The sequence below is a fragment of the Pseudophryne corroboree genome, chromosome 8, assembly GCF_028390025.1.
Source record: "Pseudophryne corroboree isolate aPseCor3 chromosome 8, aPseCor3.hap2, whole genome shotgun sequence".
NCBI lineage: Eukaryota > Metazoa > Chordata > Amphibia > Anura > Myobatrachidae > Pseudophryne > Pseudophryne corroboree.
Genome location: NC_086451.1, coordinates 369,168,878 through 369,313,056, shown reverse-complemented (window position 1 = coordinate 369,313,056; position 144,179 = coordinate 369,168,878). Strand labels below are relative to the sequence as shown.

The following is a 144,179-nucleotide window of genomic DNA, read 5'->3' as shown; positions in this document are numbered from 1 at the left end:
CAGCTCAGCAGCACCGCAGACTGCTACAGTAAGCTACTATAGTAGTATGTATCAAGAAGAAAGAAAAAAAAAAAAACACGGGTAGGTGGTATACAATTATGGATGGACCAGCGACTGCCGACACAGAGGTAGCTACAGCCGTGGACTACCGTACTGTGTCTGCTGCTAATATAGACTGGATGATAATGAGATGAAATTAATATATATATATATATATAATATCACTAGTACTGCAGCCGGACAGGTATATATATTTATTATGTAATGACTGATGACGGACCTGCTGGACACTGTCAGCTCAGCAGCACCGCAGACTGCTACAGTAAGCTACTATAGTAGTATGTATCAAGAAGAAAGAAAAAAAAAAAAAAACACGGGTAGGTGGTATACAATTATGGATGGACCAGCGACTGCCGACACAGAGGTAGCTACAGCCGTGGACTACCGTACTGTGTCTGCTGCTAATATAGACTGGATGATAATGAGATGAAATTAATATATATATATATATATAATATCACTAGTACTGCAGCCGGACAGGTATATATATTTATTATGTAATGACTGATGACGGACCTGCTGGACACTGTCAGCTCAGCAGCACCGCAGACTGCTACAGTAAGCTACTATAGTAGTATGTATCAAGAAGAAAGAAAAAAAAAAAAACACGGGTAGGTGGTATACAATTATGGATGGACCAGCGACTGCCGACACAGAGGTAGCTACAGCCGTGGACTACCGTACTGTGTCTGCTGCTAATATAGACTGGATGATAATGAGATGAAATTAATATATATATATATATATATATATAATATCACTACTACTGCAGCCGGACAGGTATATATATTTATTATGTAATGACTGATGACGGACCTGCTGGACACTGTCAGCTCAGCAGCACCGCAGACTGCTACAGTAAGCTACTATAGTAGTATGTATAAAGAAGAAAGAAAAAAAAAACGGGTAGGTGGTATACAATATTTTATATATATTATATACAATTATATATATATATATATTAAACTGGTGGTGATTATTAAACTGGTGGTCAGGTCACTGGTCACACTATCAGCAACTTGCAAGTAGTACTCCTAAGCAGACAATCACAATATATATTATACTGGTGGTCAGTGTGGTCACAATGGCAGTGTGGCACTCTGGCAGCAAAAGTGTGCACTGTACGTTATATGTACTCCTGAGTCCTGCTCTCAGACTCTAACTGCTCCCCACTGTCAGTGTCTCCCCCACAAGTCAGATATACATTATACAGTCACACTATCTATCTATCACTTCAGCAAGTAGTAGTACTCCTCCTAATGCTCCCCAAAATTACTACTGTGTCTCTCTCTACTCTAGTCTCACTCTCTTCTTCTCTTCTCTATAAACGGAGAGGACGCCAGCCACGTCCTCTCCCTATGAATCTCAATGCACGTGTGAAAATGGCGGCGACGCGCGGCTCCTTATATAGAATCCGAGTCTCGCGATAGAATCCGAGCCTCGCGAGAATCCGACAGCGGGATGATGACGTTCGGGCGCGCTCGGGTTAACCGAGCAAGGCGGGAAGATCCGAGTCGCTCGGCCCCGTGTAAAAAAAAATGAAGTTCGGGCGGGTTCGGATTCCGAGGAACCGAACCCGCTCATCTCTAGTAGTTACAGGACTTTTTTCGTGCAGCACCCACTCTGTGCAATACCCTCCCATGCACAAGACTTTCTTCAAGTCTCTAAACCTTTAATCGTTCCCTGAAAACTCAGACAGTTTATCATATTCCAGAACCACCACTACCTCCATAATCTATCCTACCCACTAACCTTCTACACAGTCCACAAATAACTTTACATATTTTCTCTTTCTACACAGTGGTTGAAGTGTAAATTTTGAAGTGAGGGTATGCAAAAGTCAAGGACGGAAGGGCGCGTGGTCACACAAAAGGGGGCGTGTCCTGTGTAGTAGAATTCCTTATACTCTAGTACTGGTGCCCCTTTCACCTTATAGCACACGGTACGAGCTGAAATTCACATTATAGCACACGGTACGAGCTGAAATTCCCATTGTAGCACACTGAATGAGCCGAAATTCACATTGTAGCACACTGAATGAGCCAAAACTCACATTATAGCACACTGAATGAGCCGAAATTCACATTGTAGCACACTGAATGAGCCGAAACTCACATTATAGCACACTGAATGAGCCGAAATTTGCATTGTAGCACACTGAATGAGCTGAAATTCACATTATAGCACACTGAATGAGCTGAAATTGTGACAGCAGGGAGAGCCAGAGTGACGACAGGGAGAGCCAGAGTGACGACAGGAAGAGCCAGAGTGACGACAGGGAGTGCCAGAGTGACGACAGGGAGAGCCAGCACCAGAGTGACGACAGGGAGAGCCAGGGTGACGACAGGGAGATCCAGGGTGACGACAGGGAGAGCCAGGGTGACGACAGGGAAAGAGAGTGACGACAGGGAGAGAGAGTGACGACAGTGACAGCAGGGAGAGAGTGACGACAGTAGGTACAGGGACGTTAACGACAGGGAGAGAGGTAACAGCAGGGAAACATTACCTCATTTGTTGCTGGTGGCTGGCAGCGGTGAGCGGTGGGCGGCGGCGGTGAGCGGCTGTGAGCTAATACATTGTTAGGCGCCGCGGTCCGAGATCTCGTTGCGGCCCGGCGCCTAGCAACTAGGGACGCCGAGCGGGCTGAGCCACCGGGTCCCTAGCAACGCTGGGACGCCGTGCGCGCTGAGCCGCCGGGTCCCTAGCAACGCTAGGACGCCGGGCGCGCTCAGCCGCCAGGACCCTAGCAATGGGGACGCCACGGGCGGACCGCGTTCCCCGTTGCAGGGTCAATCAAGTAATTAAACACACTGGTCTTCTGGTCGTGCAGCAAGGCAGCTGCACGACATTTATGTTAATCGGCCTCTGAACCCTGATTGGAGGATGCAGTGCTTAAAGCCTTCTCAGTGCTTCACACAGACGCCGGTTATAGCTTCCTGCATGCTGCTTTGGTTTGCTAAACGTCTGTTCCAGTTCTGCTGTGTCCGGTCATTCCTGTCCTCAGAGTTCCTGAATCTTGGAGTTGTCATCTCATCCCAAGGAGCCTTCCGGTCCTCAATTACCCGCAACAGTCGCTAGAGGATCTCGAGTGGTTTTCGTGAGTGGCGGCTCTGCCGCGTGCTGCGGCCTAGGTCGCTTCATCTCGTATTCTGTTTTGGAGCATTTGCGGAGGTTTCCGCTCCCACAGTCCTCTCCGGAACTCGGCGGTGCCGAGTGGGAGAGTGGACAAGTGGGTATTTTGGTTGTCCTTTTCCCTGGCGGTTTTTCCGCACATACTCTAGTTTAAAGTTAGTGTATAGCCCCTGGCTTTGTTGTTTAGTTAGAGGGCCCCTTGTTATCACCCTGTCTCGGATTTCTCTTTGTCTCCCATTAAGACCTGAGGGGGCATCGGAGTTGGGCAGACGTAATCCGCCCTTCAAACGCGGCTGCCATGGGCTCAAGCAACCATAGTCTCGCAAGAGATTTCTGACAACACGGGCGAGACAACGGAGATAGGGCGCCAGGGGCTATTCCCGTTCCCACTCCCATTTCCCAGCATTACGTTCCAGTACTCGGGTCCTTGCTATAAGATCTCCCCAGACCGGAGTATTGGAATCATAACATTATAACCGGCCACACCAAAACTTAAAATTAAAGGGGGTTTAATTTTTTCTCATTCTGTTTTTGTGAGAGTTTATCGGCCTCATGAATCCGACAGGTTTAGGACCAAATCCCAGTCAGCTTTTAGTCAACCAGATTCAGGAATTTACTCAGATGGTCCAGGATCTTTCTCTTCGGGTGAGATCGCAGGAAGATCTTTTGCGAGCCTCCCCGAGGGTTGTTCCTGAACCAAAGATGCATTTACCCGACCGTTTTTCCGGTGACAGAAAAGATTTTTTTAATTTTAAAGAAGCTTGTAAGCTATATTTTCGTTTAAGACCTACATCCTCTGGTACTGAATCTCAGCGGGTTGGGATTATTATTTCATTACTCCAGGGGGATCCTCAGACCTGGGCGTTTGGTTTAAAAGCTGAGGATCCTGCGTTGTTATCTGTAGATGCCTTTTTTAAGTCATTAGGGCTCTTGTATGATGACCCTGATAGAGAGGCGTCAGCTGAGAGTCATCTGCGCGCTCTCAAACAAGGTAGAAATCCAGCGGAAGTTTATTGTACCGAGTTTCGCCGTTGGTCGAACGACTGTGGCTGGAATGGCCCGGCCCTGCGCAGTCAGTTTCGCATCAGTTTATCTGAATTTATTAAAGACAGTCTCCTCCAGTACCCCGCTCCTGAGACTCTCGATAAACTCATGGAGCTTGCTATAAAGATTGATCGTCGTCTCCGAGAGCGGAGGGCTGAAAGAGGAACAACTGTAAGTCTAGTCCTTGTGTTTATACCTTCCCAGAGGACGTCGAGGAGCCCATGCAGATGGGTCTCTCGCGGCTGTCTCCTGAGGAAAGAACCAGAAGACAAAATTCCGGTCTTTGTCTGTACTGTGGTGGTAAAGAACACTTTGCTCGTAACTGCCCGAACAAGTCGGGAAACGCTCTGACCAGGTGAATTGTGAGGGGGTTCACTTAGGTCTGCAGCTTATCTCCTCAAACAATTCTCTATTAGTCCCTGTTAAGGTTTCCTTTGGCAGCCTCAGTTCATTAGTGTCTGCCTTTGTCGATAGTGGAGCTGCAGGAAACTTTATGGACTTAACTTGGGCTAAGGCCTTAGGCATTCCACATTTACCGTTAGATAGATGTATCACCATGCACGGCTTAGATGGGGGTCCGCTTTCCAATGGGGTAATTACTCACTGTACACCTCCAGTAGTACTTACAGTAGGAGCCTTACATTCTGAAGATATTGAGTTCTACCTTACACATTGCCCGGCAGTTCCTGTAGTTTAGGGTCACCCTTGGCTTGCCTTTCATAATCCCACCATTGATTGGCGGTCCGGGGAGATTTCCCAATGGGGTTCTTTTTGTGCTAAAGAATGTATTTCTTATCCAGTCAGGGTTGCAGCAGTTGTCCCAGAGCTCATTCCTGTGGAATACCAGGATTTTGCCGATGTGTTCTCTAAAGGCAATGCGGACATTCTGCCTCCCCATCGGTCCTATGATTGTACAATTGAACTAGTTCCAGGTGCCACTTTGCCTAAGGGGAGATTATATGCCTTGTCCGGGCCAGAATCCACGGCCATGAATAATTATATTCAGGAAAGCCTAAAGAAGGGATTTATTAGACCTTCAAAATCTCCCTTGAGTGCTGGTTTTTTCTTTGTGGAGAAAAAAGATAGTTCGCTTAGACCATGCATTGATTTTAGGGCTCTGAATAAGATCTCTGTTAAAAACACCTATCCTTTGCCGTTAATTTCTGTGCTTTTTGATCAGTTACGCTCTGCCGTGATTTTCTCTAAAATTGACCTTAGGGGAGCTTACAACCTCATCCGAATTAAATCTGGGGATGAGTGGAAGACGGCTTTCAGCACTCAGTCGGGTCACTATGAATACCTGGTGATGCCGTTCGGCCTGTCAAATGCTCCGACGTTTTTTCAAGACCTCATTAACGATGTCCTCCGTGACTTCCTAGGGAAATTCGTGGTCGTTTATTTAGACGACATCTTGATTTATTCTGAGTCGATGGAACAACATGTAACCCAGGTGCATCTGGTTCTTCAAAAGTTACGTGAGAATCATTTATATGCCAAGCTGGAGAAGTGTGATTTTCATATCACAGAGGTATCTTTTTTAGGGTACATAATTTCTCCCCAGGGGTTTTCCATGGAACCGAAGAAGCTCCAGGCCATCCTTAATTAGGCGCAACCCACTAATTTAAAAGCAATTCAGCGCATTTTAGGGTTTGCAAATTATTATAGGCGGTTCATTCATTCTTTTTCTGACCTGGTCGCTCCCATAGTAGCTCTGACTAAAAAAGGAGCGGATCCCTCCAATTGGTCGCATGAAGCTGAGTTGTCCTTCCGGGCCTTGAAACAAGCCTTTGTCTCGGCTCCTGTCCTCAGACATCCTAATCCGGAACTGCCCTTTATTGTGGAAGTTGATGCCTCAGAGGTTGGAGTGGGGGCTATCCTTTCTCAGGAAGATCCGGAGTCTCTGGAGTTACATCCTTGTGCCTTCATGTCCAGGAAATTCTCCTCCGCTGAATCCAACTATGACGTTGGTAATCAGGAGTTACTGGCAGTAAAATGGGCTTTCGAGGAATGGAGGCATTGGCTGGAGGGAGCTAGACATACTATTTCGGTTTTTACTGACCATAAGAACCTGCAATATATTGAATCTGCTAAACGGCTTAATGCTCGGCAGGCACATTGGGCATTATTTTTTACTCGTTTCAGGTTTATAATCACCTTCAGGCCTGGTTCCAAGAATACTAAAGCTGATGCCCTGTTTCGTAGCTTTCTTCCGGTTCACAATAGCAATCCTGTTGTTACCCCCATAGTTCCATCTTCGGTCATCCGGGCAGGCCTCACACAGGATTTATTTACCCAGTTAAACCAGCTTCAACACCAAGCTCCTAGACTTACTCCTGCTGGTCGTCTTTATGTTCCTGAATTTTTGAGAGGCACTGTTTTAACTGAGTTTCATGACAACAAAGTCTCAGGGCATCCGGGTATCACTAAGACCTTGGAGTTAGTCTCTCGCTCAGTGTGGTGGCCTAGTCTTTCTAAAGACGTTAAGGAATTCGTCCATTCCTGTCAGGTTTGTGCACAGCATAAGGTTCCTCGTTCCTTGCCTATCGGGCAACTCATGCCTTTAACTGTTCCTCTTAGGCCATGGTCTCATATTTCCATGGATTTCGTGGTTGACCTTCCCCTTTCAGCCGGATTCCGAGTCATTTGGGTGGTAGTGGACCGTTTTAGTAAAATGGCTCATTTTATTGCTCTTCCTCGTTTGCCTTCTGCTCAAGGGTTGGCAGTTTTGTTTCTCCGCCATGTGTTCAGGCTTCATGGTTTGCCCACTGATATTGTTTCTGATCGGGGTCCACAATTCATCGCACAATTCTGGAAACGTTTTTGTGCCTCATTGAAGATGAAACTGTCTTTAACGTCTGGTTACCACCCACAATCTAACGGGCAAACCAAACGAGTCAACCAGTCATTAAAACAGTATTTACGTTTGTATTCAACCAAACTCCAGAATGATTGGTCCGAGTTTCTCCCTTTGGCTGAATTTGCTTATAATAACTCTTGTCATTCCTCCACCAAAGAGTCTCCATTCTTTTCAGTTTTTGGTTTTCACCCCAGAGCCAATTCTTTTTTTCATCATTCTCCAGTCTCCTCGCTGACCTTAACCTCCCATCTCAGAGCAATTTGGAAAAAAGTGCACCTTGCTCTCAGAAAGGCGGCCTTTCGAGAAAAGACATTTTCCGATAGGCTCCGACGTCCTTGCACTTTTAAGGTGGGAGATAAGGTGTGGTTGTCAACTCGCAACATCAAGCTTCGACAATCCTCGGCTAGACTGGGACCCAAATTTATTGGACCATTTCTTATCATTAAGAAGGTCAACCCAGTTGCTTTTCGGCTACGTTTACCAAGATCTCTCAGAATTGGAAATACTTTTCACTGTTCCCTGTTGAAACAATATGTTTCTTCCAGTAGATTTCCTCGCAGGACCTCTCAGGGTAGATCTCCAGTGGATGTGCAGGGACAACAGGAGTTCTTGGTAGAGAAGATTCTTGATTCTAAAATGTCCCGGGGTCGGCTTTATTTTTTGGTTCACTGGAAAGGCTATGGTCCGGAGGAAAGGTCTTGGGTCCTGGATAAGGATCTTCATGCCCCTAAACTCAAGAAATAATTTTTTCGGGAATTTCCTCAGAAACCTGGCTTTAGGGGTTCTTTGACCGCTCCTCAAGGGGGGGGGGTACTGTTAGGCGCAAGATCTCGTTGCGGCCCGGCGCCTAGCAACTAGGGACGCAGAGCGGGCTGAGCCGCCGGGTCCCTAGCAATGCTGGGACGCCGTGCGCGCTGAGCCGCCGGGTCCCTAGCAACGCTAGGACGCCGGGCGCGCTCAGCCGCCAGGACCCTAGCAACGGGGACGCCACGGGCGGACCGCGTTCCCCGTTGCAGGGTCAATCAAGTAATTAAACACACTGGTCTTCTGGTCGTGCAGCAAGGCAGCTGCACAACATTTATGTTAATCGGCCTCTGAACCCTGATTGGAGGATGCAGTGCTTAAAGCCTTCTCAGTGCTTCACACAAACGCCGGTTATAGCTTCCTGCATGCTGCTTTGGTTTGCTGAACGTCTGTTCCAGTTCTGCTGTGTCCGGTCATTCCTGTCCTCAGAGTTCCTGAATCTTGGAGTTGTCATCTCATCCCAAGGAGCCTTCCGGTCCTCAATTACCCGCAACAGTCGCTAGAGGATCTCGAGTGGTTTTCGTGAGTGGCGGCTCTGCCGCGTGCTGCGGCCTAGGTCGCTTCATCTCGTATTCTGTTTTGGAGCATTTGCGGAGGTTTCTGCTCCCACAGTCCTCTCCGGAACTCGGCGGTGCCGAGTAGGAGAGTGGACAAGTGGGTATTTTGGTTGTCCTTTTCCCTGGCGGTTTTTCCGCACATACTCTAATTTAAAGTTAGTGTATAGCCCCTGGCTTTGTTGTTTAGTTAGAGGGCCCCTTGTTATCACCCTGTCTCCCATTTATCTTTGTCTCCCATTAAGACCTGAGGGGGCATCGGAGTTGGGCAGACGTAATCCGCCCTTCAAACGCAGCTGCCATGGGCTCAAGCAACCATAGTCTCGCAAGAGATTTCTGACAAAACGGGCGAGACAACGGAGATAGGGCGCCAGGGGCTATTCCCGTTCCCACTCCCATTTCCCAGCATTACGTACCAGTACTCGGGTCCTTGCTATAAGATCTCCCCAGACCGGAGTATTGGAATCATAACATACAGCGCTCTACACAGCCACTGCGCAGGGACGGGGAGCACCATGTGCAGCAGGATGGCCACTTCCCTCGCCTCCTGCTGCACTTTCAGTTCCGCATTTCCAGGTCAGTGGAAGAAGTGGCGGTATACCATACCGCCCCACTTCGACCACTGTTTCTACACACACATATTGTCCCCAGACCAACATTTCTGTGTAACTGGATCATAGAGCCCACCAAACACCTCTGCAATCTGGCTAGACTCTAAATATAGACGCATACAATCCGACTCACAGCTCCCCCCTCCAAGCACATGTAATCCCTGAGTTTCCCCCTTCCCAGCAAAATAATCCCTAACACAGTTTATCCTCCCCAGCACATATAATCTCTGACACAGATCCCCCTTCCCCAGCACATGTAATACCACATACAGGTCGTCCCCCCAGCACATTTAATCCCTAACACAGATCCCCCCTCCCCAGCACATGTAATCCCACATACAGCTCCCCCCCCCGGATATTTAATTCCTGACACAGCGCACAACATCCCTCCCTCTTCCGACACCCCCCTCTTTCCTACCTCTCTCTCCTTGTGCCAGTACTCCCGACTCTTGCCCCTGCCATTGAGAGCCACCAAGAGCGTCAACATGGGTCTCCTGTCCACTGTGCCTTTACACGGCAGGAGACAGACATGTGTAGATGACGCTGCATCGCCTGAATCCCGCTGCCGCGGCCGGCGGCGCTATAGAAGGGAGGGGGACTTGTGGAGGTGGGCTATAAAGTAGTCCTAGTCCTGGCCGCCCCTCCCCATCTATTAATGTGGGTAGCGCGAGGCGGCGCAGCGCACACTGAGAGGCGGGGATGGTCTACTCTAGTCAGTCAGGCAGCGCTGCCCCTAGAGTCACATGGCCGGGTAAAGTGGGCCGGAGGTGGCGGAACTAGTTCCGCCTCCCAATACAACTGACGGAACGCAGTTCCGGCCCGTTCCGGCCCACTTTAACCCCTGGGTAAAAGTCATATCTCCCAGCTAATTGTATTCAAGTTTGACCTTTCCTCCAATGTGGCAAATAGCATTATTCAAGAAGAATGGGAAGATTCAATACTTTTCTGTAGTATTTGCACCCAAATTCACATAATGAGGAGATCCTGGCTCAGGGACCCATCTATTTGTTACAGGGATTGGCATTTTCAAGCTTCCTTTAAATAATAAATTGAGCTTTCTGATATAAGAGATGATCTAACCCAGAGGTTCCCAAACGCGGTCTTTAAGGCACACCAACAGTCCAGGTTTTAGGTATATCCATGGCTCAGCACAGATGGTTAAATCAAATTGACTAAGGTGCTAATTAAGTCACCTGTGGCCAAGCATGGATACATTTAAAACCAGGACCGTTGGGGTGCCTTGAGGGACTGCGTTTGGGAACCTCTGATCTGACCACAAAGTATATAACATGTAATGCATCTCTTGATAGTGATACCCTCTTGGAGATAAAAAAAAAATGTTTCAATTTGGAAAGTTGGTGAGATTACCTGGATTGTGATATCAGTGGTTTATGCTGCCAAGACGGAGGAGCCAGGAGTTCCAGACCTGTTCTTGTGATATGTAGGAGCGTTTCTGTGGTGAAACAGTGCAGGTGCGCTGCCCGTTTGTCATCAAGAGCGTATCTGAAAAATGTATCGAGTTTAATTTTCTAATCAAAGTACGGTTTTCATATAATTTTGGCAGGTACTACCATGGCTATTTCTTTAGATTGTTCATTGTTTTTCAGAATGATGTATTTTCTTGCCTCAGGCTTTTCAATTAATTCAACCAGTTGATCAGGTTCTTGGCCAGTGAATGAATATCCCTTTTCTTTTTCTTTTTTTTCTTTTTTTTTTTGGCTGTTGCTGTTGTTTATTGTTTTTCTTGCACTTTTGTTATCATTCATCGCTTTTTCCCTCACGTGTAGCTTTATTTGCATTTTGGTGTAATTTTTCCGTATCATACACAATTAAAGAGAATGATATAAGGGAATACAGATTATATGGATGTGGAATAGACCTAAGGCATTAGGAACTCATGCCATGGTTTTACACACATTTACACATTTATTCATTCTTTAGTTTAAATATTTCCTATTTAAATATTATGTTTGTTGGCACTATGTTTTAAACATGATAATAAAGGTTACATTTTACTGTAAAAAAAAAAAAGCCTGCTCCAAGACAAATGTTTGCTCTTCTGTCCTTGGACATATCTGGTGGTTCAGCGGTGACTTACCTTGTTTGGTAGGTCCGGCAGCTCTAGCGCTGTCTTCCTGGAGAAGACAGATGAAAGTCATACTTCTGGGAGGAGATGGATTTTTCCACCACCCAAAGAAGAAGGTGTGTGGGAGGAGGAGCTGTCTGAGAGCTTGGGTCTGGGGAGGAGATGAAGGAGAAGGTGTGTGGGAGGAGGAGATGTCTGAGAACTTGGGTCTGGGGAGGGGATGAAGGAGAAGGTGTGCGGGAGGAGGTGCTGTCTGAGAGCTTGGGCCTGGGGAGGAGATGAAGGAGAAGGTGTGTAGGAGGAGGAACTGTCTGAGAACTTGGGTCTGGGGAGGGGATGAAGGAGAAGGTGTGCGGGAGGAGGTGCTGTCTGAGAGCTTGGGCCAGGAGAGGAGATGAAGGAGAAGGTGTGTGGATTTTATTGGGAGCATTCGCCTTGATCAACCCACCCACTTGAATCTGCCAATGAATTGATTGTTATAAAGTTCTACTTTGGGAAAGGCATCATAATTGCCAATGAAACAAAGGAAAATGGATCTGTTGAGAAGGGATGCTAGAGTATAACAACTGCTTACATACTTTCTCACTAGGTACATGCCTAGGAGTGACACCTGCTTAGGGCAGTACAGCAGACCATCCCCCCTCCCTCAAATGTATTTATTCAATTGGCATCAGGGCTCACTGTGTCTGGACCCGTCCTATTATAGGATGCCCCCTGACAGTGAGTGGCTTGTTTTCTTGTGAGTGGCTTGTTGCCTTCCTCCTGAGGGACTATTCTCCTGGCTTGTTTCCCAGTGAGTGTCTTGTTTACTTTCTCCCCAGGGACCATTCTCCTGGATTGTTTCCCAGTGAGTGGCTTGTTTCCTTTCTCACCAAAGACCGTTCTCCTGGCTTGTTTTCTTGTGAGTGGCTTGTTGTCTTCTTCCTGAGGGACTATTCTCCTGGCTTGTTTCCCAGTGAGTGGCTTGTTTACTTTCTCCCCAGGGACCATTCTCCTGGCTTATTTCACAGTGTGTGGCTTGTTGCCTTCCTCCCCAGGGACCGATCTCCTGGCTTGTTTTCTTGTGAGTGGCTTGTTGTCTTCCTCCCGAGGGACTATTCTCCTGGCTTGTTTCCCAGTGAGTGACTTGTTTCCTTCCTCCCCAGGGACCATTCTCCTGGCCTGTTTCCCAGTGAGTGGCTTGTTTTCCAGTGAATGGCTTGCTTCCTTCCTCCCCAGGGACCATTCTCCTGGCTTGTTTCTGTTAGGGTCTCCTGCCCTGTGCTGCCACGTCGTCATGGCAACCGGGAGACAAGTGCTAGTGGAGTAACCTGAGCGCAGCAGATACTCCGGTTCGGGTCTTTTGCTGTGCAGTGGTTATAGGCTCTGTGCACGGCAGGGGATCCGGTGCTGGTTTTTGTGCTCACAGTCTGTGAGGTCTGAGTGGGGCGTGGACAGCACCTGCTTTATAAGGCCTCTTTTCAGGGTAAGCAGATGCTGCTGAATCTTTGTTGGTTAGTCAGTTCATGAAAGTTAGCCAGTACTGTGTAGCTTTGTATTTGTTTGTTGCTTACTGCAAATAGGCCTGGGGATTTGGTATTACACTCTGCCAATCCAGACCTAGCAGTAAGACTGGAGTCAGTCGTTTAGCTTGCTGGGGTTCTGTTACTACTCTGTGAACTTAGCAAGTTTGCGGCTGTATTCTAAGACTTGCCTGTCTAATCCTGTCTCACTGTGCTAGGTGTCAGGGGTCAGTTTAGTGGCAGTAAGCTAAAACATGTGCACTGCAAGTGAGAAATAGGATTGTGGAGACTCTCCTTGTGTCTATCATTCCATCTCTGACCAAGGAGTTTACTGCCACACCCGTTGGTAACCCTTTAGGGTTTTGCTGTTGCCCTTAGCAACAGCATTTCGGGTTCTCTATGTATTAAAACACAACATCTTGCTTTTTCCATCTGTGCAGTTCTAATACAAGGGAGATACCCAGTTCCTTAGCCTCTGGGCTTCTCTGTTCACTTTGTGTGTATTTTGTTACCCTATTACCTTCTGTGTACGTTATGTCATATTCCCCAGTTTGTCTGTGAGTCCATTTGTTTTGCATAACAGTTCAAACACCAGTACATTCCTGCAGACACTGGAGTGCATAACAGTTCTGACACCAGTACTTTCCTGCAGGCACTGGTGTGCATAACATATTCAGCAGCCTAATACTCCTGTTGAAATTTTGTGGGAATATGGAGCATACCCCTCAAAATACGTTGCAACAGGTGGTCGATCAGGTGCAGGTCCTGACTCGACAATTTAATGATTTGTCCATTAAAATGCACACCTCCCAGGCTGCTGGTGGAGCTCCCGCAGCAGCAGCACCTGCAGGGGTTAAGGAGCCGAAAGTAAATCTCCCGGATCGTTTTTCTGGAGATCGCTCGCAGTTCTTTTGTTTCAAGGAGAGCTGCAAGCTATACTTCCGGCTTAGGCCTCAGTCTTCTGGGTCGGAGATTCAGCGGGTGGGCATAGTGATTTCCTTGCTACAAGGAGACCCACAGGTCTGGGCATATGGGTTGCAGCCTGACTGTCCGTCGCTTAAAAGTGTTGATGCTTTTTTTACGGCACTGGGCATGTTGTATGATGACCCTGACAAGACGGCCTCAGCCGAGGCTCAGATTTCGATCCTTAAGCAAGGGCGAAGGCCAGTTGAGGTTTACTGTACGGAGTTTCGGAGGTTGGCCCATGATACCCAGTGGAATGACCCAGCCCTGAGACACCAGTACCGAAGAGGTCTTTCTAACCAGATAAAGGACCAACTGGTACAATATCCCTTGCCTGATAGCTTGGATCAGCTCATGCAGTTATCCATCCGGGTGGATAGACGGCTGAGAGAGCGTAGGCTTGAAAGGGAGACTGAGATTTCCTTCCTTCCCAAGGGAACCTCAGACTCTGAGGAATTTTCTGAGGAGCCTATGCAGATTGGGGCTACCCGCCTCTCCTCGCGTGAGAAGACGCGGAGGAGACAGCAGGGGTTGTGTTTGTACTGTGGGAATAAAGGTCATGTGGTAGTATCATGCCCAGAAAAGCCGGAAAACTTCAGGGCCTGAGGGTGATGGGAAATATCCTGTCAGGCCAGAAGTCAGAATTTCCCAAGAAGACTTTTATCATTCCGGTGACCTTGAAGATCCTCGGTCAAACTGTCAAGACTGAGGCCTTTGTGGACAGTGGGGCCGACGGGGTTTTTATGGACCGCCAATTCGCCCTGAAACACTCTGTTCCCTTAGTACCCTTGGCATCGGAAATTGAGATTTGTGGGTTAAACGGGGAACCATTATCCCAAGGTAAAATTACCTCTTGCACTAGCCAGATTTCTTTGTTTATTGGAGCCACACACTCTGAAAAATTGTCCTTTTATGTGACTGTCTGTACTTTTGCCCCATTGGTGTTGGGGTTACCCTGGTTAAGGGCCCACAATCCTCAATTTGACTGGGTCTCTGGGGAGATTCTTAGTTGGGGTACTGATTGTTTCAGGAGTTGCTTGAGCCTTCCAGTCAGGCTCTCGCAGCTAAGTTTGCCAGGATTGCCAGGGTGTTATGCAGATTTTGCGGACGTGTTCTCCAAAAAAGTTGCAGAGGTACTACCTCCCCATCGCCCCTATGACTGTGCCATTGATTTGCTGCCAAATGCTAAGCTTCCCAAGAGCAGGTTGTACTCCCTGTCACGTCCTGAGACTCAGGCTATGGCAGAGTACATTCAGGAGAACTTGGCTAAGGGATTTATCAGACCTTCACAGTCTCCAGTTGGGTCGGGGTTCTTCTTCGTGGGTAAAAAGGACGGTTCGTTGCGACCCTGCATCGACTTCAGGGAATTGAACCGTATCACGATTAAAAACTCATACCCACTGCCTCTCATTTCGGTCTTGTTTGACCAGCTTCGTACTGCCACCATTTTTTCTAAGATTGACCTACGCGGTGCGTACAATCTAATCCGAATAAGAGAGGGGGATGAATGGAAGACTGCCTTTAATACCCACTCAGGGCATTATGAATATTTGGTGATGCCTTTTGGGCTCTGTAATGCCCCGGCAGTCTTCCAGGATTTCATGAATGATGTGCTCAGGGAATATTTGGATAGATTCTTAGTTGTATACTTAGATGACATCCTAATCTTCTCCCATTCCCTGGAGGAACATCGGAAGCATGTACGCTTAGTCCTCCAGAAACTCAGAGACCACCGGCTTGGGGCGAAGCTGGAGAAGTGCGAATTTGAAGTTCAGCAAATCGCATTTCTAGGATATATTATCTCCCCAGAAGGTTTCCAAATGGAGGGTTCCAAGGTACAGGCAGTCCTGGATTGGGTGCAGCCCACTAGTTTGAAGGCGCTTCAGCGTTTCCTGGGCTTTGCGAATTTTTATAGACGATTTATCGCTGGATTTTCGTCTATAGTGGCGCCCTTGGTGGCACTCACTAAGAAAGGGGCGGAGGTTGCTCACTGGTCTTGTGAGGCTAAAGCGGCTTTTGCCCGTCTCAAAAGGGCATTTGTTTCGGCCAAGGTGCTGCGACAGCCAGATCCAGAGCGTCCTTTTGTGGTGGAGGTGGATGCCTCTGAGATGGGTATTGGGGCAGTGCTTTCTCAGATGGGAGTGTCTGATAATCGCCTTCATCCCTGTGCTTACTTTTCCCGTAAATTTTCGCCTGCCGAGATGAATTATGACGTGGGTAACCGGGAATTGTTGGCTATTAAGGATGCACTCGAGGAGTGGAGACACTGGCTTGAGGGGGCTAAGTTTGTGGTCTCAATTCTCACTGACCATAAGAATCTGGCATATTTAGAGTCAGCGAAGCGTCTCAATGCCAGGCAGGCACGATGGGCTTTGTTTTTTGCTCGCTTTAATTTTTTGATAACATATCGCCCTGGGTCAAAAAACATCAAGGCTGATGCGCTCTCGCGGAGTTTTGCTCCAATCCAGGAGACCACCGAGGAGCCGTTGCCCATTGTTTCCCCATCATGTATTAAAGTGGGCATTACCCAGGACCTCTTATCATTAGTCCTTAGAGCACAGGAGCAGGCTCCTCCAGACCTTCCGGTAGGTCTTTTGTTTGTGCCTCCTAGGTTAAGACAGCGAGTGTTCCTGGAATTCCATGCCAAGAAGTCGGCAGGTCACCCGGGTATTGCCAGAACTCGGGAGTTGCTATCTAGGGCGGTGTGGTGGCCCTCGGTGGCTAAGGATGTGGATCAGTGGGTTCGGGCATGTGACATCTGTGCCCGAAATAAGACTCCTAGAGGGGTTCCTGTTGGCCCATTACATCCACTCTCTATCCCATCTAAGCCATGGACCCACATTTCAATGGATTTTGTGGTGGACTTGCCCAAATCCTCGGGGATGACAGCCATCTGGGTTGTCGTTGACAGGTTTTCGAAGATGGCGCACTTCGTTCCACTGGTTGGGCTGCCATCAGCCAGACGCCTGTCTGAATTATTTATGCTGCATGTTGTGCGTCTCCACGGGTTGCCACTTGATGTGGTCTCTGACCGCGGATCCCAGTTTGTGGCCAAATTCTGGAGGGCATTTTGTTCCGATCTCCAGATTTCTGTCAGCTTGTCGTCAGGCTACCATCCGCAGTCTAATGGGCAGACTGAAAGGGTGAACCAGTCCTTGGAGCAGTTCCTCAGGTGTTATGTCTCCAAGTGTCAGACTGACTGGGTTGCTCATCTGTCCATGGCGGAGTTTGCCTATAACAACGCGGCTCACTCTGCTACAGGGATCTCTCCCTTCCTTTGTGTGTATGGGCATCATCCTAAGGCCAATTCTTTTGACCCCCTGGACTCCACGCCTGGTGGTTCCTCTGTGGTTTCGGTCCTTAGAGGTATTTGGCGGAAAGTGAAGAAAGCCCTTGTGTCTGTGTCATTAGTGACCAAAAGGGTTTTTGATAAGCGGAAAAGACCCTGCAGCTTCAAATTAGGAGACTTCGTCTGGTTGTCTACCAAGAATTTGAAGTTGAGACAGCCATCTCATAAGTTAGGGCCCCGGTTCATCGGCCCTTATAAGATCACCAGGGTTATCAATCCGGTGGCATTTCAGTTAGATCTGCCCCGTTCTTTGGGTATCAATAAAACATTTCATTGTTCCCTTTTAAAACGGGCGATTAGTAATCCTTCTTCCAGTGGAAGACCTTCCCCTCTTCTGATACGTGGCCAGAGGGAGTTTGTTGTTGAAAGGATTCTTGACTCCAAGGTGGTTCGGGGTCGGCTGTCATTTTTGGTGCACTGGAAGGGGTATGGCCCGGAGGAGCGGTCGTGGGTGCGCAGTTGTGATCTTCATGCCCCCAGACTGATACGCTCTTTCTTCTCGCAGTTCCCCGATAAACCCGGTGGTAGGGGTTCTTTGACCCCTCGTCAGAGGGGGGGTACTGTTAGGGTCTCCTGCCCTGTGCTGCCACGTCGTCATGGCAACCGGGAGACAAGTGCTAGTGGAGTAACCTGAGCGCAGCTGATACTCCGGTTCGGGTCTTTTGCTGTGCAGTGGTTATAGGCTCTGTGCACGGCAGGGGATCCGGTGCTGGTTTTTGTGCTCACAGTCTGTGAGGTCTGAGTGGGGCGTGGACAGCACCTGCTTTATAAGGCCTCTTTTCAGGGTAAGCAGATGCTGCTGAATCTTTGTTGGTTAGTCAGTTCATGAAAGTTAGCCAGTACTGTGTAGCTTTGTATTTGTTTGTTGCTTACTGCAAATAGGCCTGGGGATTTGGTATTACACTCTGCCAATCCAGACCTAGCAGTAAGACTGGAGTCAGTCGTTTAGCTTGCTGGGGTTCTGTTACTACTCTGTGAACTTAGCAAGTTTGCGGCTGTATTCTAAGACTTGCCTGTCTAATCCTGTCTCACTGTGCTAGGTGTCAGGGGTCAGTTTAGTGGCAGTAAGCTAAAACCTGTGCACTGCAAGTGAGAAATAGGATTGTGGAGACTCTCCTTGTGTCTATCATTCCATCTCTGACCAAGGAGTTTACTGCCACACCCGTTGGTAACCCTTTAGGGTTTTGCTGTTGCCCTTAGCAACAGCATTTCGGGTTCTCTATGTATTAAAACACAACATCTTGCTTTTTCCATCTGTGCAGTTCTAATACAAGGGAGATACCCAGTTCCTTAGCCTCTGGGCTTCTCTGTTCACTTTGTGTGTATTTTGTTACCCTATTACCTTCTGTGTACGTTATGTCATATTCCCCAGTTTGTCTGTGAGTCCATTTGTTTTGCATAACAGTTCAAACACCAGTACATTCCTGCAGACACTGGAGTGCATAACAGTTCTGACACCAGTACTTTCCTGCCGGCACTGGTGTGCATAACAGTTTCCCAGTTAGTGGCTTGTTTCCATCCTCCCCAGGGACCATTCTCCTGGCTTGTTTCCCAGTTAGTGGCTTGTTTCCATCATCCCCAGGGACCATTCTCCTGGCTTGTTTCCCAGTGAGTGGCTTGTTTCCATCCTCCCCAGGGACTATTCTGCTGCTTACATCAGATCAATCCCTCTCCTGTTTGAACAAAGAAGCATATTCTGAAACACTCCTTTGCAAGAGAGGTCTTGAAGCATGTTTCATTAGTGTGCCGGTTATCGTGAAAGCTGAAAAGAAGAAATAGTAGCAGGAGCCATTTGTTTATTTACAGTTATTTTTTTTATATAGAAGCATAGAATTTGAAGGCACCATATAGCCCATCCAGTCTGCCCTTTAGAGTTAGGGTTTTTTAAGGGGATTGGGGATTTGGGATAGGGTATTAGGGTTGGTTTAGTGGTTTATTTTAGGGTACTAGGGTTATTTGATGGGATTGGGCTATGGGTTAGGGATAGGGTAATAAGATTTCTAAGGGGAATGGGTTAGGGTATTAAGGATAAGATACTAGGGTTGGTGAAGTCGTTTGGGGTAAGATATTAGGTGTAGCGGTTATGGTTAGGGAGAGGTTTGGGTTAGGATCGGATTAGGGTTTTAAGGGTATTAGGATTAATGTTAAGGGTGAGGTTTAGGTACTAGGGTGAGGCTTATGTTAAAGATGCTCTAAATACTGGATTTGCCCTGCCAAGAGAGTCCATCATTTATAAGAGCCAAAAGCTTTTGCTAAGAGGCAGAATCCCTAGAAAATTCTTTTGGATTATCTCGCTAGAAGTCATTCCCCATATTTCATCTTAAAGGGAGAGGTGTGAGGATGGTGCACACTTATTATTTTTAAATAAATAAAATTTAGTAATTCACATTAGTCCCTGTCCCAGTAGAGTTTACAATCTATATTCCCAATCCTAGCACATGAACACACATTAACGATAATTTTTTGTGAGACGTTCATATGTTGTTGGTGTGTAAGTGAAAACCAGAGACCCTCATGTAAACCTGGGATAACATACAAACTCCACACAGATGATACCTTGGCCAGGAATATAACTCTGGTTCGGTAATGCTAACCACTATGACAATCATGCTGTCCACAGTTATGTCACTGATAAAACCATTGAGCGGGGAGGTGCACTATTTGAAATGTATTACCCTAACAGTATGTGTCTCTATGTCATTTCACTTGGATTGCAGCATGTGCCGGTGAGGGTCATCTACTTTTTGTGAACAAGCGGAGAGCATACAAGCTCCACACAGGTAGGGCGGGGCTGCGAATTGAGCTGATGACCTAAGTGCTGTGAGGCAGTGATGGTAACCATTATACACTGCGCTGCCCATTTTATCAAAAGTTGTTTATAAGGGCGATAACCCAAGCAACATCAAGGGGCAGTGCTGGAATCCCACGGCCTTCTGCATCTCATACAGGGCCTGATTCTGAGTGGCATGCACTGCAGATGCCGGTCCCAGTAGAGTGATTTTATTTTTCTGCGCATGCATCTATGTTGCACTGTGCATGCGTCCAGATAGTGAGGCGGAGTTGCAATGGCACACGGGCGACACAAAGTCTCAGAATTGTCTTGAAAATACACTGAGCATTCCGGTGCAGTAACACCAAGGTGGTTTATTAGACACACTGAAAGGGTTCCCCTTATGGGTATGATATGAGAATGTTGCGGACATGTCACTGAAAGCGGCTGCATACAGAGATGCTCAGCCACACACATAGGAGGCAATACTCAAGGCGACACACTGCACGGACCATAGGACCAGTGCAAGTTTAGTGCATAGTTACCAGGGCCGGTTCAAGCCCGCTCTGCGCCCCGGGCAGGAAACGGGGCGTGGCTTAATACGGGGGGCGTGGTCAGTTACGCCCCCTGTACATTAGTAGCGCCGCTTAAATGCTGATCGGTGCGCGATGACGTCATCGCGCACCGCACAGCAAAAGGTCCTTTCCACGAAGGGAAACTAGACGCGTAGCGTCTAGTTCCCTTCGTGGAGAGGACCTTTGCTGTGCGGTGCGCGATGACGTCATCGCGCACCGCTCAGCAAAGGTACTCTCCACAAAGGGAAACTAGACGCTACGCGTCTAGTTCCCTTCACAGGAGGCACAGACGGGGGACACAGCGGGCAGCGGAGGGCACAGCAGTGGCGGATCTTGCCATGGTGCGGCGTCCTCCGGACGGCGCCAGCGCCCTCCGGAAGGCGGCGCCCCGGGCAAAAGTCCTGCTTGCCCGTGGCAAGATCCGCTACTGATAGTTACCTACCCTCCCTCATTCTGCAGGAGACTCCCTGAAATAGAAGCAATCTTCCTCACTCCCTGACTAGTCCAGCAATCTCCCTGATTGCACCTTTCCCCCATTGTGCAGCTGTTATATTCTTGGGGAAAAAGATAAATCCGAGATACATACTTTCAAATGGGATCATCAGTGCCATTTTCCTGCATTGGTTATAAGGCACAGTAATCCCTATGGCTACATGCATTTTAAATGAGATTTCTCGTGGCCACTTAGCATATGGAAGCTCTTGTAAAGTAAAATACACACATCCTGAAAAATATCAGTGTCTTTTCTTCAACAAGTAGATCTTAGTAACTTTGGGGCTCATTACATTTGCATGTAAGTAATTTTTATGACACGCCTCTCAGATGTAGCAGTACACGCCCGCGCTGATAGTTGTTAATGACGCAATCTCCCTGACAGGCTTTTTCAAAAGTAGGCAAGTATGGTTTAGTGCAAGTTTCAATGGTCACACTAATCAGTATTTCAGCGTCTATAGATGCTTGCACTGGGCGTCTCAGTACTTGCACATGCGGATGCACAGATGTAAGGCTTTGTAGCCACGTTTGTATAAAGTTGCAGACGTGCGTCTGCAAAAAGATGCAACCATAGACATGGCTGAATCAGCCCCACAGCCTCTGAATAGTTTGACTCACTGACCCAGTGCCTGTTATCCATCTCTGTGTGAGTCCTGCGTTACCTCCTCACCTGTCTGTCATTCATTGTAGCAGGTTTCCCTGTGCATGGCAGCACACCAGACCTCTGCATACACTGCATATCTGTGTAATTATCCCCAGCAGCATCCAGGGAAACATGCTGTTAGCTCATCTATTCTTTTTGTGATAACTGCACCAGTTTTATTTTAATGTGGCTAATGTCTAGTTATAGGCCTTGTAGTTTGTAATTATATTTAATGAAGCTTATTCCAATTCTTTACTGCAATTTTATTGTAGATGATTACTGCCCTCATGTGGACAGTGTCCAGTACTGCAGCAGTGTAGCTACAGCTCACACCTAAAGTTTCTGCAGTATTTAACAACTCTTACTGCTACCATCATGTAATTTTTCTGGGCATGTCGTCTTATCTCTTTGAGCAAGTCGATCCTCCTCCACCTTTTTCCTGTCATCCTTCACTAATTTTGAGAGACTTACGCAATTATTGGAACATCGAAGATCTTTCTTATCTGCGCCAGGCAAGGTCGTCCACAAGTCTTGCGATACAAGAGGCTGGAAGTGGTCATCGCTGACGTCAGAGGCCCTCCCTAAAAACGCCTGGGCATTCTTGCGTTTTTTCTGACACACCCATAAATCAGCAGGTTTCCACCCAGAAACGCCGACTTCCTGCCAGTCAAACAGCATCTGCATTGTGATCACAATGTGGATGCATTTTCTGTCGCTATTATTACTTGCGCGTGTGAAATGCGAATGCTGCACATGTGCAGTGTTTCAATAATCGTCCAGATTGCAATTCGATAATTTTGCAATCTTTACTGAATAAGGTCCTCAAGTTTCTGACATTGCTACGCTTGGAACACGAACTGATGCTTCAAGACGGATGAGATGTGTCACTCTCAAGCAAGCTTAACTTGATAACTACTTGTGCTCCACTCGGAAATGGAATCTATGAAGGAAAACAACATGATGCCGAAAATAGAACTCATCAGTCTGTGGGGGTAATTCAGAGTTGATCGCAGCAGCAAATTTTTTAGCAGCATGTGCAGAGAGAGTTAGATTTGGGTGGGGAGTGTTCAAACTGAAATCTAAATTGCAGTGTAAAAATAAAGCAGTCAGTATTTACCCTGTACAGAAACAATATTACCCACCCAAATGTAACTCTCTCTGCACATGTTATATCTGCCCCCCGCCCCCTGCTGCGCACATGGTTTTGCCCAACTGCTAACAAATTTGCTGCTGCGATCATCTCTGAATTACCCCCATTGTCTCTGACTTGTGGAACTGTGGCCTCCCTGTCGCGTAACCTCCCCCTAAGCTTCAACCCCATTGGTGATGCTGACAATTTTTCAAACAAAGGATAAAACAGAATGGAGGCTGCGATCTAATTGAATTAGACAATAATAGCTAGTTTTCGGATAAATACATTTAAAAAAGACAATTTAATAAAAAAACACAAATGTGTACGTAGAACGTCATATGACATAAAGTGGTGGCCGCCGCGGCTGCTGTGCGATGCTTTTGTACTTGTGCGGGGGGGTTGGGCCTGACATGTAGGGTGGACTAGCCCTGTGCTGGGCGTATCCCCGCATGTCAGTGTGCCTGGTCGTAGATGTGCTAAATTTAGCACATCTACGATCATGTCTGAATTAGGCCCTTAGTGTCATTAGGATGCTTGGAGCAGTACAGTAGTATAAGCAGTGGTGGCAGTCATGCCCACTCACCCCAAGGGGCGCAGCCTTATGACGGTATGAGCTCAGGGAGGTGGACGATGGTTGCACAGGTTTTAGGGTTTTTTTTTAAACTAAATTATGACATAGCATTCATTTCTCTATTTGTTAGTATGTGAAGGGACTGCTATTACACGAAATATGATTTAACTACTACATTCAGAGTAGGTCCTTATTGACATATTCGATATATAAAAATAATGAAAAGAAGATTTAATTGACAACTTTCTAAACTTACTATGGAGTTTTGCCAAGAGGTGTGGCTGATTCCACCATAAGTCACTCCTTCACTGTTCCAGTATAACGATGGAGCTCTTGTATTTTCTAGCATTTTTTTGAGGGGTAGCCATTCTGTACAAGTCAAGCTTGCTGCCCTCATGGCCCAACTGGATGAAGCAGTGCAATTAAGGCTGCCACAAAGGGGCTACAGCCTGTAGTAATGCACCGGGCCCCGGCTTAGGGGGAAGCCCACCGCCTACTGATGAGATCTCACCTGGAGCCTGGTAATTCTACCAATATGAAGCTAGGTGTAATTGTTAGTATAAAACCATTGCAATTTTATGCTGACAATTACAAGAAGCCTCATATAGTTATTATATCCCTGCTTGCAATAATCTCAACTCTGATTGGCTGTCCTTGTCAATGCATGCGTGCTGATGAGGCACTGCAGAATGACAAAATGTATTAAGCAAACATTTATATTAAACTGAAAGTGCTTATAAACTGTTATGTATTTACAGCAATACAATATTACTACACCATACTATGGTGCGGGATCTCCTATCAGCAGCACAGGATGATTTACCACAAGGCAACTAAAGCGACTGCTTTGGGCCCTGCTGGTCCCAGGGGGCCCGCCGACAAGGCGTATAAAGGGCATCTCTGAAGGACCATGAGCCTCACCAAAATTGTCAGAGAGCTGGGCTGGCTGATTACTCCCAGAAGGCTGTCAGTAACTAGACAGCTGATGGGTGTTGGCTCCAGCGCATGCCTGCAGTACTGTGCATGGGGGGAATTATGTACATGTGGTAGAGAAAATAAATTGTAAGCTCCTCTGGGGAAGGGACTTATGTGAATGGCCAAATATTCTCTGTAAAGCGCTGCAGAATATGTGTGCGCTATATAAATAACTGATAATAAATAATAATCAATACACTACCATCCACCTGCTATAACAGGCTGGGGGGCAGATTGGGGAGCATACACTGACTGGGGGAGGCATAATGAGTGGGGACCTGTCTGCTACAAATGGTGGGGGTACGCTGAGGATTGTTTTAGGAAGGGTGACCCAAATCTGTGTCTTGCTTAGGGTTCCATGAGGTCTAAATATGCCTCTGATCAGCAGAGATAACAGGTCTCTGTTATCAAACATAGGGGGTAATTCAGAGTTGATCGCAGCAGCAAATTTGTTAGCATTTGGGCAAAACCATGTGCACTGCAGGTGTGGCAGATATAACATTTGCAGAGAGTGTTAGATTTTGGTGGGTTATTTTGTTTCTGTGCAGGGTAAATACTGGCTGCTTTATTTTTACACTGCAATTTAGATTTCAGTTTGAACACACCCCACCCAAATCTAACTCTCTCTGCACATGTCACATTTGTTCCCCCTGCAGTGCACATGGTTTTGCCCAACTGCTAACAAATTTGCTGCGGCGATCAACTCAGAATTATGCTAGCCATACATCAGACTAACCATCCAACTGACCAACCATCCAACTTGTCTGTCCAACCATCCAACATGTCTGTCCAACTAAAACACTGCCCCACACACCTAACCAACTTTTTCATCCATCTAGTAACCCAGCCAACTTTTTCATCAAACCAGCCTACTTCTCTCCAACACGTGATGTCACAGTAGTAGACGGACAGTGTTTGCCTACTTTGTATGTTTTGAATAAAAAATTTTGAGAGATATATTTCAATATGCTTTTTTATGCTATTGACAGATTTCCTGTTATCTAGGAAACAGGACTGAACTTTTGAAATAATGCATTACTGCTGAATTAATTTACCTTTGTTGAAGGTAATAAATAGATACTTTTATGTCTATATATGTAAGTTGCAACTACCATAAGCAGATACATAAAGTGATACAGTTACTGACATTTCTGTCACATTACACCAGGTACAGCCCTTATACTCTTTAAGCCGTTTACAGTAGAGATGAGCGGGTTCGGTTTCTCTGAATCCGAACCCGCCGAACTTCAGCTTTTTTTACACGGGGCCGAGCAGGCTCGGATCCTCCCGCCTTGCTCGGTTAACCCGAGCGCGCCCGAACGTCATCATCCCGCTGTCGGATTCTCGCGAGGCTCGGATTCTATCGCGAGACTCGGATTCTATATAAGGAGCCGCGCGTCGCCGCCATTTTTCACACGTGCATTGAGATTGATAGGGAGAGGACGTGGCTGGCGTCCTCTCCGTTTAGAGTGACTAATAGTACTAGAGAGAGAGAGACACAAATTTTGGGGAGCATAATATAGGAGGAGTACTACTTGCTGCTGATAGTGTGACCAGTGGCAGTGACCAGTGCCACCAGTTTAATGAATCCGTTCTCTGCCTGAAAAAAACGATACACAGTGTGACACAGTCACACATACCATATCTGTGCTCAGCCCAGTGTGCTGCATCATATACTGTATATCATTATCTGACTGCTGAGTGCTCACTGCTCACACAGCTTAATTGTGGGGGAGACTGGGGAGCAGTTATAGCAGGAGTACATATTTTAAGTACAGTGCACACTTTTGCTGCCAGAGTGCCACTGCCAGTGTGACTGACCAGTGACCACTGACCACCAGTATTGTGATTGTCTGCTGACCACCAGTATATTGTGATTGTCTGCCTGAAAAAGTTAAACACTCGTCGTGTGGTGTTTTTATAAACGCATTCTGCAGACAGTGTCCAGCAGGTCCGTCATTACATAATATATACCTGTCCGGCTGCAGTACTAGTGTGATATATATATATATATATTTTAATTTTATCTCATTATCATCCAGTCTATATTAGCAGCAGACACAGTACGGTAGTCCACGGCTGTAGCTACCTCTGTGTCGGCAGTCGCTCGTCCATCCATAATTGTATACCACCTACCCGTGGTTTTTTTTTTTTCTATCTTCTTGATACTAGTAGCTTACTTTAGGAGTCTGCAGTGCTGAGTCTGACAGACAGTGTCCAGCAGGTCCGTCATTACATAATATATACCTGTCCGGCTGCAGTACTAGTGTGATATATATATATATATTTTAATTTTATCTCATTATCATCCAGTCTATATTAGCAGCAGACACAGTACGGTAGTCCACGGCTGTAGCTACCTCTGTGTCGGCAGTCGCTCGTCCATCCATAATTGTATACCACCTACCCGTGGTTTTTTTTTTCTATCTTCTTGATACTAGTAGCTTACTTTAGGAGTCTGCAGTGCTGACAGACAGTGTCCAGCAGGTCCGTCATTACATAATATAATATACCTGTCCGGCTGCAGTACTAGTGTGATATATATATATTTTAATTTTATCTCATTATCATCCAGTCTATATTAGCAGCAGACACAGTACGGTAGTCCACGGCTGTAGCTACCTCTGTGTCGGCAGTCGCTCGTCCATCCATAATTGTATACCACCTACCCGTGGTTTTTTTTTTTCTATCTTCTTGATACTAGTAGCTTACTTTAGGAGTCTGCAGTGCTGACAGACAGTGTCCAGCAGGCCCGTCATTACATAATATATACCTGTCCGGCTGCAGTACTAGTGTGATATATATATATTTTAATTTTATCTCATTATCATCCAGTCTATATTAGCAGCAGACACAGTACGGTAGTCCACGGCTGTAGCTACCTCTGTGTCGGCAGTCGCTCGTCCATCCATAATTGTATACCACCTACCCGTGGTTTATTTTTTTTTCTATCTTCTTGATACTAGTAGCTTACTTTAGGAGTCTGCAGTGCTGAGTCTGACAGACAGTGTCCAGCAGGTCCGTCATTACATAATATATACCTGTCCGGCTACAGTACTAGTGTGATATATATATATATATTTTAATTTTATCTCATTATCATCCAGTCTATATTAGCAGCAGACACAGTACGGTAGTCCACGGCTGTAGCTACCTCTGTGTCGGCAGTCGCTCGTCCATCCATAATTGTATACCACCTGCCCGTGGTTTATTTTTTTTTTCTATCTTCTTGATACTAGTAGCTTACTTTAGGAGTCTGCAGTGCTGACAGACAGTGTCCAGCAGGTCCGTCATTACATAATATAATATACCTGTCCGGCTGCAGTACTAGTGTGATATATATATATTTTAATTTTATCTCATTATCATCCAGTCTATATTAGCAGCAGACACAGTACGGTAGTCCACGGCTGTAGCTACCTCTGTGTCGGCAGTCGCTCGTCCATCCATAATTGTATACCACCTACCCGTGGTTTTTTTTTCTATCTTCTTGATACTAGTAGCTTACTTTAGGAGTCTGCAGTGCTGACAGACAGTGTCCAGCAGGTCCGTCATTACATAATATATACCTGTCCGGCTGCAGTACTAGTGTGATATATATATATATTTTAATTTTATCTCATTATCATCCAGTCTATATTAGCAGCAGACACAGTACGGTAGTCCACGGCTGTAGCTACCTCTGTGTCGGCAGTCGCTCGTCCATCCATAATTGTATACCACCTACCCGTGGTTTATTATTTTTTTTCTATCTTCTTGATACTAGTAGCTTACTTTAGGAGTCTGCAGTGCTGAGTCTGACAGACAGTGTCCAGCAGGTCCGTCATTACATAATATATACCTGTCCGGCTGCAGTACTAGTGTGATATATATATATATATATATATTAATTTTATCTCATTATCATCCAGTCTATATTAGCAGCAGACACAGGTGGTAATTCCAAGTTGATCGCAGCAGGAATTCTGTTAGCAACTGGGCAAAACCATGTGCACTGCAGGGGAGGCAGATATAACATGTGCAGAGAGAGTTAGATTTGGGTGTGGTGAGTTCAATCTGCAATCTAATTTGCAGTGTAAAAATAAAGCAGCCGGTATTACCCTGCACAGAAATAAAATAACCCACCCAAATCTAACTCTCTCTGCAAATCTTATATCTGCCACACCTGCAGTGCACATGGTTTTGCCCAACTGCTAAAAAATTTCCTGCTGCGATCAACTTGGAATTACCCCCACAGTACGGTAGTCCACGGCTGTAGCTACCTCTGTGTCGGCAGTCGCTCGTCCATCCATAATTGTATACCACCTACCCGTGGTTTATTTTTTTTTCTATCTTCTTGATACTAGTAGCTTACTTTAGGAGTCTGCAGTGCTGACAGACAGTGTCCAGCAGGTCCGTCATTACATAATTATACCTGTCCGGCTGCAGTACTAGTGTGATATATATATATTTTAATTTTATCTCATTATCATCCAGTCTATATTAGCAGCAGACACAGTACGGTAGTCCACGGCTGTAGCTACCTCTGTGTCGGCAGTCGCTCGTCCATCCATAATTGTATACCACCTACCCGTGGGTTTTTTTTTTTTTCTATCTTCTTGATACTAGTAGCTTACTTTAGGAGTCTGCAGTGCTGACAGACAGTGTCCAGCAGGTCCGTCATTACATAATATATACCTGTCCGGCTGCAGTACTAGTGTGATATATATATATTTTAATTTTATCTCATTATCATCCAGTCTATATTAGCAGCAGACACAGTACGGTAGTCCACGGCTGTAGCTACCTCTGTGTCGGCAGTCGCTCGTCCATCCATAAGTATACTAGTATCCATCCATCTCCATTGTCTACCTGAGGTGCCTTTTAGTTGTGCCTATTAAAATATGGAGAACAAAAATGTTGAGGTTCCAAAATTAGGGAAAGATCAAGATCGACTTCCACCTCGTGCTGAAGCTGCTGCCACTAGTCATGGCCGAGACGATGAAATGCCAGCAACGTCGTCTGCCAAGGCCGATGCCCAATGTCATAGTACAGAGCATGTAAAATCCAAAACACCAAATATCAGTAAAAAAAGGACTCAAAAATCTAAAATAAAATTGTCGGAGGAGAAGCGTAAACTTGCCAATATGCCATTTACCACACGGAGTGGCAAGGAACGGCTGAGGCCCTGGCCTATGTTCATGGCTAGTGGTTCAGCTTCACATGAGGATGGAAGCACTCATCCTCTCGCTAGAAAAATGAAAAGACTCAAGCTGGCAAAAGCACCGCAAAGAACTGTGCGTTCTTCGAAATCACAAATCCACAAGGAGAGTCCAATTGTGTCGGTTGCGATGCCTGACCTTCCCAACACTGGACGTGAAGAGCATGCGCCTTCCACCATTTGCACGCCCCCTGCAAGTGCTGGAAGGAGCACCCGCAGTCCAGTTCCTGATAGTCAGATTGAAGATGTCAGTGTTGAAGTACACCAGGATGAGGAGGATATGGGTGTTGCTGGCGCTGGGGAGGAAATTGACAAGGAGGATTCTGATGGTGAGGTGGTTTGTTTAAGTCAGGCACCCGGGGAGACACCTGTTGTCCGTGGGAGGAATATGGCCGTTGACATGCCTGGTGAAAATACCAAAAAAAATCAGCTCTTCGTGTGGAAGTATTTCAACAGAAATGCGGACAACATTTGTCAAGCCGTGTGTTGCCTTTGTCAAGCTGTAATAAGTAGGGGTAAGGACGTTAACCACCTCGGAACATCCTCCCTTATACGTCACCTGCAGCGCATTCATAATAAGTCAGTGACAAGTTCAAAAACTTTGGGCGACAGCGGAAGCAGTCCACTGACCAGTAAATCCCTTCCTCTTGTAACCAAGCTCACGCAAACCACCCCACCAACTCCCTCAGTGTCAATTTCCTCCTTCCCCAGGAATGCCAATAGTCCTGCAGGCCATGTCACTGGCAATTCTGACGAGTCCTCTCCTGCCTGGGATTCCTCCGATGCATCCTTGCGTGTAACGCCTACTGCTGCTGGCGCTGCTGTTGTTGCTGCTGGGAGTCGATGGTCATCCCAGAGGGGAAGTCGTAAGCCCACTTTTACTACTTCCACCAAGCAATTGACTGTCCAACAGTCCTTTGCGAGGAAGATGAAATATCACAGCAGTCATCCTGTTGCAAAGCGGATAACTGAGGCCTTGACAGCTATGTTGGTGTTAGACGTGCGTCCGGTATCCGCCGTTAGTTCACAGGGAACTAGACAATTTCTTGAGGTAGTGTGCCCCCGTTACCAAATACCATCTAGGTTCCACTTCTCTAGGCAGGCGATACCGAGAATGTACACGGACGTCAGAAAAAGACTCACCAGTGTCCTAAAAAATGCAGTTGTACCCAATGTCCACTTAACCACGGACATGTGGACAAGTGGAGCAGGGCAGGGTCAGGACTATATGACTGTGACAGCCCACTGGGTAGATGTATGGACTCCCGCCGCAAGAACAGCAGCGGCGGCACCAGTAGCAGCATCTCGCAAACGCCAACTCTTTCCTAGGCAGGCTACGCTTTGTATCACCGCTTTCCAGAATACACACACAGCTGAAAACCTCTTACGGCAACTGAGGAAGATCATCGCGGAATGGCTTACCCCAATTGGACTCTCCTGTGGATTTGTGGCATCGGACAACGCCAGCAATATTGTGTGTGCATTAAATATGGGCAAATTCCAGCACGTCCCATGTTTTGCACATACCTTGAATTTGGTGGTGCAGAATTTTTAAAAAAACGACAGGGGCGTGCAAGAGATGCTGTCGGTGGCCAGAAGAATTGCGGGACACTTTCGGCGTACAGGCACCACGTACAGAAGACTGGAGCAACACCAAAAACGCCTGAACCTGCCCTGCCATCATCTGAAGCAAGAAGTGGTAACGAGGTGGAATTCAACCCTCTATATGCTTCAGAGGTTGGAGGAGCAGCAAAAGGCCATTCAAGCCTATACAATTCAGCACGATATAGGAGGTGGAATGCACCTGTCTCAAGCGCAGTGGAGAATGATTTCAACGTTGTGCAAGGTTCTGCTGCCCTTTGAACTTGCCACACGTGAAGTCAGTTCAGACACTGCCAGCCTGAGTCAGGTCATTCCCCTCATCAGGCTTTTGCAGAAGAAGCTGGAGACATTGAAGGAGGAGCTAACACGGAGCGATTCCGCTAGGCATGTGGGACTTGTGGATGGAGCCCTTAATTCGCTTAACAAGGATTCACGGGTGGTCAATCTGTTGAAATCAGATCACTACATTTTGGCCACCGTGCTCGATCCTAGATTTAAAACCTACCTTGGATCTCTCTTTCCGGCAGACACAAGTCTGCTGGGGTTCAAAGACCTGCTGGTGAGAAAATTGTCAAGTCAAGCGGAACGCGACCTGTCAACATCTCCTCCTTCACATTCTCCCGCAACTGGGGGTGCGAGGAAAAGGCTCAGAATTCCGAGCCCACCCGCTGGCAGTGATGCAGGGCAGTCTGGAGCGACTGCTGATGCTGACATCTGGTCCGGACTGAAGGACCTGACAACGATTACGAACATGTCGTCTACTGTCACTGCATATGATTCTCTCCCCATTGAAAGAATGGTGGAGGATTATATGAGTGACCGCATCCAAGTAGGCACGTCAGACAGTCCGTACTTATACTGGCAGGAAAAAGAGGCAATTTGGAGGCCCTTGCACAAACTGGCTTTATTCTACCTAAGTTGCCCTCCCACAAGTGTGTACTCCGAAAGAGTGTTTAGTGCCGCCGCTCACCTTGTCAGCAATCGGCGTACGAGGTTACTTCCAGAAAATGTGGAGAAGATGATGTTCATTAAAATGAATTATAATCAATTCCTCCGTGGAGACATTGACCAGCAGCAATTGCCTCCACAAAGTACATAGGGAGCTGAGATGGTGGATTCCAGTGGGGACGAATTGATAATCTGTGAGGAGGGGGATGTACACGGTGATATATCGGAGGATGATGATGAGGTGGACATCTTGCCTCTGTAGAGCCAGTTTGTGCAAGGGAGATTAATTGCTTCTTTTTTGGTGGGGGTCCAAACCAACCCGTCATTTCAGTCACAGTCGTGTGGCAGACCCTGTCACTGAAATGATGGGTTGGTTAAAGTGTGCATGTCCTGTTTATACAACATAAGGGTGGGTGGGAGGGCCCAAGGACAATTCCATCTTGCACCTCTTTTTTCTTTAATTTTTCTTTGCGTCATGTGCTGTTTGGGGAGTGTTTTTTGGAAGGGCCATCCTGCGTGACACTGCAGTGCCACTCCTAGATGGGCCAGGTGTTTGTGTCGGCCACTAGGGTCGCTTATCTTACTCACACAGCTACCTCATTGCGCCTCTTTTTTTCTTTGCGTCATGTGCTGTTTGGGGAGTGTTTTTTGGAAGGGCCATCCTGCGTGACACTGCAGTGCCACTCCTAGATGGGCCAGGTGTTTGTGTCGGCCACTAGGGTCGCTTAGCTTACTCACACAGCTACCTCATTGCGCCTCTTTTTTTCTTTGCGTCATGTGCTGTTTGGGGAGTGTTTTTTGGAAGGGCCATTCTGCGTGACACTGCAGTGCCACTCCTAGATGGGCCAGGTGTTTGTGTCGGCCACTAGGGTCGCTTAGCTTACTCACACAGCTACCTCATTGCGCCTCTTTTTTTCTTTGCGTCATGTGCTGTTTGGGGAGTGTTTTTTGGAAGGGCCATCCTGCGTGACACTGCAGTGCCACTCCTAGATGGGCCAGGTGTTTGTGTCGGCCACTAGGGTCGCTTATCTTACTCACACAGCTACCTCATTGCGCCTCTTTTTTTCTTTGCGTCATGTGCTGTTTGGGGAGTGTTTTTTGGAAGGGCCATCCTGCGTGACACTGCAGTGCCACTCCTAGATGGGCCAGGTGTTTGTGTCGGCCACTAGGGTCGCTTAGCTTACTCACACAGCTACCTCATTGCGCCTCTTTTTTTCTTTGCGTCATGTGCTGTTTGGGGAGTGTTTTTTGGAAGGGCCATCCTGCGTGACACTGCAGTGCCACTCCTAGATGGGCCAGGTGTTTGTGTCGGCTACTAGGGTCACTTAGCTTACTCACACAGCTACCTCATTGCGCCTCTTTTTTTCTTTGCGTCATGTGCTGTTTGGGGAGTGTTTTTTGGAAGGGCCATCCTGCGTGACACTGCAGTGCCACTCCTAGATGGGCCAGGTGTTTGTGTCGGCCACTAGGGTCGCTTAGCTTAGTCATCCAGCGACCTCGGTGCAAATTTTAGGACTAAAAATAATATTGTGAGGTGTGAGGTATTCAGAATAGACTGAAAATGAGTGGAAATTATGGTTTTTGAGGTTAATAATACTTTGGGATCAAAATGACCCCCAAATTCTATGATTTAAGCTGTTTTTTAGTGTTTTTTGAAAAAAAACACCCGAATCCAAAACACACCCGAATCCGACAAAAAAAATTCGGTGAGGTTTTGCCAAAACGCGGTCGAACCCAAAACACGGCCGCGGAACCGAACCCAAAACCAAAACACAAAACCCGAAAAATTTCAAGTGCACATCTCTAGTTTACAGCCCTTTACGCACATCACACCAGGTAGAGCCCCTTAGATACATTTACGAAAAGTAGAGCCCCTTACACGCATTACGCCAAGTAGAGCCCCTTACACGCATTACACCAAGTAGAGCACCTTACACGCATTATGCCAAGTAAAGCACCTTACACGCATTATGCCAAGTAGAGCCCCTTACATGCATTACGCCAAGTAGAGCACCTTACACGCATTACGCCAAGTAGAGCACCTTACACGCATTACGCCAAGTAGAGCACCTTACACACATTCCGCCAAGTAGAGCACCTTACACGCATTCCGCCAAGTAGAGCACCTTACACGCATTACGCCAAGTAGAGCACCTTACACGCATTACGCCAAGTAGAGCACCTTACACGCATTACGCCAAGTAGAGCACCTTACACGCATTACGCCAAGTAGAGCACCTTACACGCATTACGCCAAGTAGAGCACCTTACACGCATTACGCCAAGTAGAGCACCTTACACGCATTACGCCAAGTAGAGCACCTTACACGCATTACGCCAAGTAGAGCACCTTACACGCATTACGCCAAGTAGAGCCCCTTACACGCATTATGCCAAGTAGAGCACCTTACACGCATTATGCCAAGTAGAGCACCTTACACGCATTACGCCAAGTAGAGCCCCTTACACGCATTATGCCAAGTAGAGCACCTTACACGCATTATGCCAAGTAGAGCCCCTTACACGCATTATGCCAAGTAGAGAACCTTACACGCATTACGCCAAGTAGAGCACCTTACACGCATTACGCCAAGTAGAGCCCCTTACACGCATTATGCCAAGTAGAGCACCTTACACGCATTATGCCAAGTAGAGCACCTTACACGCATTACGCCAAGTAGAGCCCCTTACACGCATTATGCCAAGTAGAGCACCTTACACGCATTATGCCAAGTAGAGCACCTTACACGCATTACGCCAAGTAGAGCCCCTTACACGCATTATGCCAAGTAGAGCACCTTACACGCATTACGCCAAGTAGAGCACCTTACACGCATTACGCCAAGTAGAGCACCTTACACGCATTACGCCAAGTAAAGCCCCTTACACGCATTACGCCAAGTAGAGCACCTTACACGCATTATGCCAAGTAGAGCACCTTACACGCATTACGCCAAGTAGAGCCCCTTACACGCATTATGCCAAGTAGAGCACCTTACACGCTATACGCCAAGTAGAGCACCTTACACGCATTACGCCAAGTAGAGCACCTTACACGCATTATGCCAAGTAGAGCACCTTACACGCATTACGTCAAGTAGAGCACCTTACACGCATTACGCCAAGTAGAGCACCTTACAGGTTACATTATATGTTGCCCAGGGCCCCCACTAGTCAATCCGGCCCTGCCACCTGCCTCAATCTCCCCTCTTTCCCTATGCAGCAAGTGTAGTCAGAATATATAGATTAGTGGTAGCAGCAGCCGTCTCCGTGGTCCTCGCTTCTTACTGGAGCAGCAGCAGCAGTAGCGGGTTCAGACGCTGTAACGTCTTCCTGCAGGGTTCCTTATGTGACAGTTCACAGCACTTGGGCTCAGTGCAGAGGCAACAGCAGCAGAATAGGGTGAGCTGTCACAAGCACTGATGAATGGGGCACTGCAGGGAGCAAAGCCTGGGGAAGGGAAAGGTGTCAGAGGGAAGAGGAAGAAGTTCTGCTACAGCTGAGACATGTGTTAGGGAGGGCAGTCTGGTAATCAGTGGCGGCTCCGGGGTCCAGTATTCCGGTGAGGAGCATTTATCCCGGGACTAGCATGTAGGAGGAGAGCGCCCGGTGACAGTCTCGGGCTGCTGTGCAGTGTGTCTATCCAAGTATTGTCCCGGAAAGTCACAGCCAGGTAGTGAGAGGAAGGAGGCGATTAAGACAGTGGCACCATTAGCTTTGTGAGGTGAGCTGGCTCTAAGCTCTCGCTCCCTGCTGACATCCTATCAGACTCCCTGCCTCCAGATGGCTCCTGCACCACCGCTGCCGGGTTTACAGGGGCAGCTAGGCAGCAGTGATGGACTGCCGCAGCTGCCCCTGAACCTTCTCCCACCTCCCACTTCTTTACCGCCGCTGCCGGGTTGACAGGGGCAGCTAGGCAGCAGTGATGGACTGCCGCAGCTGCCCCTGAATCTTCTCCCACTTCTTTACCGCCGCTGCCGGGGTGAGAGGGGCAGCCCGACAGCAGTAATGCACTGCCGCAGCTGCCCCTGAACCAGCTCACGCTCCACAGTACCACCGACAGAGCCGCCCCTAGGCATAGGCAAACTAGGCAAATGCCTAGGGCTTTTGGTATGCCTAGGGGCACCAGCAGCTTCTGCTGATTAAAATGATATGCGGCATGCCTATATTCTGTGTGTAGCATTTCGTATGCAGATACAGCCACAGTCGCACACAGTATATAGGCATGCTGCATATAATTTTAAACAGCAGAAGCTGCTTCTGCATCCTAGCCACATATAGCAATGCCAATAAGATGCATTTTAATTAAAAAAGGCACCCGACATTAGCAGAGCTGCCAGCTGACTCACGCCAGGCATCTCCTGCTGCATGGCGCATTGAGGAAAGATGTATAAGGACACATCTGTATCCAAGGAGAGGCAGAGGTCACAGTGTTAGCAGCTGTGTGAGTGTTGTGTGCAGGTGGGTTGGTTGTGCAATAATGTTTGGCATATATATGTGTAAGGGACATTATGTGTAAAAGGGCATTAATAAAGGTTAGCATAATGTGTAAGGCACATTATGTTTATAAGGACATTAATAATGTGTGTCATATGTGTTAGGGGCTTTACTGTGTGGTATTATGTGTATAAAGGCATTACTAATGTGTGGCATTATGTGTATAAGGTGCTCTACTGTGTGGTGTTACGTATAGAAAGGGCACTATTTTGTGGTGTAATGTGAATAGAGAGCAAGATGGTGTGGTGTAATATGAATAAGGGGCACTACTGTGAGGAGTAACGTATATAAGATAAAGTAATACTACTGTGGGATGTAACGTGAATAAGGGACACTATCGCATGATATAATGTGAATAAAGTTGCAGTACTGTGTGGCATAATTTGAATTGGGGTTACTATTGTGTGGCCATGCCGCTTGCCAGCAAAAACAAGTCCCTTTTTGGGCTGTGCGTCGAATGTGCGCACTGTTCCTTTTTAAAATATAGGGTATAGGAACACCAAAATAAGGACTGCTATGGGTGCGGGGTGATGGTACTGGAAAAGGGTCCAGGGACAGAGGCAGAACTAGCGGTGGTGCTAAAGGCACCAGCCAAAATCTTGCCTAGGGCATCATATTGGTTAGGGCCGGCTCTGACCACCGATGTCGGGGATCCTGGGCTGACAGGGGCAGCCCAGCTGGCAGTGACGGGGAAGTAGGCGGACACTGCTGGTCAGTGTCCGCCTACTTATCGTTCAGTTGGGGGGAAAGTTCCCCCTACACCTGAACGATTAGTTGGGAAAATCAAACAGGTTTGATTTTCCCAACTAGTTGGACAGACCGTTTCTGGACGTTTTTTAGCATGTGGGAGCTAACGGCTGATAATCGTTTGCTCCCACACACTGCCAGATTATCTCTCCAACCAGCCAAAAAGTTGGCTGGTTGGAAAGAAATCGTCCTGATGTATGGCTAGCATTAGGCCCCTACTACATACAGGCAGGGACATTAGAATGAGTTTAGGTCAGGAGAGTCGGATATAATTTCATTTCAACACCCCTAAATCACTGAATGCAGCCAGTTCGTGTTATGTGCTTCATAATTAAAGAAATCTGTTTTCAGTATACGCCCATTATGACGTTCTGAGACAAAACATATTATTTTTTCAGCATTGTAATATTTCTACATTTCACCTTTTAGGTCACACGGTAACCCACATTCCCATTTGCCACACAACAGTGACCCAAGTCTACATTATGCCACATATATACCCTGTACTTGTCCTATATTGTATTGAATTGTAAGTCACTATCTTCTTGTTTTGTTTATTTATGTACTCTGTAATTGGGCTTTACGGATCCCATATCCCATGTGGCGCCTCAGAAATAAAGGATAATAATAATAGTGCCTCTAGTTCATATTATGCCACACGGTAACGCCTCCAGTTCACATTATGCCACATGGTAGCACTCTCAGTTCACATTATGCCACACGGTAGCTCTCAAAGGGCCTAATTCAGAGCTGATGGCAAAACCATGCGCAGTGCAGGTGGGGTAGATTTAACATGTGCAGAGAGTCAGATTTGGGTGGGGTGTGTTCAAACTTAAATCTAAACTGCAGTGTAAAAATAATGCAGCCAGTATTTACCCTGCACAGAAACAATATAACCCACCCAAATCTAACTCTCTTTGCAAATGTTATATCTGCCACACCTGCAGTGCACATGGGGGGTAATTCAGAGTTGATCGCAGCAGCAAATTTGTTAGCAGTTGGGCAAAACCATGGGGGTCATTCCGAGTTGTTCGCTCGTTATTTTTTTCTCGCAACGGAGCGATTAGTCGCTACTGCGCATGCGCAATGTCCGCAGTGCGACTGCGCCAAGTAAATTTGCTATGCAGTTAGGAATTTTACTCACGGCATTACGAGGTTTTTTCTTCGTTCTGGTGATCGTAATGTGATTGACAGGAAGTGGGTGTTTCTGGGCGGAAACTGGCCGTTTTATGGGAGTGTTTGAAAAAACGCTACCGTTTCTTGGAAAAACGCGGGAGTGGCTGGAGAAACGGGGGAGTGTCTGGGCGAACGCTGGGTGTGTTTGTGACGTCAAACCAGGAACGACAAGCACTGAACTGATCGCACTGGCAGAGTAAGTCTCGAGCTACTCAGAAACTGCACAGAGATGTCTTTTCGCAATATTGTGAATCTTTCGTTCGCAATTTTGATAAGCTAAGATTCACTCCCAGTAGGCGGCGGCTTAGCGTGTGCAAAGCTGCTAAAAGCAGCTTGCGAGCGAACAACTCGGAATGAGGGCCAATGTGCACTGCAGGGGTGGCAGATATAACATGTTCAGAGAGAGTTAGATTTGGGTGGGGTGTGTTCAATCTGATATCTAAATTGCAGTGTAAAAATAAAGCAGGCAGTATTTACACTGCGCAGAAACAAAATAACCCACCAAATCTAACTCTCTCTGCACATGTTATATCTGCCACACCTGCAGTGCACATGGTTTTGCCTATTAGCTAACAAATTTGCTGCTGCGATCAGGTCTGAATTACCCCCAAAGTTCACATTTTTATGTCACATAGTAGTTCCTCCAGTTCACACTGTACCATGCGGTAGAGCTCACAGGTCACATTATCATACCTCCCAACTTTGTGCTGCTTCAAAGAGGGACACACGCGCGGCGAAGCCGCGCGCGCTCCCGAAAAAGGGGCGTGACCTGTGGAAAAGGGGCGTGGCTTCGCAGGTGGACCCGCGATCGCGAGCCACGCCCCCCGATTTCGTCACTGAGGGGGCATGCCCAGCGCTCCGTGAGCCGCTGGCATGCCCCCTCTCCCCCTGTCTGCACTGAATAGACGCTTTGCGCATGCGCACAGCGTCTATTCACCGCTGCTCTGCTAAGCAGGGCAGCGAGAGACAGAGCCTCCCAACTGTCCCCCCCACCGCGGGACACTGCGACCCGCGGGTGGGACAGCGGGACAGTCCCCAAAAAACGGGACTGTCCCGCGAAAATCGGGACAGTTGGGAGGTATGACATTATTCCACACTGTAGTGCAGCCTCACTTTGGGAACTGCTGTGCTAACCTATGTGCCACTTCATGGCTCCTGGCTTCTATGAGATTTTCTGTAGCTTCTCTCAGCAGCGTCTGCACCTCCTTAATGGTGGTGATACTTAGACGCAGAGAGTTGTACGTCTCAGCTCTCTGCATTGCCGGCATGTTCCTCTCAAATGTTTTGGATGGGTGAGCTGTATTGGTTAGATTTGATAGACAGAAGCAATGATGTTACTGAGCTGACATATGGGTAATGAAATGAAAATCTGAGTACACATTTATCATCAATTTGGATCCAAATAAACAACAGAAGGAGCAGGGTCCTCACTCAGATGTTATTGGAAGTACTATCACCATACCTCCCAACTGTCCCGATTTTTGTGGGAAAGTCATGATTTTGGGACGGCCACAGTGTCCCACACAGCTTCTATTCACGGGACACAGGGGCTGGGGGCATGCCAGCAGCTCACAGAGCGCTGGGCATGCCCCCTTCAGTGACGGAAAATGGGGAAAGTATGCTGTATGCTGTTTACATACCCTCCAGCTGTACCTTTTTTTATGGTCTGTACCGATTTTTGGCTCTCTAAACTTCCATTGAAAGTATAGGAAAAGGGGAGTGGCCACACTTCCTTTTCGAATTTGTACCGATTTTTATGTGTAAAATGTTGGAGGGTATGTGTTTATATAGAAGCGATAGCACTAATAATAAGATTTTAAACCTACCGGTAAATCTTTTTCTCGTAGTCCGTAGAGGATGCTGGGACTCCGTAAGGACCATGGGGATAGACGGGCTCCGCAGGAGACATGTGCACTTTAAGAAAGACTTTGACTCTGGGTGTGCACTGGCTCCTACCTCTATGCCCCTCCTCCAGACCTCAGTTTGATACTGTGCCCAGAGGAGATGGGTGCACTGCAGGGAGCTCTCCTGAGTTTCCTGCTAAGAAAGTATTTTAATTAGGTTTTTTATTTTCAGGGAGCACTGCTGGCAACAGACTCCCTGCATAGAGGGACTGAGGAGAGAGAAACATACCTACTTCTCTGAGTTTCAAGGTCCTGTTTCTTAGGCTACTGGACACCATAAGCTCCAGAGGGAGTCGGAACACAGGTCTCACCCTGGAGTTTGTCCCAGAGCCGCGCCGCCGTCCTCCTCGCAGAGCCAGAAGATAGAAGCCGGGTGAGTATGAGAAGAAAGAAGGCTTCAAAGGCGGCAGAAGACTTCGTGATCTTCACTGAGGTAATGCACAGCACTGCAGCTGTGCGCCATTGCTCCCATACACCTCACACACTCCGGTCACTGTAAGGGTGCAGGGCGCAGGGGGGGGGCGCCCTGGGCAGCAATATAAACCTCTATTATGGCATAAACACATATATACATGTGCAGCTGGGCACTGTACATGTATATAAAGAGCCCCCGCCATGTTTTTGAATAATTTGAGCGGGACAGAAGCCCGCCGCCGAGGGGGCGGGGCTTCTCCCTCAGCACTCACTAGCGCCATTTTTATCCACAGCACAGCGCTGAGAAGAAGCTCCCCGGACTCTCCCCTGCTTACTGAGGTGACAGTGGGTTTTTCAAGAGGGGGGGGGGCACATAATTGGCGAAAAACAAGTTATTTCAGCGCTACTGGGGAAACATTCTGTGTTTTGCCTGGGTTATATAGCGCTGGGGTGTGTGCTGGCATACTCTCTCTCTGTCTCTCCAAAGGGCCTGGTGGTAACGCCAGACCTCAGTTAGAGAAACTGTGCCCAGAGGAGATGGAAAGTACGAGGAAAGGATTTTAGTTAATCCAAGGGCAAGATTCATACCAGCCACACCAATCACACCGTATAACTTGTGTTAAACTAACCAGTTAACAGTATGAAAAACAACATAGTTTCGGTCCAAAACCGATTTAACTATAACATAACCCTTATTTATACAAGTCTTGCAGAAGTAGTCCGCACTTGGGAAGGGCGCCCAGCATCCTCTACGGACTATGAGAAAAAGATTTACCGGTAGGTTTAAAATCTTATTTTTTCTAACGTCCTAGAGGATGCTGAGACTCCGTAAGGACCATGAGGATTATACCAAAGCTCCCAATCAGGCGGGAGAGTGCGAATTACTCTGCAGCACCGATTGAGCAAACAGGAGGTCCTCCTCAGCCAGGGTATCAAACTTATAGAACTTTGCAAAGGTGTTTGACCCCGACCAAGTAGCAGCTCGGCACAGCTGTAGTGCCGAGACCCCTCGGGCAGCCGCCCAAGAAGAGCCCACCTTCCTAGTGGAATGGGCCCTAACCGATCTTGGTAACGGCAATCCTGCCGTAGAATGCGCCTGCTGAATCGTGTTACAGATCCAGCGAGCAATAGTCTGCTTTGAAGCAGGAGCGCCAACCTTGTTGGCTGCATACAGGACAAATAGTGCTTCTGTTTTTCTGACTCTAGCCGTTCTGGCCACGTAAATTTTCAAAGCCCTGACCACATCCAGGGACTCGGAATCCTCCAAGTCACGCGTAGCCACAGGCACAATATGTTGATTCATATGAAAGGATGAAACCACTTTAGGTAGGAATTGAGGACGAGTCCGCAATTCCGCCCTATCCACATGAAAAACCAGATAGGGGCTTTTATGTGATAAAGCCGCCAATTCCGAGACTCGCCTAGCCGAAGCCAAGGCTCGCAACATGACCACCTTCCAAGTGAGATATTTTAACTCCACCGTTTTCAGTGGTTCAAACCAATGTGACTTAAGGAAACTTAACACCACGTTAAGGTCCCAAGGCGCCACCGGAGGTACAAAAGGAGGCTGAATATGCAGTACTCCCTTTACAAAAGTCTGTACTTCAGGTAGAGAGGCCAATTCCTTTTGAAAGAAAATGGATAAGGCCGAAATCTGAACTTTTATGGAGCCTAATTTTAGGCCCAAATTCACTCCAGTTTGCAGGAAGTGAAGAAGACGACCCAGATGGAATTCCTCCGTAGGAGCATTCCTGGCCTCACACCAAGAAATATATTTTCTCCATATTCGGTGATAATGTTTTGCTATCACGTCCTTCCTAGCCTTTATTATCGTAGGAATGACCTCCTCCGGAATACCTTTTTCCGCTAGGATCCGGCGTTCATCCGCCATGCCATCAAACGCAGCCGTGGTAAGTCTTGGAACAGACAGGGCCCCTGCTGCAGCAGGTCCTATCTTAGAGGAAGAGGCCACGGATCTTCTGTGAGCAATTCCTGTAGATCCGGATACCAAGTCCTTCGTGGCCAATCTGGAACAATGAGGATTGTTCTCACTCTTCTCTGTCTTATTATTCTCAACACCTTGGGTATGAGAGGAAGAGGAGAAAACACATAAACCGACCGAAACACCCACGGTGTCACCAGGGCGTCCACAGCTATCGCCTGAGGATCTCTTGACCTGGCACAATACCTTTTTAACTTTGTGTTGAGACGGGACGCCATCATGTCTATTTGGGGCAGTCCCCACCGACCTGCGATCTGTGCGAAGACTTCCTGATGAAGTCCCCACTCTCCCGGATGCAGGTCGTGTTTGCTGAGGAAGTCTGCTTCCCAGTTGTCCACTCCCGGAATGAACACTGCTGACAGTGCGCTTACATGATGTTCCGCCCAGCGAAGAATCCTGGTGGCTTCCGCCATTGCCACCCTGCTCCTTGTGCCGCCTTGGCGGTTTACATGAGCTACTGCGGTGACATTGTCCGACTGAATCAGAACTGGTTTGTCGCGAAGTAATGCCTCCGCTTGACGTAGGGCGTTGTATATGGCCCTCAACTCCAGGATGTTGATGTGGAGACAAGTCACTAGACTCGACCAAAGACCTTGGAAATTTCTTCCCTGTGTGACTGCTCCCCAACCTCGGAGACTTGCGTCTGTGGTCACCAGGATCCAGTCCTGGATGCCGAACCTGCGACCCTCTAGGAGGTGAGCACTCTGCAGCCACCACAGGAGAGACACCTTGGCTCTGGGGGACAGGGTGATCCTCTGATGCATTTGTAGATGTGACCCGGACCACTTGTCCAGTAGGTCCCATTGGAAGGTCCTCGCATGACACCTGCTGAAGGGAATGGCTTCGTACGATGCCACCATTTTCCCCAGGACTCGAGTGCAGTGATGCACTGACACCTGTTTTGGCTTCAATAGGTTCCTGACCAGAGTCATGAGCTCCTGAGCTTTTTCCATTGGAAGAAAAACCTTCTTCTGGTCTGTGTCCAAAATCAAGCCCAAGAAGTTCAGACGCGTCGTAGGAACCAACTGTGACTTCGGGATATTGAGAATCCAGTCGTGTTGCTGTAACACCTTCAAAGACAGAGACACGCTGTCCAGTAACTTCTCCCGAGATCTCGCTTTTATGAGGAGATCGTCAAAGTATGGGATAATTGTGACCCCTCGCTTGCGCAGGAGCACCATCATTTCCGCCATTACCTTTGTGAAAATCCTCGGGGCCGTTGAAAGCCCAAACGGCAATGTCTGAAATTGTTAATGACAATCCTATACAGCAAATCTCAGGAACGCCTGATGAGGAGGAAATATTGGAACATGAAGGTATGCATCCTTTATGTCCAGGGAAACCATAAAATCCCCCCCTTCCAGGCTGGTGATGACCGCCCTGAGCGATTCCATCTTGAACTTGAACTTTTTCAAGTATAAGTTCAGGCAGTGGCGTCACAAGGCGGGTGCGGCCCGCACCCGGGTGTGACGCCTGGAGGAGGGTGACACCAAATGTCAGCTCCTCTGACAGGAACCAGGTGGTGCAGTGAGAAAGTCTCAGCACCCGGCTCCTGTCACAGAAGAGGAGCAGACAGCGGACGGAGACTGGCTCTGGGGGAAGTCCAGCATCTCCGGAGATGCTGGGCACGCCCCCAGACTGACGATTCCTGGATCCCGCGAAGCCACGCCCCCTAAGGTCAAGGCCACGCCCACTTTTTGCCGCAATCGCGGCAGGAGATCAGGGGTGCGCACCGGGTGTCACCACACCCGGTGACGCCTCTGAGATCAGGGATTTTAAATTCAAAATGGGTCTGACCGAACCGTCCGGTTTCGGAACTACAAACAGGGTTGAATAATAACCCTTTCCTTGCTGCAGTAGAGGAACCTTGACCACTACCTGTTGAAGATACAATTTTTGTATTGCATTCAACACTAACTCCCTCTCTGAGGGAGCCGCAGGTAGAGCCGATTTGAAAAACCGGCGAGGAGGCACCTCTTCGAATTCCAGCTTGTATCCCTGAGAAACAATTTCTATTGCCCAGTGATCCACCTGTGAATGAATCCAGATGTGGCTGAAAAGTCGAAGACGTGCCCCCACTTGAGCGGACTCCCCCAGGGAAGCCCCAGCGTCATGCGATAGATTTTGCAGAGGCAGGGGAGGACTTCTGTTCCTGGGAACTAGCTGTGTGCAGTTTTTTTCCTCTGCCCTTACCTCTGGCAAGAAAGGACGATCCTCGTACTCTTTTGCTTTTATTCGAACGAAAGGACTGCATTTGATAATGAGGCGCTTTTTTAGGCTGTGAGGGAACATAAGGCAAAAAATTCGATTTACCTGCCTTAGCTGTGGAGACGAGGTCCGAGAGGCCTTCTTCAAATAACTCCTCACCTTTGTAAGGCTAAGACTCCATATGCCTCTTTGAGTCGGCATCACCCGTCCACTGTCGGGTCCATAAGACTCGCCTAGCAGAAACAGACATAGGGGGTCATTCCGAGTTGTTCGCTCGCAAGCTGCTTTTAGCAGCTTTGCACACGCTAAGCCGCCGCCTACTGGGAGTGAATCTTAGCTTATCAAAATTGCGAACGAAAGATTAGCAGAATTGCGAATAGACACTTCTTAGCAGTTTCTGAGTAGCTCCACACTTACTCGGCATCTGCGATCAGTTCAGTCAGTTTCGTTCCTGGTTTGACGTCACAAACACACCCAGCGTTCGCCCAGACACTCCTCCGTTTCTCCAGCCACTCCCGCGTTTTTCCCAGAAACGGTAGCGTTTTTTCGCACACACCCATAAAACGGCCTGTTTCCGCCCAGAAACACCCACTTCCTGTCAATCACATTACGATCACCAGAACGAAGAAAAAACCTCGTAATGCCGTGAGTAAAATGCCTAACTGCATAGCAAATTTACTTGGCGCAGTCGCACTGCGGACATTGCGCATGCGCATTAGCGACTAATCGCTCCGTTGCAACAAAAAAATAACGAGCGAACAACTCGGAATGACCACCATAGCGTTTATTTTGGAACTTAGCAAACAAATGTCTCTTTGAGCATCCCTCATATATAACGCAGAATCTTTTATATGCCCTAGGGTCATTAAAATGGTATCCTTATCTAGGGTCTCAATTTCCGTAGATAAGGAGTCTGTCCATGCTGCGACAGCACTACAAACCGAGGCCGACGCCATTGCCGGTCTAAGAAATGTACCTGAATGTGTGTAAATGGACTTCATGGTAACCTCCTGTCTGCGATCAGCAGCATCCTTGAGGGAAGCCGTATCTTGTGATGGCAGCGCTATCTTTTTTGATAAACGTGTTAAAGCCTTGTTCACCTTAGGAGAAGACTCCCATTGTATCCTATCCGTCTGCGGGAAAGTTTACGCCATAAGAATCCTTTTGGGAATCTGCAGCCTCTTGTCTGGAGATTCCCAAGCCTTTTCGCACAGCTCGCTCAGCTCATACGAGGATGGAAAAGTGACCTCAGGATTTTTCTCTTTATACATGTGTACCCTCTTGTCAGGGACAGGGGGTTCCTCCGTGATATGCAAAACATCTTTTATTGCAATAATCATATATCGAATGCACTTAGCCACTTTTGGCTGTAATTTTGCCTCCCCATAGTCGACACTGGAGTCTGAATCCGTGTCGGTATCTGTGTCCATTATTTGGGACAATGTGCGCTTCTGAGACCCGGAAGGTCCCGGTGACACAGGGACAGGCATGGTCTGACTACCTGACTGTTCCCTAGCCTCAGCCTTGTCTAATCTCTTGTGTAATAAGTTTACACTAGCACTCAAGACATTCCACATCTCCATCCAGTCCGGTGTCGGCGCTGCCGACGGAGATCTGACATTCATACACACCCCCTCCTCCTAAGGTGAGCCTTCCACTTCATACATGTCGACACACGCGTACCGACACACCCCACACCAGTGGCGCACCCAGGGGGGGGGGGGGTTCCGAGTACCCAGAAACCCCCCTCCACCAAAAAAAATAAAAATATTTTTTTTTTGCATTATTATTATTATTATTAGTATTACATTTTATTTATAAGACGCCACATGTGTTTCGCAGCGCCGTACAAAGGACAGTACAGGGGACAAAACATTGCATTACAGTAAATAAATAACAGAAATAGAGTACAGGTAACAGAGCACCACACATTCTCAAGACATAATACAGCTAAGATGTAAGTATTGAGGGAGTGATCATCGTACTACTAGAGGCTGGTGGCCATAGATGGAGATGAGCCTTTACTAGCAGGATAAAGATGGTCGTTGAGTAGGGGAGAGCTGTGAGTGAAATGTGTTGAGACGAGGGCTTAGATAACAAGAGGAAAGAGGGCCCTGCTCTGAAGAGCTAACAATCTATTGGGGAGGGTGACAGACAGATGACAAGAGGTGCAGGCAAGTGGGAGGTAGCCTGATGGCAGTATGCAAGCAAAGCTGAGATGTTCACGGCATGAGGCAGGGGGGTGGAGGCGCGGCTTAAGCACTGGGTTATGCATCGGGAGGGTATGCTTTGATGAATAGGTGGGTTTTTAGTGCCCGTTTGAAGCTTTGCAAGGTTGGGGAGAGTCTAATGGAGCGGGGGAGTGCGTTCCACTGAAGGGGTGCAGCACGGGCAAAATCCTGAACTCGTGCATGGGAAGCAGTGACCAGGGCGGTGGAGAGGCGACGGTCATTAGTCGACCGTAGGGGCGGGAGGGAGTATGAAGGGAAAGGAGGTTGGAGATGTAGGGAGCAGTGGAATTAGAGATGGCCTTGTATGTGAGGGTGAGGAGTTTGAAGAGGATTCTGTAGGGGAATGGGAGCCAGTGTAGATTTTGTTGAAGGGGAGTGGCAGATGTGGTGCGGCGGGAGAGGAAGATAAGCCTAGCTGCGGAGTTCAGGACAGATTGGAGGGGAGCAAGATGGGAGCAAGCGAGGCCAGTGAGGAGGACATTGCAGTAGTCAAGTCGTGAGATGACCAGTGAGTGGATGATGAGTTTAGTTGCACTCTGGGAGAGATATGGCCTGATACGAGCAATGTTGCGTAGCTGGAAACGACAGGATTGTGCCAGAGCTTGGATGTGGGGTGCAAAGGAGAGGGAGGAGTCAAGAGTGACGCCCAGGCAGCGGAGTTGGGGAACGGGGGAGATGGTGGTGTTGTCAACAATGATGGAGATATTGGTTGGGGGTGTTGCTCTGGATGGGGGGAAGATGATGAGTTCTGTTTTGTCCATGTTGAGCTTTAGAGAGCGTTCAGACATCCAGGAGGAGATTGCAGGGAGGCAGCTGGAAACCTGAGAGAGGACAGAGGGGGACAGATCAGGAGATGAGAGGTAGAGTTGTGTATCATCAGCATAGAGGTGGTATTGAAGGCCAAATGAGTTAATGAGCGCACCCAGGGAAGAGGTATACAGGGAGAACAGAAGGGGCCCAAGGACAGAACCCTGAGGGACACCAACAGGAAGGATGGAAGGGTGTGAGGTGGTGCTTGAGGCAGACACAGAGAAGGAGCGGTTAGTGAGGTAAGAAGAAAACCAGTCAAGGACAGTGCTAGAGAGGCCAGCGTTTTGGAGTGTGCCGAGGAGGAGAGGATGATCTACGGTGTCAAAGGCAGCAGAGAGGTCCAGAAGGATGAGCAGAGAGAAGTGGCCCCTGGATTTGGCCGAAAGCGGGTCATTGGTGACTTTCACCAGGGCAGTCTCAGTTGAGTGGAGTGGGCGAAAGCCAGATTGTAGTGGATCGAGGATGGAGTTGTCAGAGAGGTAGCTTGTGAGACGGCTGTAGACTAGTCGTTCAAGTAATTTGGAGGCGAAAGGGAGAAGAGAGATGGGGCGGTAGTTAGTGGGTGATGAGGGGTCGAGGTTGGGTTTTTTGAGAATAGGCGAGACCAGAGCATGTTTGAATGGTGAGGGGAAGATGCCGGTGGAGAGGGACAGGTTAAAGAGGTGAGCAAGGTGGGAGCAGGCAGTGGAGGAGAGGGAGCGGAGAAGACGGGAGGGAAGGGGGTCCAGGGGGCAGGTGGTGGGGGGGGAGGATAAGATGAGGGAGTGGACTTCCTTTTCTGAAGTGGGATGGAAGGAGGACAGGGTGGGATAGATGGAGGGGAGGGATAAAGGGGGCAGGGGGGTAGCAGAGGGGTGACGGCGGGAGATGTCGTGTCGGATATCCTCAATTTTGGAGATGAAGAAGGAGGCAAAGTCAGTGGCAGTGAGGGAGGATGGGAGGGGAGGAGGAGGGGGGCGAAGGAGAGTGTTGAAAGTTTCAAAGAGACGGCGTGGACAGGAGGACTGAGAAGAGATGAGTACTTGGAAAAAGGATAGCTTGGCGAGGGAAAGAGCAGAGCTGTAGGAGGAGATAATAAACTTGAAATGGAGGAAGTCCGCCAGAGTATTATTAATGGCTGTCTAGCGTCCTCTGCAGCCTGCTCTCGTCCTGGTGGCACTTGTAAGTGCTTAATAAATGTTTACTTAATTTTAATTATAGTACAGTATATATCCATGTGCATACATATGTATACACATGTATATACATACATATAAACACACACACACACACACAATATATATACATGTGTATATATACGTGTACTGTATATATATATATATATGTGTGTATGCATGTTTAATATGCTATGTATATGTATATATATACAGTATATATACATATATATAGGTGTATATACGGTGAATATATATATAAAATAAGAATTTACTTACCGATAATTCTATTTCTCGGAGTCCGTAGTGGATGCTGGGGTTCCTGAAAGGACCATGGGGAATAGCGGCTCCGCAGGAGACAGGGCACAAAAGTAAAGCTTTTACAGGTCAGGTGGTGTGTACTGGCTCCTCCCCCTATGACCCTCCTCCAGACTCCAGTTAGGTACTGTGCCCGGACGAGCGTACACAATAAGGGAGGATTTTGAATCCCGGGTAAGACTCATACCAGCCACACCAATCACACCGTACAACTTGTGATCTAAACCCAGTTAACAGTATGATAACAGAGGAGCCTCTGAAAGATGGCTTCCTAAACAATAACCCGAATTAGTTAACAATAACTATGTACAAGTATTGCAGATAATCCGCACTTGGGATGGGCGCCCAGCATCCACTACGGACTCCGAGAAATAGAATTATCGGTAAGTAAATTCTTATTTTCTCTATCGTCCTAAGTGGATGCTGGGGTTCCTGAAAGGACCATGGGGATTATACCAAAGCTCCCAAACGGGCGGGAGAGTGCGGATGACTCTGCAGCACCGAATGAGAGAACTCCAGGTCCTCCTTTGCCAGGGTATCAAATTTGTAAAAATTTACAAACGTGTTCTCCCCTGACCACGTAGCTGCTCGGCAGAGTTGTAATGCCGAGACCCCTCGGGCAGCCGCCCAAGATGAGCCCACCTTCCTTGCGGAATGGGCCTTAACAGATTTAGGCTGTGGCAGGCCTGCCACAGAATGTACAAGTTGAATTTTGTTACAAATCCAACGAGCAATCGACTGCTTAGAAGCAGGTGCACCCAACTTGTTGGGTGCATACAGTATAAACAGCGAGTCAGATTTTCTGACTCCAGCCGTCCTTTAAATGTATATTTTTAAGGCTCTGACAACGTCCAACAACTTGGAGTCCTTCAAGTCGTCTGTAGCCGCAGGCACTACAATAGGCTGGTTCAGGTGAAACGCTGATACCACCTTAGGGAGAAAATGCGGACGCGTCCGCAGCTCTGCCCTATGTCGAATGGAAAATTAAATAAGGGCTTTTATAAAACAAAGCCGCCAGTTCAGATACTCTCCCGGCCGAAGCCAGGGCCAGTAACATAGTCACTTTCCATGTGAGATATTTCAAATCCACATTCTTTAGTGGTTCAAACCAATTGGATTTGAGGAAATCTAAAACTACATTTAGATCCCACGGTGCCACCTTAGGCACCACAGGAGGCTGTATATGCAGCACTCCTTTGATAAAAATCTGGACCTCAGGGACTGAGGCCAATTCTTTTTGGAAGAATATTGATAGGGCCGAAATTTGAACCTTAATAGATCCCAATTTGAGACCCATAGACAATCCTGATTGCAGGAAATGTAGGAAAACGACCCAGTTGAAATTCCTCCATCGGAGCACTCCGCTGCTCGCACCACGCAACATATTTTCGCCAAATACGGCGATAATGCTTCGCGGTGACTTCCTTCCTTGCCTTTATCAAGGTAGGAATGACTTCTTCTGGAATGCCTTTTCCTTTTAGGATCTGGCATTCAAACGCCATGCCGTCAAACGCAGCCGCGGTAAGTCTTGAAAAAGACAAGGACCCTGCTGAAGCAGGTCCCTTCTCAGAAGTAGAGGCCACGGATCGTCCGTGACCATCTCTTGAAGTTCCGGGTACCAAGTCCTTCTTGGCCAATCCGGAGCCACTAGTCTTACTCCTCTTTGCCGTATAATCCTCAATACCTTTGGTATGAGAGGCAGAGGAGGAAACACATATACCGACTGGTACACCCAAGGTGTTACCAGCGCGTCCACAGCTATTGCCTGCGGATCTCTTGACCTGGCGCAATACCTGTCCAGTGTTTTGTTGAGGCGAGACGCCATCATGTCCACCATTGGTTTTACCCAACGGTTTAATAGCATGTGGGAAACTTCTGGATGAAGTCCCCACTCTCCCGGGTGAAGGTCGTGTCTGCTGAGGAAGTCTGCTTCCCAGTTGTCCACGCCCGGGATGAATACTGCTGACAGTGCTATCACGTGATTCTCCGCCCAGCGAAGGATCCTGGCAGCTTCTGCCATTGCCCTCCTGCTTCTTGTGCCGCCCTGTCTGTTTACATGGGCGACTGCCGTGATGTTGTCCGACTGGATCAACACCGGTCTTCCTTGAAGCAGAGGTTCCGCCTGGCTCAGAGCATTGTAGATTGCTCTTAGTTCCAGAATGCTTATGTGAAGAGACTTTTTCAAGCTCGACCACACTCCCTGGAAATTTCTTCCCTGTGTGACTGCTCCCCAGCCTCTCAGGCTGGCATCCGTGGTCACCAGGATCCGATCCTGCATGCCGAATCTGCGGCCCTCCAATAGATGAGCCTCCTGCAACCACCACAGAAGGGATACCCTTGTCCTCGGCGACAGGGTTATCCGCAGGTGCATCTGAAGATGCGACCCTGACCATTTGTCCAACAGATCCCTTTGCATGGAATCTGCCGAAAGGGATTGCTTCGTAAGAAGCTACCATTTTTTCCCAGGACTCTTGTGCATTGATGTACAGACACCTTTCCTGGTTTTAGGAGGTTCCTGACCCGGTCAGATAACTCCTTGGCTTTTTCTTCGGGAAGAAAAACCTTTTTCTGAACTGTGTCCAGAATCATCCCCAGGAACAGCAGACGAGTTGTTGGCATTAATTGGGATTTTGGAATATTCAGAATCCATCCGTGCTGCTTTAGCACCTCTTGAGATAGTGCTAAACCCATCTCTAGCTGTTCTCTGGACCTTGCCCTTATTAGGAGATCGTCCAAGTATGGGATAATTAATACGCCTTTTCTTCGAAGAAGAAATATTATCTCGGCCATTACCTTTGTAAAGACCCGAGGTGCCGTGGACAAACCAAACGGCAGCGTCTGAAACTGATAGTGACAGTTTTGTACAACGAACCTGAGGTACCCCTGGTGTGAGGGGTAATTGGAACGTGGAGATACGCATCCTTGATGTCCAAGGATACCATAAAGTCCCCTTCTTCCAGGTTCGCTATCACTGCTCTGAGTGACTCCATCTTGAACTTGAACTTCTTTATGTACAGGTTCAAGGACTTCAGATTTAGAATAGGCCTTACCGAGCCATCCGGCTTCGGTACCACACAAAGAGTGGAATAATACCCCTTCCCTTGTTGTAGAAGAGGTACCTTGACTATCACCTGCTGAGAATACAGCTTGTGAATGGCTTCCAAAACTGTCTCCCTTTCTGAGGGGGACGTTGGTAAAGCAGACTTCAGGAAACGGCGAGGTGGCTCTGTCTCTAATTTCAACCTGTACCCCTGAGATATTATCTGCAGGATCCAGGGATTTACCTGCGAGTGAGCCCACTGCGCGCTGTAATTCTTGAGACGACCGCCTACCGCCCCCGAGTCCGCTTGCGAAGCCCCAGCGTCATGCTGAGGCTTTTGTAGAAGCCGGGGAGGGCTTCTGTTCCTGGGAAGGAGCTGCCTGTTGCTGTCTCTTCCCTCGTCCTCTGCCTCGTGGCAGATATGAATAGCCCTTTGCTCTCTTATTTTTAAAGGAACGAAAGGGCTGCGGTTGAAAGGTCGGTGCCTTTTTCTGTTGGGGAGTGACTTGAGGTAGAAAGGTGGATTTCCCGGCCGTAGCCGTGGCCACCAAATCCGATAGACCGACCCCAAATAACTCCTCTACGCATCGCCTGTCCACTGTCGTGTCCATAAAGCTCTTCTGGCCGAAATGGACATAGCACTTACCCGTGATGCCAGTGTGCAGATATCTCTCTGTGCATCACGCATATAAAGAAATGCATCCTTTATTTGTTCTAACGACAGTAAAATATTGTCCCTGTCCAGGGTATCAATATTTTCGATCAGGGACTCTGACCAAACTACCCCAGCACTGCACATCCAGGCAGTCGCAATAGCTGGTCGTAGTATAACACCTGCATGTGTGTATATACCTTTTTGGATATTTTCCATCCTCCTATCTGATGGATCTTTAAGTGCGGCCGTCTCAGGAGAGGGTAACGCCACTTGTTTTGATAAGCGTGTTAGCGCTTTGTCCACCCTAGGAGGTGTTTCCCAGCGCTCCCTAACCTCTGGCGGGAAAGGGTATAAAGCCAATAACTTCTTTGAAATTAGCAGTTTTTTATCGGGGCACCCCACGCTTCATCACACACGTCATTTAATTCTACTGATTCGGTAAAAACTACTGGTAGTTTTTTCACACCCCACATAATACCCTGTTTAGTGGTACCTGTAGTATCAGCTAAATGTAACATCTCCTTTATTGCCAAAATCATATAACGTGTGGCCCTACTGGAAAATACGGTTGATTCGTCACCTTCACCACCGGAATCAGTGCCTGTGTCTGGGTCTGTGTCGACCGACTGAGGCAAGGGGCGTTTTACAGCCCCTGACGGTGTTTGAGGCGCCTGGACAGGCACTAATTGAGTGTCCGGCCGCCTCATGTCGGCAAACGACTGCTTAAGCGAGTTGACGCTATCCCGTAATTCCACAAATAAAGGCATCCATTCTGGTGTCGACCCCCTAGGACAGGGGTGGCCAGACTTTTGGAGTCGGTGATCTACTGTGAAAGCTAAAAAGCTTTTGTGATCTACCTAGGAGGAATAATAGCGCGCGCCGCAGGCGCGCGCGCAAAAAAAGGGGCGTGGCATAACAAAAAGTGGGCGTGCTATAACTAAAAATGGGCGTGGTATAACAAAAAAAAAGGGACGTAGCCTTGCTGCGCAGAGTGTAATGACTACCTCACGCAAAATAACACATTGGCCCCCACAGGTAAAAACCTCAAACACATATGCCCCCAGTGCCAGATACACATGCCCCCACAGTGCCAGATATGCCCCCACAGTGCCAGATACACATGCCCCCACAGTGCCATGTGCCCACAGTGCCAGATATGCCCCCACAGTGCCATGTGCCCGCAGAGCCAGATATGCCCAGTGCCACATATGACCCCACAGTGCCAGATATGCCCCCACACTGCCAGATACAGATATGCCCCCACAGTGCCATGTGCCCACAGAGCCAGATATGCCCAGTGCCACATATGACCCCACAGTGCCAGATACAGATATGCCCCCACAGCGCCAGATTACAGATATGCCCCCACAGTGCCAGATATGCCCCCACAGTGCCATGTGCCCGCAGTGCCAGATATTCCCCCAGTGCCACACATGACCCCACAGTGCCAGACATGCCCCCACAGTGTCATGTGCCCGCAGAGACAGATATGCCCCCAGTGCCACACACGACCCCAAAGTGCCAGACATGCCCCCACAGTGCCAGATATGCCCCCAGTGCCAGATATGCCCCCACAGTGCCATGTGCCCGCAGAGCCAGATATTCCCCCAGTGCCACACATGACCCCACAGTGCCAGACATGCCCCCACAGTACCAGATATGCCCCCACAGTGCCATGTGCCCGCAGAGCCAGATATGCCCCCAGTGCCACACATGACCCCACAGTGCCAGACATGCCCCACAGTGCCAGATATGCCCCCAGTGCCAGATATGCCCCCACAGTGCCATGTGCCCGCAGAGCCAGATATTCCCCCAGTGCCACACATGACCCCACAGTGCCAGACATGCCCCCACAGTGCCATGTGCCCGCAGAGCCAGATATGCCCCCAGTGCCACACATGACCCCACAGTGCCAGACATGCCCCACAGTGCCAGATATGCCCCCAGTGCCATATATGCCCCCACAGTGCCATGTGCCCGCAGAGCCAGATATTCCCCCAGTGCCACACATGACCCCACAGTGCCACACATGCCCCCACAGTGCCATGTGCCCGCAGAGCCGGATATGCCCCCAGTGCCAAACATGACCCCACAGTGCCAGACATGCCCCACAGTGCCAGATATGCCCCACAGTGCCAGATATGCCCCCACAGTGCCATGTGCCCGCAGAGACAGATATTCCCCCAGTGCCACACATGACCCCACAGTGCCAGACATGCCCCCACAGTGCCATGTGCCCACAGAGCCAGATATGCCCCCAGTGCCACACATGACCCCGCAGTGCCAGACATGCCCCAGTGCCAGATATGCCCCCAGTGCCAGATATGCCCCCACAGTGCTATGTGCCCGCAGAGCCAGATATTCCCCCAGTGCCACACATAACCCCACAGTGCCAGACATGCCCCACAGTGCCAGATATGCCCCCAGTGCCAGATATGCCCCCACAGTGCCATGTGCCCGCAGAGCCAGATATGCCCCCAGTGCCACACATGACCCCACAGTGCCAGACATGCCCCACAGTGCCAGATATGCCCCAACAGTACCAGATATGCCCCCACAGTGCCATGTGTCTGCAGAGCCAGATATTCCCCCAGTGCCAGACATGTATAGATTATAGAACAGCTCACCGTTGGTGTGTGGTGAGCGCAGCGCGCGCCTCTCCTGCCTGCTGCTCCCGTTCTGCCTCCTCAGTCTGACGGCAGCGTGTATGGCTCAAATCAGGTGCCGGTCCGCGAGCTCTCATTGGCTAACGAACCGGCACCTGATTTGAGCTATACACTCGGCCGTCAGACTGTGAGGAGACAGAGCGGGAGCGGAGGGCAGGAGAGGCGCGGCTTCGGGTGGCTGGGCGGCGGATCGCGATCGACTGGTCGCATGTCCGCGATCGACCAGTCGATCGCGATCGACTGTTTGGCCACCACTGCCCTAGGAGGTGACATCCTCATATTTGGCAATTGCTCCGCCTCCACACCAATAACGTCCTCATACATGTCGACACACACGTACCGACACACAGCAGACACACAGGGAATGCTCTATACGAAGACAGGACCCACTAGCCCTTTGGGGAGACAGAGGGAGAGTCTGCCAGCACACACCAAAAAGCGCTATATATGACAGGGATAGCCTTATGATTAAGTGCTCCCTTATAGCTGCTTTTATATTAATATATTGCCATTTATTTTGCCCCCCCTCTCTGTTATACCCTGTTTCTGTAGTGCAGTGCAGGGGAGAGACCTGGGAGCCTTCCTGACCAGCGGAGCTGTGACAGAAAATGGCGCCGTGTGCTGAGGAGATAGGCCCCGCCCCTTTTTCGGCGGGCTCGTCTCCCGCTATTTAGTACATTTAGGCAGGGGTAAATATCTCCATATAGCCTCTGGGGCTATATGTGAGGTATTTTTAGCCTTTTTAAAGGTCTTCATTTGCCTCCCAGGGCGCCCCCCCCCCAGCGCCCTGCACCCTCAGTGACTGCCGTGTGAAGTGTGCTGAGAGGAAAATGGCGCACAGCTGCAGTGCTGTGCGCTACCTTAAGAAGACTGCAGGAGTCTTCAGCCGCCGATTCTGGACCTCTTCTTGCTTCAGCATCTGTGAGGGGGCCGGCGGCGTGGCTCCGGTGACCATCCAGGCTGTACCTGTGATCGTCCCTCTGGAGCTTCATGTCCAGTAGCCAAGAAGCCAATCCATCCTGCACGCAGGTGAGTTCACTTCTTCTCCCCTCTGTCCCTCGTTGCAGTGATCCTGTTGCCAGCAGGAATCACTGTAAAATAAAAAACCTAAGCTAAACTCTCTAAGCAGCTCTTTATGAGAGCCACCTAGAATTGCACCCTTCTCGGCCGGGCACAAAAATCTAACTGGAGTCTGGAGGAGGGTCATAGGGGGAGGAGCCAGTACACACCACCTGACCTGTAAAAGCTTTACTTTTGTGCCCTGTCTCCTGCGGAGCCGCTATTCCCCATGGTCCTTTCAGGAACCCCAGCATCCACTTAGGACGATAGAGAAATATATATATATATACACACAGACACACTAGTTTTACGGACCCAGCATATACTGGGTCACCTCAGTCCCCACCCCCGTGATTGGCTCCACCCAGTTCTGGAAACCCCCCCATGCAAATCCTGCGTTTGCCACTGCACACACACAGGGAAGCTCTTATCTGAAGACAGTTCCCCACCAGGCCCTTTGGAGAGACAGAGAGAGAGTATGCCAGCACACACCCCAGCACTATATAACCCAGGCAAAACACAGAATGTTTCCCCAGTAGCGCTGATATAACTTGTTTTTCGCCAATTATGTGCCTCCCCCCCTCTTGAAAAACCCACTGTCACCTCAGTAAGCAGGGGAGAGTCCGGGGAGCTTCCTCTCAGCGCTGTGCTGTGAATAAAAATGGCGCTAGTGAGCGCTGAGGGAGAAGCCCCGCCCCCTCGGCGGCGGGCTTCTGTCCCGCTCAAATTATTCAAAAACATGGCGGGGGCTCTTTATATACATGTACAGTGCCCAGCTGCACATGTATATATGTGTTTATGCCATAATAGAGGTTTATATTGCTGCCCAGGGCGCCCCCCCTGCGCCCTGCACCCTTACAGTGACCGGAGTGTGTGAGGTGTATTGGAGCAATGGCGCACAGCTGCAGTGCTGTGCGTTACCTCAGTGAAGATCACGAAGTCTTCTGCCGCCTTTGAAGCCTTCTGCCGCCTTTGAAGCCTTCTTTCTTCCCATACTCACCCGGCTTCTGGCTCTGCGAGGAGGACGGCGGCGCGGCTCTGGGACGAACTCCAGGGTGAGACCTGTGTTCCGACTCCCTCTGGAGCTTATGGTTTCCAGTAGCCTAAGAAACAGGACCTTGAAACTCAGAGAAGTAGGTCTGTTTCTCTCTCCTCAGTCCCACGATGCAGGGAGTCTGTTGCCAGCAGGCTCCCTGAAAATAAAAAACCTAATTAAAATACTTTCTTAGCAGGAAACTCAGGAGAGCTCCCTGCAGTGCACCCATCTCCTCTGGGCACAGTATCAAACTGAGGTCTGGAGGAGGGGCATAGATGGAGGAGCCAGTGCACACCCAGAGTCAAAGTCTTTCTTAAAGTGCCCATGTCTCCTGCGGAGCCCGTCTATCCCCATGGTCCTTACGGAGTCCCCAGCATCCTCTAGGACGTTAGAGAAATGGTAATACATTAGGGGGCATCACGCCTCCTGTTGCATTACTGATCCAAAATGCGTCCTAGGACACAGTATCGGATTATCTCCGACACCATCGGCTGGCTGAATGACCTATGTGGTGGCGCAAGTGGGCGCTGCAGGAGCTACCAAGAGGCCAGGAAATCTCGATCCTCTGATGGAGATCCTGGCCTCGTCCCTCTCCTGCAACGGTGGCAACACACCTCCTGTTACACATCGCAGGATGGGCTCCTATCTTATTGCCACAATAGATGACAATAAGAATTTATATTTATTGGATCTAAAAATAAGAATTTACTTACCGATAATTCTATTTCTCGGAGTCCGTAGTGGATGCTGGGGTTCCTGAAAGGACCATGGGGAATAGCGGCTCCGCAGGAGACAGGGCACAAAAGTAAAGCTTTTCCGATCAGGTGGTGTGCACTGGCTCCTCCCCCTATGACCCTCCTCCAGACTCCAGTTAGGTACTGTGCCCGGACGAGCGTACACAATAAGGGAGGAATTTTGAATCCCGGGTAAGACTCATACCAGCCACACCAATCACACCGTACAACTTGTGATCTAAACCCAGTTAACAGTATGATAACAAAAGGAGCCTCTGAAAGACGGCTTCCTACAACAATAACCCGATTTTTGTAACAATAACTATGTACAAGTATTGCAGAATAATCCGCACTTGGGATGGGCGCCCAGCATCCACTACGGACTCCGAGAAATAGAATTATCGGTAAGTAAATTCTTATTTTCTCTATCGTCCTAGTGGATGCTGGGGTTCCTGAAAGGACCATGGGGATTATACCAAAGCTCCCAAACGGGCGGGAGAGTGCGGATGACTCTGCAGCACCGAATGAGAGAACTCCAGGTCCTCTTTTTGCCAGGGTATCAAATTTGTAGAATTTTACAAACGTGTTCTCCCCCGACCACGTAGCTGCTCGGCAGAGTTGTAATGCCGAGACCCCTCGGGCAGCCGCCCAAGATGAGCCCACCTTCCTTGTGGAATGGGCATTTACATATTTTTTGCTGTGGCAAGCCTGCCACAGAATGTGCAAGCTGAATTGTACTACAAATCCAACGAGCAATAGTCTGCTTAGAAGCAGGAGCACCCAGCTTGTTGGGTGCATACAGGATAAACAGCAAGTCAGATTTCCTGACTCCAGCCGACCTGGAAACTATATTTTCAGGGCCCTGACAACATCCAGCAACTTGGAGTCCTCCAAGTCCCTAGTAGCCGCAGGTACCACAATAAGCTGGTTCAGGTGAAACGCTGACACCACCTTAGGGAGAAACTGGGGACGAGTCCACAGCTTTGCTCTGTCCGAATGGACAATCAGATATGGCTTTGTGAGATAAAGCCGCCAATTCTGACACTCGCCTGGCCGAGGCCAGGACCAACAGCATGGTCGCTTTCCATGTGAGATATATCAAATCCACAGATTTGAGTTGTTTAAACCAATGTGATTTTAGGAATCCCAAACTACGTTGAGATCGCCCAGTGCCACTGGAGACATCAAAAGGGGGTTGTATATGCAGTACTCCCTTAACAACTTCTGGACTTCAGGAACTGAAGCCAATTTCTTTCTGGAAGAAAATCGACCGGTCGAAATTTGAACCTTAATGGACCCCAATTTGAGACCCATATACACTCCTGTTTGCAGGAAATGTAGGAATTAACCTAGTTGAAATTCTTCCGTGGAGCCTTCCTGGCCTCACACCATGGAACACATTTTCACCTAAGCAGTGATAATGTTGTGCGGTCACCTCCTTCCTGGCTCTGACCAGGGTAGGGATGACCTCTTCCGGAATGCCTTTTTCCCTTAGGATCCGGCGTTCACCCGTCAACGCGGCTGCGGTAAGTCATGGAACAGACATGATTCTTGCTGAATCAAGATCCTTTCTAGTATCTCTTGAAGTTCCGGGTACCAAGTTCTTCTTGGCCAAACCGGAGCCACGAGTATAGTTCTTACTCCTCTCCTTCCTATCATTCTCCATACACTGGGTATGAAAGGCAGAGGAGGGAACACATACACCGACTGGTACACCCACGGTGTTACCAGAGCGTCCCAGCTATTGCCTGAGGGTCTCTAGACCTGGCGCTTCATGTGGGACGCCATCATAACCACCTTTGGTCTTTCCCAACGGTTTACAAACATGTGGAAACTTCCAGATGAAGTTCCCACTTTTCCGGGTGGAATTCATTCATGCTGAGGAAATCTTCCTAGTTGTCCACTCCCGGAATGAACACTGCTGACAGTGTTATCACATGATTTTTCGCCCAGCGAAGAATCCTTGCTGTCATTGCCCTCCTGCTTCTTGTGCCGCCCCGTCTGTTTACGTGGGCGACTGCCATGATGATGTCCTACTGGATCAGCACCGGTTGACTTTGAAGCAGAGGTCTTCCTAGGCTCAGAGCATCCTAAATTGCCCTTAGCTCCAGTATATTCATGTGGAGAGAAATCTCCAGACTTGACCACACTTCCTTGGAAATTTCTTCCCTGTGTGACTGTTCCCCAGCCTCTCAGACTGGCATCCGTGGTCACCAGAACACAGTCCTGAATGCTGAATGTGCTGCCCTCTAGAAGATGAGCACTCTGCAGCCCCCACAGAAGAGACACCCTTGTCCTTGGAGACAGGGTTATCCGCTGATGCATCTGAAGATGCGATCCGGACCATTCGTCCCGCAAATCCCCCTGAAAAGTTTTTGCGTGAGATCTGCCGAATGGAATCGCTTCGTAAGAAGCCACCATTTTTCCCAGGACTCCTGTGCATTGATGCACTGATACTTGGCCTGGTTTTAGGAGGTTTCTGACTAGGTCGGATAACTCCCTGGCTTTCCCCTCCAGGAGAAATACCTCTTTCTGGACTATGCCCAGAATCATTCCTAGGAACAGCAGACGTATCATCGGAAAACAGCTGCGATTTTTGGAATATTTAGAATCCACTCGTGCTGTCGTAGAACTACTTTAGATAGTTCTTTTCCGACCTCCAACTGTTCTCTGGAAACTTGCCCCTTTCAGGATATCGTCCAAGTAAGGGATAATTAAGATGCCTTTCTTCTTTTAAGAATCATCTTTTCGGCCATTACCTTGGTAAAGGCCCGGGGTGCCGTGGATAATTCAACGGCAGCGTCTGAAACTGATATTGACAGTTCTGTATCACGAACCAGAGGTACCCTTGTTGAGAAGGGCAAATTTGGACATGGAGGTAATCCTTGATGTCCAGGGACACCATATAGTCCCCTTTTTTCCGGTTCTCTATCACTGCTCTGAGTGACTCCATCTTGATTTGAACCTTTTTATGTAAGTGTTCAAAGATTTCAGATTTAGACTATGTCTCACCAAGCCGTCTGGCTTCAGTACCACAATATAGTGTGGAAGACTAATACCCTTTTCCTTGTTGTAGGAGGGGTACTTTGATTATCACCTGCTGGAAATACAGCTTGTGAATTTTTTCCCAATACTGCCTCCCTGTCGGAGGGAGCCGTTGGTAAAGCAGGCTTCAGGAACCTGCGAGGAAAAAATGTCTCGACTCTCCAATCTGTACCCCTGGGATAATACTTGTACGATCTAGGGGTCAACTTGCGAGTGATCCCACTGCGCGCTGAGACTCTTGAGACTACCCCCCCACCTCACCTGAGTCCGCTTGCACGGCCCCAGCGTCACGCTGAGGACTTGGCAGACGCGGTGGAGGGCTTCTTTTCCTGGGAAGGGGCTGCCTGCTGCAGTCTACTTCCCTTTCCTCTATGTCTGGGCAGATATGACTGGCCTTTTGCCCGCTTGCCCACATGGGAAACGGAAGGATTGAGGCTGAAAAGACAGTGTCTTTTTCTGCTGAGATGTAACTTGGGGTAAAAAGGTTGGATTTCCCAGCTGTAGCCGTGGCCCCCAGGTCCGATGGACCGACCCCAAATAACTCCTTCCCTTTATACGGCAATACTTCCATGTGCCGTATGGGATCTGTATCACCTGACCACTGTCGTGTCCATGACATCTTCTGGGAGATATGGACAACGCACTTATCTTGATGCCAGAGTGCAAATATCCCTCTGTGCATCTCGCATACATATATATAGAATGCATCCTATTAAATGCTCTATATCAATAAAATATTTTTAGTCAGGGAATTCGACCAAGCCAACCCAGCACTGCATCTCCAGGCTGATGGCGATCGCTGGTCGCAGTATAACCACCGTATGTGTGTATATACTTTTTAGGATATTTTTCCAGCTGCCTATCAGCTGGCTCCTTGAGGGCGGCCGTATCTGGAGACGGTAACGCCACTTGATAAGCGTGTGAGCGCCTTATCCACCCTAAGGGGTGTTTCCCAACGCGCCCTAACTTCTGGCGGGAAAGGGTATAACGCCAATATTTGCTATCGGGGTAAACCCACGCATCATCACACACTTCATTTTATTTTATCTGATTCAGGAAAAACTACAGGTAGTTTTTTCACTCCCACATAATACCCTTTTTTGTGGTACTTGTAGTATCAGAAATATGTAACACCTCCTTCATTGCCCTTAACGTGTGGCCCTAATGAGGAATACGTTTGTTTATTCACCGTCGACACTGGATTCAGTGTCCGTGTCTGTGTCTGTGTCGACCGACTGAGGTAAATGGGCGTTTTTTTAAAAACCCCTGACGGTGTTTCTGAGACGCCTGGACCGGTACTAATTGTTTGTCGGCCGTCTCATGTCGTCAACCGACCTTGCAGCGTGTTGACATGTTCACGTAATTCCCTAAATAAGCCATCCATTCCGGTGTCGACTCCCTAGAGAGTGACATCACCATTACAGGCAATTTCTCCGCCTCCTCCAACATCGTCCTCATACATGTCGACACACACGTACCGACACACAGCACACACACCTGGAATGCTCTGACAGAGGACAGGACCCCACTAGCCTTTTGGAGAGACAGAGGGAGAGTTTGCCAGCACACACCAAAAAACGCTATAATTACATAGGGACAACCTTATATAAGTGTTTCTCCCTAATAGCATCTTTATATATATATTTATATCGCCAATTAGTGCCCCCCTCTCTGTTTAAACCCTGTTTCTGTAGTGCAGTGCAGGGGAGAGCCTGGGAGCCTTCTCTCCAGCCTTTCTGTGAGAGAAAAAATGGCGCTGTGTGCTGAGGAGATAGGCCCCGCCCCTTTTCCGGCGGGCTCGTCTCCCGCTCTTTAGTGAAGTTTGGCAGGGGTTAAATATCTCCATATAGCCTCTGGGGGCTATATGTGAGGTATTTTTAGCCAGTATATAGGTTTACATTTGCCTCCCAGGGCGCCCCCCCCCAGCGCCCTGCACCCTCAGTGACAGCGTGTGAAGTGTGCTGAGAGGAAAATGGCGCACAGCTGCAGTGCTGTGCGCTACCTTTAGAAGACTGTCAGAGTCTTCAGCCGCCGATTCTGGACCTCTTCTAACTTCAGCATCTGCAAGGGGGCCGGCGGCGCGGCTCCGGTGACCATCCAGGCTGTACCTGTGATCGTCCCTCTGGAGCTGATGTCCAGTAGCCAAGAAGCCAATCCATCCTGCACGCAGGTGAGTTCACTTCTTCTCCCCTCAGTCCCTCGTTGCAGTGATCCTGTTGCCAGCAGGACTCACTGTAAAATAAAAAACCTAAGCTAAACTTTCTCTAAGCAGCTCTTTAGGAGAGCCACCTAGAATTGCACCCTTCTCGGCCGGGCACAAAAATCTAACTGGAGTCTGGAGGAGGGTCATAGGGGGAGGAGCCAGTGCACACCACCTGATCGGAAAAGCTTTACTTTTGTGCCCTGTCTCCTGCGGAGCCGCTATTCCCCATGGTCCTTTCAGGAACCCCAGCATCCACTAGGACGATAGAGAAATCTCTAATAGGAAGTTCTCATTATCAAACTTGAATTTCCCACTTCAATTACTGAGTTATTAAGAACACCATTTGCAAATTTTATTAACTGCTTTTATTTTTTATTTTTCCAAACATCTCCTTGAACTAAACTGAAACCTTCAGACTAAACTAAGGAACATGTGACCCTCATCTATGTGGTAGCAGAATTGCAAATCACCTCACAATTTGCACGTATGTTCCTACAATACACAAGGAAGCATGATATTGCCAGTAAGGTACGTGGCAGACATATAATACCAAACAGCCTGAAAATGACACCTCTACCACTGAAGTGTTTTACAGAAGGGGCAAAAAAAAAAAAAAAAAACAGCAACCAACCACGCATGATGCACAGACATGCTTTGTGCTGGTAATTGCCTGTGAATGACTTGCTGCCAGCCACTATACAGGAAAGTACAACGAAGGACTACAGTTCATACGTAATGGCAGCACACATGTGCAGGTAGGTGGCCTGTCAGTGTGACAGCACATGCACAGAGGCCACTCAGGGTGTTACTAATACACAGTAGCTGCAGGGAGAGTGTCAGTGCGTAGCAGGCAGGGGGAGTGTGCTACAGCAGTCAGTCAGTGTCAGTGATGGGCACAGGACTACATCTCCCATGCTGCCTCGCTCAGGCCCTCAGTCACCTGCGGAAATCAGCGTGATCTGTCCGGCTCACAGAGGAGGAAGAAGCCGCTGCAGCAGGCAGCAGGTCTGGGATGTGACACCGACCTCTCTGCACCAACACTCAGCAGCCTGATCAGCCCCAGGTAGGGAGGAGAGGGCGGCTGCATAGGGGGACTTGTGTCTGACAGACCTGGGGAGAGCAGGGGGGAGTCAGCTGTGTCAGGTGTATCTCTGCAGGAATGGGGAAGAGGGTTTGCGTTGAGGGGAACTTCAGGAATGTTGGGTTAATGCAAAGGGGTGAGGTCCAAATGGGAGAGGTGACAGCAGCCAGAAATGTGGTCATGTGATGCAGGGATAGGCACAGAGCAGAGGAGGAGGGAGGTTTGAAAACAAAAATAAAGGCAATAATTGCATTTTATGTCAAGATTCTGCACAGTATAACCCTGCTCAGTCCCTCTAACTCAGTGATGTGTGGCCCTCATACACTTCAGGGGCCGCAGTGGTGGCCCTCTTACCTTCAAAAGGGCTGCACATTACTCCTAGTCTCAGAAATAAGTTAAAAGGGTATTTGTAATCCAAGAAAGACATCTATCTGTAATAACCTATACTGTATGCAGGCAATGTATGCAAGTCGTCCAAGCTATAACATATAAGACCATGAAGCGGGGGCACTAAGGGGTTGCAGGCCAAGGTTTGGAGGGTAGCATGTTACCCGACACTGCTCTTATGCTTTGTGGGGGCTCAGTAATGTGGTCCGCACCAGTCAAGGTAAATCCTGTACTGGGCCTGCTATTATTCTGCCCAGTACAGTGATTCTAGGGGTTTTATAATAGTTTAAGTAGGGCCACAATGCTGTTTATATTGCAGTTGGCTCATTTCCATTGTTTGATTTGTTGGGAAGGAAACATTGTGCAAGTGCTGTCAATAGAAACTGTCATATTCCTATAGGGCCTGTAAGCCGTGGAGGGAAAATAGTGACTTGCAAGTTCTTGTGGAAACTACAAATCCCAGCATGCTTTACTAGACTCTAGCAGGGCCTGCTGGAACTTGTACCTAAACACCAGCAGGAGATGTTGTTTTCTCTTTTCTTCTATCTGTCTATATATCTTATATATGAGAACGTTTGTCTGATTGCTGTAAACTCTGAATCCACTGAACTGTTTGGAATGCGGTTTTCACCATTGTGTAGGTAATTTTCCCAGGTAGGTTTCAGGTTAAGTATCCTAACAACTGGTCGGTCATCACAATTGTTGTTGTCATGTGGGTGGGGCTCCGCGGGGAGGGGTCCCATGGACTGCTCTCGGCAAGTTGGCAGTGACAGGCGTACGCTCCTCAATGGCAACCGAATGGTTGTCTGGGGCCTGTGGGTGGGGCTTCGCCGGAAGTTGTCCTCTGCACTGCTCTCTGCAAGTCATCAGCAACAGGCGTGTATGCCTCAATAGCAACCAAATGGCTTTCAGGGGGCTGTGGGTGGGTGTCCACAGGAAGTTGTTCCCTGCACTGCTTTCGGCAAGTCAGCAGCATCAGGTGTACGTACCTCAGTAGCGACACGTGTACCGTGATAAACTTATTGGTAGGTAAGCGTAGTTAATTATTACTTATTTGGACTGACATCCTATAAAAAGTAGGTCAAAGAGCTATAAAAATGTAACCGGTCCATATTTGTTGAGATTACACAATGCCACTTTTTCACATATAGCTCATTTTCCCAACACCTTCCAACCCCACCCTATATATTACCAAAATCCGAAAACTCTAGGTAAACGACTTCCGCTATCACTAACTTCCACCTAACGAAGCTGGGCACTGCATCTAGTAGTTACTAAATAGAGAGTAGGACAATGTGAGTGTCGATTCCCACAAACATTAGCAGGCTTACTGTGCCTGACCAAAATCCAGGATCGAATAGCGATTCTGATTGGTGGTTTATTTGTGCTCACACTGTGCAATATTGATTCATAATGAGATGAAAGTTGTGTTTCCTTTTTAACAAACATTGGGGTCGATTTCAATTCGGCAACTTATGAATAGCGCCGGGAATTAGCTCCCGAAGCTATTCAATTCAGCTGCTAGTTACCCGCAGTTGTCGGGAACTCTTCTCTCATCCCCGGGGAATGAGAGAAGAAACCCGACAAAAGTGCTGCCTCGCGGCCGGCGCGAGGCTGATTCTGTCGGGAATCAGCCTCGCGCCGGGGAGTTAAGTCGGAGAATGCCCGTTCTCCCGACAATTCAACCTGTTTAGTCGGCGAGAACGGGCCATCGCCGACTTAACTGGAGCTGAATTGAATAGCGTCGGGAGCTAATTCCCTGCGCTATTCATAAATTGCCGAATTGAATCGACTCCATTTGGGGTTTCTCCAGTGCTATCCAGATTTTGGGATGATATTCTAGACTTGATTAATCTTACTACCAGTACACAGGTCCCCAAAGACCCCTTCTCCTGTCCTATCCAACCACATCACTTTGTAAATCTTCAGATAAATGAATCTGCCACATTTGTAACACTTTATCTCTTTACATTTGTAACACAGTCTGAGCTCCAGAACACTAGTGATTGGAAGATGCTCACAACCCCCTGATCGCATGCAGTCTTTTGCATGACATGGTGAAACAATACTATGAAATTTGGGATACATGGTACTTGCCTAATAGTGGAATATATTTTAATCTACTTAACTACTTTGCCTGTTCCCAGGCCAAGCCCACTGTTCTGAGATTACACTATCTGATTCGCTGGTTTGCTCTATCTGTCCAATGATTGCAAGGAGTTCTGCTCTTACCCTCCCATGTACCCTCCATCACATCCCTAGGTTACAGTTCTGCTGTCTCTTGATAGAACATCTTTCACCCCAGTAGGCTGGTTTTGTGGTGGTTGACTACACATACTCTACTTATTGTCTCCATGATGTCGAACTGTTGTATATGGGTTTAATGATGTGAACTATGTATAAATTCTGTATTTAAAAAAAAGCCTGCAAAAGTGTTGAGTGGTGAAATGGAGACAGCCTGCAAACCATGTTAGTTGATGGAACCAGTTGCGTGTTACCGATTCGCAAGAGGACCCACCTTTCAAATCTGTCACTGTTTGTGGCTGCACTGGGTACAATGTTGTTGACAACTGAGATGTGACGATCACTGGGGCCCCTGGTGGTATATCCATAAATACAAATATATGCAAATATTATGCAGTCTTTGTATGTTTTCATACATTCTCTTTGTGGGACCATTTACTTTGTATAATTTCTCTCTGTGTCAAGGTTAATAGGAGCTCAAGAAACCTGGTGTGCGAATACCGCTATCATTTATATTCCGAAATGTGTGATTGGTGAAGACCAATAAAGTACCAATCAATCATCTCCTATGTTCTTAAACACAACCTGTAAAATGACAGTTGGGAGCTGATTGGTTAGTACTTTATTTCTCTCCAAACTTTCATACATTTCTTAGTAGTTAGCAGGAGATTTAACATTAACCAATTCTGTTCTTCAGGCTAAATTTGGCAAGCTGTGCTTTTCAATTCAGCCCCATATCCATTTGGTCTGGACATTTGATTTAACGGGCAATAGTATTAGATACATTTTGAATTTAATATTATTGGTCCTTTAAATCTAGCGTCCGAAACTGCCAAAGATATGGCAACTTTGAAAGCTCCAATTGGTAAATGTAGCCCCTCAGCTCTTCATATAATGTTATTTCCTTTATTCTTACATTTCTAGATCCTTTTTTTTTTATTGCTTTGATTAATGTTTTGTGCTTTTGTTGGATATATTTAAGGGCTTATTTATAATTATTTACAGTATAGTCCCAGAAAACCGCTGCTTTTGGGGGTTATCCACAAATATTAAGGATCCCTCAGATATACTATGGAGGTATCACAGCAGAAATTTTCGTCTGCAAAGTTTCTATGGGGGCTGCTGTGCTGCTGGCTTTACCAAGCTCTTGATAGGATAATACCATCTCCAGATGGCGTTGTCCTGTAGCAGCCTATGGGCTACTCTATTGCAAATTCTCCTGGAGAGGGATCCTACGGATTCCTCCCCGTCAAACCCAGTGATCATGTGATGGCCAGTGGCTGCACATGCACCTTGACTGCGGGGGACCTGAACCGAGAAGCTGTGTGACAGTGTTTCGCTATCACACTGCTTCCACCTCTTCTCCAGGACAGGCTCTTCTCTTTATATTCATTATCACGTTGCAAATATCCATTAAAAATATCTATCACATCAGAATTAAAAATGCGGATTGTGATCAATGTATGTGCCCCATAGACACACAAACACTATTCCACCTCCTATGGACTACAGTCTTCTAGGCAGCTGGGTTTATATTTTAATCCTGAGATATGACAACAGATCCGCTGTGCAAATACAACAGGCCCTCATTCAGGTTGGATCGCAAAATGCGATCCAACTGCAAAAATGACAAAGATGATGCGGGTGAGGCCCTGCGCATGCACCCGCATTTACTGCAGGCACCCCGCAGTAAATGCGAACGCCTCTGCCTGTTAGTCAGGCAGCATTCTCGGGGCGGGAGGGGGTGGCAACACTCCGTTTCCTAGGCGGAGACGGAGCGTTGTGGGGGAGGCACCTGGGAAATGGAGGCGGCGGCAGACGAACGGGGGGTGTGGTCAGGGCGGTTGCGTGACATCACACACTGCTGCGATCAAAAAGATGGTGGCGGGCCTTCTGCCATTGTAGCCAGGCTGCGCCGACAGGAGGCTTTTCAATTTCAGTGTGGTTGCAGAGGGGAGGCGACGGGTAGCATGATGGGCGGCCCCCAGCATGCAAACAAAACGATTGCAAATTCTGCTAATAAGCAGAATTTGCAGTCCTTAATGAAGGGTGGTATTCAGTATACCGGTTGTTGGGATCCCGGCGCACAGTATACCGGCGCCGGAATCCCGACACCCGGCATACCGACACCTTTTGGGGGTCCACGACCCCCCCCCCCCCCGAAGGGAGAATAGATAACGTGGATAACTGTTCCTGCAGTGTGGCGAGCGCAGCGAGCACGCAAGCGGCTCATTTGCGCTCACTCCGCTGTCGGCAAGCCGGCGGTCGGGAACCCGGAGCCGGAATGTTTGGCACCGGGAACACGGCCGCCGGCAACTCATACCACACCCCTTACTGAATACGGTCCACAGTTTCCAATGCACACACCGTTTTTTTTAACTATATTATATTGTACAGGGACAACAAGCAGAATCTAATCTCTCTGGAAGCCATATTGTACTCATTATCACCCTCATATTGTGACAGCTACTTTATGAACATATACACACCAGTTTTATTAGTGGTTTTTGTTGCATCTTACTCAGAAAATGTAGTTTAGATGCTTAAAACTGAGGTTTGCTGTCAAAGCTAGTCAGTCATTTTTAAATACTTCTATTAATGTGAAATACAATACTGCAATGTAATTTTGCCCTCCATGACACTACTGTAAAACTGGGTACACACTAGGCCAAGTGATTGTCCGGTCCATCGACATATCTGACGATCAGTAAGTGCATACACACTTACTGATCGTCGGCCCGATGTGTTGTACCTGACGTCACAGCTGGGTGGGCATTAACATGGTGGCAGCAGCTAGTGTATGAGCAGTCGGCGCAACGCCTGTACACACGCCTGCAGGTATATCGGGCTTCGGCTGTGCTGCAGGGCTGACGTGATATGTCTGTGAACGAAGTCGTTCACAGATATATCGGCAGGACACACCGCCGATGTGCCCATGATATATATCAGCCTTTCAATTGAATATCTGCCAGTGTGTACCCAGCATAACTCACTCACTCACTTTTTTTTTTTTTTTTGCGACATATAACAGTGATAAATAGAAAGGTATACAGATTTAAATTTTTAAAACACCACATTTACAGATGCACTAAATACACATGAAAGATGTGATGTTTGTTATACATGTAGAATAGCTTATTTTACTTCATTTACAATAAGGCACAGTGGCGGATTCAGGGGGGGGGGGGCACCAGGCACGTGCCCCCCCTGTCATTTAGGATCACCAGCTGCAAGGAACGCTATGGTGTACATGCCGGCAGGAGGCTCAGCAGGGCTACACTAGCAGCGCGTTACCAGGCCCGGCCCGACGCATACGCCGACTACGCAGCCGCGTTGAGCGCCGGACCTGTGAGGGCGCTGCTGAAATCAGCGTCACTCTGATGCCTGCTGGCAGCCGCTCACTACCACTGGCCGCTCACCGCCCGCCTGCCCAATAAAGCCGTCAGCCCAATAAAGCCGCCAGCCCAGGTTAATACCTTTCACAGCCCAGCTGTATCTCTGTGCGGTGCCTCCGGAGCAGAAGGTGGAGCTTAGCGTAGCTGGTGTCTCCATCGCTGCCCCGATGAGAAGCAGCGGGGAAGAAGCTGTTCGGGCTGCCTTCACCCAAGTGCTCCCCGGCCCACAGCCAGCCGGCCTCTCTGCAGCTCCCCCCTCCTAGCCCCAGGGTGCTCGGCAGGTCCGGCCACGGCAACACCTGCTTCACTAACATCACGGCCAGGACTGCAAGGAGGTTACAGAGCATTGGGCCACGATCCTGCATTCCCTCTGGACCCTGAAGTATACTCCCCAGCACAGCCGCGAGTTTGAAGGTGAGAGACAGTCACAATTTTGTTTGAGGGTTATCCCAGTCTATGGAACCACTTATCCCAGCATGGACAATGCAAACTTCTGGCTGTGATTTGTAGTTCCACAACAGGTTGGGACATATGATTGCGCTCACCCTAGGCGTGGTGTTGGCCCCTCTACAATAAAGGGCCCTACACATTTATCGATCCGCCGCCGAGCTGCCCGACAGCAGATATGGCCGACGGGCGACCCAACGGCGGGGGGGCAGTGACGGGGGGAGTGAAGTTTCTTCACTTCCCCCGTCACACGGCTCCATAGAAGTGCAAGCAAATATGGATGAGATCGTCCATATTGGCCTGCATGCACAGCCAACAGGGCACCAGCGATGAACGAGCGCGGAGCCGCACATCGTTCATCGCTGGAGCCTCCATACTCAAAGATATGAACGGTATCTCGTTCATTAATGAACGAGATTGTTCATATCTTTGATATCGCCCAGTGTGTAGGGCCTATAAGACCGGGTGATGGCCTTGTCTGATAATTTCTGTATGCTTCATGCAAAAAATACAGGGTGTTGCTTTGGGGTTTATGTAGCAGAGGGTGCCTTGCGGAAGTCACCGTACATTGTAAATCCTGCAGCTACACATCCAAAGACCAACCCCCCCCCCCCCCCCCCCCCATGCCCGCCCGCCTTTCCCTATTGTGGTGCCCCCCCTGTCATTTTGTTCTGGATCCGCTCCTGATAAGGCACATACACATAAAGGCTAATACGCATCCCAAAGCATTATGGGGCAGATGTATTAACCTGGAGAAGGCATAAGGAAGTGATAAACCAGTGATATGTGCAAGGTGATAAAGGCACCAGCAGAGCCGACCTTAGGCATAGGCAAACTAGGCAAATGCCTAGGGCATTTGGTATGCTTAGGGGCACCAGCAGCTTCTGCTGATTAAAATGATATGCGGCATGCCTATATTCTGTGTGTGACTGCGGCATGCTACATTGCAGTGTATTCCTGGAAATCACTGTAATGTAGTATTTCGTATGCAGATACAGCCGCAGTCGCACACAGAATATAGGCATGCTACATATAATTTTCTCTGACGTCCTAAGTGGATGCTGGGACTCCGTAAGGACCATGGGGAATAGCGGCTCCGCAGGAGACTGGGCACAACTAAAGAAAGCTTTAGGACTACCTGGTGTGCACTGGCTCCTCCCTCTATGACCCTCCTCCAGACCTCAGTTAGAATCTTGTGCCCGGCTGAGCTGGATGCACACTAGGGGCTCTCCTGAGCTCCTAGAAAAGAAAGTATAATTTTAGTTTTTTTTATTTTCAGTGAGATCTGCTGCCAACAGACTCACTGCTACGAGGGACTAAGGGGAGAAGAAGCGAACCTACCTGCTTGCAGCTAGCTTGGGCTTCTTAGGCTACTGGACACCATTAGCTCCAGAGGGATCGAACACAGGGCCCGACCTCGATCGTCCGGTCCCGGAGCCACGCCGCCGTCCCCCTTACAGAGCCAGAAACAAGAAGATGGTCCTGGAAATCGGCGGCAGAAGACTTCGGTCTTCAACAAGGTAGCGCACAGCACTGCAGCTGTGCGCCATTGCTCCTCATGCACACCTCACACTCCGGTCACTGATGGGTGCAGGGCGCTGGGGGGGGGCGCCCTGAGCAGCAATATTAAACACCTTGCTGGCATAAAAATCACATAATATAGTCCTAGAGGCTATATATGTGAAAAATACCCCTGCCAGATATCTATAAAAAAGCGGGAGAAGTCCGCCGGAAAAGGGGCGGAGCTATCTCCCTCAGCACACTGGCGCCATTTTTCCCTCACAGCTCCGCTGGAAGAATCGCTCCCAGGCTCTCCCCTGCAGTTTCAAGACTACAAAGGGTAAAAAAAGAGAGGGGGGGCACTAAATTTAGGCGCAGTAGTATACATATAAGCAGCTATAAGGGAAAATCACTCAGTTTATAGTGTTAATCCCTGTGTACATATAGCGCTCTGGTGTGTGCTGGCATACTCTCTCTCTGTCTCCCCAAAGGACTTTGTGGGGTCCTGTCCTCAGTCAGAGCATTCCCTGTGTGTGTGCGGTGTGTCGGTACGGCTGTGTCGACATGTTTGATGAGGAGGCTTATGTGGAGGCGGAGCAGATGCTGATAAATGTGATGTCACCCCCTGCGGGGCCGACACCTGAGTGGATGGACTTGTGGAAGGAATTACGTGAAAGTGTCAACTCCTTACATAAAAGGTTTGACGACATAGCAGATGTGGGACAGCCGGCATCTCAGCTCGTGCCTGCCCAGCTGTCTCAGAAGCCATCAGGGGCTCTAAAACGCCCGCTACCTCAGATGGCAGACACAGATGTCGACACGGATACTGAATCCAGTGTCGACGACGATGAGACTAATGTAACTTCCAATAGGGCCACACGTTACATGATTGAGGCAATGAAAAATGTGTTGCACATTTCTGATGTTACCCCAGGTACCACAAAAAAGGGTATTATGTTTGGGGAGAAAAAACTACCAGTGGTTTTTCCCCCATCTGAGGAATTAAATGAAGTGTGTGAAGAAGCGTGGGCTTCCCCCGATAAGAAACTGGTAATTTCTAAAAGGTTACTAATGACGTACCCTTTCCCGCCAGAGGATAGGTCACGTTGGGAAACATCCCCTAGGGTGGATAAAGCGCTCACACGCCTGTCAAAGAAGGTGGCACTACCGTCTCCGGATACGGCCGCCCTAAAGGAGCCTGCTGATAGAAAGCAGGAGGCTATCCTGAAGTCTGTATATACTCACACAGGTATTATACTGAGACCAGCTATTGCTTCAGCATGGATGTGCAGTGCTGCAGCTGCGTGGTCAGATTCCCTGTCGGAAAATATTGATACCCTAGACAGGGACACTATATTGCTAACCATAGAGCATATTAAAGACGCAGTCTTATACATGAGAGATGCACAGAGGGATATTTGCCGGCTGGCATCTAAAATAAGTGCAATGTCCATTTCTGCCAGGAGAGGCTTATGGACTCGGCAGTGGACGGGTGATGCAGATTCTAAAAGGCACATGGAAGTTTTGCCTTATAAGGGTGAGGAGTTGTTCGGGGATGGTCTCTCGGACTTCGTTTCCACAGCAACAGCTGGGAAGTCAGCATTTTTACCCCATGTTCCCTCACAGCCAAAGAAAGCACCGTATTATCAGGTACAGTCCTTTCGGCCTCAGAAAGGCAAGCGGGTTAAAGGCGCGTCCTTTCTGCCCAGAGGTAGAGGGAAAAAGCTGCAGCATGCAGCCAGTTCCCAGGAGCAAAAGTCCTCCCCCGCTTCCTCCAAGTCCACCGCATGACGCTGGGGCTCCACAGGCGGAGCCAGGTACGGTGGGGGCCCGTCTCAAAAACTTCAGCAATCAGTGGGCTCGCTCACGGGTGGATCCCTGGATCCTTCAAGTAGTATCTCAGGGGTACAAGCTGGAATTCGAGACGTCTCCCCCCCGCCGTTTCCTCAAATCTGCCTTGCCAACAACTCCCTCAGGCAGGGAGGCAGTGCTAGAGGCAATTCACAAGCTGTATTCTCAGCAGGTGATAGTCAAGGTGCCCCTCCTTCAACAAGGACGGGGTTACTATTCCACAATGTTTGTGGTACCGAAACCAGACGGTTCGGTGAGACCCATTTTAATTTTGAAATCCTTGAACACATATATAAAAAGATTCAAGTTCAAGATGGAATCGCTCAGGGCGGTTATTTCAAGCCTGGACGAGGGGGATTACATGGTATCACTGGACATCAAGGATGCTTACCTGCATGTCCCCATTTACCATCATCACCAGGAGTACCTCAGATTTGTGGTACAGGATTGTCATTACCAATTCCAAACGTTGCCGTTTGGTCTGTCCACGGCACCGAGGGTATTTACCAAGGTAATGGCCGAAATGATGATTACTCCTTCGAAAAAAGGGAGTTTTAATTATCCCGTACTTGGACGATCTCCTGATAAAGGCGAGGTCCAGGGAGCAGTTGTTGGTCGGGGTAGCACTATCTCGGGAGGTGCTACAACAGCACGGTTGGATTCTAAATATTCCAAAGTCACAGCTGGTCCCTACGACACGTCTACTGTTCCTGGGGATGGTTCTGGACACAGAACAGAAAAAAGTGTTTCTCCCGGAGGAGAAAGCCAAGGAGCTGTCATCTCTAGTCAGAGGCCTCCTGAAACCAAAACAGGTGTCGGTGCATCACTGCACGAGAGTCCTGGGAAAAATGGTAGCTTCCTACGAAGCAATTCCATTCGGCAGGTTCCATGCAAGGATTTTTCAGTGGGATCTGTTGGACAAGTGGTCCGGATCGCATCTTCAGATGCATCGGCTGATAACCCTGTCTCCAATGACCAGGGTGTCTCTGCTGTGGTGGCTGCAAAGTGCTCATCTTCAAGAGGGCCACAGATTCGGCATACAGGACTGAGTCCTGGTGACCACGGATGCCAGCCTTCGAGGCTGGGGGGCAGTCACACAGGGAAGAAACTTCCAAGGACTATGGTCAAGTCAGGAGACTTCCCTACACATAAATATTCTGGAACTGAGGGCCATTTACAATGCCCTAAGTCAGGCAAAACCCCTGCTTCAAAACCAGCCGGTACTGATCCAGTCAGACAACATCACGGCAGCCGCCCATGTAAACCGACAGGGCGGCACAAGAAGCAGGATGGCGATGGCAGAAGCCACAAGGATTCTCCGATGGGCGAAAAATCACGTGTTAGCACTGTCAGCAGTGTTCATTCCGGGAGTGGACAACTGGGAAGCAGACTTCCTCAGCAGGCACGACCTCCACCCGGGAGAGTGGGGACTTCATCCAGAAGTCTTCCAACTGATTGTAAACCGTTGGGAAAGGCCACAGGTGGACATGATGGCGTCCCGCCTAAACAAAAAGCTAGAAAGGTGTTGCGCCAGGTCAAGAGACCCTCAGGCGATAGCTGTGGACGCTCTAGTGACACCGTGGGTGTACCGGTCGGTTTATGTGTTCCCTCCTCTTCCTCTCATACCCAAGGTACTGAGGATAATAAGGAGAAGAGGAGTAAGAACTATACTCATTGTTCCGGATTGGCCAAGAAGAGCTTGGTACCCAGAACTTCAAGAAATGATCTCAGAGGACCCATGGCCTCTGCCGCTCAGACAGGACCTGCTGCAGCAGGGGCCCTGTCTGTTCCAAGACTTACCGCGGCTGCGTTTGACGGCATGGCGGTTGAACACCGGATCCTGAAGGAAAAGGGCATTCCGGAGGAAGTCATTCCTACGCTGATTAAAGCTAGGAAAGAAGTGACCGCAAACCATTATCACCGCATTTGGCGAAAATATGTTGCGTGGTGTGAGGCCAGGAAGGCCCCAACGGAGGAATTTCAGCTGGGCCGTTTTCTGCACTTCCTACATTCAGGGGTGACTATGGGCCTAAAATTGGGTTCCATTAAGGTCCAGATTTCGGCTCTATCAATTTTCTTCCAGAGAGAACTGGCTTCACTACCTGAAGTTCAGACTTTTGTTAAGGGAGTGCTGCATATTCAGCCCCCTTTTGTGCCTCCAGTGGCACCTTGGGATCTCAACGTGGTGTTGGATTTCCTTAAATCACATTGGGTTGAGCCTCTTAAAACCGTGGAATTAAAATATCTCACGTGGAAAGTGGTCATGCTGTTGGCCTTGGCTTCGGCCAGGCGTGTGTCAGAATTGGCGGCTTTGTCATGTAAAAGCCCTTAACTGATTTTCTATATGGATAAGGCAGAATTGAGGACTCGTCCCCAGTTTCTCCCTAAGGTGGTATCAGCCTTTCATTTGAACCAACCTATCGTGGTGCCTGCGGCTACTAAAGACTTGGAGGCTTTCAAGTTGTTGGACGTAGTCAGGGCCCTGAAAATTTATGTTTCCAGGACGGCTAGTGTCAGGAAAACTGACTCGCTATTTATCCTGTATGCACCCAACAAGCTGGGTGCTCCTGCTTCAAAGCAGTCTATTGCTCGCTGGATCTGTAGTACGATTCAGCTTGCACATTCTGCGGCTGGACTGCCGCATCCTAAATCAGTGAAAGCCCATTCCACGAGGAAGGTGGGCTCTTCTTGGGCGGCTGCCCGAGGGGTCTCGGCTTTACAACTTTGCCGAGCAGCTACTTGGTCGGGGTCAAACACATTTGCTAAATTCTACAAGTTTGACACCCTGGCTGAGGAGGACCTAGAGTTTGCCCATTCGGTGCTGCAGAGTCGTCCGCACTCTCCCGCCCGTTTGGGAGCTTTGGTATAATCCCCATGGTCCTTACGGAGTCCCAGCATCCACTTAGGACGTCAGAGAAAATAAGATTTTACTCACCGGTAAATCTATTTCTCGTAGTCCGTAGTGGATGCTGGGCGCCCATCCCAAGTGCGGATTGTCTGCAATACTTGTATATAGTTTATTGTTTAACTAAAGGGTTATTGTTGAGCCATCTGTTGAGAGGCTCAGTTATTGTTCATACTGTTAACTGGGTATAATATCACGAGTTATACGGTGTGATTGGTGTGGCTGGTATGAGTCTTACCCGGGATTCAAAATCCTTCCTTATTGTGTCAGCTCTTCCGGGCACAGTATCCTAACTGAGGTCTGGAGGAGGGTCATAGAGGGAGGAGCCAGTGCACACCAGGTAGTCCTAAAGCTTTCTTTAGTTGTGCCCAGTCTCCTGCGGAGCCGCTATTCCCCATGGTCCTTACGGAGTCCCAGCATCCACTACGGACTACGAGAAATAGATTTACCGGTGAGTAAAATCTTATTTTAATCAGCAGAAGCTGCTTGTGTATACTAGCCACATAGTAATGCAAATAAGATGCATTTTCATAAACAAAAGGCGCCCGACGTTAGCAGAGTTGCCAGCTGACTCATGCCAGGCATCTCCTGCAGAACTAGCGGCGGTGCTAGGGGCCACCAGCCAAAATCTTGCCTAGGGCATCTTATTGGTTAGGGCCGGCTCTGGGCACCAGCCAATCAGCTCCTAAATGTTAATTTACATATTGGTGCTGATTGGCTGGTGCCTTTATTACCTTGCACATATCACTGGTTTATCACTTCCTTATGCCTTCTCAAGGTTAATACATTTGCCCCAGTGGAAGGTATGCCAGTGGACTAATTGTTTTTCCAGACTCCACATATGCATTCTTTAGTCCGCTTGACTGTTACAGCCACACAGGGTCCTCCGTAGCATTTGAAGTACATGATCAAATTGTGATGGGATTGTACTGTTCAGGTCGGAAGATGAAAGGACAGGACCTGGTTTTCATGACCTTCCAGTACAAGAATGACTTTCTCACAGACCACATTCCATTTAATCTATTTAATGAGTAATTGAGCTTTGTAGAGATCTACCACATTTATTTCAACACAAACATAGAATTCTAACCGATCTCTTATGCAACAGGAAAGAAGAGAGGAGGGCCCAGCGCAGTTTACTTCATTACAGACTCGGTAATACTCACACATTCCCCTTCCCTGCCCAGTTTATCAGTACAAGAAGCGCAAATTACGTCATGCCGTATGTAGAATAGCCGATATTGGCTTTCCTGGTAAAAGCACCTGCTGTAACTTTAATAAGGGGTCTATTCATGAAGCAGTGAAAAGAGTGGAGAAGTTGCCCATGGCAACCAATCAGCATTGAAGTAATATTTCGAGTTTGCATATTATAAAATTATACAGAGCAGCTGATTGGTTGCCATATTCTCCACTGGCTCGCTTCCCTACTCTTTTCACTGCTTCATGAATCGATCCCTTCGTTTCTTCTGTGATTAGGAAAATACACTGCTCAAAAAAAATAAAGGGAACACTTCAACAACACAATGTAACTCCAAGTCAATCACACTTCTGTGAAAGCATACTGTCCACTTAGGAAGCAACACTGATTGACAATCAATTTCACATGCTGTTGTGCAAATGGAATAGACAACAGGTGAAAATTATAGGCAATTAGCAAGACACCCCCAATAAAGGAGTTGTTCTGCAGGTGGTGACCACAGACCACTTCTCAGCTCCTATGCTTTCTGGCTGATGTTTTGGGCACTTTTGAAAGCTGGCGGTGCTTTCACTCTAGTGGTAGCATGAGACGGAGTCTACAACCCACACAAGTGGCTCAGGTAGTGCAGCTCATCCAGGATGGCACATCAATGCGAGCTGTGGCTGTCAGCGTAGTGTCCAGAGCATGGAGGCACTACCAGGAGACAGGCCAGTACATCAGGAGACGTGGAGGAGGCCGTAGGAGGGCAACAACCCAGCAGCAGGACCGCTACCTCCGCTTTTGTGCAAGGAAGAACAGGAGGAGCACTGTCAGAGCCCTGCAAAATGACCTCCAGCAAGCCACAAATGTGCATGTGTCTACTCAAACGATCAGAAACAGACTCCATGAGGGTGGTATGAGGGCCCGACGTCCACAGGTGGGGGTTGTGCTTACAGCCCAACACCGTGCAGGACGTTTGGCATTTGCCAGAGAACACCAAGATTGGCAAATTCGCCACTGGCGCCCTGTGCTCTTCACAGATGAAAGCAGGTTCTCACTGAGCACATGTGACAGACGTGACAGAGTCTGGAGACGCCAAGGAGAACATTCTGCTGCCTGCAACATCCTCCAGCATGACCGGTTTGGCAGTGGTTCAGTAATGGTGTGGGGTGGCATTTCTTTGGGGGGGCTGCACAGCCCTCCATGTGCTCGCCAGAGGTAGCCTGACTGCCATTAGGTACCGAGCTGAGATCCTCAGACCCCTTGTGAGACCATATGCTGGTGCGGTTGGCCCTGGGTTCCTCCTAATGCAAGACAATGCTAGACCTCATGTGGCTGGAGTGTGTCAGCAGTTCCTGCAATACGAAGGCATTGATGCTATGGACTGGCCCGCCCGTTCCCCAGACCTGAATCTAATTGAGCACATCTGGGACATCATGTCTCGCTCCATCCGCAGACTGTCCAGGAGTTGGTGGATGCTTTAGTCCAGGTCTGGGAGGAGATCCCTCAGGAGACCATCCGCCACCTCACCAGGAGCATGCCCAGGCATTGTAGGGAGGTTATACAGGCACGTGGAGGCCACACACACTACTGAGCCTCATTTTGACTTGTTTTAAGGACATTACATCAAAGTTGGATCAGCCTGTAGTGTGTTTTTCCACTTTAATTTTGAGTGTGACTCCAAATCCAGACCTCCATGGGTTAATAAATTTGATTTCCATTGATAATTTTTGTGTGATTTTGTTGTCAGCACATTCAACTATGTAAAGAACTAAGTATTTAATAAGAATATTTCATTCATTTAGTGTTCACTCTAGGAATGAAAAGGGGCAGGGCGCCGGACTCCGGGGGCACATGTGCGCGCGCGCGGCGCGTCCAAAATGGGGGCGCGGCCACGCCTCCATCATTTTAGGGGGCGGTGCGGCCCACAGACGCTACTATAGAAAGCGTCTGTGGCCGGCGACGTCACTGTTGGGGGCGTGCCCAGCATCTCCGTCGGTGCTGGGCTTCCCCCAGCCCTCTCCCAATGCGTGAATGGATGCCGCGCGCATGCGCACGGCATCTATACACGCCGGGAGGGCAGGGAGCGGGCGGCTGTTCTAGCAGGGCGCCGCAAAAGGGGCAGGGCGGGTTTTGCCTGTTAAAAAACGGGCAGGGCGCGGCGCCCTGCTAAAACAGCCTAGAGTGAACACTATTCATTCAGATCTAGGATGTGTTATTTTAGTGTTCCCTTTATTTTTTTGAGCAGTGTATATAGAGTGCATTTGACTAAAGTATAATATTTAAGGGAATTCTATATTTACCCAGTCCCTACGTTCTTACATTGGGGTATGTATTTAGGAGAATGAATAAAATATGAGAATTCCTGATGTAGACTGATACTTGCACAGGGAATTGGTTGGGAGCTGAGCAGGCAGATTCATTGCCACTTTGGTACTGTTAGGCCGTGTATACAAATATATATTATCAAGTATATAACACTGAAAGTTGTTGTCATTGGTATTCTGATACTGAACTGGTTAAACCTCTTGTGCAACAAATGGGAACTTTCACTTTAGAAACCATAAATCCAACAGTCCCTGAAATCATTGGTAATTAACAATCACTCATTGTTTTTAAGCATACTTATATAGCTATTCAGTTTCTGTCCATGCGCTGCAGGATATCAACAACTATAACATAAACTATTACATAAGAGGTGTACCCAACCCCATTATCATGGCAATCTGCCAAAGAGCGGATAAAGAGATCTTGGTGGACATATTTATTTAAGTTCAATTACTCAACATATATTGGGGGTTATTCAGGTTTCTTAGCAAACCCCCCCAAAAAAAAAAAATTTGGCAAAACCATGTGCACTGCAGGTGGGGCAGATGTAACGTGCAGAGAGTTAGATTTGGGTGGGTTATATTTCTGTGCAGGGTAAATACTGGCTGCTTTATTGTTACACTGCAATTTAGATTTCAGTTTGAGCACACCCACCCAAATCTAACACTCTCTGCACATGTTACGTCTGCCCCACCTGCAGTGCAGCATAGTTTTCTCCAATAGCGTGCTTTTTGTTTGCTAACAAACCTGGATAAGGCCCTTTATCCGTTTATGCAGAGTTCAATATATAGTTCTATATATATTACAGTAATGTGAAACAGTGGCTTAATTTGAGTTTTCCTAACATAGCTGTGGATTTGTGTGCATGCGCCTCAGTGACGGGGAGTACTTATATGTTCAGAGTGGTTTAATAGTGTAATTATTCGTGTTAGTGGATTGCAGATTTCTAACAATAGCTGTTTAACAGTCTGTGAAGAATTGGAGGCAAAACAGTAATTTACAAGTAATCCAAAGAGAATTAAGTCATTTTCTGTTCTTTTGGGGATTCATGTAACTTACAGCTGATATCATGAGTTCTATAAACCCTAGCTTTTATAATCAGCAATAGCTGTGTTTAATGAGAATACTAGTCAAGGGTCAGCCACTGGACTAGTGTATAAGGCTACAAGCCATTTCTCTGGCTTCTACCAATAAATAATCAGTCTCTTTAGCAGAGGCGCATCTGGCATTTTAATGTGCCATATAATTTACAGCTCACAGTTATTATACAAATAGGCAATTTAGAGCACTATAGACCTTTCTCTCTTGTTGAATGAGAACATCTTGGCTGTTCCTATTTATACTATATATTAATGCTGACATCAGTATACGGTGCCCATTCATCACTTTGGTTTGCTAAATGCTTCTTACATGGAGTTGTAAAATAAGTGCTTGTAATCAGGCCTGCTGCTTGCATACAGTAGCGGCAGCGATATTGTGGGCTGAAGGAATACACGTGAGAATGCTACTGTACCTGGTTCTATTACTGAAGCCTGGGGCACGTTGTGCTGAGCTGACAGGCTGTATGTTGGGTGAGAACACGGAATAGATGCCTCTACTGGGTGTACATTATGGGTCCGCCTTTTAATGTTAGAAAGGAGATTTGTCCAACAATGTCATTTCAGAGGCCTCAAAAAAATACACTGCTTGCATGGGCCCTTACTGGGAATACACTAAGGGGTTAATTATCAAAGCTCGGAGAGAGAGAAAGTACCAGCCAATCGGCTTCTGCCTTACATTTTATAGGATAGGCTTAAAAATGACAGTCAAGAGCTGATTGGTTGGTACTGTATCTCTCACAATTTTATTTCTCCAAACTGTGATAATCCCCCCCCCTAAATATTTTACCTACTGGTGTGTCTAACTCTACTTAAATTGTTTGCCGTTATTGTCATGCCTGAAATATCACAGCTCAGCAGTCACAAATAGGAAAATGTAAAATCCACTATTCTACAGAGCGGAATGCAGAGGAAAGGATTTTCTCATACGTCCTAGAGGATGCTGGGGACGACATCAAGACCATGGGGTATAGACGGGATCCGCAGGAGACATGGGCACTCCAAAGACTTTTCATTGGGTGTGAACTGGCTCCTCCCTCTATTCCCCTCCTCCAGACCTCAGTTTTAGAAATGTGCCCAGGTCGACTGGACGCACTCTGAGGAGCTCTACTGAGTTTCTCTGAAAAGACTTATGTTAGGTTTTTTATTTTCAGGGAGATCTGCTGGCATCAGACTACCTGCTTCGTGGGACTGAGGGGGCAGAAGCAGAACCAACTTCCTCAGAGTTTCATGGTTCTGTTTCTGGCTGACAGGACACCATTAGCTGCTGAAGGGAACTGAACGCTAGCCATGTCTAGATGCTCACTCCCACAGCACGCCGTCACCCCCCCCCCCCCCCCCTCACAGAGCCAGAAGTCAAAAGACAGGTGAGTATTAGAAGAATGATCTTCAATCAAGTAAGTGACGGCTGAGGTGCGGTGCGGCTGGTGGGAGCGCAGCGCGCCATTGTTGCCCACACACACAGGCACTGCAGGGTGCTGGGCACAGGGGGGGCAGCAAGAAAAATACCTCAAACTGGCTAAAAGGGGGCATAAGATGCCGCTGGCACAGCCCTACCCCCGCCAGTATAAATATTGTCATGGATACTGAGGGGCGGAGCTTCTTCCTCAGGCAGCCAGCACACTACTCGGCACCATTTTTTCTCCTCGGGCTGCAGAGAACACGCTGGTCATCTCCTCCACTTCTGACAAGTACAGGGTGCTATAAAGGGGGGGCACAAAGCGATTGTGGTGCATTTGATAGTGTATATTACTATTTAAAGCGCTTTTGGGCTGTGGACATACTGTGTTCACAGGCAATACTGGCGCTGGGTTTGTGAACTGGCTGCTCCTATCCTGTGTCCCTCTGACAGATTTTACTGTGGGTCTGTCCCCAAAATAAGTCCCTGTGAGTGTGGTGTACACGTGTGAGGCATGTCTGAGGCAGGGAGTTCCTCCCCGGAGGAAGCCATTTTAGGGACACAGAGTTGTAATGTGGTGGCGCTACCGGCACACCAAGAGCCTGCATGGGTGAAAGAGCTACGTGACCGTATGCATCTGATTAACCGTAGATTAGATAAGTCTGAATCTAAGGCTGCATGCTGGAGAAAATCTGTGGAAGATGTGATTTTTCAGGATGCTGTTATTCCTTATGCAGGCGGCCCCTCTGGGTCACATAAGAGACCATTTGCAAATGTTGTAAACACTGATACCGACACGGATTCTGATTCTTGTGTCGACAATAGTGAATCCAGACAGATAGATCATAAATTGGCAAAAAGTATACAATATATGATTGTGGCTATAAGGGACGTGTTGGAGGTTACAGAAAGCACTCCTGTACCTCAGGAGAAAGCTTATTTATGTAAGGAAAAGAAATCCAAAGTCACGTTCCCTCCTTCACACGAACTAAATGCTCTGTTTGAAGGGATATGGGTGAATCCTGATAAAAAAAAATTGTATTCCCAAAAGGATTCACATAGCTTATCCTTTCCCGGTTGAAGACAGGAAAAAATGGGAGACAAAGAAGGTAATTCTCCCTGCTCCTGGCATGGCTTCTCTTAAAGAGCCGGCAGACCGCAAAATGGAAACGACATTGAAATCCATTTATGTTACCAATGGTACACTGATTAGGCCCACTATTGCCTGCGCATGGGTGAGTCGCGCTATTGAAAAATGGTCAGAAAGCGTGTCATCAGAAATTGACACGATTGATAAAGATGAGATACTCCTTAAGTTAGGGAATATCAAGGACGCTGCCACCTACATGCTGGAAGCAATGAAGGATATTGGACTCTTGAGTTAACAGGCCGCTACCATGGCAGTATCGGCTAGGCGGGCGTTATGGATTCGCCAGTGGAACGCGGATGCAGATTCCAAAAGAAACATGGAGGCTCTCCCATATAAAGGTGCTCTGCGTCTGCACCGGCAAAAAAGACCTATCACCCGCAAATGCAATCCTTTCGGCCCAATAAATACAAAGAGGCGAGAGGTTCCCCCTTATTTGCAGGAAGGGGAAAGAAGCCCACACCGGCTCCAGGTTCCCAAGAGCAGAAGTCTACCCCTAATTCTGCCAAATCCCCAGCATGACGCTGGAACTCCCTTGCGGGAGGCCGCTCGGGTGGGGGCACGTCTCATACTCTTCAGTCAGGATTGGATTCGGTCTGGCCTGGATCCGTGGGTGTTGCAAATAGTATCCCAGATATACAAACTAGAGTTTCAAGACGTTCCCCCAATGCCGATTTTTCAAATCGACCTTGCCAGCTTCTCCGCCAGAGAGAGAAGCAGTAACAGCGGCAATCCAAAAATTATATCAAGACCAGGTCATAGTCCTGGTACCATTGTCACAACAAGGGTGGGGTTTTTATTCAAGCCTCTTTGTTGTTCCGAAGCCGGATGGCTCGTTCAGACCGATCCTAAATCTAAAAGATCTGAATTTCTTCCTGAAAAGTTCAAGATGGAATCACTTCGGGCGGTGACTGCCAGTCTGGAGGAGGGGGACTACTTAGTGTCGGTGGACATAAAGGATGCTTATTTGCATGTTCCCATTTTTCAGACTGTATCTCATGTTTTTAAACAATTGGATTTTTCCCCATCTGTTTGGGGTTTTGTACAATAAAACTTTTTGTCCTTTTTAACATTTAATGTTGGACATCATTTTTTTCGGACTACATGAAATAAAAACTCTGTCAGAACTATCCGGGTAAAAGCCACCAGGAAAAAGATACCTTGATGTGTTTTGACAACAGAAACAACATTGTGAGTTGGGGTACGCAAATTGTGATTATGATTTAGAAAATTTCAAAAGATACCTTGATGTGCCTGTGTTATTCCGATTTCTAGTAAGTCGGGTACGTCCATATCACCATTGCATAGTGATAACATTTAGTTGGGAATAAAAAGTACGCACGGCTATATCTTGGAATATTGTTTATTTAATATTTATGACCGATTATACTACACATTGGATATTTCTTGTTCCCCCTTTTTTATGCACGAGTCCGACGTTAAGGCCTGAGTAATCTGAAGAGATACACGGGGAACACGTGAAAAGATACCTTGATATGCTTCATAATTTTTGTGAGTGGGGTACGCTTACTTTATCCAGCTAAAGATACCTTTATGAGCTTGATCCTTCATTTGTCTATAGTGAGTGTGGTACGCTTCATCTTGCCTACATATTAACCACGATACAGAAAAAAGTGCATTCACAGTAGCGCTCTCCAACCACCAATGGGGAAATTTCAACACCAGGAGTGAAGCAAGTATTAAGGAAAACTGATTCACCCTGGAAGAAATGGAGGGATTCTTCACCCTCCCTTCGCTTAGGTCTGTGTCAATGGCAGCAATCTCTCCTCTCTCTTGATCACAGACCTACTAAGGAACAACTCCAGAACCTCAGACAAGAACGTAATGGGTCAGGATGTGTCTACTTCTCACCACGCATCCTAGATCACTTAAAAGAAAGGTACATAGTGTAGCAGTCCTTAAAAACAAAAGTGGTTTTATTCCACAGACCGCACTTACAAAATCAAAGATAAAAACAGGCACATAAAATCAACTCCTATGGACATATCACCAAGATGACATCCTCCCTCCTCCAGGAACTCCTGTAACACCAGCTGGACACGGTGTGTATGGAAGCCCGGTTCCGGATCCACAGCTTCCACGAAAAGACAGGAAGAATCCTTCAGAGTAGATGGTGAACAAGTCCACGGGTTGTAAGGCACAAGACAAAGCTCAACGCGTATCGGACACACAGTCCTTCATCAGGAGCATGCATTCGCTTGTTGCCATACCATATTTATTCCCTATACACAGCTGGAGATGATTACCGCTAACCGGCAGTTTCCAGTTTCTTCATTTCCGTTTTGGTCACCTGACCAGAAACGGAAACTACGTTTGCGGTTCACATGCGTTCCACGTGGCATTTCCCACCGCAGCTGCGTTCCACTCCACATCTTTATGCGGTTCACGGACTTCCGGACTTAGAAACAGTCTCTCTGTTACAATCCTTTAGTGAACAGTCCAAAATGTCCAGTAAATACCACAAGCCCCATTTGGAGCAAAGTCATGAAGGAGAAAAAGAGAAAAAAAATGTATTTACCAGATAACTTAAAACATTAACAATACAGCCAATTTAAAATAAATTAAAAAAGTGTATCTTTAAGGAAGAGGAAGAGTATATAACAACATATTGGGGAGAGAAAAATGGCAGAGGAGGAGGGAAATTATTCCAAAAAACATTTTAATTCGAAGTCACCGTTTAGACCCCTGGGTACCAGGGTGCCCAAACGGTGAATCCACTGCATCTCCGCCCTCGCCAGTCTCCTCTCTAGGTCTCTTGTCCTCCATTTAGGTATAACTGTCTGGATGCCACAGAAAGACTTTAAAAAACATTCCTTTGACTCATGAACTTTTTTGAAGTGGGCTGAAACAGTGTGGGTTTCTAGACCCTTTCGTATGTTGTAGACATGTTCAGCCCACCTCACCTTCACACATCTCCCTGTCCTTCCAACATAAGATAGACCACACGTACACTCTAGGATGTATACCACATTTTTAGTGTGGCATGTGATGAATTCCCTGATAGGAAAGGATTTCCCATTTACCATAAATTCTGTGGTTTTTCTCGTTGGTGATTTTACGGTCTTACACATAAGGCAGTCACCACAGCGGTGAAAGCCCTTGGTCCTTATGCTTTGTCTTAGATCTGTTTCTAGACTACTCCTTACTAGCTGGTTCTTTAGAGAGGGGGCTCTTCTATACACAAAAGAGGGGCCTTCTGGTAGTAAGGAGCCTAAGACTGGATCCTGTTTGAGTATGTTCCAGTTCTCACGAAAGACCCGTTCTATACCTTTGAAAGACTGGTTATATTGGCTAATAAAAGCCCACTTATATTTCTCATCTTTGGGACTCACATTTATTTTGGTTTTTAGTAAGGTTTCTCTCTCTACTTTAGAAATCTTACTTCTAGCTTGAGCTAATGCGTTTGAAGAGTAGCCTTTTTTCAAAAATCTACTTGCTACTTCATCAAGCTGTTGTTCACACTCTTGTACATCAGTGCAATTCCTTTTTATCCTTGCAAATTGGCTGAATGGAATACCATCCAGCCAATTTGCATGGTGCTGGCTCGTACGATCTATGAAACTATTTGAATCTGTCATCTTCCTATATGTCCTGGTATGGACTCTCCCATTGGAGACATAGATGCACAGATCCAGAAAAGACACTTCTTTCCTATCACTTGTAAAAACCAGTTGGATAGACATGTCATTTAGATTTAGATCTTCACAGAAGGCATTTAAAGAATCATCATCCCCTCGCCAGACGAACAGGACGTCGTCTATATAGCGCTGCCAGGACACTAGGCCCGCCACCAGTCCATCGCCACGCCAAATCCGATGGTCCTCCCAGTACGCCATAAACAAGTTTGCGTAACTGGGGGCGAACCTAGTGCCCATGGCAGTGCCGACCCGCTGCAAGTAGAAAGTCCCATCAAAATAAAAATAATTGTTTAATAGGATAAACTTGATGCTATCCAAAATAAAGTTTTTTATTTTTCCACTGAGAGAACTCAACTCTAAAAAATAAGAAACTGCTAAAAGTCCTTTCTCAAGGTCTATAATAGTGTACAGAGTACATACGTCAGCTGTACATAAAATGTCCCCCTCCTCCCAATTATATGAACCAATCCTTTTCAAGGTGTCACCTGTGTCCTTCAAATATGCTTTTGTTTTTTGCACCAGGGGTTGTAAATGATAATCCACCATAGCAGACAGATTACTAGTAAGACTGTTACACCCTGATACAATAGGTCGTCCAGGTGGGTGGAGGGGGTCCTTATGTATCTTAGGGAGGACATACAGTGTGGGGATAGAAGGTGTAGTTATGTTTAGAAACTCAAATTCTTTTTTGGTAATAACATTATCTCCTAACGCCTTGGTACTCAAATCCACCAGTGCTTTTGATATTCTACTTGTGGGATCAGATTTGAGTTTTAAGTAGGTTTTACCATCATTTAGTTGTCTATAAATCTCCTGCATGTATGCCTCCCTCTTCATCAGGACCACCCCCCCACCCTTGTCTGCTGGCTTGATAATGAGGTCCTTATCGTTTTTCAGGTTTTGAATCGCCTCAAATTCCTTTTTAGTTAAATTAGGCCTTATATTCTTACTTTTGGCACTTTTTTCAACAACTTTTTCAATTCCATCACAGACCACTTTATTAAAGACCTCAAGGCAATTTCCTCTGGCCTGGATTGGATAGAACGTGGAAGGGGGTCTAAAGGAGGAAATTTCCGTGACTACTTCCTCTTGAATAGGTTCCTTGTTTTTTTCCTCTTTTATTTCAAAGAACCGTTTGATGGTTAATTTACGCACAAATTTTTGTACGTCAAGGAAGATATCAAAAGAATTGGGTTTATTTGAGGGCGCAAATTTCAATCCCTTTTGTAAAACCCCTATTTCATGTACATCGAGTGGTCTGTCAGAGAGGTTAAAAATCTTCCCCTCCAACGGATTTCTAAAGTAGAGAGAGAAACCTTACTAAAAACCAAAATAAATGTGAGTCCCAAAGATGAGAAATATAAGTGGGCTTTTATTAGCCAATATAACCAGTCTTTCAAAGGTATAGAACGGGTCTTTCGTGAGAACTGGAACATACTCAAACAGGATCCAGTCTTAGGCTCCTTACTACCAGAAGGCCCCTCTTTTGTGTATAGAAGAGCCCCCTCTCTAAAGAACCAGCTAGTAAGGAGTAGTCTAGAAACAGATCTAAGACAAAGCATAAGGACCAAGGGCTTTCACCGCTGTGGTGACTGCCTTATGTGTAAGACCGTAAAATCACCAACGAGAAAAACCACAGAATTTATGGTAAATGGGAAATCCTTTCCTATCAGGGAATTCATCACATGCCACACTAAAAATGTGGTATACATCCTAGAGTGTACGTGTGGTCTATCTTATGTTGGAAGGACAGGGAGATGTGTGAAGGTGAGGTGGGCTGAACATGTCTACAACATACGAAAGGGTCTAGAAACCCACACTGTTTCAGCCCACTTCAAAAAAGTTCATGAGTCAAAGGAATGTTTTTTAAAGTCTTTCTGTGGCATCCAGACAGTTATACCTAAATGGAGGACAAGAGACCTAGAGAGGAGACTGGCGAGGGCGGAGATGCAGTGGATTCACCGTTTGGGCACCCTGGTACCCAGGGGTCTAAACGGTGACTTCGAATTAAAATGTTTTTTGGAATAATTTCCCTCCTCCTCTGCCATTTTTCTCTCCCCAATATGTTGTTATATACTCTTCCTCTTCCTTAAAGATACACTTTTTTAATTTATTTTAAATTGGCTGTATTGTTAATGTTTTAAGTTATCTGGTAAATACATTTTTTTTCTCTTTTTCTCCTTCATGACTTTGCTCCAAATGGGGCTTGTGGTATTTACTGGACATTTTGGACTGTTCACTAAAGGATTGTAACAGAGAGACTGTTTCTAAGTCCGGAAGTCCGTGAACCGCATAAAGATGTGGAGTGGAACGCAGCTGCGGTGGGAAATGCCACGTGGAACGCATGTGAACCGCAAACGTAGTTTCCGTTTCTGGTCAGGTGACCAAAACGGAAATGAAGAAACTGGAAACTGCCGGTTAGCGGTAATCATCTCCAGCTGTGTATAGGGAATAAATATGGTATGGCAACAAGCGAATGCATGCTCCTGATGAAGGACTGTGTGTCCGATACGCGTTGAGCTTTGTCTTGTGCCTTACAACCCGTGGACTTGTTCACCATCTACTCTGAAGGATTCTTCCTGTCTTTTCGTGGAAGCTGTGGATCCGGAACCGGGCTTCCATACACACCGTGTCCAGCTGGTGTTACAGGAGTTCCTGGAGGAGGGAGGATGTCATCTTGGTGATATGTCCATAGGAGTTGATTTTATGTGCCTGTTTTTATCTTTGATTTTGTAAGTGCGGTCTGTGGAATAAAACCACTTTTGTTTTTAAGGACTGCTACACTATGTACCTTTCTTTTAAGTGATCTAGGATGCGTGGTGAGAAGTAGACACATCCTGACCCATTACGTTCTTGTCTGAGGTTCTGGAGTTGTTCCTTAGTAGGTCTGTGATCAAGAGAGAGGAGAGATTGCTGCCATTGACACAGACCTAAGCGAAGGGAGGGTGAAGAATCCCTCCATTTCTTCCAGGGTGAATCAGTTTTCCTTAATACTTGCTTCACTCCTGGTGTTGAAATTTCCCCATTGGTGGTTGGAGAGCGCTACTGTGAATGCACTTTTTTCTGTATCTTGTATTCATTCTTTGTGTGTAGTGGATTCACACATATGTGTATTGTGTAGCTGCACTTCAGTCTAGTGCGCACGGAATCTAAAATCTTTTGTTTTCTGTACATATTAACCACGGCTAATAGTCTTTTTATGTATGATGCATAAAATCTGTTAAAATTGAACACAAAGCATTTTTTACGTAGGAATCACGTTTATATAAAACTGTGTATGAAACTGTATTACACTATATTTTTTCTTTTCTTTTTTTTTAAAAAACTTCCTCCATATACCTCATCACTTTGAGTGGAAATCAAGTACAGAGTGGATCAAGACGGAAATACGAAAGCATCTAGTGGAAAGGAATGTATCTTACACATAAGAACTTTATTTTTATTATTTGAAGCGCCCAAGGTTGTATATCCCCCATTTGTATTGTATATTGTGTATTTCTTAGATGTTTGGTGACATCTTGGGGTGGTAAATTATCTGGGGCAGCTATATATAGCGCCGGTGTGGTTGAATTTTCCATTTTATATCAGTAAGAGATTGGATAAGTCTGAGTCTCATGCAGAAACCTGGAGAAAATCAGTGGAAGATGTGATTTTTAGTGGTTCTGTTTTTTCATCCACAGGGGATCCCTCTGGGTCACATAAAAGGTCATTTGCACAAATAGTACATACTGATACCGACACGGACTCTGATTCCTATGTCGACACTAGTGATTCCAGGGGAATAGATCCAAAATTAGCAAAAAACATTCAATACATGATTGTGGCTATAAAGGAGGTCTTAGAAGTTACGGAGTCCCAACTTTTACCAGAGGAGAAAGCTTACTTTTATAAAGAAAAGAAACTTAACGTAACTTTTCCTCCATCTCATGAACTGAACAGTTTATTTGAGGGAGTCTGGGCAAACCCTGAAAAGAAGTTTCAGATTCCTAAAAGAATTAAGGTAGCGTACCCTTTCCCTGCAGAGAACAGGAAAAGGTGGGAGTCACCACCTGTTTTAGACAGTGCCCTGTCACGGTTAACAAAAAAGGTGATTCTCCCTGCACCTGGGACGGCTTCACTAAAAGAGCCAGCTGACCGCAAGTTAGAGAATACGTTGAAATCTATTTATGTGGCCAATGGGACATTACTCAGGCCTACCATTGCCTGTGCGTGGGTGAGTAATGCTATTGAACAGTGGTCAGAAAACTTGTCATCAGAAATTGACACAATAGATGGAGACGAGATACAGGTTGAGTATCCCATATCCAAATATCCGAAATACGGAATATTCCGAAATACGGACTTTTTTGAGCGAGAGTGAGATAGTGAAACTTTTGTTTTCTGATGGCTCAATGTACACAAACTTTGTTTAATACACACAGTTATTAAAAATATTGTATTAAATGACCTTCAGACTGTGTATATAAGGTGTATATGAAACATAAATGAATTGTGTGAATGTAGACACACTTTGTTTAATGCACAAAGTTATAAAAAATATTGGCTAAAATTACCTTCAGGCTGTGTGTATAAGGTGCATACAAAACATAAATGCATTCTGTGCTTAGATTTAGGTCCCATCGCCATGATATCTCATTATGGTATGCAATTATTCCAAAATACGGAAAAATCCGATATCCAAAATACCTCTGGTCCCAAGCATTTTGGATAAGGGATACTCAACCTGTACTCCTAACTTTAGGTCATATCAAAGACGCTGCTGCTTATATGCTAGAAGCCATGAAAGATATTGGTCTCTTGGGATCAAAAGCCGCTACGATGGCAGTCTCAGCACGGAGGGCGTTGTGGATTCGCCAATGGAATGCTGACGCAGATTCCAAAAGGAATATGGAGGCTCTCCTGTATAAAGGTGAGGCCTTGTTTGGAGATGGGCTGGATCCTTTAGTTTCTGCGCTACCGCTGGTAAGTCGACATTCTTGCCTAATGCTCCTGCCCTGGCAAAAAGACACATCACTCTCAGATGCAGTCCTTTCGGCCCAATACATACAAAAAGGGTAAAGGTTCCCCTTTCTTTGCGGGTAAAGGAAATGGAAAAGGAAAAAAGTCTGCAGCATCTACAGGATCACAGGAGCAGAAATCAACTTCTGCTTCTGCCAAATCTTTAGCATTACGCTGGTGCTCCCTTGCGGGAGTCCGCTCAGGTGGGAGCACGTCTGAAACTCTTCAGTCAGTTCTGGGTTCAATCTGGCCTGGACCCGTGGGTTTTACAAATAGTGTCCCACGGGTACAAACTAGAGTTTCAAGACATTCCCCCATGCCGATTTTTCAAATCGGCCTTACCAGCTTCTATCCCAGACAGGGAAGTGATAGAGGCAGCAGCACAAAAATTGTGTCAGGATCAAGTGATTGTCCTGGTTCCCTTGTCGCAACAAGGAGAAGGGTTTTATTCAAGCCTATTCGTAGTTCCGAAGCCGGACGGCTCGGTCAGACCGATTCTAAACCTGAAAACTCTGAATCTCTACCTGTAAAGGTTCAAGTTCAAGATGGAATCTCTGAGGGCAGTGATTTCCAGTCTGGAGGAAGGGGACTTCATGGTGTCAGTGGACATAAAAAGATGCCTACTTACATGTTCCCATTTATCCTCTACATCAAGCTTATCTGAGATTCGCGATACAGGATTGTCATTACCAATTTCAGACGTTGCCGTTTGGACTCTCTACGGCACCGAGGGTGTTCACCAAGGTGATGGCGGAGATGATGGTCCTCCTTCAACAGAAAGGAGTTAATATAATTCCTTACCTGGACGATCTCCTGATAAAAGTGAGGTCCAGGGAAAGGTTGGTGCAGAACATTGCACTCTCCCTGACAGTACTTCAACAACATGGTTGGATCATAAATTTTCCAAAATCACAGTTGGAACCGACGACAAGATTGTCTTTTCTGGGGATGATACTGGACACAGAAGTACAGAGGGTATTTCTTCCAGTAGAAAAGGCTCAGAAAATCCAGAGAATGGTCAAACAAATTCTGAAACCAACAAGAGTGTCGATTAATCAATGCATTCGGTTGTTGGGAAAGATGGTAGCGGCCTACGAGGCCATACAGTTTGGCCGATTCCATGCCAGAGAGTTCCAGTGGGACCTATTGGACAAGTGGTCCGGATCCTATTTACACATGCGTCAGAGGATAATCCTGTCATCCAAAGCCAGAATTTCGCTCCTGTGGTGGCTACACAGTTTTCACCTCCTAGAGAGACACAGGTTCGGGATTCAAGACTGGACCCTGGTAACCACGGATGCAGGTCTCTGAGGCTGGGGAGCAGTCACACAGGGGGAGAGCTTCCAAGGAAGATGGTCAAGTCAAGAAACTTGTCTTCACATAAACGTTCTGGAGTTGAGAGCCATTTACAACGGCCTTCTACAAGCGGTGCATCTTCTTCAAGATCAACCCGTACAGATCCAGTCGGGCAATTCACCAGCAGTCTCGTACATAAACCGTCAGGGCGGAACGAAAAGCAGAGCGGCATTGGCAGAGGTGTCAAAGATCCTCCTCTGGGCAGAAAGACATACAAGAGCTCTGTTGGCAATTTCATTCCGGGAGTGGACAACTGGGAAGCAGACTTCCTCAGCAGGAGAATCTGGGCCTCCACCAAGAAGTCTTTGCAGAGTTGATGGGTGTTTGGGGAATTCCTCAAATAGACATGATGGTGTCTCGTCGCAACAAGAAGCTTCAGAGATATTGTTCCAGGTTGAGAGACCCTCAAGCAATAGCAGTGGATGCACTAGTGACCCAGTGGGTGTTTCACTCGGTATATGTCTTCCCTCCACTTCCACTGATACCAAAAGTTCTCAAAATCATAAGGAGAACAGGAGTTCGAGCGATCCTCATTGTCCCAGACTGGCCAAGGAGGGCTTGGTATCCAGATCTTCAAGAGTTGATCATAGAAGATCCTCTGCCTCTTCCTCTCCACGAGGACCTGCTGCAGCAGGGGCCGTGCGTGTATCAAGACTTACCGCAGATACGTTTGACTGCATGGCTGTTGAGCGCCGGATCCTAACCCGAAAGGGTATTCCCAAAGAAGTCATTCCCACTCTTATTCAAGCCAGGAAAGGAGTAACGTCTACAAATTTCCACCGTATTTGGAGAAAATGTGTGTCTTGGTGTGAAACCAAGAAGGCTCCAACGGAAGAGTTTCAGTTAAGACGTTTTCTCCATTTTCTCCAGGCGGGTGTGGATGCGGGCCTAAGATTGGGTTCAATCAAGGTCCAGATTTCGGCTTTATCCGTTTTCTTTCAGAAACAATTGGTCTCCCTTCCAGAAGTTCAGACATTCGTGAAAGGGGTGCTACACATCCAACCTCCATTTGTGCCTCCTGTGGCACCATGGAATCTTAACGTGGTGATACGATTCCTTCAATCGGATTGGTTTGAACCTCTCCAGGAGATAGAGTTGAAATTTCTCACATGGAAAATGATCATGCTGTTGGCCTTGGCATCCGCAAGAAGGATGTCTGAGTTGGGGGCCTTGTCTCACAACAGCCCTTACTTGGTTTTCCATGAATATAGGGCGGAGTTACAAACTCGTCAACAATTTCTTCCAAAGGTGGTTTCTTCTTTCCATATAAACCAACCTATTGTGGTGCCAGTGGCTACTGACACCGTCGCTGCTTCAAAGTCCCTAGATGTGGTCAGGGCTTTGAAAATCTATGTAGCAAGAACGGGTCGGATAAGGAAAACAGAGGCTCTGTTTGTCCTGTACGCTCCAACAAGATTGGGTGTCCTGCTTCTAAGCAGACTATTGCGCGCTGGATCAGAGGTACGATTCAGCACGCTCATTCTACGGCAGGATTGCCGATACCGAATTTGGTGACTGCCCATTCTACTAGAAAGGTGGGCTCCTACTGGGGCGTCTCGGCATTGCAACTTTGCCGAGCAGCTACTTGGTCAGGGGCAAACACGTTTGCTAAGTTTTACAAGTTTGACACCTTGACCAAACTGTAGGTCCCCATCGGCCAATCGGTGCTGCAGGGTCATCCGCACTCTCCCGCCCGTACTGGAGCTTTGGTATGACCCCATGGTACTGAAGTGGACCCCAGCATCCTCTAGGACGTATGAGAAAACAGGATTTTAATACCTACCTGTAAATCCTTTTCTCCTAGTCCGTAGAGAATGCTGGGCACCAAGCCCAGTGCGTACTTTACCTGCAGTTGTTAATTTGTTCAAAATGTTTTCAGCACGGTTGCTGTAATGTTCATGCCTGTTGGCATGTGTTTTGTTGAATGCCATGTGTATGGCATGGTTGAGGTGTGAGCTGGTATGAATCTCACCATTAACTTAAACGTAAATCCTTTTCTCGAAATGTCCGTCTCCCTGGGCACAGTTCCTATACTGAGGTCTGGAGGAGGGGCATAGAGGGAGGAGCCAGTTCACACTCTGAAAAAGTCTTAAAGTGCCCATGGCTCTTGCCGAACCGTCTATACCCCATGGTACTGAAGTGGACCCCAGCATCCTCTACGGACTAGGAGAAAAGGATTTACCGGTAGGTATTAAAATCCTGTTTTAAGCATGATCGCTCCGTGTGTACCCCCTACAGCGATAGCGATGCGCAGCTCCGCGCATCGCTATTGCTGGTGCTAGATTGGCCTGCCATGCAGGCCAATCTAGCAGGTCGCACATTTCACCTGCTGGGTGAAATGAGCGCCCCCCCCCCCCCCGTCTCTCCCCGCACGCTCAGCACACATCGTGCTGTGCTAAACGGTGGGAGAGATGTGTGCTGAGCGGTTCGCTCAGCACACATCTCTCCCACATCGGCCCGTGAATACGGGCCTTAACGGTCCGGGTTTTAAGTATATCCATGTTTGGACACAGCTGACTTATGTTAGTACCTCAGTCAGTTTGATTTAACCATCTGTGCTCAGCCGGTGCCTTGAGGACTGAGTTTGAGAACGACTTTTCAAACCATTGCAATAAAGTTATCTGAAGGTTAAAAAGCTCTTTATTTAATGCTGGGTACACACTACGCAATATTTTGAGCGATATCACAAATTTTCCCCCTTCTGAGCGATATTGCTTGTAATATCACCCCGTGTGTATGCACTATGTAGTGAACGGTGCGCGCTCCTTCGGGTTGCTAGCAAGGTTCTCTGTCTTCTGTAAGGTGCATATCGTCCAGTGTGTACGCTACAAACGATGAACGACCCCTGTGAAATTCCTACCCAGTAACTGAAAATCCCCTAGCATCGGATGACTCAGCTGTATATCGTTGAGCTTTTGTAAAAATTGCTCAATGCGTATGCTCAATATCTTTTGTCTGGAACTCCGGGAAGTTCAAGGGAAATCATTCACAGATATCGCTCATAGAGCGTATTGTCTAGTGTGTACCCAGCTTAACTGTTGATAAAAATGTTTTTAAACTTTAATGAACTCGGCCAAGGCTATTGTAATGTAATGTATTGTATTTACAGGAAATGTAACTTTTTGGGGGTGAGAAAGATTGAGTTTGCACAGTTGTACAGACCATAGAACATTCTGTAGAATGAGGCATCATGGGAAAAGCTGGTATGTCTCCAGGAGATTAAAAAAAAAAAAAAATGTCCAAAGGTTACTTTCACTTTAAATACTCTGGGTAGTGTATGTTACATAATTGGTGGATGAGGTAACAAAGTCTCTCTAACAAGAAAGGAGGATAAAGTTGGCAAATTACAAAAGAAGTGTCAGGACATGACACAATACACAAGTATTGCCCCACTTTTAACTTTACTACTAAGCAAGTACATTATATCTTTACCGTAAGGGCAACGTTTAACTGTTATTATTTAACATGCGTTATATTGTAATGCCACTGAAATGTCTAAAAGCTATTTCAATTGTTTTAGCTAACATAAGGGTTGTATGGTTATTAAACCATGGGTGGGTTCACAATTGCTGTACAAGGACAGACGGAAGATAAATACCTTTAGCAGCATAAAAATGATGGTACTCACAGTGAGAGGAGTATTATTATTATACAGAAAAATTAATCATAGTACCCTATTCCAATTGCTAGGATAAATTGCTGACAGATCACGCTAAATAAATCTGTTATTGATCCCTGTAGAGATCTGCCGTATTTATTTCAACGCTAACATAAGGCCAGATTCAGTAAACCCGATGGTTGCATACATCTGCAATGTTTTGAGATTTGTGCATGTGCTAAGAGATCACGTGCACTGCCCCCTAAGCCACAGCCTGACTGACAGGCGGTGGCCGTTTCGGGGTGTTGATGGCCAGCATTCCAGAAAATGGCATCATACCGAGGACAGTGGCTGTGTCTTCGGACGCAGCATCACAGGCCCCGTTGCATGAATATGTTGGTCATCCTGAGTCAACCGATGGATTATCCAGATGACCGATGGGTGTGCAGAGTGATCCGATCTTCAGGCGCAGCAGCAGATCACAGAAGGCGGCGGGAGGCCCCTATATACCCCAGACGCCTCCTGCATCATTAGCATATTTTAGTACAGCCATTGCATACATAGACCCAGCGTGCTGTATCTCTTATGCAACAGACATTTTCTTTCCTTTCACCTTGAAAGAAGAGCGGAAAACACAATGCAATTCATTTCATCACAGACTCCTACAGTACTTGGTGTTACAAATCCCTCTTCCCTGTCCCTCTAGCTCAGAGGGTTCTTATTATAGAAATACCCCCTGTAATATTTAGTTTCCTGCTTTTAAAGGAAATTATGTACTGTGTGTGTATAATATATATATATATATATATATATATATATATATATATATATACACACAGCGCAGAAATGGTGGCACTCACGGGTCTTACAGTCAAAGGTAAAACGGACACAGTGGTCTCAAGTTTGGATCAACGTTTCGTTAATTTAATAACGTTACCGGATACCTGATGACGTTATTAACTTAACGAAACGTTGATCCAAACTTGAGACAACTGTGTCCGTTTTACCTTTGACTGTAAGACCCGTGAGTGCCACCATTTCTGCGCTGTGCATTTGGTTGAGAGATCTACTTGGGAGGCACCGGGGCACTGAGAAATTTAAGGAGGGAGTGCCGGCCATTATATATAGATAGATAGATATAAATATATAGATATAGAGAGAGAGAACACAAAAATATAGAATTTGGCTAAGTGAATTGGGCATACATCCAATACCTATTTTCTCCAGAGAATAAATAAAAGTTGAGGTGATGTAGTCAATAAGTGCACAGTGATTTTGATAGGTGCTGTGCAGACAGGCAGATTCATTCAGTCGTTTTGGTGGTATCCAGTCTATAGATCTACACTAAAAAGGTCTACAGCAGGCCTGGCCAACCTGTGGCTCTCCAGCTGTTGTGAAACTACAAGTCCCAGCATGCTTTGCCACAGACTTTGCTATTAGGGAATGCTAAAACAGTGGCAAGGCATGCTGGGATGTGTAGTTTCACAACAGCTGGAGAGCCACAGGTTGGCCAGGCCTGGTCTACAGTCAATAGGTCGACCACTAATGGTTGACATGCATTAGGTCGACAGGGTCAAAAGGTCGGCAAGACAATGGTTGACACAATTTTTATTTATTTGAACTTTTTTGTACTCTGCCATCCATGAGGACAACGATTGGGAATAGTAACCTGTGCCAAGCGCAGCAGTAGCGGAGCATGGCGATCGACGCTGTACACTAATGGGGATTTTTTTTTTTGTCAGAAAAGTGAGAAAACACCCAAAAGCACACACAAAAATTGTCAACCATTTCCATGTTGCCTTTTGACCCTGTCAACCTAATGCATGTAGACCTATTGACTGTAGACCTTTATGATTCACACCCATTGTGGTAATGTTGGACAATATGCAACACTGAGTTGTCCACATTATTGGGTGTAAGAATGGGAAATTGTGGCATCTTTGGCAGCTCAGCTTTTTTCTGCAGAACTGGTTAAACCCCTCAGGCAATAGATGGGAACATTTGGTTCAGACACGGTAAATGAAGCCGTCACTGAGGAGACTGGTGATCGGCCAGCATTGTGCTTGTTACTACCACATTTTCTCTGACGTCCTAGTGGATGCTGGGAACTCCGTAAGGACCATGGGGAATAGCGGCTCCGCAGGAGACTGGGCACAAAAGTAAAGCTTTAGGACTACCTGGTGTGCACTGGCTCCTCCCCCTTTGACCCTCCTCCAAGCCTCAGTTAGATTTTTGTGCCCGGCCGAGAAGGGTGCACACTAGGGGCTCTCCTGAGCTTCTTAGTGAAAGTTTAGTTTTAGGTTTTTTATTTTCAGTGAGACCTGCTGGCAACAGGCTCACTGCATCGAGGGACTAAGGGGAGAAGAAGCGAACTCACCTGCGTGCAGAGTGAATTGGGCTTCTTAGGCTACTGGACACCATTAGCTCCAGAGGGACCGAACACAGGCCCAGCCTCGAAGCTCGGTCCCAGAGCCACGCCGCCGGCCCCCTTACAGAGCCAGAAGCAAGAAGAGGTCCGGAAAAATCGGCGGCAGAAGACATCATGTCTTCACCAAGGTAGCGCACAGCACTGCAGCTGTGCGCCATTGCTCCTCAGCACACTTCACACTTCGGTCACTGAGGGTGCAGGGCGCTAGGGGGGGGCGCCCTGAGCAGCAATAAAAACACCTTGGCTGGCGAAAATACATCACATATAGCCCCCAGGGCTATATGGATGAATTTTAACCCCTGCCAGATTCCACAAAAAAAACGGGAGAAAAGGCCGCCGAGAAGGGGGCGGAGCCTATCTCCTCAGCACACTGGCGCCATTTTCTCTCTCAGCTCCGTTGGAGGGAAGCTCCCTAGCTCTCCCCTGCAGTTACTACACTACAGAAAGGGGTTAAAAAAGAGAGGGGGGCACTAATTAGGCGCAGTATAACAATACAGCAGCTATAAGGGGAAAAACACTTATATAAGGTTATCCCTGTGTGTGTGTGTGTATATATATATATATATATATATATAGCGCTCTGGTGTGTGCTGGCATACTCTCCCTCTGTCTCCCCAAAGGGCTAGTGGGGTCCTGTCCTCTATCAGAGCATTCCCTGTGTGTGTGCTGTGTATCGCTACGTTGTGTCGACATGTATGAGGAGGAAAATGAGGTGGAGGCGGAGCAATTGCCTGTAACAGAGATGTCACCCCCTAGGGAGTCGACACCTGAGTGGATGAGCTTATGGAAGGAATTATGTGACAGTGTCAGCTCTTTACAAAAGATTGATGACATGAGACAGCCGGCGACTCAGCCTGTGCCTGTCCAGGTGTCTCAAAAGCCATCTGGGGCTCTAAAACGCCCGTTACCGCAGATGGCAGATACAGACGCCGACACGGATACTGACTCCAGTGTCGACGATTAAGAGACGAATGTGACTTCCAGTAGGGCCACACGTTACATGATTGAGGCTATGGAAAATGTTTTTACACATTTCTGATAATACCAGTACCACTAAAAAGGGTATTATGTTGGGTGAGAAAAAACTGCCTGTAGTTTTTCCTGCATCTGAAGAATTAAATGAAGTGTGTGATGATGCGTGGGTTTCCCCCGATAAAAACTGTTAATTCCTAAAAAGTTATTAGCATCATACCCCTTCCCGCTAGAGGATAGGGCACGTTGGGAAACACCCCTTAGGGTGAATAAAGCGCTCACACGCTTGTCTAAACAGGTGGCACTACCGTCCCCGGATACGACCGCCCTTAAAGAACCTGCTGACAGAAAGCAGTAAAATATCCTAAAATGTATATACACTCACACGGGTGTGATACTGCGACCAGCAATCGCCTCAGCCTGGATGTGCAGTGCTGGGGTGGCTTGGTCGGATTCCCTGACTGACAATATTGATACCCTAGATAGGGACAGTATATTACTAACTATAGAGCATTTAAAAGATGCATTTCTATATATGCGTGATGCACAGAGGGATATTTGCCAACTGGCATCAAGAGTAAGTGCGCTGTCCATTTCTGCCAGAAGAGGGTTATGGACAAGACAGTGGTCAGGTGATGCTGATTCCAAAAGGCATATGGAAGTATCGCCTTATAAAAGGGAGGAGTTAATTGGGGTAGGTCTAACAGACCTGGTGGCCACGGCAACGGCTAGAAAATCCACATTTTTACCCCAGGTAGCTTCTCAACCTAAGAAGACGCCGTATTATCAGGCGCAGTCCTTTCGGCCCCATAAGGGCAAGCGGGCAAAAGGCGCCTCATTTCTGCCCCGTGGCAGAGGGAGAGGAAAAAGGCTGCAGCAAACAGCCAATTCCCAGGAACAAAAGCCCTCTCCCGCCTCCGCAAAGTCTTCAGCATGACGCTGGGGCTTTACAAACGGTCTCAGGCACGGTGGGGAACCGTCTCAAGAAATTCGAGACGTCTCCCCCTCGCCGTTTCATAAAGTCTGCTTTACCGACGTCTCCCTCAGACAGGGAGACAGTATTGCAAGCCATTCACAGGCTGTATTCCCAGCAGGTGATAATCAAGGTACCCCTCCTGCAACAGGGAAAGGGGTACTATTCCACACTATTTGTGGTACCGAAGCCGGACGGCTCGGTGAGACCAATTTTAAATCTAAAATCCTTGAACACTTACATACAAAGGTTCAAATTCAAGATGGAGTCACTCAGAGCAGTGATTGCAAACCTGGAAGAAGGGGACTATATGGTCTCTCTGGACATCAAAGATGCTTACCTACATGTCCCAATTTACCCTTCTCCAAGGGTACCTCAGGTTTGTGGTACAGAACTGTCACTATCAGTTTCAGACGCTGCCGTTTGGATTGTCCACGGCACCCCGGGTCTTTACCAAGGTAATGGCTGAAATGATGATACTCCTTCGAAAGAAGGGAGTTTTAGTTATCCCTTACTTGGACGATCTCCTGATAAGGGCAAGATCCAGGGAACAGTTGGAAGTCGGGGTAGCACTATCTCAGATAGTGCTGCGGCAGCACGGTTGGATTCTCAATATTCCAAAATCGCAGCTGATCCCGACGACACGCCTTCTATTCCTAGGGATGATCCTGGACACAGTCCAGAAAAAGGTGTTTTCTCCCGGAGGAGAAAGCCAGGGAGTTATCCGAACTAGTCAGAAACCTCCTAAAACCAGGCCACGTGTCAGTGCATCAGTGCACAAGGGTCCTGGGAAAAATGGTGGCTTCCTACGAAGCAATTCCATTCGGCAGATTCCACGCAAGAGTCCGGATCGCATCTTCAGATGCATCAGCGGATAACCCTGTCACCAAAGACAAGGATGTCTCTCCTGTGGTGGTTGCAGAGTGCTCATCTTCTAGAGGGCCGCAGATTCGGCATTCAGGACTGGGTCCTGGTGACCACGGATGCCAGCCTGCGAGGCTGGGGAGCAGTCACACAGGGAAGAAATTTCCAGGGCTTGTGGTCAAGCCTGGAGACATCACTTCACATAAATATTTTGGAGCTAAGGGCCATTTACAATGCCCTAAGCCAAGCAAGACCTCTGCTTCAAGGTCAGCCGGTGCTGATCCAGTCGGACAACATCACGGCAGTCGCCCACGTAAATAGACAGGGCGGCACAAGAAGCAGGAGGGCAATGGCAGAAGCTGCAAGGATTTTTCGCTGGGCGGAAAATCATGTGATAGCACTGTCAGCAGTGTTCATTCCGGGAGTGGACAACTGGGAAGCAGACTTCCTCAGCAGGCACGACCTCCACCCGGGAGAGTGGGGACTTCACCCAGAAGTCTTCCACATGATTGTAAACCATTGGGAAAAACCAAAGGTGGACATGATGGCGTCCCGCCTAAACAAAAAATTGGACAGGTATTGCGCCAGGTCAAGGGACCCTCAGGCAATAGCTGTGGACGCTCTGGTAACACCGTGGGTGTACCAGTCAGTGTATGTGTTCCCTCCTCTTCCTCTCATACCAAAAGTACTGAGAATTATAAGACGGAGGGGAGTAAGAACTATACTCGTGGCTCCGGATTGGCCAAGAAGGACTTGGTACCCGGAACTTCAAGAGATGCTCACGGAGGACCCGTGGCCTCTACCTCTAAGAAGGGACCTGCTCCAGCAAGGACCCTGTCTATTCCAAGACTTACCGCGGCTGCGTTTGACGGCAGGGCGGTTGAACGCCGGATCCTGAAGGAAAAAGGCATTCCGGATGAAGTCATCCCTACCCTGGTCAAGCCAGGAAGGATGTAACCGCAAAACATTATCACCGCATTTGGCGAAAATATGTTGCGTGGTGCGAGGCCAGTAAGGCCCCGATGGAGGAATTTCAACTAGGTCGATTCCTGCATTTCCTGTAAACAGGAGTGTCTATGGGCCTAAAATTGGGGTCCATTAAGGTTCAAATTTCGGCCCTGTCAATTTTCTTCCAGAAAGAACTAGCTTCACTACCTGAAGTTCAGACGTCTGTAAAAAGGGGTACTGCATGTACAGCCTCCTTTTGTGCCTCCAGTGGCACCTTGGGATCTCAATGTAGTTTTGGGGTTCCTAAAGTCACATTGGTTTGAACCACTTGAATCTGTGGAGTTAAAATATCTCACATGGAAAGTGGTCATGTTGTTGGCCCTGGCCTCGGCCAGGCACGTGTCAGAATTGGCGGGCTTTATCCTGTAAAAGCCCTTATCTGATCTTCCATTCAGACAGGGCGGAATTGAGGACTCGTCCTCATTTTCTCCCTAAGGTGGTTTCAGAGTTTCATCTGAACCAACCTATTGTGGTACCTGCGGCTACTAGTGACTTGGAGGACTCCAAGTTGTTGGACGTAGTCAGGGCCTTGAAAATATATGTTTCCAGGACGGCTGGAGTCAGGAAATCTGACTCGCTGTTTATCCTGTATGCAGCCAACAAGCTGGGTGCTCCTGCTTCTAAGCAGACTATTGCTCGTTGGATTTGTAGTACAATTCAGCTTGCACATTCTGTGGCAGGCCTGCCACAGCCAAAATTTGTAAAAGCCCATTCCACAAGGAAGGTGGGCTCATCTTGGGCGGCTGCCCGAGGGGTCTTGGCGTTACAACTTTGCCGAGCAGCTACTTGGTCAGGGGCAAACACGTTTGCTAAATTCTACAAATTTGATACCCTGGCTGAGAAGGACCTGGAGTTCTCTCATTCGGTGCTGCAGAGTCATCCGCACTCTCCCGCCCGTTTGGGAGCTTTGGTATAATCCCCATGGTCCTTACGGAGTTCCCAGCATCCACTAGGACGTCGGAGAAAATAAGAATTTACTTAACGATAATTCTATTTCTCGTAGTCCGTAGTGGATGCTAAGCGCCCATCCCAAGTGCGGATTGTCTGCAATACTTGTACATAGTTATTGTTACAAAAATCGGGTTATTATTGTTGTGAGCCATCTTTTCAGAGGCTCCTCTGTTATCATGCTGTTAACTGGGTTCAGATCACAGGTTGTACGGTGTGATTGGTGTGGCTGGTATGAGTCTTACCCGGGATTCAAAATCCTTCCTTATTGTGTACGCTCGTCCGGGCACAGTATCCTAACTGAGGCTTGGAGGAGGGTCATAGGGGGAGGAGCCAGTGCACACCAGGTAGTCCTAAAGCTTTACTTTTGTGCCCAGTCTCCTGCGGAGCCGCTATTCCCCATGGTCCTTACGGAGTTCCCAGCATCCACTACGGACTACGAGAAATAGAATTATCGGTAAGTAAATTCTTATTATCTGCTCCTCTGACTGCATGTATTCACATGGGTCTTGTGAGGACATGATGGGGACTTTACCCGTACTGTATCACAGTACCATGCAGATTATCCCCTACATTGCATATGTATTGCATCGCATTTTCCCATTAAATCATCACGCCCTGACAGGGAAAAGCTGCAGACCTATGTATTTTTACAGCTGCGATCACTGAATAAAACCCCGCTTATCACAGATTTGGCAGGATTTGGATCAGACAGGCAAAACCAAACCCCTGACAAGCGCTGGCATCAGGGATAATTGGATAGCCCCTGGCAAATACATTATCCGCAGTAAATTACCGCAGATGGTTGGATACCCCTAATTCTGTGATCTTGGCTGAGTATAATATACGGACGCTCCTAGTCACCATTTATTCCCTACTCCGTTACTGTTCCTGAGCAATTCTTTTATCAAGCCTTCGCTTCCTATTGTTATTAAACCTATTGTTAATCACAATTAATGTGTTGTTGTTGTTATTATTATTTTTATGATTGTTATTACAGTTATGTGAAATGAATGCAGTAAAAGTATTTTAGTACTCTATCCCAATTTGTCACACTTGTATGGGTGCAGCAGGAGTCTATGAAGTGAGTTAGATATGGCGACAAAGGTGACTATCCAGGAAAAAACAGTCCACAGGGAGACGTGCTAAGTGGTCTTCTATACCTGGGACAGTAATGTTGCAGACTAGCGTGGCTAGGATGTAGTTTTGTATGTAATTAGTTATTTGACAGTCTTGATGAATAGGTTATGTAAAATGTAAGTGCAGAATAAGTGTTGGGTTTAAAAACACATGACTGATGAGATTACAATCTAAAACAGTCACTAGAGACCTGGATGAGGGGAAATTAGATGTAGTAAGCAAAGGAATTTATTTAAGCTAGGCTCTATGGTATGTGCACTGTAACCTATATCAAGGACTGTTTACTATCTGCATCAAGGGTCTGTGACTGCTATGGTTAGGTGACTACATATCCGTCCAGTAACACAGCAAGTTATTGACATTGAGTAGGTGTGTGACCCACTGCAGACTGACCTCTAACATGCCCGTTATACTCTTGGCAGGTGAGTCATGGCTATCCTGTTTTCCGTCGTTGCCAGAGGAACCACCATATTGGCAAAACATGCCTGGTGTGGGGGAAATTTCCTGGAGGTGACGGAGCAGATCCTAGCCAAAATCCCATCGGAAAACAACAAGCTGACGTACTCCCATGGCAGGTGAGAGTTGCACTGTTTTCTGTAATATATTGAGTGAACTATGAATATAGTAACATACATAGTAACATAGTAACGAAGGTTGAAAAAAGACAATTGTCCATCGAGTTCAACCTATTTGTGGTCTCCTATGCAGTCTTATTATAGGAATAGTTATTTTTATGTTAGGACTAGTTATAGTAACTATAATGCGTGCCTACGCACCATAACCCTGAATATCTTTATCCCATAGGAATTTATCTAACCCATTCTTAAAGGTGTTGACCGAGTCTGCAATTACTACTCTCTCAGGCAGGGAATTCCAAACACGTATTGTCCTTACTGTGAAAAGACCTTTTCGCCTCAATGTGCGGAAACTCCTCTCCTCTAACCTAAGCGAGTGACCACGTGTTCTCTGTGCTGATCTTATAGAAAACGGGTCCCTCCCAAGCTCTGTGTATTGACCCCTTATATATTTGTAGATGTTGATAATGTCCCCTCTTACTCTCCTCTTTTCCAATGTAAACATGCCTAGCCTTGCAAGCCTTTCCTCGTATTCCAATGGGAGTATAATACTCTCGTCCCTTGCATCAATTCCCCGTTTTATGCATGCTAATATCTTATTAGCCTTCTTTGCTGCACTCCTACTTTGGGTACTGCTGCTTAATTTGTTACCTATGTGAACCCCTAAGTCTTTTTCCAGTACAGAATCCCCTAATATTACCCCATTTAGTATGTAGGTGTTATTTTTGGTCTTGTCCCACAGTGCATCACCTTACACTTGTCTGTGTTGAATCTCATTCTCCATTTTGCTGCCCATGTTTCCAGTTTAGTTAAGTCGTTCTGAAGAGACTCAGCATCCCCCTCTGTATTTATAACCTTACACAATTTGGCATCGTCTGCGAAAATTGATACCATGCACTCTAGACCTACTGTTAGGTCGTTGATGAAAATGTTGATCAAAAATGGTCCAAGTACAGACCCTTGTGGCACACCACTTAGTACTTTAGTCCAACTGACCCAAGTGCATATTGTGCTCCCTCTTTGGGAACCATACCTGATTTAACCGAATCCATGAAGAGCAAAAATAGGGGTGTAGTACTGCTGACCGCCGGTCAGCTTACCGACGCCGGGATCCCGGCGGGGAGGGGCGAGTGCAGCAAGCCCCTTGCGTGCTCGCCACGCTGCGGACTCGGTGGCGACCTGCGGTCGCCATGGGTTCTATTCCCACTCTATGGGTGTCGTGGACAGCCACGAGTGGAAATAGTCCCTGTTGGTCGGCATGCCAACCGTTGGGATAGTGACCCGTCGGGCTGGTGGAGGAGGTCATGTGACTGTCGGTCAGCTGACCGGCGGTCACATGAATACCACCCCAAAAATAGAGGTCTTGCTAGTTCAGCGTGCAGCTCCATAAGAACCATACCTTGTTTTCTTTATTTTCCCAAACCTTAAAAATTTACAGTAAAGGCTATTTCTCTGACGTCCTAGTGGATGCTGGGTACTCCGTAAGGACCATGGGGAATAGACGGGCTCCGCAGGAGACTGGGCACTCTAAAAGAAAGATTAGGTACAATCTGGTGTGCACTAACTCCTCCCTCTATGCCCCTCCTCCAGACCTCAGTTAGAATCTGTGCCCGGCTCGAGCTGGTTGCACACTAGGGGCTCTCCTGAGCTCTTAGTAAAGAAAGTATTTGCCCTGGGCTGCAATTAGATTACCATAAAAATGGCAAAAAACACATAATATAGTCTAATAAACTATATATGTGTAAAAATCCCCTGCCATAATATTAATAAAAGAGCGGGAGAAGTCCGCCATTTTCTCTTCACAGTTCCGCTGGAAGACAGCTCCCCAGGCTCTCCCCTGCAGTTTCCAGGCTCAAAGGGTTAAAAAGAGAGAGGGGGGGCACTAAATTTAGGCGAAAACTATACATGTTAAGCAGCTATAGGGAAAAATCACTTTCTGTAATAGTGTAAATTATTGTAAGTAATTATATAGCGCTGTGGTGTGTGCTGGCATACTCTCTCTCTGTCTCCCCAAAGGACTTTGTGGGGTCCTGTCCTCAGCCAGAGCATTCCATGTGTGTGTGCGGTGTGTCGGTACGGCTGTGTCGACATGTTTGATGAGGAGGCTTATGTGGAGGCGGAGCAGGTGCCGATAAATGTGATGTCACCCCCTGCGGGGTCGACACCAGAGTGGATGGATATGTGGAAGGTATTAACAGACAGTGTCAGCTCCTTACATAAAAGGCTGGATGACGTAACAGCCGTGGGACAGTCGGCTTCTCAGCCCGTGCCTGCCCAGGCGTCTCAAAGACCATCAGGGGCTCACAAACGCCCGCTACCTCAGATGGCAGATACAGATGTCGACACGGAGTCTGACTCCAGTGTCGACGAGGATGAGACATATACACAATCCACAAGGGGCATCCGTTGCATGATTACGGCAATGAAAAATGTGTTACACATTTCTGACATTAACCCAGGTACCACTAAAAAAGGGTATTATGTTTGGGGAGAAAAAGCAGCCAGTGTTTTTTCCCCCATCAGATGAGTTGAATGAAGTGTGTGAAGAAGCGTGGGGTTCCCCCGATAAGAAACTGGTAATTTCTAAAAAAATTACTGATGGCGTACCCTTTCCCGCCAGAGGATAGGTCACGTTGGGAGATATCTCCTAGGGTGGATAAGGCGCTCACACGTTTGTCAAAAAAGGTGGCACTGCCGTCTCAGGATACGGCCGCCTTGAAGGAGCCTGCTGATAGAAAGCAGGAGGCTATCCTGAAGTCTGTATATACACACTCAGGTACTATACTAAGACCTGCAATTGCTTCAGTGTAGTGCTGCTGCAGCGTGGTCTGATACCCTGTCAGATAATATTGATACCCTCGACAGGGATACTATTTTGCTAACCATAGAGCATATTAAAGACGTAGTCTTATATATGAGGGATGCACAGAGGGATATTTGCCGGCTGGCATCTAGAATTAATGCAATGTCCATTTCTGCCAGGAGGGTATTATGGACCCGGCAGTGGACAGGTGATGCTGATTCTAAAAGGCACATGGAGGTTTTGCCTTATAAGGGTGAGGAATTGTTTGGGGATGGTCTCTCGGACCTTGTATCCACAGCAACAGCTGGGAAATCGATATTTTTACCTCAGGCTCCCTCACAACCTAAGAAAGCACCGTACTATCAGGTACAGTCCTTTCGGCCTCAGAAAGGCAAGCGGATCAAAGGTGCTTCCTTTCTGCCCAGAGGCAGGGGGAGAGGGAAAAGCTGCACCAGACAGCCAGTTCCCAGGAACAAAAATCCTCCCCTGCTTCTACTGAGTCCACCGCATGACGCTGGGGCTCCACAGACAGGTGCGGTGGGGGCGCGTCTCCGGAACTTCAGCGACCAGTGGGTTCGCTCACAGGTGGATCTCTGGGTTCTACAAGTGGTATCGCAGGGATACAAGCTGGAATTCGAGGCGTCTCCCCCTCGCCGTTACCTCAAATCAGCCTTGCTAACTACTCCCCAGGACAGGGAGGTAGTACTGGCGGCAATTCACAAGCTGTACCTCCAGCAGGTGATAATAAAAGTTCCCCTCCTTCAACAGGGACGGGGTTACTATTCCACAATGTTTGTGGTACCGAAACCAGACGGTTCGGTGAGACCCATTCTAAATTTGAAATCCTTGAACACTTATATAAGGAAGTTCGAGTTCAAAATGGAATCGTTCAGGGCGGTTATTGCAAGCCTGGAAGAGGGGGATTACATGGTATCACTGGACATCATGGATGCTTACCTACATGTCCCCATTTACCCACCTCACCAGGAGTACCTCAAGTTTGTGGTACAGAACTGCCATTACCAATTCCAGACGTTGCCGTTTGGTCTGTCCACGGCACCGAGGGTGTGTTCCAAGGTAGTGGCCAAAATGATGATATTCCTTCGAAAGAAGGGAGTTATAATTATCCCGTACTTGGACGATCTCCTTATAAAGGCGAGGTCCAAGGAGCAGTCGTTGATCGGAGTAGCACTGTCTTAGGAAGTGCTACAACAGCACGGCTGGATTCTGAATATCCCAAAGTCGCAGCTGGTTCCTACGACGCGTCTGCTGATATTGGGCATGTTTCTGGACACAGAACAGAAGAAGGTGTTTCTCCCGGAGGAGAAGGCCAAGGAGTTGTCATCTCGGGTCAGAGACCTTTCTAAAAACCAAAACAGGTGTCGGTGCATCATTGCACGCGAGTCCTGGAAAAGGTGGTAGCTTCTTACGAAGCAATTCCCTTCGGCAGGTTCCATGCAAGGAACTTTCAGTGGGACCTGTTAGACAAGTGAGGATCGCATCTTCAGATGCATCTCCTGATCACCCTGTCCCCGGGGCCAGGGTGTCTTTGCTGTGGTGGCTGCAGAGTGCTCATCTTCTCGACGGCCGCAGATTCGACATTCAGGACTGGGTCCTGGTGACCACGGATGCAAGCCTCCGAGGTTGGGGAGCAGTCACTCAGGGAAGAAATTTCCAAGGACAATGGTCGAGTCAGGAGACTTCCCTACATAAATATTCTGGACCTAAGGGCCAGTTACAATGCCCTAAGGCAAGCAGAACCCCTGCTTCAAAACCAGCCGGTGCTGATTCAGTCAGACAACACCACGGCTGTCGCCCATGAAAACCGACAAGGCGGCACAAGAAGCAGGATGGCGTTGGCAGAAGCCACAAGGATTCTCCGATGGGCGGAGTATCACGTGCTAACACTGTCAGCAGTGTTCATTCCGGGTGTGGAAAACTAGGAAGCAGACTTCCTCAGCAGGCCCGACCTCCACACGGGAGAGTGGGGACTTCATCTAGAAGTTTTCACGCAGATTGTGAACCGTTGGGAACGGCCACAGGTGGACATGATGGCGTCCCGCCTCAACAAAAAGCTACAAAAGTATTGCGCCAGGTCAAGAGACCCTCAGGCGATAGCTGCGGACGCACTAGTGACACCGTGGGTGTACCAGTAGGTTTATGTGTTCCCTCCTCTTCCTCTCATACCCAAGGTACTGAGGATATTAAGTAAGAGAGGAGTAAGAACTATACTCGTAGTTCCGGATTGGCCCGGTAGGACTTGGTACCCAGAACTACAAGAAATGATCTCGGAGGACCCATGGCCTCTGTGTCTCAGACGGACCTGTTACTGCAGGGGCCCTGTCTGTTCCAAGACTTACCGCGGCTGCGTTTGAAGGCTTGGTGGTTGAACGCAGGATCCTAACGGAAAAGGGCGTTCCAGATGAAATAATTCCTACGCTGCTAAAGGCTAGGAAAGACGCTGCCTGAAGTTCAGACGTTGTTAAGGGAGTGCTGCATGTTCAGTCCCTTTTGTACCTCCAGTGGCACCTTGGGATCTCAACGTAGTGTTGGTTTTCCTAAAATCACATTGTTTGAGCCACTTCAGAACGTGGAGTTGAAGTATCTCACGTGGAAAGTGGTTATATATATATATATATATATATAATATATATTTGGCCTTGGCTAGGCGTGTGTCAGAATTGGCGGCTTTGTCATGTGAAAGCCCTTATCTGATCTTCCATATGGACAGGGCAGAATTGAGGACTCGTCCCCAATTTCTCCCTAAGGTGGTATCAGCGTGTCATTTGAACCAACCTTTTGTAGTGCCTGCGGCTACTCTGGACTTGGAGGCCTCCAAGTTGCTGGATGTAGTCCGGGCCCTGAAAATTTATCTTTCCAGGACGGCTAGAGTCAGAAATACTGACTCGCTGTTTATCCTGCATGCACCCAACAAGCTGGGTGCTCCTGCTTCTAAGCAGACTATTGCTCGCTGGATCTGTAGCACGATTCAACTTGCACATTCTGCGGCTGGACTGCCGCATCCTAAATCAGTAAAAGCCCATTCCACGAGGAAGGGGGCTCTTCTTGGGCGGCTGCCCGAGGGGTCTCGGCATAACAACTTTGCCGAGCTGCTACCTGGTCGGGGTCAAACACGTTTGCAAAATTCTACAAGTTTGATACCCTGGCTGAGGAGGACCTTGAGTTTGCTCATGCGGTGCTGCAGAGTCATCCGCACTCTCCCGCCCGTTTGGGAGCTTTGGTATAATCCCCGTGGTCCTTACGGAGTACCCAGCATCCACTAGGACGTCAGAGAAAATAAGAATTTACTCTCCGGTAATTCTATTTCTCGTAGTCCATAGTGGATGCTGGGAGCCCGTCCCAAGTGCGGACTCTCTGCAATACGTGTATATAGTTATTGCTTAACTAAAGGGTTTTGTTATGAGCCATCTGTTCATGAGGCTCATTTGTTGTTCATACTGTTAACTGGGTATAGTTATCACAAGTTGTACGGTGTGATTGATGTGGCTGGTATGAGTCTTACCCGGGATTCCAAATCCTTTCCTTGTAGTGTCAGCTCTTCCGGGCACAGTTTCCCTAACTGAGGTCTGGAGGAGGGGCATAGAGGGAGGAGCCAGTGCACACCAGATAGTACCTAATCTTTCTTTTAGAGTGCCCAGTCTCCTGCGGAGCCCGTCTATTCCCCATGGTCCTTACGGAGTACCCAGCATCCACTACGGACTACGAGAAATAGAATTACCGGTGAGTAAATTCTTATTTTAGTATATATTCACTTGCGGACAACTTTATTCAGTGACTCATGTAGCTATAAAATATTTTTTCGTGCCTGGTGATGGCATCTAGAGCAAAGAAATGAAACTTGGGGTGTGTTCTTAAGTACAGTCAATAAATGCTATTGGTTATCAAATCTTTCAGTCTTAAGGTGTGTACACACTGAGCGATATGGCTCAGCGATTTTGACTATATAGTCAAAATCGCTAAGAAAGTTGGTGCATATCGCTCCGTGTGTACACAGTGAGCGATAGCGATGCGCGTCCCCGCCAGGTTACTATCGCTGGGAAAAATAGACTGTGCAGGCAAGTAAATTTTCACTATGTCACTGGAAAAGTAAAAGTATCCTCCTGTTTAAATGAGTTACTCAAAATCGCCCATAGCCAAAGTCGCTTGCACACTTAGTCAAAATTGCCTACTGCCAGTTAAAGATAAATTATTCAGTCATAATCGCTCATAGTCAATATTGCTCTGTGTGTACGGACCATTAGATCAGTGGGGCCCTCTGGCTTGGGGTCCCAGATCAGTGGGGCCCTCTGGCATGGGGTCCCAGATCAGTGGGGGCCCTCTGGCATGGGGTCCCAGATCAGTGGGGCCCTCTGGCTTGGGATCCCAGATCAGTGGGGCCCTCTGGCTTGGGATCCCAGATCAGTGGGGCCCTCTGGCTTGGGGTCCCAGATCAGTGGGGCCCTCTGGCTTGGGGTCCCAGATCAGTGGGGCCCTCTGGCTTGGGGTCCCAGATCAGTGGGGCCCTCTGGCTTGGGGTCCCAGATCAGTAGCGCACTGCGGCTTGGGGTCCTAGATCAGTGGGTCCCTGTGGCATGCGGGCCCAGATCAATGACATCCTGTGGCTTGGGATCTCACTTGAAAAAAATAAAAGGGTGCCACGCACTGATTTTAGAGATTAATAGAGTTGGCAATTGAACATTGGTATCATTTATTTTTCTTCTGACCTCTACTGTTTTTATTTATTTTTTTGTTTTATCTTTGTAATGTGCAAATGTTTTATTTGGTATAGTCTACAGTACAGTATATACATCGCCCCTCACTATCAATAATCTGCAATCATGGTCACTAGTATTGTACTTGGAACAGATAAAGCTCATATCTGAATTGGGTATTTAAGCAATAATCTGTCATTTTAATAAAGAGTGTAAAATAAATGATCTGCAAGGCGGTCTTGATGGAACATCTGCTTTTGACCCATAGATCTACTTACTAGTGATGAGCGGGTTTGGTTCCTCGGAAACCGAACCCCCCCGAACTTCACCCATTTTACACGGGTCCGAGGCATACTCGGATTCTCCCGTATGGCTCGGTTAACGCGAGCGCGCCCGAACGTCATCATCCCACTGTCGGATTCTCGCGAGATTCGGATTCTATATAAGGAGCCGCGCGTCGCCGCCATTTTCACTCGTGCATTGGAAATGTTAGGGAGAGGACGTGGCTGGCGTCCTCTCCATTTGTGCTTATTGCTTAATTGTGGGGACTGAGGAGCAGCTGTATTATATAGGAGGAGTACAGTGCAGAGTTTTGCTGATCAGTGACCACCAGTTTTATCCGTTCTCTGCCTGAAAAACGCTCCATATCTGTGCTGAGTGTGCTGCATATATCTGTGCTCACACTGCTTTATTGTGGGTACTGGGGACCACCAGTATATTATATAGGAGGAGTACAGTGCAGAGTTTTGCTGACCAGTAACCACCAGTATATATAGCAGTACGGTACGGAAGGCCACTGCTCTACCTACCTCTGTGTCGTCAAGTATAATATCCATCTAGATTCTATACCTGTGGTGCATTTTAGTTTTGCAGTTTGCTGACAGTGACCACCAGTATATATAGCAGTACGGTACGGAAGGCCACTGCTCTACCTACCTCTGTGTCGTCAAGTATACTATCCATCTAGATTCTATACCTGTGGTGCATTTTAGTTTTGCAGTTTGCTGACAGTGACCACCAGTATATATAGCAGTACGGTACGGAAGGCCACTGCTCTACCTACCTCTGTGTCGTCAAGTATACTATCCATCTAGATTCTATACCTGTGGTGCATTTTAGTTTTGCAGTTTGCTGACAGTGACCACCAGTATATATAGCAGTACGGTACGGAAGGCCACTGCTCTACCTACCTCTGTGTCGTCAAGTATACTATCCATCTAGATTCTATACCTGTGGTGCATTTTAGTTTTGCAGTTTGCTGACAGTGACCACCAGTATATAGCATGACGGTACGGAAGGCCACTGCTCTACCTACCTCTGTGTCGTCAAGTATACTATCCATCCATACCTGTGGTGCATTTCAGTTGTGCGCAGTATATATAGTAGTAGGCCATTGCTATTGATACTGGCATATAATTCCACACATTAAAAAATGGAGAACAAAAATGTGGAGGTTAAAATAGGGAAAGATCAAGATCCACTTCCACCTCGTGCTGAAGCTGCTGCCACTAGTCATGGCCGAGACAATGAAATGCCATCAACGTCGTCTGCCAAGGCCGATGCCCAATGTCATAGTAGAGAGCATGTAAAATCCAAAAAACAAAAGTTCAGTAAAATGACCCAAAAATCAAAATTGAAAGCGTCTGATGAGAAGCGTAAACTTGCCAATATGCCATTTACGACACGGAGTGGCAAGGAACGGCTGAGGCCCTGGCCTGTGTTCATGGCTAGTGGTTCAGATTCACATGAGGATGGAAGCACTCATCCTCTCGCTAGAAAAATGAAAAGACTTAAGCTGGCAAAAGCACAGCTAAGAACTGTGCATTCTTCTAAATCACAAATCCCCAAGGAGAGTCCAATTCTGTCGGTTGCGATGCCTGACCTTCCCAACACTGGACGGGAAAAGCTTGCGCCTTCCACCATTTGCACGCCCCCTGCAAGTGCTGGAAGGAGCACCCGCAGTCCAGTTCCTGATAGTCAAATTGAAGATGTCACTGTTGAAGTACACCAGGATGAGGATATGGGTGTTGCTGACGCTGGGGAGGAAATTGACAAGGAGGATTCTGATGGTGAGGTGGTTTGTTTAAGTCAGGCACCCAGTGAGACACCTGTTGTCCGTGGGACGAATATGGCCATTGACATGCCTGGTCAAAATACAAAAAAAATCACCTATTCGGTGTGGAATTATTTCAAAACAAATGCGGACAACAGGTGTCAAACCGTGTGTTGCCTTTGTCAAGTTGTAATAAGTAGGGGTAAGGACGTTAACCACCTAGGAACATCCTCCCTTATACGTCACCTGGACCGCACTCATCAGAAGTCAGTGACAAGTTCAAAAACTTTGGATGACAGCGGAAGCAGTCCACTGACCACTAAATCCTTCCTCTTGTAACCAAGCTCTTGCAAACCACACCACCAACTCCCTCAGTGTCAATTTCCACCTTACACAGGAAAGCCAATAGTCCTGCAGGCCATGTCACTGGCAAGTATGACGAGTCCTCTCCTGCCTGGGATTCCTCTGATGCATCCTTGAGTGTAACGCCTACTGCTGCTGGCGCTGCTGTTGTTGCTGCTGGGAGTCGATCGTCATCCCAGAGGGGAAGTCGGAAGACCACTTGTACTACTTCCAGTAAGCAATTGACTGTCCAACAGTCCTTTGCGAGGAAGATGAAATATCACAGCAGTCATCCTGCTGCAAAGCGGATAACTCAGGTCTTGTCAGCCTGGGTGGTGAGAAACGTGTGTCCGGTATCCACCGTTAATTCACAGGCAACTAGAGACTTGATTGAGGTACTGTGTCCCCGGTACCAAATACCATCTAGGTTCCATTTCTCTAGGCAGGCGATACCGAAAATGTACACAGACCTCAGAAAAAGAGTCACCAGTGTCCTAAAAAATGCAGTTGTACCCAATGTCCACTTAACCACGGACATGTGGACAAGTGGAGCAGGGCAGACTCAGGACTATATGACTGTGACAGCCCACTGGGTAGATGTATTGCCTCCCGCAGCAAGAACAGCAGCGGCGGCACCAGTAGCGGCATCTCTCAAACACCAACTCGTTCCTAGGCAGGCTACGCTTTGTATCACCGCTTTCCATAAGAGGCACACAGCTGACAACCTCTTACGGAAACTGAGGAAGATCATCGCAGAATGGCTTACCCCAATTGGACTCTCCTGGGGATTTGTGACATCGGACAACGCCAGCAATATTGTGCGTGCATTACATCTGGGCAAATTCCAGCACGTCCCATGTTTTGCACATACATTGAATTTGGTGGTGCAGAATTATTTAAAAAAACGACAGGGGCGTGCAAGAGATGCTGTCGGTGGCCCGAAGAATTGCGGGCCACTTTCGGCATTCAGCCACCGCGTGCCGAAGACTGGAGCACCAGCAAACAGTCCTGAACCTGTCCTGCCATCATCTGAAGCAAGAGGTGGTAACGAGGTGGAATTCAACCCTCTATATGCTTCAGAGGATGGAGGAGCAGCAAAAGGCCATTCAAGCCTATACATCTGCCCACGATATAGGCAAAGGAGGGGGAATGCACCTGACTCAAGCGCAGTGGAGAATGATTTCAACGTTGTGCAAGGTTCTGCAACCCTTTGAACTTGCCACACGTGAAGTCAGTTCAGACACTGCCAGCCTGAGTCAGGTCATTCCCCTCATCAGGCTTTTGCAGAAGAAACTGGAGACATTGAAGGAGGAGCTAAAACAGAGCGATTTTGCTAGGCATGTGGGACTTGTGGATGGAGCCCTTAATTTGCTTAACCAGGATTCACGGGTGGTCAATCTGTTGAAATCAGAGCACTACATTTTGGCCCCTGTGCTCGATCCTAGATTTAAAACCTACGTTGTATCTCTCTTTCCAGCAGACACAAGTCTGCAGAGGTTCAAAGACCTGCTGGTGAGAAAATTGTCAAGTCAAGCGGAACGTGACCCGTCAACAGCTCCTCCTTCACATTCTCCCGCAACTGGGGGTGCAAGGAAAAGGCTAAGAATTCCGAGCCCACCCGCTGGCGGTGATGCAGAGCAGTCTGGAGTGAGTGCTGACATCTGGTCCGGACTGAAGGACCTGCCAACGATTACTGACATGTCATCTACTGTCACTGCATATGATTCTGTCACCATTGAAAGAATGGTGGAGGATTATATGAGTGACCGCATCCAAGTAGGCACGTCAGACAGTCCGTACGTATACTGGCAGGAAAAAGAGGCAATTTGGAGGCCCTTGCACAAACTGGCTTTATTCTACCTAAGTTGCCCTCCATCCAGTGTGTACTCCGAAAGAGTGTTTAGTGCAGCCGCTCACCTTGTCAGCAATCGGCGTACGAGGTTACTTCCAGAAAATGTGGAGAAGATGATGTTCATCAAAATGAATTATAATCAATTCCTCCGTGGAGACATTCACCAGCTGCAATTGCCTCCAGAAAGTACACAGGGATCTGAGATGGTGGATTCCAGTGGGGACGAATTAATAATCTGTGAGGAGGGGGATGTACACAGTGAAAGGGGTGAGGAATCGGAGGATGATGATGAGTTGGACATCTTGCCTCTGTAGAGCCAGTTTATGCAAGGAGAGATTGATTGCTTCTTTTTTGGTGGGGGCCCAAACCAACCAGTCATTTCAGTCACAGTCGTGTGGCAGACCCTGTCGCTGAAATGATGGGTTCGTTAAAGTGTGCATGTCCTGTTTATACAACATAAGGGTGGGTGGGAGGGCCCAAGGACAATTCCATCTTGCACATCTTTTTTCTTTCATTTTTCTTTGCATCATGTGCTGTTTGGGGACTATTTTTTTTGAAGTGCCATCCTGCCTGACACTGCAGTTCCACTCCTAGATGGGCCAGGTGTTTGTGTCGGCCACTTGTGTCGCTTAGCTTAGCCATCCAGCGACCTCGGTGCAAATTTTAGGACTAAAAATAATATTGTGAGGTGTTCAGAATAGACTGAAAATGAGTGGAAATTATGGTTATTGAGGTTAATAATACTATGGGATCAAAATGACCCCCAAATTCTATGATTTAAGCCGTTTTTGAAGTTTTTTTGTAAAAAAAACACCCGAATCCAAACACACCCGAATCCGACAAAAAATTTTCAGGGAGGTTTTGGCAAAACGCGTCCGAATCCAAAACACGGCTGCGGAACCGAATCCAAAACCAAAACACAAAACCTGAAAAATTTCCGTTGCACATCTCTACTACTTACTGTATGAAAACTAAGTTTATAGATGAACTCTAGGCTGCAACTAAACAAAGATATATTTACAAAAATATGTGTGACGTGTATTATTATGTTAATCAGCAGGAAGAGTTCTATAGTAAATATTAAAAATAATTGATGGGCTTAAACCATACAAAAATTTATAAATTTGTTAATGTAGCTGAATCCATTTTCTATAAATTTCGTATAATAGGCCTCATTTACATTTAGATAGTTTGACATCACTTCTTTCAAAGGAAAAGCGAAAAACATAATCTTTAAATTCACCAAGATTGTTACTCTATGGGCTGACTTAATATTCATGAGAGTGCAGTCAATCAGTTCCCTAGGAATCACTACTATATGAATATAAGTCAGACTTTCTGAGTATTATTCAGACAGTGCCTCCATGTCCTCACTGGTTCTTCATTAGCAAAATCATAGGCCGACCATTTTAAAACGGCAATAGAAACAAATGCTAAAGGTGGGTACACACTATAAAGGCCCGTACACAATGGTCGATATATCGGCCGTTCTCTTGAACGGCCGATACATCGCGGGACCGTCGGCCAGTGTGTACGGGCGATAACGTCTGTGAACTCCGTCGTTCAGACGTATCGCGTCGGCAGCACAGCCGACGGCCAATATATCTAACGATATATTGGCGCGTCGCTGTGTGTGTACGGGGCGGTCGTCCGACCGCCCGTACACATGCTGCGCCGGCCAGCGGTGATTGACAGGTGAACTGGGCGGGCGCAGTTGATTGATCTGCAGATATCAATTGATCTGCAGATATCAATTGATCTGCAGATATATCTACTAGTGTGCACCCACCTTTAGATATATCTGCAGATCAATTGATCTGCAGATATATCTATGTACGGATCGGGCAGTGTGCTGTGCATACACACAGCCCGATCCGTCGGCGCCCGCCCAGTTCACCTGTCAATCACCGCTGGCCGGCGCAGCATGTGTACGGGCGGTCGGACGACCGCCCCGTACACACACAGCGACGGGCCAATATATCGTTAGATATATTGGCTGTCGGCTGTGCCGCGCGGCCGACGCGATACGTCTGTGAACGACGGAGTTCACAGACGTATCGCCCGTACACACTGGCCGACGGTCCCGCGATGTATCGGCCGTTCAAGAGAACGGCCGATACATCGACCAGTGTGTACGGGCCTTAACCCAGGCTTGTTTAGCATTTACGGTCGGTCAAAGCCCTAGATGATCAGTGGCATTGAGAATCCATGCCTTAGTAAATCTTCTCCTTTGGTATTTACCATTTTTCCAGTCTTAATGATGGAAGCTCGCCAAGTTTTAATTGTCATGTTGCTACCATGGCAACTACAGTCGCATGGTGTGGTGAATGGAGAGGCTTTGGCATGCCCTTCTGAGCTCTGGTTTTACTCCCCATCCATCTCCCCTTTCTTCCATAACATGACAGACTGAGAGCCTATGGGGGGTATTTAATTAGTTAATTTTTTTTGCCTAAGCAAACAAACGGCACTTAACGCTATTTTTTAGGGCAAATGGGGATTCGCCCTATGCAATAGCAGGGCCTGCATTGGCGAAAATGTTGGCCGTTTTCAGCGATTTTGAGGCATTTTTCGACAACGCCTTTTCAGAAAAAAAAAAGTGAGATGGCATTGGCGAAAATGCCTTAAAAATGGGCGAATACGCAGCAGGGTAAATTCGATAGCCAGAGCTAATTGAATACCCCCCAAGTCTGTCGGCCATCAATGCTTTCTCTCCAGACTGATTTTGAACAGGAGATAATGATTTGTAAGAGAAGTATGACTGTCTAATGCATGCTTAAAATGTTCTACTTAACTAAAGAAAAGAAAACCCATGTGGGATTTCTGCTCCTTTTTTATTCTTTTTTTTTTTTTTTTATAACACAATTTTATTATGAAGAAGGAAAGAAGCACATAAATATACATCCGGTACATTGTAAAACAGGACACAATCAAATAGTTTAAGGAGTAACCCATATCTCAGTATAATTACAGACGTATTATATAAGGGTATGGGTTGTTAGGTCGGCCACTATTGGTCGACATGCATTAGGTCGACATGGTCACTAAGTCAACATAAACTAGGCTGACATGGAAAAAGGTCGACATGAGTTTTGTAACTTTTTTTTTTTTGGGGGGGGGGGTTTCTTCGTAAAGTGACGGGGAACACCAATTAGTGCACCGTGTCCCCTCATTTTGCTCGCCATGCTTCGGGCAAGGTGCCGCGCTCTGCTACCGCTGCGCTCGGCACAGCTTACTATTCCCAATCGTAGCATTGTGGATCGTAAAGTATGAAAAATTTAAAAAATGTTTAAAAATGTGAAAAACGCATGTCGACCTAGAGACCATGTCGACCAATAGTGGTCGACCTAATGACCGTATCCCTTATATATATAAATCCGTATCCCTTATATATATAAATTGTGAAAGAAGGCTATCAAGCATTCAAACATATTCAAACGGGATCATTACGAAATCCCGCCGGACGGGATCCCGGCGGTCGGAATACCAACACTGGGATCCCGACTGGCACAATCCCGACAGGGGGGCGAGCACAACGCAGCCCCTTGCGAACTCGCTGCGCTCGCCACGATGCGGGCACAGTGCCTCGCTACGTTCGGCACACTAATTTATTCTCCCTCTATGGGTGTCGCGGACACCCACAGAGGGAGAATATGTCTGGATTGTGCCGGTCGGGATCCCGGTGTCGGTATTTCGACCGCCGGGATCTTGACCGCGTCCCATTCAAACATATACTCTAAGGTCCTTTAATATAACACAAATGGCTTTGTTTCAGTAGTAGCAGTTATTAAAGATTGGTTCAGTTATTTTGTTACATTTGCAGGTGATAGTATTAATCTCCCATTTGTATGTGCATATATAGACTTAGCTTTAGTAATTATGGCACACTATATATAATACTAACATTTATTACCACTTTCTCTGATTTATACAAAAAATGGTGTTTAATGCATTTTCTGTGTCCTCCTTCCACAGTTATTTGTTCCATTACATCTGTCAGGACAGAATCATATACCTTTGCATCACTGATGATGTGAGTACTTTATAAAAGAATACCGTAAAACATTTATGTGTTTGAGCAAAAGACGCACCCTACAGTCTCCAGATATTGGCCAGATGGCTGGTGCAATGATGAATGAAAACCTGCAGTAGTGAAATCATGTTCATTATTCCTCCAGCACTGTCTATGCTGACCCATGGAGTGGATCTCCACAGTACACGAGATTCCAGAATGTATTTTGCAAAGTTTGCATGCAGAAATCAATATGGCTATATAAGTGTAGACCTATACAACACATAGGGCCTGTATTCATGCAAATGGCCGATGTGTTTCAACTGGGCATGATCCTAAGCTAACAAGATACTTGGTGCATGCATCCATCCCACAGTGTGTACACACAGTCTCCATTGCCATTGAGACGCATAGTCTCAAAGGGTTGGGTTTTTTTGCCGGCAGCAGGGATGCCGATGGTCAGTACAGACCGCGGCATCCCAATGTACGGAATCTCACATTGGGATGCAGCGCTTCGCGCTCCCCCCACCCAAATACCATGTCCCCCTAACGCACCCTCCTCGCACAGCCTAAGCCTAACCTCCCCCCAACCTCCCCTGCGGCTTACCTCTGTCTACGGAAGCTGACTGTGGGCGTCCCAGTCCTTGCACTTGTTGGGAATGCCTGTTCTAGATCCTCTGCCAGAATGAATGCTGCTAGTGTCATTTTATATTTAAAAGAGCAAAAAGAAGGTTGAAAATACACCCATCTGTTCTATGGAGGTTATTCAGTAAGGATTGCATATTCTGCAGTCCATTCTATCGCATGTTGGGGTCCGCCCATCGCAGGGTAAGGCCGCCCAGCATGCTTAATGGCCTGCCCAGCTTCCGCACCCACAATTTAATTGCGGTCGCAGCAACTGTGGACGACCCCCTGCAGCCGCAGCTAGGCTGCGTATGCAGGCGGTCCGCCGCCATTTTTCCCATCGGAACTGCTGCATGGGACACCACGCAGCCGTCCGAAAAAAGCAGCCAACCCCGTTCCCGTTTTCCCCGCACCACCCCCGCAACGGTCCATCGCCGCCCCCTGCCCACCCCGCGAACGCATCTGCCTGTCAATCAGGCAGAGGCGTTCGCAGCCAATGTGATCCAGTCACATTGGCCGGGTGCGCAGGACGGGACACTGACGCTACCAGAGGGGAAATTGCTGTTGATGCATCCTGAATAACCCCCTATGTTTGGGATTTCAGTGGTGCTTTAATCAGCCAAACATGAAGCATTTCCTTCCCAGTACAATAAACTGTATAGATGAGATGAGTTGCCTGAAGCTCAAGTGAGGAGAGTAAATTGCAGGGTTGCACTGTACACAGCCACTTGTGCGTGTAGCTCAGCACAAGAGCTCAGCTATCAGATGCATCATTATTTGGGTGTACTGCTTATATACATACATTAATCCTTTTATCTTGTTTAAATCCACACTTCTGCAGCCACCTTCTAATCTGATTTCCTTTAACTCCATCATGGCTGTGTGTACAATGTATGTTGTCATTTGTAAAATACATTTACCATTACAGGGGATTTCCACGTTCAGATAACTTTGGTTGTATTGTTTCTAAGGGGGTAATTCCAAGTTGATCGCAGCAGGAAACTTTTTAGCAGTTGGGCAAAACCATGTGCACTGCAAGGGAGGCAGATATAACATGTGCAGAGAGAGTTAGATTTGGGTGGGTTATTTTATTTCTGTGCAGGGTAAATACTGGCTGCTTTATTTTTACACTGCAAATTAGATTGCAGATTGAACACACCCCACCCAAATCTAACGCTCTCTCTGCACATGTTAAATCTGCCTCCCCTGCAGTGCACATGGTTTTGCCCAACTGCTAAAAAATTTCCTGCTGCGATCAACTTGGAATTACCCCCTAAGTGCCCTCCTGCAGATTTTGCTCCATAAATCGCTCGGAGTCTCACTGTCTAAACATCAACATAATGAACACTCTTACTGCAGTTGTTGCTGAGGTGTATGGCATAAACCTTATGTCTGTAATTCCAGGAATTCGAACGTTCCAGAGCTTTTAATTTCTTGAATGAAGTGAAGAAAAGGTTCCAGACCACTTATGGATCAAGGGCACAGACAGCGCTCCCCTACGCCATGAACAGCGAATTCTCCAGTGTCCTTTCGGCGCAGCTGGTAAGGTCTGAAAAGCGATCAGGTGGCTTTTTTCTAAACTAAAAAGTTATTTGCAGAGAAGATCATTAATATAGTAGTTTTTTATTGTCTCGTATGAAATATATTTATGGTTTAATGCTATATGTGTGAGCAAAATATAACGCATTTATGTTGAAGATAGTATATTATGGTGGGATTTGAGAGGAGTATGTACTGCATGCTCTAGAACAGCAATGTTATAGGCTTAGCTCATTGCTCTTGGCATATATTGCCCTGTGAGTGTGTGGAACAGCAGCCAGTAGTCATATGAGCGCTGAGCAGTCACACGCTGTATAAGCCTGTCATACAGACACATGTGACCACTGCACTCTACATAGACATCTTGTGACCACACCCGGGGTCATGTCTCACAACCTTTGTCTCATTCTCCATTCATGGTTTTATTTCTGGTATTCGGGATCGTTAAGGCGCTTCGCTGACTTTTCTGTGTATTATGCAAGCGTAGCTTAAATACGTGTAATCTATATTTTTTATAATGCTTTCAGAGGTTATAGTTGCTACTAACATAATATGAAGACGTACATATCATTATAGATTGCATTGCATGTAATGGCACAAGCAGGCCACTATGTTTCCCGGATAGATCCAGCTTGCCAGAATTTACAAACCAGAACCAGCGTTTCTCATCCCCATGGGACATGCATGAAAACCGTCCTACAGGAAATGTGTAGAAAAAGTGCTGTTGCCCATAGCGACTAAATAGGTTACTGCAATCACCTTCCTAACCGCTTTAGAAAAATGCCATTATGGACGATATTCAGTTCTCCTCAATTTGAGCCATGCATATCATGGTAGGATAATGTATCCCAATATCCCCAGTTTTCCTGTGCATCATTATAGAGTGCAAGGGAAAGTGTATGGCCTGAGTGGCCACTTCGTGTAGGTTCTGGTCTTTTCCTCCAGCACGTTGCGCCCATCGCTGTTAAATGAAATACCGCATTAGAGTCTCATTAGTTACCATCATCATTTTTTCGACCGAGTTATCTGTAGAACTGTTTTTATGAATCTATTATAAGTGTGGTGGTAAAAATTAAAAGGCACATTCAATTACCTGCCGTGTTTACTGCACGGATAAAGCTGCAAGTTTAACACCCGGAGCTATTCAATAAATTTTTAGTTCACAGGTACCTCGCGCTAACCCACAGATTCTGTGTTAAGGGCCGGAATCTATGGGTTTCCCTTCGCGTTAAGTACCAGAGGGTGCTTTTTAGTGCAGATTTTCTCTTGCACCTACTGAGGCTAAAGGCCCATATAGACGGGCCGATGCAGGAGAGATGTGTGCTGAGCGAACCGCTCAGCACACTTCTCTCCCGCCGCTCAGCACAGCGCAATGTGTGCTGAACGTGCTGGGGGAGACAGGGGGGCCAATCTAGCAGCAACGATAGCGATGCGCGGGGCTGCGCATCGCTATCGCTGTAGGGGGTACACACGGAGCGATAATGCTGAAATTCTAAGCAATCTAGTCAGATTGCTTAGAATATCGCTCGGTGAGTACCCCCCTTAAGGAAAAATACAAATGTGGCCTCTGGGACTTAACACACAGGGATGCAATGCTAATTGAAAAGGGACAGGCAGACTATTAAACCCCGGGACTAATTGAACCTGGCCAAAAGATATGAAAAAAATCAATAATGGGAAATGTCTGCATACATAAAGATATAAAAAACACAGTAGTATCTTTATCTCGCGCCAACCTAGAAGCGGCACCACGGGAGAGATCTTTGTTGGGAGACCTCAAAAGCATACAAGAATAAACACAAATTCCCAAGTGCGCTAAAGTGGAATGTGATTACACAGTTCTTCCAGCGTTATTTTCGTCGGAATGTAGACTGGAGGGTATTTAAATCTGGGGACCTGTAACAGACACCCCTCACCAAATAGTCACCCAAACAAGAGGCCAACAGGCCAATTAGTAAAAAGTTATTTTAATAACGTATACACAGTTCAAAGTATAAAATTGTGTCAATAAAATGCAACTAAAAGAGTACACAGCCAACACGTTTGTAAGGTGGAATCTAGATATCCCCTCACCTTTTGCAAGGTGCGAGCTCGACAGGGAGTATCTTTACAGACTAGGTTGTGATTCTCTGACTGACAAACCCAACGCGTTTCGTCTAATCGACTTCATCAGGGGTAACGAATATAGGAAAAGGCTAATTTGCTCATGATGAATTAATATAAAGGATCATAACCTCTAATGTACGATTATTCAGAATCTCCTATATCTAGACTTAGTGGATGAAGCTCTTATAAATTCTGTGATTTCCACATGCAGCCAAATCTCTCCCAGGATCTATTCTGTGAGACATATTGAGGAAGCCACACCACTTGTACTTTTGAGATTGTTAAACCAGCTATATAATTCTTGAATTTCGTTGTACGTTGGTCAACATCCGAATCAGAAATAGTCTTCAATTTAAAATTGGACACCACACTTTAGGTAGTTTGCAAAAATGCCGACATATGGTTGTCAGCACTCCTAAGAGATTATAACCAATAGTATTCCTAGGCGACCCTGTAAGGATTTAATCACAATTAGTTTTAAGGTAGTTTATACAAAACACCATTATCCAACCGATTACACATTTAAGAAGGAATACCTCTTAAACTCTAATCAGGAGCCCTGATATAAGAGCTTCATCCACTAAGTCCAGATATAGGAGATTCTGAATAATCGTACATTAGAGGTTATGATCCTTTATATTAATTCATCATGAGCAAATTAGCCTTTTCCTATATTCGTTACCCCTGATGAAGTCGATAAGACGAAACGCGTTGGGTTTGTCAGTCAGAGAATCACAACCTAGTCTGTAAAGATACTCCCTGTCGAGCTCGCACCTTGCAAAAGGTGAGGGGATATCTAGATTCCACCTTACAAACGTGTTGGCTGTGTACTCTTTAAGTTGCATTTTATTGACACAATTTTATACTTTGAACTGTGTATACGTTATTAAAATAACTTTTTACTAATTGGCCTGTTGGCCTCTTGTTTGGGTGACTATTTGGTGAGGGGTGTCTGTTACAGGTCCCCAGATTTAAATACCCTCCAGCCTACATTCCGACGAAAATAACGCTGGAAGAACTGTGTAATTACATTCCACTTTAGCGCACTTGGGAATTTGTGTTTATACATAAAGATATATTCACGTGGGTAAATAGACCAGGTACGGAATGAGAATAGACTTCTTTATTGCTTGATGATGCTGATGTAGAAGAGCAGAGTGTGGAGGGAACATGAGGGCCGTCTGCGTGTTGGTATTGCTGGACTGATTGTTAATGGACGTATTTTTCTGTTATATTTTTTATTCTTTATTAGAAACACCACTCGGAAAACAAGAGTGTGGACCGTGTTGTGGAGACACAGGCCCAGGTGGACGAATTGAAAGGAATTATGGTCCGGAACATAGGTACAGCTCGTGGACAGGGAAACCAATGTATTCATTATAGCAAAGGAGGAAAGTGGGATCTTTTACATAGCCCAGGAAAATGTGCATCCATTGACTTCCATAAGAAATGCATGCTAGCAGTAATTTTATTTAGGGTGGTACATTGCGGCCTGGCTCCTCGGAGTGGTCCAATTCTGTATTATCAACTGTATTAATGTAATATGGGTGGAGTAATGGGGCTAGAAGCAAACTAAAGTAATCGCTCCTGTTTGGTGGTGATGTCATACACAGAAACGTGATCATAGGGTGTTTCTTGTTAGGGCGATATCGCACAGGCATTTTGGAAACCTCTGGCTTACCACCTAGAGGGCTACTGCATTCTGATTCCAGAGTGTGATATTAAATTCAATGGAAAATCAAGTGTTTCTAAAATGCCCATGCAACATCTAGATGGCACATATTACAGGAGAGGAATGCCAGGGGCAGTGTGATAGGAAGCCTTAGGCATGGGTCTACAAATAGACTAAGCCTACTACGAAAAATGACCTTAGCATTCCAGGTCATTGATTCTATACAGGTGTGTCCTCATACATCTAGCCTCAATACGCCATGCAGTGAGAAATGCCTGGCGCGAGTGAGCTGACAGGTCCCGTGCAGCTCTGCTGGCGGTGGGTTTCCTTTTTTACCGCAAACACGTCTTAGATGCCTCGTGATACACCAGGAGATTGTCCTGATTAATGTGGTATGTGACACTTTTAGATCTGTGTGTGACCGAGTCTGTATTTGTAGTACAACAGAACTTGGAAGGGAAAAAAAACCACGACTGCTGCATCATAGCACTTCGTATGCAGATTCAGAGGCTCAGTCGTACACAGATATACAAGTGTCATATATCACATTAGTCAGCACAGTCTCCTGGTGTGTACTAGTCGCATCTTGTTGTTAGACAAAAAAAAGACGCCCGATACTTTTAGGGTCTCACGGGACCAGGCGTGCTAAGCGGAGCTGTTTGGTGCAACTGCACCTACACATCTGTACTTGTATATATATTTATAAATAGGACACTGGATACCTTTGAAACACTATACTGCCAGGGTACAACGCTTATCAGTCAAAATGCAAGAGAAGGCTTTTGCATAGTACACGAGAAGAGAAGTCAGCTTCCCGGCATTATGATTTGCTTATAACCAAGTTACAATTTTTTGCATTACAGATCTGGTTGCCCAAAGAGGAGAACGATTAGAATTATTAATCGATAAAACAGAGAACCTTGTTGATTCGGTAAGTATGCCTGCTAATCTCAGATACTCACCTAAGTGCATTCTATAGTTAAAAAAAAAAAAATTATTATAGTTTTTTTTTTTTTTTTTTTTTTTTTATGTTTGTGATACTGGTCCTGATTCAGATGTTGGTGTGGATCCTGAGCCGCACGCAGATCCCTGATTATTCAGAATCTGCAGCTGCGCAAGGTCCGTTCTGCACCTGCACAGAACAGGTCTTGCGGCATTGAGGGGGTGAGGAGGAGGCGGATGAAGGGCTGCATTCTCTAGGAGGGGAGAACCAGGGGTTTGTGTGTTACCACTGAGGCTTCCTGGCTTTGCATCCCCCACTTCTGTCGGTCAGCTGCACAAGCCGAGGCTTACTCGGCTGGATCCAGCTTGCGACGTCTGTTGCAGTGCTGTGATCGCAGATACATACAGGAGGCGTCTCTTCTGCTGTATGCCCCCTCCTGGAGATGGGACGGAAATACAAAGCTGCTTGCATGCAGCATTGCATTTGTGTCCTTCTCTGAATCCGGCCCACTGTCTGGTTAGTAAGCCACTCCCACTATTGGGGCATTCTGCAGGAAACTGAGCTGGCATAGCAGTCTGCAGAGAGGAGCGTGGATGCTGCTGCAGCATCCGATTATTACCATTATTTTCTGAAGATGATTTTATTATGAATTACAGTGTTTTCAGTAATTTGTTTCCCCCCCCATGCCACAGTTCAGTGGACATTCAAAGACTTGTAGGATACAGTGTTGCTGTAGAGCAGTGTATTTCCTGCTGATGATCGTCGCGTGACTCACTTATTCATGACAAACTACAGATAAATCATTGTAATGTATCAAACCAGAATCTTTAATCAACACAAAAATGGAAGTACAGCTCCATTTTTCCATAAACACACAAAATACAGTCCACACTGCTTTATACGAGGGGCGTGCAGTAAGGTCCAGATGCACAAAAAGTATTATATTTACAAACAAAGGAAGTAATTCAGGTTTTTAGCAAACCAAAAAAGCACACTAATGGGCAAAACCATGTGCACTGCAGGGGGGGGCACATATAACGTGCAGAGAGAGTTAGATTTGGGGGGGTTATATTGTTTCTGTGCAGGGTAAATACTGGCTGCTTTATTATTACACTGCAATTTAAATTTCAGTTTGAACACACCCCACCCAAATCTAACTCTCTCTGCACATGTTACATCTGCCACCACCTACACTGCAACATGGTTTTGCCCATTAGTGTGCTTTTTTGGTTTGCTAAAACCCGAATAAGGCTCAATGTGAACATTTATTACATTTTTATTAAAGTATTCACCAGAGTAGTCAATACAAGGTTACCTGTTGTCAAACCACTTTGTGAAGCAGCTGAACCAGTCCGCAGCAGGTTTGTCTTCATTGCAGCTTCCAGTGACTCAAAAGTAATCTGACGCATCTTGCGCTTGATTTGTGGGAACAAGAAGAATTTGCAGGGGGCTAAGTCTGGACTGTACAGCGGATGACCAAGCTTTTGGATGCAATCATGGGCCTGAAAATCCACTATTTTACTGAACATGTGGGCAGGTGCATTGTCGTGATGGAGAAGGGCACCACTAGCGCAAGTTTTTGGACGGCACTTGGAAATGGTTTCCAGCACTTGCGGGAAGCATTGGTGGGTGTACTTGTCCCCTGTGACAGTGCGCTGCTGCATGAGTGGAACAGTAGCTACATGACCAGTCTTGGACACAAAAACAGTCACCATCTGCTTGGCCATACTGCGCTCACATTGGAACTTCTGAGACATCCTCTGCAAACCCTTGTACGGAATCCCGACAGTTGAGATTCTGGTGCTGGGATGGTGATCCTTGTTGATATGCCGGCTGTGGCATTCTGAGTAGTTTGGATTCCGTCGTCAGGTATTTCGACTGCCAGGATCGCGAACGCCGGGATCTTAACCGGATCCCTGCTGATGCACCAAGTCATCTGAGCCTCCTGCTCTCGAGTCAGCTGATGGGGCATCCAGTGTGCAGAAACCTTGCTTAGGTCAAGCCTTCTGTGGAGTATCAAACGGATGGGTCCTGGTGAGATGCATATCTCCTCTGACTGGGCCACGGTCACCTTGGCATCCATCTAAACTATGGCCCGCATGGTAGCAAGATTGTCATTGGTGATGACGGAAATAGGTCGGCTGCAGCGTTTCTCGTCTTCCATGGACTGTCTCCTGCGCCAAAATTCTCCAAACCACTCAGTGGTTCGGGACGGTGCTTCCTCCCCAAAAGCAGCTTGTGGTCGGTCAAAACTCTCCTGCTGTCACAGACCATTATTGTAGTCAGAGATCATGGCTCTCCAGTTGTCTATGTTGAGCTCCATGATGAGTTTGTGAAGGAATTGAACATGCTGACTTCTTCGGTGTGCAGTGCTGCTTATATATGGTGCCTTGACATTTCACAAGAGTCAGAGATTACAGTTCCCAAGCAGCCAGTCATATTGTGTCTACTCTACCTGTGCACTGCATAGGTATTGCAAAACATATTGCACACTTATTTCTGTGTTTAGTTCCACTTTAAAAATGTAGACTATTGCCTTTTAGTTTTTTTATAAACCATGAAAACAGATCACTTTGTTAATTATTAATCTGGTGAAGTTTTTCACCCCATTATAGACCACTGATCTTTAGTGGGTGGTCTTCAGTTTGCCGGCTGTCGGGATCCCGGCGCACAGTATACCGGCGTCGGAATCCCGACAGCCGGCATACCGACAGCTTTTCTCCCTCTTGGTGGTCCACGACCCCCCTGGAGGGAGAATAGATAGCGTGGCGCACCACCGTGCCCGCAGCGTGGCGAGCTCAGTGAGCCTGCAAGGGGCTCATTTGCGCTCGCCCCGCTGTCGGTATGCCGGCGGTCGGAATTCCAGCGCCGGTATGCTGGTCGCCGGGAGCCCGGCCGCCGGCATACCATACTACACCCCTTTAGTATGTGTCCTAAGTGGATTTTTTATGCTATTGTAACATTTGTCCTGCCCTTGTCTACTAATAAAATGCTTCACATTGGGCCTACTTCAGATGTGGTTGGAGTGGAAGCAGCAGCGATGCACTAGTATGGTAATGCAGCAGGAGGCGCCTGGTATAAGTAAACTCCTGCTGCATGCATAAGTGATCCAGTGCTGTGTCCTAGGACACCATGGGGTCACACAAGCCAGCCGTTGCAGATCCAACAAAGTGGCCAGAAATTTCCGTCTTCTGAGGAAGATCCTGGCCTTGTCTCTCCCCCAAAACTGTGGCGACATGCCTTTGTTTTGGGAAACGGCGGCCATCGCCACCCCCTTCTCGTCCCCAAGTGGCTTCAGACTGCCAGTCACTGACAGTCTGCAGCCGCAGTATGGGTCTGGCACGTGCGCAAAGTACCGAACATCAGTATTTTGTGCTACAGGGTGTGTCTCAGCGGGATGTGAAATAGGCCCAAAGTGCATTTCTGTAAAACCAAACTGTCTGTACTGTGTCTGCCTTGCTGAGGAAGTAGCTTTCTCTTAACATGGAAATCTAATGCAGATAAGGCAATGAGAGCGTGGTGGACGTATTATTATTTATGACACAATCGTTTAATTCCTGTATTTTATTTTTGTAGTCTGTCACCTTCAAGACCACAAGCAGAAACCTTGCGCGAGCTATGTGCATGAAGAATCTGAAGCTCACCATCATTATTGTTGTCATAACAATAGTAAGTGTTCTGTGTTATCTGTACCAATGTTCACAAGGATATAGCCACAGCTGTCACGGAGGAACAGCAGCCATCTTGTAGCCTTAATCGGTCCCTGGGTCTGCAGCTTATCAGGTCATGGCGTAGCTTGGTGATTCTGATATCTGATAGATGTTGGTTCGGTCTACAAATTGTGTGTGTTGCCAATTAAATATACCACCTCTATTTAATAATGGCCAATAATTATTAAGGAGTACCTCATACTTCTTTACCTGGGTGGCGCAATTACTAAGATGCCCAACACTGTAAGATATTGGTTATTTTGTATAAACTCACACAGTCTAGGTAATGTTTCCGTACAATGTCCCTTTTAAAGGCACTGTAACTTCAGAATTAGGGTTTACATAATTGTGTTCAGTATATTTGCACGTATATGTTTTGCTGCTCCTTCCCACAGGCTATAGATAGATTTTGTCTTTATTTGTGGACTTCCTGCCCATGCTTAGAGGCCAAGGGTGAATTTACTAAGCAAGCTGCCTCTACTCCGTGTGTGAAAGCAGGAAATGTAAAACTGAAATTGTAGTCAATATATGCTGCTTAGTAAATAACCCCAGGAAACGATTTATCCTATCAACATACTGTAAGGGATTATGTAGAGCTGACTGCAAAATGAGTTCAATTTACAAAATTGTGTGTTTCTGCATATATAGAGCTGGAATCAGCAGTATATGCATCTACTGTATACCAGGCTCGTGTCACAGACACGTATGTCCCAGTTATGGCTACTGTATGTTGAAAACTATTTCATGCCTCCCAACCTTTTGCTTTGGAAATTCGAGACCCTGTGCGTGCCTGAAAAGGGTGTGTGGCCTCACAACAGGTCCAGAACTGACGGTGGGTTCTCCCCAATGCAGAGCAGCAGTGAGAATGATAGCACCTTTCCCCAGCGGGATACTGTAGGCTGTGGGTGGGACAGTCCCCGAACAGTGGGAGTTAGTAGGTATGTTTATTGTATGTGCAACAAATGCATTTGATCCACCCATTTAGGCTCTAGGTAAGTGGCAGAATCATGCTGATGGGGTGTATACATGCACCAACTGATCTGGGCAAATTCACAAAAAGGCTGTTATGCCAACTGGTATAGTTCCACAGGAATTCGGTTATGTTACCGGTGCTTTTGAATTCTGGCGGTCAGCATGCTGACACCGGGATCCCGAACGCTAGAAATGCCAGCAGTCGGAATGCCGGCCCCAGGGTCTATTCCCACTCGTGGGCGTCCACGACCCCCATAAAGTGTGAGTAGAATCTGTGGCAAGTGCAGCAAGCCCGCAAGGTGGTTTGTTGCGCTCGTTCCCCCGCCGGCATTCTGTTGTCGGGATCTTGGTGTCGGTATGCTGACCGCCAGGATCCCGTGAGTCGGCATAACCTACCCAACCCATTCCACATAATCCCCTAAGTACCTCTTCCCTCTCCCTACATCACACTGCTGACATCACTATAACTGACGCTGCAGGGAATAGGTGGTTTCTTGTGGCAGCCAGAGGAAACCAATTCAAACGGAAATACAGACTATAGCTGTGCACTACATTATTGTATTCAGATCACTTTGAGCCTAATGGTTTTATGGTGCTGCAGCTCCTGTCTATAGTGAAAGGAGCTATTCAATTATTTGTGGCAATTGGCCCGAGTTTCGCAGGCACCTATTGCACCTTCCTGAGGTGATGAGCAGAAATCCACCCAAAGTCATGTTTTTGGGCACCCAAACTGGCACTTTTGTAGCTCACCCAATACTTTTCATGGGTTTATCCTCTTTACATGTCTAAACCTGGTGCATTTGGGCACAACAAGCATGAACATCTGCAGAACAGTTGAATATCACCCGTCAGGCACCCATTCCTTACATGCGCCCAAAAACAATTGAATTTCGACCTATGATATAATGAACTTTTATTGGGCATCTCCTGTATGGCACATTTTGCTCTCCTTTGTTAACATTATGTTTGTGTTCCTTCTAGGTTGTCATCTATATCATTGTGTCAGTAGCATGTGGCGGGTTGACGTGGCCCAGCTGTGTAAACAAGTAATCCCTTTTCCTCTAATGCATGAACGCGATCATCAGTAACCAGAGAGTGAAGTACTGACCACACCCATAGCATCCCGAGAAAAGAGACTTGATGCAAAAGCCTTTTCCCCAGGAAGGTGCCAGATTGTCTCCTTAACGCTCTCATCCCTCCATCATTACTGGACATTGTATCTCTATGCCTTATAACATATATACAAGGAAACCTCGCCCGGGGAACCTGTCGTCCTGGACAAAGACATTTAAAGAGAAGAAGTTTGGTAACCGCAGAGATTTCCTCGTAAACAGTAGACTTTTTTTTTTTTTTTTTTGTCCTCTGTTTTTTCGTCCAATTATCCCTTGTATATTTGTTTTTGACAGGTTAATGTTTTTAACCTCCACTGAGTGTTTGTAACATTCTGTTTTTACTTATCCAGCCGCACATTCTTTATCTTTTTGGCACTAGCAGACATGATATTATTTCGGTGACGCCAATTTGGCCCAAGATAACGCTTCTTTTAATGTGACACAAACCACAGTCCACTTATCTATGTCCAGCACACACATTATTATTTCATGTTTTCTCCAGCTGCTGTTAAACTATGATTAAAGCTCACCAACATTGTGAACTGTGTGCTCAGCTGATTTATCTGTGGGCTGATGATGGTTTCTTGTACAATGGTGCTGCCATTTTGAATTTCCTCAAAATAATGGGGAGTTACCCATGGTAACCAATCAGCTGCTCTGTATAATTTTATAGTATGCAAATTATAAATGTTGCTTGAATGCTGATTGGTTGCCATGGGCAACTTCTTCACTCTTTTGACTGCTTAGTACATATCCCCCATAGTCACAAAGTGCAGGAGTTAAGGTTTTAATACAGTTAACAAAGATTTTCTCTCTTATGTAAAGTTTAGTAGCTGTGATCTTTTTCTTCATTTCATAGATATTTCCAGAAGTATATAAAGTGGTTATATATTCCAAACACTACACAAAATATATTTTTGTCTTGGGCCTTGTATGAAATTGGTATATAAGTACCAACCAATCAGCTAATGGTAATTTTTTAAACACAGTCTATAAATTGACAGAAACTGGGGATGTAGTTATAGCACGGCAGTCACCATCCTGACGGTCAGAAAGCAGACTGTGGCATCCCAACACTCAGAATCTGACAGTAAGTACTGGGGTTATGGTTAAGCACTAGGTAGATGATTAGGGTTAGACTGGGGGGCAGTTAGGGTTAGGCGGTGGGGGTTTAGGGTTAGGCTATGGGACAGCTAGAGTTATGGGCCCTACACACATAGCGACCGGCAATACGGCAGACGGGCAACCCGGAGGCGGGGGGGAGTGAACTTTCTTTATTCCCCCCGTCACCCGGCTCCATAGCACTGCATGCTAATATGGACGAGATTGTCCATATTGGCCTGCATGTTTAAACGAGCCTGCACCAGAGATGAACAAGTGCAGGGCCTTTTATCGTTCAGCGCTGGTGCCTACACACTGAAAGATATGAACAGTATCTCGTTCATTAATGAACAAGATCGTTCATATATTTCACTGGTATCGACCAGTGTGTAGGGCCCATAAGGCTGCGGGAGGGTTAGGATTGGGGTATGGGTCAAAATACTCACCAGAATCCTTAAGGACTTTGAACATCGGGATGCTGTTTTTGACATTCTGACCGTTTGTATGGTGACTGCTGGGATATCGATACCATCCCAGAAGCTGATTGGATGATACTTTAACACTCTCCATAATTTCTCTCTAAGCTTTGATAAATCTGCCCTTAAAATGCTAAAATAAAATGAAGGAAACACTGACAGAATGCTGAGGTAAAACTACTACAGTTTAAGTTCTTCTGTTAAGATTATAAGGCTTGCACATGCTCACTTACATCATAATTTATGTAATGACAATAGGCTCGGCTCTGTTTGTAAACTAATCCTATATTAGGTTTGATATCTGTGAAGTACAGTTGCCTGATGTCGCTCCATCTTTTCAGCTACACAAAGAGGCAATTGTGACCTGTGCTGGGATAATTGCACCTCACTTTCAATGTTCTACAGTGTTCTTTGTTGGGGCAAGCTGTACCATAACTTGTTAACGTGTTCATTGCAATTGTTTTCCTAAATGACTTTTTTGCATTTTTTCTTAATTCTGTAATACTATGTCTCAGACTGCTGAAAATAAAGATAGAAGCACCATGGCACTTTCGGAGATGTGGTATACAGTATATCTACACCATCTTATTTTTGCACAGTATCTGCGTACACATTTACAGCTGTGGCAGCATTACCATACAATTCTCAATCCGGACCCAAACACCCCCTTTCTATATTGTATTTACAAAATAAGGGCTTGTTCTCACCCAGAGCAGAATGCATCAGCTGCAAAAATGTGGTCAAACATCCAAGAATGCCGTTTTCAGAGGTTTGACCGCGTTCCTCATATGCACCAAGCTAGGACTTGATGGTCCCTTCCCAGTGTCCCTTGCGGCTGGAGCATGCGCTGGCTGAAAGCCGCACGCGTGGAGGACTCCCGGGTCATAAAGTCCTTTCTCCTTCATCCACTAGGGGCCACTGGAGCGTAGTTACAATGGGGAATAGTAGGCAGTAATTGGGAGCTGGCACTTTAAAAAAAATTCTAACCCTGTGGCTAGCTCCTCCCCTACTATCTCCCCTCCAAGCCAGTCTTAGTTTAGTGCCCAAGGGAGCTGGTTCACTTGGGTTTAGCTGAAGAAATTTTTAATTTTTTCTTTATTATTTTATTTTTCTTCACACACACGCACAGACTGGCAGCTCTGCCACTGCCAGTCTGCACCGTGGGAGCTGCCGGCGGGGTCCCATCGCAGCTGCGTGCGGCTCGGGATGGGCCCCGGCTGAGGGAGACACTGAGCTCTCCTGAGTTGGCGGACACCGCTGCGTGCGGCGCGTGTCGGGACCACTTCATCCAGCAGAAGATTCCGGCAGCACGGCAGCGGTGAGTATCTGACGGCCGGACACCGCTGCGTGCGGCGTGTGTCGGGGCCACCCTCCACCACTGAAAGGTGTGTATATCCCCCCACCCAGACTGTTGGGATGAAGGGGTGACAGGGGGGTTCTGAAGAATTGATTTTATCATTGGTGACTACAACAGTGACTGAGCACCCTTACAGCACCCTAACAATTCCCCCCCCCCCCCCTCGGATTATTATTATTATTATTCATTTTTTATTTATTTAAAAAAAAAAAAGTAACAGCGCTGTGCCGCGCTCCCGCTCGCCCGCCCGCCAGCCGCCCGCTCTCCTCACTGCTCGGATCCCCGCCAGCGCGGCTCACAGAGCCGCTACAGGGATCCGACATAAGCATTGCAGTTTTAAATTTGGCGCCGTCAAGGAGGGGGGCGGGGCTTAATCCCGCTCTGCGCGCCCGGAAGTACAGCGCGCCGGGGACCCGTTCTTTTCCTGTCAGCAGCGCGGGACGGAGGCCACGCGACCACAGCAAGAGCTAGTTACAGTGGGGAAGGGGGTTTCTCGGGGGCACTACAGGTACAATATTTGTTTACTGCAGCCTGTCACTGCACACAGTATCGTGCAGGACAGATCGGCTGCTGTGGCTGAATTCTTTTCCCTGCTTCCCTCCCCTCCCTCCCATTCTGCCTATTGCTGTCTTCCTGTGGGGGAAGGGTATCAAGTTTAGGTGCTGCCATGGCCACTAAAGGCTCCAAGGCAGCTCAAAAGCAGGGTCAGGTTTTAGGTGAGGAGTCACAGCAATCAGCTCAGCCCTCCTCAGAACCCCAGAGCGCCCCGACATGGACGACACAACTCACAGAGGTGATGTCCCTGCTGACTGGGGAACTTAAAGCCTCTCGGAAAGATAGAGAGGCGGCCCAGTTCCGACAGCTTGTCCCGGTACCGGCGCCAGAACCTGCATGGGCAGTCTCATTGGCAAAGTCAGTGGAAGGGCTTTCCAGGGCTGTAATACCTTCCCAAGCCCCGTCCTTTAGTCCTCCCCAACAGGCTGCAAAAAAGAGATTGCTAGCCTCGGTGTTACAGGACTTTGACGATGATATGCCTCAATTAGATGAGGCGGGGGTAGATGTACAGGATATACAGGATGTGGATATCCAGGATACTGACGATCAGGTATATGGGGACTCTGAACCAGTAGCTCAGAGTATAGAGGCTCTTATTACTGCTATTCGCTCAGTGTTACAGGTGGAGGAGACGGAAGACATCTTACGCCCTTCAAGGTTTGGCACCGACCAATACCTGCCGGTGACTTTTCCAGTTTCGGAGGAGCTGGATGCTCTTATAACAACAGCCTGGAAGCATCCAGACGCGAAATTTCAGGTATCAAGAAAAATGTTGTCTTCCTATCCTTTTCCCGCAGATAGCAGAACGCGCTATGAGAACTCTCCGATCGTGGATCCTTCGGTGTCTCATCTGTCCAAAAAGACGGTCCTGCCTGTTCCGGGGGCAACTTCTCTTAAGGAGGCGTCAGATAGGAAGTTGGAGTCTACCTTAAAGAATATTTACTCTGCGGCAGGGGTTTTGCAGCGCCCGGCGCAGGTAGGTTGTTGGGTCAACAAGGCAATCGAAGCTTGGGCGGAACAATTGTCCTCTGGAATTCGTGACGAATTACCGGCGGATCAATTGATTGACTTGGCAGAACACATCCGTGAATCAGCCCTTTATCTTTGCGAAGCGTCCAAGGACATAGGTGTTCTTGGAGCTAGAATTTCAGAATCCAAAAGGGCAGCAGAGGCGTTACCCTTTACGGGTGAGGTTCTGTTTGGTAAGGATCTGGATGCCTGGATCTCTACGGCCACGGGGGGTAGGTCGTCTTATCTTCCTTCTGCTGCTCCAGCCGCTCGCAGACCATATAGGGGTCCCTCTTTTCGATCCTTTCGTGCCCCTTCCAGCTTTCGAGGACAGGCCAGGGGTGGAGCTTCTACCTTCCGTGGCCATAGAGGTAGAGGCGGCGGCAGGGGTAGAGGTTCCGCAGCCTCAGCCCAGTCAGACGTTAAGTCTTCTGGCACTGCCACCGCATGACGGGCCTTCCTCCCACCTGGGAGATCACAGGGTGGGAGCTCGTTTGTGGGATTTCAAGGAGGTCTGGATACAGTCCTGCCCAGATGCTTGGGTCCGGGATCTCATCACTTGCGGTTACAAGCTCGTATTTCAGGAACAACCACCCCAGCGGTTCTTTACCACGGGTTTGCCAGTTTCCGACAACCGGGGAGTTGCCTTACAAACCGCGGTCCAGAAGCTTCTGTCTGCAAGGGTTGTGATCCCTGTTCCCTCACATCATCGAAAACAGGGCTATTACTCAAGCCTGTTTCTAGTACCGAAGCCGGACGGCTCAGTCAGACCAATCCTGAACTTGAAAGATCTCAATCCGTATTTGAAGGTGTTCAAGTTCAAGATGGAGTCCCTCCAGTCTGTTATTGCGGGGTTGGAAAAAGACGAGTTTCTGGCATCCTTAGACATCAAGGACGCATACTTACATGTTCCCATTTGGCCTCCTCACCAGGCCTTTCTCCGGTTTGCAATACAGGACGCTCATTTACAGTTCCAGGCCCTTCCTTTCGGTCTCTCTTCTGCCCCCAGAGTGTTCACAAAAATCATGGTGGTCATGATGGCCCTGCTTCGGAAGCAGGGTGTGACAATTGTTCCCTATCTGGACGATCTGCTAATAAAAGCAAGCTCAGCAGAACGGTTACTTCAGAATATCCGGATGACACAGGACCTTCTGATCCGACACGGGTGGGTCCTGAATTTTCCGAAGTCTCACTTATGCCCCGCACAACGGCTGTTGTTTCTGGGAATGATTCTCGACACAGTCCATCAGAGGGTTTTCCTTCCGCGGGACAAGATACTTTCTCTGCAGACACTGGTAAGACTGGTCCTTCAACACCGTCGGGTGTCAGTATATCTGTGCATTCGCCTGCTGGGAAAGATGGTAGCAGCGTTCGAGGCTCTTCCGTACGGTCGCTTCCACTCTCGACCTTTTCAGCTATGTCTTCTAAATCAATGGTCAGGATCTCATCTGTTCCTTCATCAGCGGGTGACGCTATCTCCAAAGGCATGGTCATCACTGCTCTGGTGGCTCCAATCGACCCATCTGTTGGAAGGAAGACGGTTCGGCATATGGGATTGGACTCTCCTCACCACGGACGCCAGTCTGCGAGGCTGGGGAGCAGTGACCCTGGGACATCAGTTTCAGGGGCGCTGGTCAATCCACGAATCCGCTCTCCACATAAACATCCTCGAACTAAGGGCGGTGTACAACGCCCTGCTGCAGGCACATCACCTCCTGCGAGGTCGAGCGGTCAGAGTTCAGTCCGACAACGCCACGACGGTAGCATACATCAACCGTCAGGGCGGCACTCGCAGCCGCGCAGCGATGAGGGAAGTCACCAACATCCTTCTCTGGGCGGAGAAGTATGCCCTGTCCTTCTCGGCAATATTCATTCCGGGAGTGGACAATTGGGAAGCCGACTATCTAAGCCGGCAGGACATGCACCCGGGAGAATGGTCACTACATCCCCAGGTGTTTTGGCAACTGGTCCGCCGGTGGGGAAAACCACAGATCGATCTCATGGCGTCCCGCCTGAACCATCAGTTGCCTCTTTACTACTCTCGAACGAGGGACCCGGCGGCGGCGGGCGTGGATGCTCTCACGGCTCCTTGGAATTTCCAGTTTGTTTACCTCTTTCCTCCGTTCCCGCTGTTGCCGAAGGTTCTGCAACGCATCAAGAGAGAAGACGCTCTGGTTCTCCTAGTGGCTCCAGATTGGCCACGCAGGGTTTGGTACTCCGCTCTACATCTGTTGTCGGTGGCCGAGCCTTGGACCCTACCACTACGAGACGACCTTCTACAACAGGGTCCTTTTTGTTATCCAGACTTACGCAGGCTACGTTTGACGGCGTGGCTGTTGAGAAAGCCATCTTGACAAGGAAGGGGATTCCTCGTACAGTTATACCTACTATGCTTCGGGCTAGAAAGTCGGTTACATCTTCCCACTACTACCGCATTTGGAAGGCTTATGTAGCATGGTGTGAACGTCGAGAATATTCTCCTTCCGTGTATAGCTTAGCCCGTCTTCTCCGTTTTTTGCAGGCGGGTTTTTCAGCAGGCCTAAGACTGGGCTTACTAAAAGTGCAGGTCTCTGCTCTTTCGGTTTACTTCCAGAAACGGTTAGCCTTGCTGCCTGAGGTTCAGACCTTCTTTCAGGGGGTTCTTCGAATACAGCCTCCCTTCCGTCCTCCGACAGCGCCATGGGACCTCAGTCTGGTCCTGTCCTTTCTGCAGTCTTCATTGTTTGAGCCCCTGGAATCAGTAGAGATAAAATATCTCACCTGGAAGGTGGTTCTGCTCCTGGCGCTGGCTTCAGCTAGACGAGTGTCAGAACTAGGGGCTCTCTCTTGCAGGTCTCCTTACCTGGTGTTTCATGCGGATAGGGCCGAGCTTCGTACTCGTATGTCCTTTCTACCAAAAGTGGTGTCTGATTTTCACATCAATCAGCCGCTTGTAGTACCGGCCCTCTCAGGGGACTCTCCGGATGTGATATCTTTGGACGTTGTAAGAGCGCTCAAGATCTATGTGGATAGGACTTCGGCTATTCGGAAGTCTGATTCCTTATTTGTGCTGTACGACGCTACCCGCCGTGGTTGGCCGGCCTCTAAGCAGACCTTGTCTCGATGGATTCGACTGACCATCAGACAAGCTTATTTGGCGGCTTCTCGGGAACCTCCATCTTCCATTTCAGCACACTCCACACGCTCTGTGGGACCTTCTTGGGCGGCTGCCCGGGGGGTCTCTATGACTACTTTATGTCGGGCGGCTACTTGGTCCGGCCGTCATACGTTTGTCAAATTCTACAAGTTTGACACTTTTGCGGCCTCTGCATCTCACTTTGGCCGAGCGGTTTTACAGGACTCTCAGCGCTCTCCCACCCGTTCTGGGAGCTCTGGGACATCCCCATTGTAACTACGCTCCAGTGGCCCCTAGTGGATGAAGGAGAAATCAGGATTTTGGTACTTACCGATAAATCCCTTTCTCCGATTCCACAGGGGCCACTGGACGCCCGCCCAGCGCTGTTCCTCCTTGTTGTTTTTTGCTTAACGGTTTGCGGTTCAATTAATGACCGCTTGTTGAGTTCAGGTTATCCTGTTTATTATTAGGTTCGATTCCAGGGTTAGTTTGGGTTATCCTGGTTGAGTAGACGTCAATAACCTCCTCTACCTTATGGTTTTCTCTATTACAGCTCTCCTTGGGCACAGTTTTACGTAGACTGGCTTGGAGGGGAGATAGTAGGGGAGGAGCTAGCCACAGGGTTAGAATTTTTTTTAAAGTGCCAGCTCCCAATTACTGCCTACTATTCCCCATTGTAACTACGCTCCAGTGGCCCCTGTGGAATCGGAGAAAGGGATTTATCGGTAAGTACCAAAATCCTGATTTTACCGCAAAGAACAGCTCTTAACGGAAAACTTGTTCTTTGCGATTTTAGCAGCAATTGTACAAACATATGGCATTGCTAGCTGTCATGGAGCAGCACCTGCAAAATATGATGCGTGGTGCCTCAC

The 144,179-nt window shown here is 47.4% G+C and overlaps 1 protein-coding gene across 1 annotated transcript; it reads left to right on the top strand.

Moving 5' to 3' along the window:
* The first annotated feature begins 64,608 nt into the window (after positions 1-64,608).
* Positions 64,609-137,820, top strand: VAMP7 (vesicle associated membrane protein 7). Its single transcript, XM_063937565.1, has 8 exons — positions 64,609-64,832; positions 107,094-107,246; positions 122,981-123,038; positions 125,046-125,183; positions 128,539-128,629; positions 129,822-129,889; positions 133,478-133,570; positions 135,565-137,820. The coding sequence occupies exons 2-8, from the start codon at positions 107,101-107,103 to the stop codon at positions 135,631-135,633; spliced, it is 663 nt and encodes a 220-aa protein (XP_063793635.1). The 5' UTR covers positions 64,609-64,832; positions 107,094-107,100; the 3' UTR covers positions 135,634-137,820.
* Positions 137,821-144,179: the final 6,359 nt, after the last annotated feature.

Coding starts and splice junctions, on each gene's coding strand:
- VAMP7 (XM_063937565.1), top strand. CDS start 107,101: ATGGCTATCCTGTTTTCCGTCGTTGCCAGAGGAACCACCATATTGGCA. Junction 107,247..122,980: donor CTGACGTACTCCCATGGCAG/GTGAGAGTTGCA, acceptor CTCCTTCCACAG/TTATTTGTTCCATTACATCT. Junction 133,571..135,564: donor TTATTGTTGTCATAACAATA/GTAAGTGTTCTG, acceptor TGTTCCTTCTAG/GTTGTCATCTATATCATTGT.